Source organism: Haliotis rufescens, unplaced genomic scaffold, assembly GCF_023055435.1.
Source record: "Haliotis rufescens isolate VD_foot unplaced genomic scaffold, xgHalRufe1.0.p SCAF_4, whole genome shotgun sequence".
Classification (NCBI taxonomy): Eukaryota; Metazoa; Mollusca; class Gastropoda; order Lepetellida; family Haliotidae; genus Haliotis; species Haliotis rufescens.
In genome coordinates this window covers 56,378,712-56,482,250 of record NW_025964112.1, presented here as the reverse complement: position 1 = coordinate 56,482,250, position 103,539 = coordinate 56,378,712, and the positions used below count along the sequence as shown (strand labels likewise).

Below are 103,539 nucleotides of genomic sequence, written 5' to 3'. Positions count from 1 at the left end.
CAGTCGGACCGGTGACCCATAAATGTTGCCTGCCCATCTGTAAAGTTACCTGCCCGCATTCAGACATTCGCTAAAACTAACAGACAAATCGCGTCTTGATTAAGTTGCAAGAAACAATGCAAACAATTACTTGAGAATCCTCAAGGAGTAATAATAAGACTGAATGCGTAAATAGTGTTAAAATTATCTTTCAGACAGACATCCCGACAGAAATGTTACCAGCCGGCGGGCAGGCAGGCAGACAGGCAGGCAGGCAGACAGACAGACAGACAGGCAGACAGACAGGCAGACAGACTGGCAGTCAGGCAGGCAGGCAGGCAGGCAGGCAGGCAGACACTGCTTTCGCATGCCACCTATGAGATTCTGGCAGATAACACATTTTTGAGTAATCTAGGATAAACATATGATTTAAAATAATTTGTACTTTGAAATCTGATTGTTCTCGGTTTGAATTACATGTACCAAGAAGGACAGTACCCGTTAAATACAAATAATTAGTCAAAGAAGAGGTCCATGTTGGACTTTCCTTGACATGTACATCGTTATCAATCTCAACTTTAACGATAAAGTTCAGAGTTAGAATATTTATTGATAGGTTTTCAATAATTGTGACATATTCCCTTTGCATATTACCACGTCAAGCCATAAATCGAAAACTACATGTTTTTCCAATCGTCTCATATTGCGACAATGTCACGTGACTCACCAGAGGGCAGAACATATCGGCCTGTGGTGGTAGCCCTCCAATAGGGACTAAGTGGCCTTGGAAACCTTCAGATGCTTGTGTTTCAAAAGACAAGCTTCGGTGAGTCAAGTATCTAAATATTATTCTGAGGAATTTATCCAATCAGATCGAAGATGGATTTCAGCCAATTTGTGCGGTACTCGTGTCACGTGATCAAGGTAGCAGACGTCAAAGTCACCTCCGGCGTTTTTCGCAGCGGGAAAGTTAATTGATACTTCACAAGCGGTAATGCAAGTCCTCCCACATACAAACACATCGCGTCAGAAGCCAGGGCATCGCTATTCACGAACAAATTAAAGAGGCTCCGATTTAATGTTTTATGCGAATCTTGTGATACTTATCAGATTGATGGCCTCTGTTTGAGATAGCAGGCAACTGTCACGCATAGGAAGGCACAGTTGTAAACCTATTGTCCAAATTTACCCTTCAGTAATTAAATCCGCTAGAGAAAATCTTTATCTGGCTCACAAATACAAATTTACAGCCTTTTCATTGATATTTTTGAAAACAGGACGGGGGACCACAATCAACGAATGATTACTCCCCTGACATTTTACGTTGCTAATGTAAGGTTCTATATTTAGCCCAATTCTGTTATCTTTAAAAAGGGGCTAGCTGCCCCTGTCCTTGCTGACTGACCATCGGGAGAGCAGACGGGATACCATCTTATCTATCAACATGTGGAAGGTTAGTTGACACTTGCATAATCTTCGATAGGATTAACTGTTACTCATGATAATCCAGTGATGATTTAATACCCAAGGTGTTAATCCACTTTAAAGGTGTGTACAAAGAGCTGTTGAGTGCTTTTCTTATCTTTTGATAGAAAAGTCCATATTTTATTCAGAAATATTAATTGTGAAAAGTTTGTTCAGATTGCACGCAAATTTGCAATGAATTACGTGAGAGTGGAATATAATTTTGAACTAAATATATTGTAAATGCACGGATTATGCACCCGGTGGCACCTGTTACCCAAATCCCTGAATGTGTTAAATAAGAAGTTGTAGTTTATAAATGTGCCACGAATATGTCTTTCTTGTTTAACCTACAATTACTCATGTATCAAGTTTATTATAACCAATAATTCAAACTGAAACAGACTTATATAACATACTGGAATTATGATCGTTAATAATTTATTTGAAGTTTTAATAAGTCAAGGCTTTTATTCGTATGTAGGCCACTTGCCCATATACAGGTAAAGTGCATTCGTACATATTGCAATACATATTGCAAACACTTTTGTCTCACATCATAACTTTGACAACAATATGTACATACGTTTCTTAATAACCTTACATCGTTGGAAGACAGAAGCGTTCAAAATTTATAGATATTCGGATTATGGCAATACATGTCAGGCAGATAGAGGTGTCTGATGTTCGTATAGGTGTTACATATTAAGATAAAATGAAATTCATCTTCTATCCCTAGATTACAAAGTAAAAAATGAATACTTAAATATACAAGGAGTCTGTCCGGCAATAATTTATTAACCATTCAACCAGGTAATATATTCAGTTTATCAACACAGTAAACAACCAAACCTTGCAATAGGATCAAGTTAGCCAAAAGGAGCAAAGTTCTGTTTGCAGAAGTATAAAGACTTTCCATTAGTTGAAACTTGACAGAAATTTGTGCCATTATGAACAAGTATATCAGTTTTGCAAACTCAGTGGTAAGTGCAATGTGCGACGTGTCCGCGTTTGGGATGTCACGGTCGTCCACGTTTGAACCTCATGCACATTTTGGAACATTGTTCACAGCTCTCAAGGTTTCGACAGCATTACAAAATCATATAATCAAATTGAAGCTACAAGAGAATCTAAGTAATACATGTATAAAATAGAATTTCCCTCTGTCTTGGTGACTAGATTTAAGAACGTGACGAAAATTATATAGAGGTCTGAGAGATATGCATCACATTTCCAGGTCGAGGTGCCATGCGGGTCGTTTTTGGTCCACTGGAAATTTCTTATTTTAAAATTACTGAGAACTTTGACATATTGTCATGCAAGTTATCGAACATGTTGATATGGCTGTCAACAAGCCTTTCTTCCCATTTTTACACGCCACCATACCGTGCTCTTGGGTTTCACCGAAGTGGTAAATGTCCAAGAACTTCATCACTTTGGGTTTTCCCATCACACCAACTGACACCTCGTGACAAAAAAGAAATACTGTTCAAAGCAACCTGAAACTCAATTCATTGACTCACACTTTATACACACCAATTTCGGACTTTTAACACGATTAAATTTGAAGGGATGGTTAAAGTAAATTAAAAGGTCTGCTTTTCAAACTTCAAGAATAAACCTATGTCTATGGCAAAATATGATTTACTATGTTGTACTGTTTTTATCTAGATATCCAAATACGTAAAAAGAACCTAACACATTTCCATGATCATAAGAATGTTCTTTTAAAAGAGTCCATGTACGTTTCCAACTATATCATGAGCATGTGTTTATGAATAACTATGAAATAGTGATGATACCAGGTGTTCGCGGAAAGGTGAACGTATCCTGCCGCACTGGTGGCACCCGTCACAAACAGACATGTTGAGGCAAATCAGCTTGAGGCAGCGAGTTACGTATGTCAAATAGAAAATCTGTTTACGTAAACTTCTTTTTGACACATTTCAGCCTTCATTTTTCTTCTTCGTGGGTTGTTATAAGTCTAAACAAGTTTAATTCCAACTTATATGAATACATCTAATAACTTTCATAACGCATTTTAATATGTTTATTTATTCAATATATTGTTCAGAAATTGTCGGCCATATTTAATATTGTGTCCTTAAAAATGTTGGTTTGTTTGTTGTTTAACGCCGCACTCAGCAATATTCCAGCTATATGACGGCGGTCTGTAAATAATCGCGTCTGGACCACACAATCCAGTGGTTGACATCATGAGCATCGATTAACGCATTAGGGATACGATGATATGCATCAACCAAGTCAGCGAGCCTGACCAACCGATCCCGTTAATCGCCTCTTACCACAGGCATAATCGCATTTTACTTGATCTATTCTACCCCGGATCTTTCCTTTTTAATGAAAGAAATTAAATTGATGTTGTCATAAATTCTTACCGGTCATAATATTCTAGCTTCATAACACTATTATATACTTCATACATACATGGGCATATGCTACTCAAAAGACGTTAAAGAACACCTGAGTTTTTCATATGGCTATAGTTTATCTGTCATGTCAAATAAACTTTAGTTGTATGAAAATATCGGGTGTTCTTAAACTTCTTTTGAGTAGCATAAATAATCATATTTGTTATACACCACGCGGGATTGCTAACTCGTTTGCTTGTCGGGGTTAATGTAATCACGTGACGACATCGGACACAAGTTATTGGCTGGTTTTATCCTGACGAAGCGACTGTTAATGTTCGGTCGAAAGTAGGAAACGAACTTGCGTTCGTACCTCAAAGTATCCATTCACTCGTGAAACACAAATAACCAAGTTAAAATACAAGTTACAGTTGAATGATACACTGTGCATGTAAAAACAATACCACGTATTCGCATGTCCTCTGTATTTTTAAATATTGTGTTATTATTGAAAGTTAAATGTGTCTATTTGCTTAACAATATCTGATACAAATTTATATTGAACGAAAAATGCATACGTTATATACCTGCTTTAAAGAAATAGACAAAATCCTTTCCATATTCATAAGAAATCTCTGCGAAACGCAGAGTAGATTGTACGATTCCGACTATATCATAAGCGTGTGTCTTTGAATCACTTTGAATGATTATTAGGTCCCGTGAACATTCCGGGTTAGTAAAGGTCTTCAGCAACCCACGCTTGCCGTAAGAGGCGACTATGCTTGTCATAAGAGGCGACCAATGGGATCGGGTGGTCAGGCTCGCTGACTTGGTTGATGCATGTAATCGTATCCCTTCTGCGTGGATCGATGCTCAAGATGTCAATCACTGGATTGTGTGGTCCAGACTCGATTATTTCCTGACCGCCGCCATATAGCTGGACTATTGCAGAATGCGGCGTTAAACAACAAACGAACGAACTTTGAAATAGTAATGATGCTAGGTATTTGGAGGTTAGAGGTGAGGCGAAATGGGGTTTAACGTCGCGTCCAAGATTATTGCACTTATATAGCGACGTGCATGCACGTGTATGTGTGTGTGTGGCTGCTTGTACTAGTCCGGACTGATGCCGATTTATAGTGCTAGCACACTGAGATACCATGCCGCAGTTTAACATGAAAACCCTACTCAGACACAGTATACTGACTCCGAGCCGACAAGTCCTTGTTTAAGCCCCTTAATGCCGAGCGCCAGACAGGGTAACAACAAGTACCATCTTTTAACATCTTTTGGTATGACGCGGCTGGGGATCGAACCCCGGACCTTCCGCTCTCCGGGCGGACGATCTACCATTAGACCACGGAGGCGGTCTTGAGAGGTTAGAACCGGAGGGTTTCTTGAAGTATTGGTCAAGTGGCGTCAAACCAAACTCAGTTTCTGCCTCACCCGAAATATTGCATTAGAAATGATAAGTTGCAATGCCCAAGTTACAGCCTTCATGGACACTATGGCTTCTAAAACGCCAGTAAGGATATACAGAGACCCCCTGGTTTGTTTGTTTGTTTGTTTAATGCCGCACTCAACAATATTCCAGCTGTATGACGGCGGTCTGAAAATAATCGAGCCTGGACCAGACAATCCAGTGCTTGATATCATGAGCATTGATCCACGCAATTGGGATAGGATATGATCAACCAAGCCAGCGCGCCTGACCACCCGATCCCGTTAGTCGCCTCTTACGACATGCATTGGATGCTGAAGACCTATTCTAACCCGTAATCTTCACTGTCAGAGCCCCCCTGTCACTAAACACTAAATTCCCTATACGCTCTCTATCCACTCCGCTTTAAAACAATTTGCATGATACACTATGAATACACGTCTCCTGCCCGTGGGGTCGATGATGGTTCAAAGAGAACGTATAGATACCTCACACAGTGAACACATTTCCCGAGTTTGCCTATTTCTCTTACCAAAATTTAGAAAGTTAGACAAATCGACTAATATTACAGTTGTGAAAATAAGCCCTTTTCAGTTATAGACATTGTAATTTGAAAACAAGCTTAGCATGTAGGGCTTTTATCATCTATAAACATTAAGCAACGTTGTCCAAACAGCACAATGACGTCACGCGGAAAGGTTATATTTCTATGACGTCGTCGCGTGAATCAACCTTTCCCTGCCTTCTCATGCAACACGAAGTAAATTATTAACAGATGCCTGCGCTGTTCCTAGATAAACCATTTAGGCAATGGGGTTCAATAAATAAGTTTCGCCACATGGTATAATCTGTAAAATTTCAAATAATTCGCTAGAGCTAATGGATTAGACATGTCCCGGGCTGAGTTGGGCACTGATCTCCGCCACAAATGCACATTGACTGGCCTCACTCAATCGCGCTTATATTAATATCACATGTAATACGTTAATATATAAATTGACCAAGAAACTCAGATAATTATCATATTATTTCAATTCCCCCAGAAAATTACATTATTTCATTACAAATGTAAAACCTTTAAGCGTAAAATCTCCCTACCTACCACACACACAGGGACGGTTCACCACCCCGTGTATTTGCGACTTACAAAGTAGTTTCGTGTTTGCAAATTCTAAAAAAAATATAAACAAATGTATCAAAACATATTTAGGGTCGCGATAATTCTTTATCATACATTTAGATATGATTATATACAAAATCATCTTAAACAAAAAATATTCAAGAAAACTAGGAGACCGCTGTTGGAAGCGAAAGAATACACGCTGGTAACAAAAATGACGCTTTGCAAAACGAACAGTCCCAACTGACGAGTTAAATGAGAAATTTACAGTTTATAAGGAAACATTTTCGAGAGAATGACAAACGGCAAGAAATGATATTAACTCCATAAACGACCGTCTATAATTATTTTGCCTTGTCAATGTGGACCTAACGTAAAAAGAAAGTCAACAGCTTGTGTACGGGCTGGTCACTTACGACAAAGGGAGACAATTTAAGTGGAGGTAACTCTTGTATGACAATAGTTCAGTCAAAGTGTTATGTTCGCTGCAGTGAAATATCAAGTGTTATGTTCACTGCAGTGAAATATCAAGTGTTATGTTCACTGCAATGAAAATATCACTTTTCACAACTTCGGAAAACTCAGTCTTTCACACTGAAGTATATAATAAATGTATATACATATATGTTCATTTTGACTGACACAGTGTCAGACAGCGGTTTCACTGTCTTTGATAGAGTTAATATCGTCGATCTTTGACATTTGTACGATTTGGGTTTTTTTTAAAACTGGAAAGCAGTTTTCTCGTGCCAAACATGGAATCATTCAGTTAACTAAGCGAATTTTGAAAATCGTCATTCCAATAATAATGCGAGGAATAACGCTATTTGGTGGACATGAATCTAGTGAATGACATACATCAGGGACAAGGCACGTTGCCTCGATTTCTCGTCTTTGGGCACGATATTGGCAACATAGCACCACTAGAGATCGTCCACGATCAGGAGACCCCGCTTCACCACAGCAGACCAGGATCATTAAGTCCCGTTCCACAAAGCGATCGTAGCGCAACGACTGTCGAAAGTCTATGTTAACGTATAGGAGTTACGGTCGTCTTAGCGCTACGATCGCTTTGTTCTTCACTATCGAAATAGGAGTCTTACTGGAATGTACATAGCAGCACAAATTCCTAGTTCACGTCCTACATCTGTACAGACTGTCCTTAAGAGTTTACGACGAGTCGGAATCCGAGCAGGAAGGCCCTTGACATTACAACTGCGCCCCCCCCCCCCCCCCCCCCCCCCTCCCCTTTCCACCCCCACCAAATATTTTACGAAATTTTGTCTTTACTTGCAAGCTGCAGAATCTCTGCACTTGTACAAAAAAATTAATAGCGTTTTTAGTTTCAACAAGTTTAATATATGCACTGTCGTGTCACTTGAGTGCCTAGTAGATCACATTTTATTTGTCTTTTTCTGGCGTTGACGATTTTCGTTTACCCCAACGTAATCGACTTTGTGTCAACATCATCAGTGACTACGTTGGGGAAGCGTTGCTTCAGTGACGAACCCCTTTCCTTCTTCAAGCGAGATGGGCTGATCGGTGTGTATCGGCGCCGGATTTAGTGTTATTCCGGATGTTGCGTACAAGAGGTCAACAGAATCGGTGGAGGAAATGTCATGGTGTAGGGAACAGATAGTTTTCATATGCATGGCTTTCAGCATGATAATGCTCGTCCCCCACACACCGCGAGTCTGACTTCCTGACAGCTCAGAACATAATGCCGTGGTCGTCAACGTCAACAGATCTCAATCAATTGAGCATCTGTGGGATGAGCATACGTCAACATCAACCAAAGCCCAGAATCTGCAACAATTACGGCAAGCTCTTCAGGAAGAATGAGCTGTCATTGTACAAGGTGTCATCCGCAGTCTTCTTACTCCCGAGGACAGTTGTAGGATTCATAACCCCAGTGCTTGACGTAACCAACACATGCGAAGCATTCTGCTTTTTATGGACCTGAAATTTCACTTGAAATCAGCCAAAACACATTTAAAGAAACAAAATAATTTTGACCTACACTCACGATTCAAAGTAAGAATGATCTGACACCTGGTATTCGTGAAACTATGGCGCATGGTTGATAATGACGTCATCCACAAAGCCATATTAAGAACATTTACTTTGTCATGTTCATTGGTAGAATGTTCAACATTGGCTCTAATGTTGACGCATTAAAAGTTTTACCTGTGGGGAAAAGGGTGCTCTCAACTATTTATAATATAATACGTCAAGGTCAGAGAATTATTCAGTCTCGATTTTCTGGCAAACAGATTCCATTGGGCGTAAAAGGCAAAATAGTGGTGAAAATTATATGAATTGATCACTGAAAACCAGTGAGGTGAGGTGAGGTGAGGTGAGGTGAGGTGAAATGGGGTTTAACGTCGCGTCCAAGATTATTGCACTTATATAGCGACGTGCATGTACGTGTGTGTGTTTGTGTGGCTGCTTGTACTAGTCCGGACTGATGCCGATTTATAGTGCTAGCTCACTGAGATACCATGCCGCAGTTTAACATGAATACCCCACTCAGACACAGTATACTGACTCCGAGCCTACCAGTCCTTGTTTTAGACCCTTAACAGGGTCAGACAGGGTAACAATAAGTACCATCTTTAAAAGGTCTTTAGTTATATCAAAGCGTGTCGGTTTGATGTGGCAGGAAAGCCAGATTGGAAGCAGGTCTTAGATGTTCACCAGTTTGGTGAAACCTACGAGCACGGTCATAGCGTTGACAAACCTAGAAACATTATCACCGGGATTCGAACTCTTGAGAAATTGGTTTTCTTCGACGCCTAAACAGCAAACTGCAGCGTCTCAGACGAACCAGTACACCATGGCCATGTTGGATATCAACTACCTCGCATATGTTGTCTATGACAGAGGGTGTACAGGTTTTCAAACGCTAGTATTCGTAACACCTGCTGTCATCACTGATTTTCAGGACTGCCTCCGTTGTCTAGTGGTAGAGCGTCCGCCCGGAGAGCGGAAGGTCCGGGGTTGGATCCCCGGCCGCGTCATACCTAAAGACGTTAAAAGATGGTACTTATTGTTACCCTGTGTGGCGCTCGGTATTAAGGGACTAAAAGAAGGACTGGTGAGCTCGGAGTCGGTATACTGTGTCTGAGTGGGGTATTCATGTTAAACTGTGGCATGGTATCTAAGTGGGCTAGCACTATATAATCGACTTTAGTCCGGACTAGTACAAGCAGCCACACACACACGTCGCTATATAGGCACAATAATCTTGGACGCGACGTTGAACCCAATTTCACCTCACCTCACAACTTATCTATCTTTAAATAATGTTGGTGTTTTCCAGTTAGAATTCCTCTCAAAAGTATAAAAATGCAACGCAACAACCGTTAATTTAGGGTCACTCTTGAATAGCCGTATTCAATGTATTCGTGCTGATCAACGTGAGGAAATACACTCCTTTAAATTTAAAGTCCGAATTTAGAGTGAGTGAGTTGGGTTTAACGCCGCTTTTAAAGTATTCCAGTTATATCGCGGCGTGTCAGCTTAATGTGGGAGGAAAGCCCGAAGTGATGCAGGTCGCAGACGTTTACCACTTCGGTGAAACCCACGAGCACGGGTATGGTGCCGACAAACCTAGAAACATAATCGGGGCGAACCGGGATTCGAACCCACAATCATAGGTTTCAGGCTTGCAGAACTCTGCACAGCGAATCGCGGCGCCTTAGACGACTGGGCCACCCATGCCCCTCCCCCGAACCCCGAATTTAGAATATAACTAAATATTACATTATGTACTTAATACAATTTCTAGTCTTGGTTTCATAATGGATACTCATTGAGAATAGCATCCTTTGAATAGAACATATGATCAAGTGCCTTCAATCGTCGCGCGCAGGCGGAACTAGAGTTAGCTTCGGGTTCCCATTGTACCAAACAAATAATTGTCCCTCAGTAACACATTTAGGAATGGTTCAAATACCCCTAGCCACCTGATGGCCACACAAAACAAAGTATGTTTCTCTGGGCATTGCATCAATACAAATCTTTGTTGAACTGAATATAGAATTAATCGCAGTGGCGAAAACCGATGGCAAACGCACAGAGAGTTATGGCATTTCTCATGTTGATCCCTTTGTGTAGATTACATTTGTTTGTGTTGATAAATAGATACAGAAAGGAATATTGTGCGTGTTTTTTTCTGTTCAGTTTACAGAGTTGCGTCCCTTGTGCACCCCAGAAACTTATGATCGCGAGTTCGAATCCCGGTTCGACCCTATGTTTTATATTGTGTTTGTTTGTTGTTTAACGCCGCACTCAGCATATTCCAAGTATATGGCTGCGGTCTGTCAATAACGGTGTATGGACCAGACAATCCAGTGAGTGACATAATGAGCATCGATCTACGCAATTTGGATACGGTGACATGCATCAAGCAAGACACCGAGCTTGACCACCTGATCCCGTTAGTCGCCTCTTACGACAAGCATGGGTTGCTGAAGATCAATTCAAACTCGTATCTTCGCGCATACCCTATGTTTCTTGGTATGTCACATCATACCCGTGCTGGTGATTTTCGCCAAAGTGGTAAACGTCTAGGACTTGCATCACTTCAGGCTTTTTCCCTCATGAATCTGACACGTCGTGATATTACTGGAATACTTTAAAAGTGGCGTTAAACTCACCTCACTCACTCACTGTTTAGGATTACACGACTCTTTTATTTCAAAGATTTGTTGATTTAATATTGAAAGTCGAATGTATTTAACCTTCTGTTTTGAGCTTGTATTGGAGCTTGCCTATCCCTTACTGAACACATTCTAAAGAATGCTTGAATGACCTTTAGATGGCACATCCATATCAAACCATTTGAAAGATGTCTTCCCGACGGGTCCAAGGGGAGTTAGAGCCTGGTATATCTGTCACTCACTGATAAACTTATGTGCCATTGCATAGTTGCGAAGCTTGCTGATAGTGCGGCTACCACTATTTCCGATGCTCAATCCACATGTATACAAGGGGGCGTGTAGATAGGGTGTTGAGTCTTTGTTGTACACAGCAACGTACCTTCACACTGCTGTGCCAGGGATGTCCACATCCCAGCATCAGTACCAGCACCAGCACCAGCAGAGAAGGTGAGTGAGGCCATCAAATCTCTGTAGTCCAGTTAGTTACAACATGCGCAGTGCGTACGCGGACATAGTTGGGTGCGGGGGGGGGGGGGGGGGGGGGGTTGTAGTGGGGATGGGGGTGGAGCAGAGGTGCGTACCCCCTGCTTTTGTAGCATACCAATCACGCGGGGTATAATTAATTTGTTTTAGTGGCGAGTATTAAAAATATAACTAATTAATTAACTATTCTTTTCGCAATTTTTTCCCGTATTTTTATTTAAACCGCCCCCTTTCCGCTCTCCTTTCCATGAGTTGTATCCTCTCTTGGAGTGCGCCATGTATGAATCACTTTTGCAATTTTACAGCCATGCTCCCTTGAATTAGAAATTGCACATGTTACCAAACGTTTCCTTATTTAGATAGTGGGGAGTTGTGAAGTCAGAAATATTAACTGGTCGACATGCCGGCTTTTATTTACCATTACAGCGTAACACAGTTCTGTAAGTTTGAAAACAGTAAATGTATTGAAGAGATTATGGAATTAACTATAATCCCACAACTTGTTTTTTGCGTATGCACTTTATAATAAAAGCGACAATGTCTTTCCATATTCAAGAGACATTTCTGCTAAAAGCAGAGTCGATTGTAAGATGACGCGATAATGCAGTAAACATTATCGAATAGAAATAACGAACTTATTAATATTAATAGATGTTTTTCATCATTAGTTATTGACTATGCACGTGATATATCGTTAAGTGGCTTTTTAGGAGCTGTAGTGTCAATGAAGACAGAGGTGAAAACTGAAATTATTCACTTGTTAATAAATGTAAAAAATAGTTCCGTGGATTCCAAGTGGAAATTAATTGAAATGTTGGTCCAAGATAATGTATAGTTGACAAACAGCTCTCCATTCCTGAAAAGTAATGGAGCATTCAAACAATAGAATGACGTCACAGATGTGTTTTAAGCATAGACAATCCCCAAAGGCCGGCAATCCTGGTGGTCTATTTCCGTACAACGATATCGCAGTTACCCAAAGACTCAATTCTTGTGTTATTTAGCAAAAGTCAGCATAAAACCTCTTCCCAAACGGGGCGGTCGGGTAGCCTAGTGGTTAAAGCGTTCGCTCTTCACGCCGAAGACCCAGGTTCAATTCCCGACATGGGTACAATGTGTGAAGCCCATTTCTGGTGTCCCCCGCCGTGATATTGCTGGAATATTGCTAAAAGCGGCGTAAAACCATACTCACTCACTCACTCACCCTTCCCAAACAGTCATTACAATTGTATTGAATGTTTACACAAAAAACGCTTGAGAACAATTGTTGATATTTGGACGCGGGGTGAGTTTCGTTTGACGCCATGCCGCAACAGTTGCAACAATGAGGACCCGGTAGGCATTCGGAGTTAGACGCTGTCCCCAGCATACGCTGGCCGTGGAAGAAGGTGTCCAAATGTCTCGGGTGGTCAAGCTCGCTGACTTGGTTGGTGCATGTCATCGTATCCCAATTGCGTGTATCAATGGTCATGATATCAATCACTGGATTGTCTGGTCCAGACTCGATTATTGACAGACCGGCGTCATATAGCTGGAATATTGCTGAGTGCGGCGTCAAACAACAAACAAACAAACAACGTTGTAGGAAGTGCCGTATATCACCTAATCTATAAGTCACTGTGTACAGTGAAGCCCCTTTAAACCGGACGGCACCGTTCTAAATGAAAGTTTGGAATAACAAATGGTCGGATTAACGAACCATGCAGTAATAACCCTTTAATTATACATTCCCTTCCAAACAAAATCTTTCAGGTTTCGGATTTCCCAGTGAGTGAGTGAGGGAGTATGGTTTTCGCAGCTTCTAACAATATTCCAATATCACGACGGAGGACACCAGAAATGGGCTTCACACATTGTACCCATGTGGAGAATCGAACCCAGGTCTTTGACGTGACGAGAGAACGCTTCAACCACTAGGCTACCCCACTGCCCTCGAGATTCCGGACTAACGAGGATGCGCTATGTAGACCTTTCCTTTATATAAAATAAAATGACTCTTGACACTTGGATATGCATAAAACACTCTTTTTTATTCTATTTTGGAATACCAATGACATGTGTGTTAATTGAAATAAAACACATATACAGATTTGTGAGTCATCATCAAGTCGACGTCACAATCGTCCATCTCGTCTTTCAATCTTGAAACCAAAAAAGAAAACGCGACTTGCGAAATTCAGAACATTGAAATGACTATTGTTTTCCTTATGCACATCTACAAGCCTTTTAAGCACTTCCTATATTCCTATATTCGCTCACTGAAGCTGGACAAGTTGCGTGGAGGGCATGGAATTGTGTCAGCCTCGATGTGTTTTTATGTTTCATGTGTGCGATAATAAAAACCAGCTACAGAGTTACGTCAGTCATCTAGTCTGTTCCTCATCAGTGTAATTACATCCCCAAACGCCCCTTTAAACATTGGTTAAAGTCACTTCAGAGGTTAGGAGCTCCAAACACGTCACTTGACATATCGCTTAGTATTCGTCTCAACCTTTTAATGAAGGATTTATGGTTTAGTGGAATCTTTTCTCTGCCCGAGAGACACCGCTGTCTGTTTAACTGCCAATCAATTCGAAACAACTGTATATGACGAAGCTGAATTGATCGTCACGACGCATGCGATATATGTGAGTGAGTGTGTGAGTGAGTGAGTGTGTGAGTTTCTATGATTATAATATCACGGCTTGACATTTCTGTTTTGGAGGAAAACCCAAAATGTGACAGGTCATAGATGTGAATCACTGTGAATACTGAGCAGATGTGCTGATAGGTCAGACATCATAACCTGGATGTGTCGTGGATTGAAAGGCATGATAAGCGGATCCTGGCATTGCTAAGGGATTCAATTCTAATAAGCTTGTTTCTACTAGATACCATACATATTGAAATTCAAATTGAATAAGTCAAATCTACCTTTACAAACGATGTATACACGTTATCAGCAGATAAAGTGTATGCCTGTCTTTGCTAGAGTATTTCACATTGCTAGTGTATTTCACTTTGCTAGTGTATTTCGCATTGCGAGTGTATTTCACTTTGCTAGTGTATTTCGCATTGCTAGTGTATTTCACTTTGCTAGTGTATTTCGCATTGCTAGTGTATTTCACTTTGCTAGTGTATTTCACATTGCTAGTGTATTTCACATTGCTAGTGTATTTCACATTGCTAGTGTATTTCACATTGCTAGTGTATTTCACATTGCTAGTGTATTTCACATTGCTAGTGTATTTCACATTGCTCGTGTATTTCACATTGCTGGTGTATTTCACATTGCTAGTGTATTTCACATAGCTAGTGTATTTCACATTTCTAATGTATTTCACATAGCTAGTGTATTTCACATTGCTAGTGTATTTCACATTGCTCGTGTATTTCACATTGCTAGTGTATTTCACATTGCTAGTGTATTTCACATTGCTAGTGTATTTCACATTGCTCGTGTATTTCACATTGCTGGTGTATTTCACATTGCTAGTGTATTTCACATAGCTAGTGTATTTCACATTTCTAATGTATTTCACATAGCTAGTGTATTTCACATTGCTAGTGTATTTCACATTGCTCGTGTATTTCACATTGCTAGTGTATTTCACATTGCTAGTGTATTTCACATTGCTAGTGTATTTCACATTGCTAGTGTATTTCACATTGCTCGTGTATTTCACATTGCTAGTGTATTTCACATTGCTAGTGTATTTCACATTGCTAAGGTATTTCACATTTCTAATGTATTTCACATAGCTAGTGTATTTCACTTTGCTAGTGTATTTCACATTGCTAGTGTATTTCACATTGCTAGTGTATTTCACATTGCTAGTGTATTTCACATTGCTCGTGTATTTCACATTGCTCGTGTATTTCACATAGCTAGTGTATTTCACATTGCTAGTGTATTTCACATTGCTAGTGTATTTCACATTGCTCGTGTATTTCACATTGCTAGTGTATTTCACATTGCTAGTGTATTTCACATTGCTAAGGTATTTCACATTTCTAATGTATTTCACATAGCTAGTGTATTTCACTTTGCTAGTGTATTTCACATTGCTGGTGTATTTCACTTTGCTAGTGTATTTCACATTGCTAGTGTATTTCACATTGCTAGTGTATTTCACTTTGCTAGTGTATTTCACATTGCTAGTGTATTTCACTTTGCTAGAGTATTTCACATTGCTGGTGTATTTCACATTGCTGGTGTATTTCACTTTGCTAGTGTATTTCACATTGCTAGTGTATTTCACTTTGCTAGAGTATTTCACATTGCTGGTGTATTTCACTTTGCTAGTGTATTTCACATTGCTGGTGTATTTCACATGATACACGTGATCGTATCTACTTTTTCTTAGCAGATCATCACCTTACTGTCAAGCGTAGAGGTGAGATGAAAGGGGGTTTCGCACTTCCATAACGACGTGCATGCACCTGTGTGTGTGTGTGTCCGTGTGGCTGATGTGTTTTAGTCTGGACTAATGCCTATTTTGCTAGCCCACTGCCGCAGTTTAACATGAATACCCCACTCAGACACAGTACACTGACTCCGAGCCGACCAGTCCTTGTTTTAGCCCCTTCATGCCGAGCGCAAAACAGGGTAACAAAAAGAACCACCTTTTGTGTCAACGTCTTTTGGTGTGACGCGGCCGGGTATCGAACCCCGAACCTTCGGCTCTCCGGGCGGACGTTTCACCACTAGACCACGGAGGCTGTCAACAGGTGTTGGCGTCAACTTGATCTCTTGATGACAATAACCCGCCATTAATATCCCGAGGGAATGAGTGAGTGAGTATAGTTTTACGCCTCTACGTTTTACGCAATATTCCGGCATTATCACGGCGGGAGACACCAGAAGTGGGCTTCACACATTGTACCCATGTGGGGAATCGAACCCGGGCCTTCGGCGTGACGATCGAACGCTTTAACCACTTGGCTACCCCACCGCCCCTATATACCGAGGAAAGTAGATACAATTGGAGATAGTTTACAACATATTGACACCTTGATGCGACATGCCCCGTAACTAAATTGAATGTAATTACACAATGTGAGTGTCAGTGGCAGTTGGCTTTAACGCCGAACGGCATGGCTGTCACATCAGTGTTTTAGAACTTATAGTGCAATGAAAGAACGAAGTGTTGCAGGTCGTTGACGTGTAAGTTATTCCCATTCCCACTCGCACAGGTCATATGAGATTAAACAGTCAAAATACAGAACAGTCAGGATTTTGTTCCCGAAAGCGGGGGGCACGGGTAGCCCAGTCGTCTAAGGCGCCGCGATTCGCTGTGCGGAGTTGCGTCCCTTGGGCACGCCAGAAACCTATGATTGAGGGTTCGAATCCCAATTATGTTTCTAGGTTTGTCAGCACCATACCCGTGCTTGTGGGTTTCACCGAAGTGGTACACGTCTGAAACCTGCATCACTTCGGGCTTTCCTCCAACATTAAGCTGACACGCTGTGATATAACTGGAATACTGTTAAAAGCGGCGTTAAACCCAGCTCCCTCACTCACTCCTGAAAGCGAGAGAACATTATTGTTAAGACAAACTGAATAAAAGAGATCCAAGCAATTTGAATGATCTATGCAAGATATACTATCATTTCTATGGCAAGTAAGGGACGATAGTAGAAGCTAATTTCCTTGGAACATTCGGTTCGATACAAACACTAATATGTGAAGCGACACAGACAAAGCGCCGTAAAATATAACCCACTCACTTACGATGCACATAAACGTTTTGAAACATCATTCTGTTCTTAAATTGTGTGTTCTCTGGGATAGATGAAGCAATACAATGAACAGTGGATTTAATTCATATATTCATTTATCATGCTCTTAGCTATCTAGTTTGTTGAAACCTCTTCACTGTATTTCAGCCTCGATAAAAACACATTTCTGAAACACAAAGTAATCTTCCATGCGCCGAGAAGATATAGTCCGCGTGTCAACAGCAATATGGTTCAAAGACAGGGTCTATTCTCCAAACAGCTCTAGTTTTCTCACAAAACACGATGACGCTCTTGTCGAGATTTCTCTTTCATTACGTCATCGCGACACCATATAACAATAACTGCTAAACGTTTTCCCACTGGGTAGTGAAGTTCTGAAATAAAAATAATTCCAAAAAAAAACCCAAGACACAACTTTCTTTGAAGCGAACTCTGCACATTGATGTCTAGTGTTTAGCTATAAAAGAGCAAAAAAATAATAATAAATTTCAGTTTTTAAGTCATAGTAACAAGACAGGTCAAGCTTCTTATTACGTAAAGTACGCACGTATTATGTATTTTATTAATGGAACAAAGGACATACGATGACGCGCAAATCTACGTAAAATGTTTCGCATGTTGTTCGTTATGACATGCCCCGGATGTGTACACTGGGTGACGTTAGGTTGAGTACCACTTAACACTTGACGTTTTACAAGCAATTATTTTCATTTTTTGTTTAAACACTCTAGCACCTTAGTCTGTTATGTTTTGTGAAGGAAATCCAATTTCAGTAAATTTTCCTCTATCTGATTTCAGAGCCGATATCTATTATCAACGTTTTGCTTCGTAAATCTCGAGTTGATAGCCTGTCAAGATGTAACGTAGATTCAGTCGGTCAAATCGGACAACCGTCCTCACTCTCGTCTCGCCCTCCCGATCGACAAGAGCGTCATCGTGTTTTGTGAGAAAACTAGCGCTGTTTGGAGAATAGACCCTGTCTTTGAACCATATTGCTGTTGACACGCGGACTTGTAAATGAAGTTTTAGAGCTCCTAACAGCGCCAGATCAAACGAGCCTGATGAAGTGAGCAAATAGCCACGTTCATTCACAATTGCGCGGAGTAATATGGAGAAGTGATGTGGCAGACCATTCTAATCGATAAATCAAAGAGCGTAAAGGTTCCGAGTGTCACACTGCACACAAGTTGTTAATCACTCAAGCGCGTTTCTTTATCCTGGACAACTAATGATCTTGATCTTTTCTCTTTTACTAGAACCGGGGAGGGTGGAATAAAGATAAGTGCAATGTGGTTTTGTGTGTTATAGAGGTTCCGTGCCAGTGGTTAAGTTGTTATCTGCTGGAATCTTACCTCCACAGAACGGAAGGTTAGCTGGTGCGAAACCGTTCACAACATATTATTCACTCTAGTACCAGGAATACATTATGTTTTAATAGCATGTATTTATTATAATGAAACCTAGCAGTAAGTATACTCATCTAGAAGTCAAGGGATAGGTGTTTCTTCTTGGTTGATCATGCATTATTTCGCATTCCCAATTATCCATAGATTTATTTTCGCTTATTTGTTTTGCGGCTATGGAGGAAAACCAAAAACTGTTTTCATTAAATAATGAATGTTTGTACATCTGGTGCCGTCGTGTGAACATTTTGTAATGTTAGGTGTTAAGTTGCAGTGCTACCCCAACAAGAATACAACAGAAATGTCTTCGTTCAGCGGTCTTCTTGAACAGGCATCTGTGTCTTAAGTTGATTTTGATTTGTTGAACTTTACCGATGAAAACACTCATGCTAAGTATGTTAGTGGGGATGACAGTCATCCATGTGAAATGTTGGATGCTGTATACTACTACCACTACTACTACTACTACTACTACTACTACTACTACAACTACTACTACTACTACTACTACTAGTACTACTACCGCTGACTTGGTTGATGCATATCATCGTATCCTATTTGCATGCATCGATGCTCATGATATCAATCACTGGATAGTCTTGTCCAGACTCGATTATTTACAGACCGCCCTCATATACTGGATTTTTGCTGAATGCGGCGTCAAACAGCAAACAAACACATTACTACTACTACTACTACTACTACTACTACTACTACTACTACTACTACTACTACTACATCGTTTTTGATTACTTAGCTGACATATTTCACGGAATTCCAAATAAAATAAACAAATAAAGGGTTTCTTTGAAGGGATCTCGGTCGGTGCTGTGAAATGAAGGAAATTGAAATATAAAATAGAGAAAGAAGAGAATTAGAAGTAATTAGAAGTCAGATCCTTTTCCATATTGTCTTACTTTTATCTTACTTTTGTCTGACTTTGACTGGATGGCGAACAGATTCGGTGTTTATTTGATGTACCTATGTCGTATCCGTACACAAGGACCTAATTAGAACGGCCATGCAGTAAACAATCATCTGAGTATGTGTCGAGTGTAAGCCAACTTATATTGAGCTATATGACTGTAGATATAGATAGATTGCTTGTTGTTGTTTAACGCATCACTCAGCAATATTCCAGCTGTATGACGGCGGTCTGTAAGTAATCGAGCCTGGACCAGACAATCCAGTGATTGACACCACGAGGATCGATCTACGAGGATACGATGATATCCATCAACCAAGTCAGCGAACCTGCCCACCCGAACCCGTTAGTTGCGAAGACCAATTGTAACCCGGATCTTCACGGGTCGGCGCATGTAAAAGATGGAGGTAACAGTTACTGACAAGTCGACGGTGTGGACGTCAATGGATGACTGTCGATAAAACATGAAATCTGGTTCTTATGATGGTTGCACTATAATAGTTACTGTTATTACGACAATGCATTTTATAACTAAGGACTTTTAAGACAACCCATTTCAGTTACATATTTGGCCAAACACAGCTTACAGTTATTTTACCTGAGCTTACAAAATGTCAATCACCTGGCGTTACATCACATGCATGGGCAACATATAACGCTACCTTTAATATCTGACCCTGCTCACGCTCTGCGGTCTGCCAGCACTGAGCGCATGCTTGTGGGTTCCACAACATTGGTGACCATCTACAACATGTGTCGTTTTAGACATTCTTCCAATATTATGGTGACGCGTAGTGATAAAACTGAATTTACTATGTTGCGTTAAACACTCTCACTCACTCACTCACTAACTCACTCACTCACTCAGAGCTGTAGATGCACAGTGTAAGCGTTATCAGTTCAGAGATAAGTCTTTAATGAATTATGAAGAGAAATTATGATATATATGATTATTTGTTCTCCTTCTTGTTGTGTTAGTGTAACAAGATAGAAATTCTGCTGGTGTAAGCAAGGTTCTGTCACATGAGTGGGAGAGTCAATAGGCTATTCCTATAGGCAATATTCCATTCAAGTCACGGACAGGGGACATACGCGGTTTCCGAGTGGGATGCAGGATAGCCCCCACCCCCACCCCACTCCACCCCCATGCAATCCAATCATGTAGACTTGTAGAAAACAATATGAATAATTTAAATGGTGTCATGCCTTCAAAATACAATCATTATTTCACTTACCCTTTACAATAAAACACAAATTATTTCCCGAATTATGTGTCATTTAAAAAAATATTTTAAGTGCACTCCCTACTTACTCCCTACTAATAAAAAACATTTTAAGTGCACTCCCTACTCCCCTCCCCCCTTCTTCCCAGGAAGCTGTACCCTCGATAGGGAGACCCGCACACTGTGTGAGCCATGAGAAGAATCGAGCAAGGGTCTTGGGCACGAAGAGCCAAACGCTAGATGGAGATGTACGTGATTTCAAATAACTAGACTGAAACCGTCTGTTATTTCATATTAAGTCACCAAATTTGTCATTCATAATACTTTCCTTCCTTACACCATTTGTTTATAGACACCATTACTTCCCAGTGTTATGCCAGCTTAGTGTATAACGTTGAATAAGCAGCAACGCTGAAATATTGTGGATTGATAGTAAGCGTCCAAACGCGCTTCGGAGACAGCTTTAAATGATCTGTCGCATTCGAATTCTTATGATTGTCTAAGTTTCCAAAGACGCATCTTGTTGACATGCTCAACAGATCTGGAGACGAGGCTCGTGGGAGGAGGAAGTGGAGAGTTTTCGCCTCTACACTGGAGAGTTCTCCGGCCCTCTTATCGATGATATGATTAGCGGAGACTAACTCCCCGCAGTCCTCTGGGCTTGTCAATGCACGAGCTTGATTAATGAGCCCCCCGCAAGTTTTATCTCTTTAAAAGGAGCTCTCACTAGAAGCTCGGTCGTTGCACGGAGATAGGCGAACAGGGTTGCGGGCCTTGTGGAAGTTATATGCTTAAAGACCAGGAAGTTTGAGAACACCGGACCACCGTCTCCATCCTCACACCTGACACTAAGGCCCGTACACAGAAATCGCATGTAAGTTGTTATTTTCTCCTCAAAGATGCGTTCCACGTCTTTTTTTCATGTAATATTTGACGGTTAATGTTTTGGCTTTTGAAAAGTAACTGACATTTCGAAAAACTGACATGATTTGGCAAATAGATACATTGAGACAGGTAACGTTCTGATGTACTGTGTGTGCATCTTAGAGAGCGCAAGGAAAGTATTGCCGATGGAATATGAACTCATTTTGGTCTCTGACAAGGGTTTTCTGTAAATTAATTGTAGCTCATTGTAATATGTTAACAGTAAACATATACATTAATATCCTGTCAGTCATCTATCTAGTTTTTCGAAAAGTAGTTGTCTTCTTTGAGACACATAAATTGATTTCTTTTGAGAAGTGACGGCCATTGCTTACAGTTAAGCTTTTCAATCAATGATTTACCATCAAAGGTCTGTAGCGTTATTCCAGAAATTTTATGGGGGCATTCGGAGGATTTGGTTTTCAGCGTGATAATGTCCCATACTATAAATTGTAAAATTACATAGAGTTTTCACATCTCTATACTCACTGGTACTTATTGGCTGGGTAAAAACATGTGTCGATGGAGCCGCGGCCGGTAGATGAAGACTGAGTATCTAGTCGCGAACACCTAGTGTCATCATTCATTCTCAGTCATCCACTGATATAATTTTCATTACCAAGTTTGCCTTTTATGCAATAAGGAATTTGTTTCGACAGATATTCGAGACTGAGATTTCTCTGGCGTTGAATTTATGTAAAAATGTAAGAGGGCATTTCAGTAAATGTAAATGCCTTTTATGCAATATAGAATTTGTTTCGACAAATATTCGAGACTGAGTTTACTCTGACGTTGAATATATGTAAAAGAAGTAAGAAGATATTTCAGTACATATTGAACAAGACGGTTTTCTGGATTTAGTATGGACCAAATGCATATGCATATCTTTAAATCTAACTAATGTATACAAGAAGAACAGACTGTCCATTTGTCTAATCAAGTACTTATATCGAGACCATCCCTCTATCATTTGGTTTCACAAGCTTTTTCATCCATTATATGATGTTAACACTACATTGCTTATGGGATATAATGATGTGCTTATTCCGAATAAACCTTGTAGAATTTCTTTTGTAAAATATTTCCAAAACGACAGAAGTAAGATAACGTTTGTTTTATTTGTCTGTTGTTTAAGACCGCAGCAATATATATGCCAATTACATGACGACAATCTGTAAATAATCGAGCCTGGGCCAGACAATCCCGTGATTGACACCATGAGCATCGATCCTCGCAACTGGGATACGATGGCATGCAGTCAACCAAGTCAGCGAGACCCCCCCCCCCCCCCCCCCAAGTCACGTTTCTTGGGATCTATTCTATCCCCAAAATCTACATTAAATAACTAAAAACATTCCTCTGAAATGTTTTGGTGGAAGGACTCATGCCTTTGAATCGATCAGAATCCTTGGAGTGTTTTTCAACCAAACCTATTTTACTTTTAAAGGTTAAACGCACAAAACCGTAAGCAGTTCGCGTTGTTTGTTTTGCGAAAATTGGTTCTACGTTCCATGAAAACTTGCTTGGAAACACATTAAAAAAACAGAAAGCACATAACGAAATTCAGTCGCCTTGATATTGAATTTATATTGACTTTATAAATGTAAATTAGGTTTAAATTTGAATATTGCATTTTACCATTAAAATTTGTTTCCGTGGATAGTTCTTCAAGAGGAAGTATTTTAGACATTATAAGCCTGTTGTGGCTGGAGTTGTTACCTTCACACACGGGCGTCAGGATGAACAATAAACAGGAAAGGTCTCGTACAACATTATGCACTGAAAAACGTTCATACCATTGTAAATGAGGGGGTCGCGATTTTCTCTGACAAAGTCTTTGACACGGGCATATATGTTAATGGTCCACTCACCGATTTGTTTGGCCAGACTAGATTATCTGCATAGAGACGCGAGATGGCTTAAATAATGCTGAGTGTCACTCACTCACTCACTCACTCTTCTTTTAACAAAAGCTCCATGTTTTGAACAGTTTTCGTAACCGTATTCGATATATTCACGTAAAGACGACATAATCATATGAGTTTAAAACCCCATTTTTTAGAAAGTTTAGCCCATAGTTTCTGTGTATATTTACATGCATCTACATATCTGTGCAATAGAGCATACTGGTGTCCACATATCTGTGGAATATAGTCTTTTGTTGTCTTCATATCTGTGCAATATCGTCTATTGTTGTTTCCATATCTGTGCAGTAGAGCCTAGTTTTCTCTACATACCTCAGCAATAGAGTCTATTGATGTCTGTATTCCCTGCACTAGAATCTACATAACTCAGCTTCTTTGTCTCTGACCGTGCTCTAACTACATTGTTAGTTTAACACCACTTGGCAATGACGGAACTTCTTTTCCCCTATCATTTACCTTCATGATAGAACAATTTCATAAAAAAAGCGCATGTTGCCAGCTGGATTCGAACCCACGAAGTCCTCACGGACGGCTAACGAATGTAGTCTTCTTCGACGGCTTCATGGGAGAAATGTATGAAATTAACACCTAAATATTTACTGACATCAGGACTAATTGATTATCAGTTGATGAACTGTGATATTTGTGTTTTATGCCGTTTTTATACAGTGTGTTACTCTACGCATTGTAGTATTTGTATGTACTTGTGAAACGAACAGATAGAACTTGGCAAGTCATGTTAAGGTGATTGGTAAATGTGCTCGAGTTTTGTAGGTGCTATAAATTGTGGACATGGTGTAAATAGGTTAGAACATACATAGAGTGATTTGGTAGCTGTTATTTCAACGAAACGAACAGATAGAACTTGGCAAGTAATGTTAAGGTGATTGGTAAATGTGCTCTAGGTTTGTAGGTGCTATAAATGGTGGACATGGTGTAAATAGGTTAGAACATACATAGAGTCTATTGTTGTCTACATACGTCTGGAAGAGACACAGAGTCTGTGGGTGTTCAACGTATCGTGAGTGAGTGAGTGAGTGAGTGAGTTTGGTTTTACGCCGCTTTTAGCAATATTCCAGCAATATCACGGCGGGGGACACCAGAAATGGGCTTCACACATTGTACCCATGTCGGCAATCGAACCCGGGTCTTCAGCGTGACGAGCGAACGCTTTAACCACTAGGCTACCCGACCGCCCCTCAACGTATCGTGAAAACAGAACCGATTCTTTCTCAACAAGCCTTTGAAACAGAATCTAATCCATAAATACCTAGAATACAGTTCTATCCACAGACCCAATGAAGCAAAACCAGAACAACATGTGCCTTTCACTGGAATACAAATTTTCAAGAGACAGGGATACTGGTGCAGGAACCGCATTTCGAGTCGCGTCCCTTAGTCACACCAGAATCTTATGATCGTGCGTTTGAATCACCGATTCGCCTTGAATATTGGTCTTAGTTAGTCAGCAGCATTGTCAAAGCAGCATTGTCAAAGTGGCAACCCCCCTCCCCCACCCCCCAAATAACAATACGTTCCTTCAACACGAAGCTGACGCGCCGTGATATCATAGCTATGCCCATGCATGGTCAGGTCACCATATAACATTATGGTCTGTAATCATCAATATTGTCAAGTTGTATTCAAATAAGGCAGTAAACACCCTATATAAACAACCAACAAAAGAAAGTATTCACTTGAAAAAGAATATTGACCAAAACATTACAAACACATCAAAGACGTCACTAGGCTGAAAACACTCGCCGGGCCACTGCAAAGTTTTAAGGTCAATATCGCCTGGGACACCCGTATAAAATACATCACCAATAAAATATCATTTCATTGTCTCAGTGTTAGTCATCACCAACCACTTTCTGTTACCCGACAGTTTATATGTTGCAATACATAAACGCTGTACGATGCAACCGAAAATATAATCCTCACTTCTAATGTGCATATAGTGATATTTTCTTGTGGCTCTTTTAAATAAAACATGAGCAAATGTCAGGTATGATTTATTATTGAGAATATATTAAATTGTGTATCCTGAATGCCCGTGTATTGATCGATAAACATACATGTGCTCAATCATAAATCTCACACAGGAAGAATATTTGTGATGTATTTAGGCATGTGATCATTAGGGGAAAGATCCCCATTTCTATAGGAATGCCTATTCCTACATCGATATGTATACCGCCATCTGGCACAAATCCAAATGTATTCCATATTTTTTATGTATGTATACATGTAGCTTTCAAAACATTGCATGACAGACGTGTGTGTGTGTGTGTGTGTGTGTGTGTGTGACAAAAATTATGCTTGACTCATTTTTCTGACTCCCTATTTTGACTTGTACCATATGTTCCCGTTTTTTAGGTGAACAGATGACTTGCCTTTGCGTGTGTTTGTGACGATTGGTACAGGTGGGGAAGGATACGCCCACCAATCCGCGAACATCTGGTACCATTACTATATGTTAGTGATTCATAGACACATGCTTATGATATAGTCGGAATCGTAAATTGAATTTTGGTAGATATTTCTTATGATTGTGAAAATTATCTTTGTCAGTTTTCTTTGTTTGAAGAAACAACCCTTTCATGCAGAGTTGCATCCTTCATCTGTGTCAGGATCCCATGAAAGTAGGTTTGAATCCCAAAATCGCCCAAATTACAGTTGCCAGTCATAAGTCATGCTTGTGCTTTGGATGTCATCATGAGTGAGTGAGTGAGTTTGGTCTAACGCCGCTTTTAACAGTATTCCAGTTATATCGCGGCGTGTCAGCTTAATGTGGGAGTAAAGCCCGAAGTGATGCAGGTCTCAGACGTTTACCACTTCGGTGAAACCCACGAGCACGGGTATAGTGCTGACAAACCTAGAAACATAATCGGGGCGAACCGGGATTCGAACCCACAATTATAGGTTTCTGGCACGCCCAAGGGACGCAACTCTGCACATCGAATCGCGGCGCCTTAGACGACTGGGCCACCCGTGCCCCCCGATCTCATCATTAAGGCGGTAAACGTGCAGAACCTTCTGAATGTCACTATAGGCATTTCCCGCAGCATTCTCAATTGAAATCAAATCGACGTTAAATCCCACTCACTCACTCAGTAAATTCAAATGTAAAATAGTGACGACACCAGATTTTCGCGAAAAGGTGCACCAGGTTTGTTGAGATGATGAGAGACATTGTTCAAATAGTGTTCGAACCGTCCACCTCCTTAAGCCCATCAGATTTAATAAAAGTTAAATATTTGCGGCTTTGGTGTCACACGTTTTAATTACTTTTAATTAAAAGTTAAATTAGTGACGACACCAGGTGTTCGCGAAAAGGGTAGTCATGTCCTGCTCTACCGGCAGCACCCGCCACTCACACAATTGTTATTAAGACAATAAGTGCCTGAGTGTAAAGAGTGGAACAGTCATAGCATTGGACAGCATCGGGCACCATGTTGACAAGCGGCGTGTAATATTTATTGATTTCCTCTGAATGTCTACCATAAAAATTCCGGAATGACTTAACCAGATCTTTGATGGTGAAACGTTGATGTCAAGCTCAGTTGTGAGCAAAACGTGCCTGTCCATGATATTTGCATAAAATGAAATTGCTCTAAAGTACCTCAACAAAAAGTATTGACAAATGTAGACTCCTTAAGCTGGAGCCCATTGTATATTGTTGGACATAAAGCGGGAATTCACGATTAAATTAAAATAATCGATACTGTCGATCAGATAATCCAGTAACTCACATATTTGGATATCTTAATGTTTATGAGTTACTGTAGTCTTACAAAATGGACCACATCTATTATAAATTGTACTAAAATAATATTTTCGAATCCCTTTCTTTGAAACTAAAACCCTATTCATGAGAGAATGTAATATCTCTTTCAGTTTGTATTGAAAGACAGTTGTGTAGAGGGGGCACAAATCATTAGGTTTTATGCCTGAAATTGTTTTCCTGATCTGAGATTGTATTACTTTGAGTGAATCTTCTCAATGTTTTAAGTTCCAGATGTGATTGACTCCACTTGTTTGGATCATTCTTGCTGTTTATTTACAGTTGATGTAATTAAGATTATTTGGGGACAGGTCTTAATGTAGGCACCAGCCCATTTAACGAACCACTTTATATATAAATAAATAATAATAAACATTTGCCATCATCATAAGAAACCTCTGCTGTTCACGATTCCGACTGTGTTATAGGAATTTGTTTATGAATCGCTACCAAATTTTGATGATACCAGGGTCTAGTCAAAATAAGGAATTGCATCAGATGTCATTTTTGTAACTGGTGCGTCAATTTTGGAAACGTCCATTACATGTCTACCATAAAACCTTTTGAGAAAGTGAGTTGGGTTTAATGCCGCTTTTAACAGTATTCCAGTTATATCACGGCGTGTCAGCTTAATGGGGGTGGAAAGCTCGAGGTGATGCAGGTCTCAGACGTTTACCACTTCGGTGAAACCCACGAGCACGGGTATGGTGCTGACAAAGCTAGAAACATAATCGGGGCGAACCGGGATTCGAACCCACAATCATAGGTTTCTGGCGTGCCCAAGGGACGCAACTCTGCACATCGAATCGCGGTGCCTTAAACGACTGGGCCACCCGTGCCCCTAAAACCATTTGAAACTTTCAAAGATTTTTATTGCTGTAAGTGATCAAAAGAGCATTCTTTGCAATGTGTTGACACCAAAAGTTGGTGCTGCAGGAATACTGCTCGACATAAAGGGAAAGTTGGGTTTGGGAGAGTTGAAGTCATCCCTCTAGTCTTGTTGAAACATTTTGTCACTCTGAATCTGTATACATAGATCTAAATAAGAAACAGATGAGGCGGTCATTTTGTTTCTAGCTTAGGTGGATAAATACGTGGAAGGGAATTCGTTATTTGACCATTACTGAACAATGTCAGGTGATCGATTTACCTCAAGCGTAAGTTAAACTTCTTGGCCAAATTCCCGTGTTTTGATCTTGCCAGCCCGAGCAGTATTTCTGTTTCTTATGCATAAAGAAACAGATTAGCAAGAAGGGGAGCACCCTTTGTGCCCATGGGGATGCCTGCTTCTTGACTAAACGTTGAAGAAACAATTATTGTCGAATTAGGACAACACGAGAAAAAACTCGTGTTGCTTTAGACTCTCAAGGTACATTTCTTCCTGCTTAAACATTAAACAATTCCTCAAACCATCCTTTAACTGACCCTTACGGAATTGCTCTTCTTTTGGAAAGACACAAATATGCCAATTTTGCTTACAATATGTGTCTGTTTCTTTGGTTTCTCGGTTAAAACATCATCACTATGGATCAATCAGTCCACTATTAATTATTAACAATTGTCATCGCATTAGAGTGTCTTATTCAGATCGAATCTCATGGAGAGTTATTATCTGTCATATTATTGCACCGACACCTTGCTGCAGTATTACGGGCCAGTCCTGGTGTTGGGGGTGAGCGTGTTTAATTGCCTCACAGACAGCGGAGGTCATTCACAGGAAGAACTTCAATCATATCTGCCCCCCACGAAACAACTCTTAAAAGTTCTTCACATAATTTTAAGGGATATAGGACTGAATGTTTACTTTACCTTTACGTAAGTGCTTCTTCAAGTGCTTCTTTACGTAAAGCTTTCAAAGTGATTTTTTTTAAATATATATTTACATTATTACTTTTCCATTGACCGAGATACAAAAACGACTACCATCTTAACATATATAATATTAATTTAAAATGCCTTAATACCTTCTGAATTGGGGTTTACCATAACGGTAAAACATATATGCATCCACTGTGGTTGGGAGCGGGTACCGTAAGGCAGGTGCCTCGTTACTGTTACGGAGATAAACGTTGTAGTCCTTATTTACTTTAGTATTGCCCTGAGCACTTGGAACATAACACTTTTCTCTCTGAGTATCAACACGGGGATTTGGCTAATATGTGTAAATAGATTATAGGGACGACTTGTCATTTAATTTGTTCACAAGGCTCTCATAGTACAGCTCTTCAAAGGATGTACCAATCGATGAACCAGAAGAAGGAGAAATAGGTTTGTCTGAGAGACTGGTTCCCGGAATATCCCGGAACATATGTTTTTCTGCTAGCTCATTTATACAAATAAATGTGACAAACCCCTTTCCAAATTGATAACACATGTTTGTTGACCGCCATACAAACAAGAAAACATGTTGTACACTGGCATGTACAAAAAGCAAATATGTTTGTAGAAGGCATATATATATAAATATGTTTATATATTGACTTATATACAAGAAAGCATGCTAGTGGATCGGCAAATAAAGGAGTATACATGTGTGTAGGTTGGCATATAAACAGCCCTCGTGTTCAAAGGCTGGTATGTAAACAAATACACATGTTGGTAGACCGGTAAATAAACAAGAAAACATGTTAGTAAGCTGGTAAATAATCAAGAAAACATGTTGGTAGACTGATAAATAAACAAATACACGTGTTGGTAGACTGATAAATAAACAAATACACGTGTTGGTAAACTGGTAAATAAACAAGAAAACATGTTGGTAGACTGGTAAATAACAAGTACACATGTTGGTCGACTGATAAATAAACAAATACACGTGTTGGTAAACTGGTAGATAAACAAGTACACATGTTGGTAGACTGGTAAATAAACAAATACACGTGTGTTTACCACTCAGCACGGGTATGGTAATGACAGGCAAAAGATAATCATTTTAGCGGATCTGCAGTCTGACGAGAAACTGTGCATGTTGACGCCTCATGTAGACGGGCATCCTTCGAATGGGTAAAGCCCATTTTCTGCGTTCACTTTCAAATTTCCTATTTCAAAGACATTCAAGTTTTTATTGATAACTTTGTTGTATAGTGTAGTTTTGTTTCAAATGACTTTAGTCTCATAATTACATAATAAGGTTTAATTTTTATGAAACAGTGCGCCAGAAAATATAACAAAATGTGCCTTTTTAAAGGGATTGCAGATGGGTGACACGCGGCATATTTTTAAACAAAACACATTGGTAGTTTGAACACGTCGACAAAATGCAAAACCAAATTGAATAGTCTTGTATGTTTTGTTCTTAGGTTTATAAAGGCAATTGCTATGTGTGAAACTGATCCCAATACTTAAGCGACCTGTCCTCCTGCGAATCTATCTGTTTGTAAAAGTAATTAGACGCAACTGTACCCTAAGGACTTCCTCAGCTTTCATTAGTGCAATATTGGCATAAAGAGCATTATCCAAGGGACATAATTATACACATTTACCAAGCCATTCTCTATAATGAGATGTATTGCTTCGCATGGTAGTAATTGATTGATGTCAGGTGTTTGTGCATATGTATTAATCAATTGTTTGTTTTTCAGATAATGAAGTTGGCCGAGATCGTTCTCTGTATAACCACTGTCCTTCTTTTGACCTTCACAACTGGAAATGGCGCTCCCCAGTGGCGACCCCAAGGACGATTTGGAAAGAGGGTACAAAACAACTTGCCACTTCTTATAAATGAAGGTAGGTACCTCTCTGAATTATTAAGCAACAAGCACAGACATCCAGTCGTCATAAAGCGACACGTGCCATAGCAGTGTTACTAAATAATTACCAAACATTCCCACATTTAGCCATACATCAGTTACTTAACTCGGACACCTCTTCCCCAACCATCAAGTAAATAGACAACACAAGACTGGATGTCATGTATGTGTTGTCCAGGGACTGGCGGTCTAGCGCTTCTTAATCATGTTGTTAGGTGAGGTGAAATTGGGTTTAACGTCCCGTCCAAGATTATTGCACTTATATAGCGACGTGCATGCACGTGTGTGTGGCTGCTTGTACTAGTCCAGCCTGATGCCGATTTATAGTGCTCGCCAACTGAGATACCATGCCGCAGTTTAACATGAATACCCCACTCGGACACAGTATACTGACTCCGAGCCGACCAGTCCTTGTTTTAGCCCCTTAATGCCGAGCGCCAGACAGGGTACCAACAAGTACCATCTTTTAACGTCTTTTGGTATGACGTGGCCGGGGATCGAACCCCGGACCTTCCGCTCTCAGGGCGGACGCTCTACCACTAGACAACGGAGGCGGTCAATCATGTTGTTAATACATGTAAAACCCTTGTAAAAGTTTGACACAAACAGTAATGATGATATTGCCTACAATAATATGACCACCGTAAAAAAATAGATTATCTTGCAGAATAGTTTTTACTGAGTCCAGATAATCTAAAATGAACCTTGCACATCTCAGAAAGAAGTTCTTCTGTCTTTTACGACCACCATGGTTCCTCATGGCCTTCATGGCATTAGTCCTGAATGACTGGCATAGAGATTGAAGGAAATCTTTCATTCACTTTCTTGGAATGGTTATCACCACATGTGTCGTTCCATGAAAAAATTCTTACATATTTTTTTTTTACATGAGAGTCTTGATTTTGAAACAACAAAAACCATTGTCTTTATTTTGTCTGGTAGTGTCAGTTTGGTGTATGACATGTGTCGTTTCATGAATAAAATTCTTACATATTTATATTTTTCTAAAAATGAGAGTCTTGCCTTTGAAACAACAAGAACCATTGTCTTAATTTTGCCTGGTGGTATAAATATGAAAATAGGTTTATTTCGACAACCGTTCTTGGGATTTCAAATGCACCACCATTTTACATGTCATGAATAGAAATAAATTCAAACTAAAACCTGTCTTCTCTTTTGAAAACAAAAAGAATAGCGTATCCAAGTTTACCGTGCCGTTTAGCATGGCGCTAGCGTTTGCTTTACGTAACAGGATCGTCTCTAATAGACAGTGGCGTCTCCTACACATAGAACTAACCTGCTTATGTGGCTGAAACATCTATACTGGAGTTAGTTTATGTACAAGGCAAGGCAATAACTGAAGTACTAATTATATAGCAGATATAGTGTTACAATGACGTTTTTGATTTGAGTTATTTGGGGGGGGGCTAAGTCTTGCTTGACAACGGTTTAAGGATCTTTACCGAAACGTCGCCTTTACATTAATTAAAGAAGTTGTTATCCATACATTGTGTCTTCTTTGAATATTTTGTTCCTTTAAAATATTTACTTTCCTTACGTCGTGAAAGGCCATTGATTACTTCTAAAAATATATAATTATTTTGGTAATAATCTTAGTAGATTTCCCATCTGTGAACTCACAGGGTGAGCAGTCCAGTTAATTGACCAGGTAATTAATAAGGCTCTTATATTTAATTATAATCAATAGCGCATCAAAACAGATCCTGCAGTGCTTCTGCCTCCCTGCTGGTACAGTGAGATGAGACTAGAGAACCCATCAGGGGTTATGATATCATTATCGACTAATATTCCAGTCATTATTAAGTAATTACATACGGGTATTAGCTTCGCCTCGTTCCGGAGACCCTGTGGTATGGTGCGTCTTGTCCAAAACATGACATTTGTTTCGTCGGAATGATCAAAAGGGCAAGATCAGCGGCATGTACATTCCATACTCGGAGTCGATATTTAACATCCTATTAAACAGCATGCACAATTGCATGTAATCTATTTTAACTAACACATTTTGTTTTCTGCAACTAAGCCGAATGCAGAACTAGAGGCCAAAATACTAACCCATGACCATTAAATGTATGGTTGTGTTTGTAGTATATCCTCTGGAATACTGGAAGGGTCGTTCTGAAGTTTCGCATTGTCGTGCTTTGAATAATTTATTTGGCGTTCAAAGCGATATAATATCCTTTCTACAAGGTATTTAGAAATCAATTACATCTTAAACCATGGAATTTACCACCTGTGCTTAAACATGTGCATTGGACAAAATACAGTTATATAGGTATCTTTTGACGTATTAATCCAATAATGCAGACAGGATATCAGGGTTACAACATTCAAGGCCCCGGGAATGCTTTCCAAATGCTCTATGATTTGAGGACTTCAGCCAAGGATTTTAACTTCAGGTATATGGATGATCTATTGGCGTTCAATAATGGTCAAATAACCAATTCCTTTCTACTGATTTACCCACCTGCGCCACCGGTGGCACCTGTCCAAAACACATACAAAGAAATCAATTGTTCACCTGAAAAACACGGGAACATGTGCTACAAGTCAAGAGGAAATAGCATCTGGCAATGATGCGTCAGTTTTAGAAATGTCCTCCACATGTCATGAAAACTCATAAAACGTTTTGAAAGCTGAACTAAGGCATTATGTGTTGTAAACCTGATCGAACAACGTTTGAGCAAGACTCGTATGACGCTCTTTGAAATCTTCGAAGAAAGATCATCTCGATTGTGCCTCAAACGTTGTGAAATGTAGACACTGAAGACTGGACCTGCTTGTATATTGTTCGACATGAAGGGAAAGTTGACTGTCTTCTCGTTTGCGTTTTACATACTGACTTGTTTTATCACGATCTCGTGATTGTCTGCTGTACTGAGTACTACTATAGGAAAACTACCCATGGTGTAAAGTTTCGTTCAACGATATTCAACACTACTCATATTGCGTACAATCTAAACTCAAGCAATCATAACAGTAATATTCCAAGATTGTCATTGCTTTTGTTCTGTCCATGACTGTAATAAATAGGACCGCCTCCGTGGTAGAGCGTCCGCCAGGCGCTCGGCATTAGGGTCCATAAACAAGGACTGGTCGGCTCAGAGTCAGTATATTGTGTCTGAGTGGGGTATTCATGTTAAACTACGACATGTTGTCTCAGTTGGCTAGCATTATAAAATCGGCATTAGTCTGGACTAGTACAAGCAGCCACACATACACACACGTGCGCGTGCATGCACGTCACATAAGTGCAATAATCTTGGACGCGACGTTACCAACGTCACCTCCCCTCACCTCACATGTAAAATAACTGGTTGCAGTTTCCATTAGCGCCAGCTAGTCAACTTAACATGCCATTCAAGAAATGTGTATGGAATTCGCATGACATTCATTCCAATCTTTATAAATAATCATTATTTGAGTTGAAATTGATATCCAATTATTCCGTTAAAATTGACAGCTTTATCAAAATAATCAAAACTGCTGTCAATTTCTTAGTGACCTTAAATCCAATGACGAGAGGAAACTCTGGTAATTTGAACTTCATGGCTATGGACACAAGCAATGCTGTACGACCTTCGCGAACTAGGCAATAAAGTATATCGTGGTCTTTCAAGCTCTAACTTGGTAGTTCTAGGCATCGTACATACTACAGTAAAAGCATATTCATGCTGTACCAGGTGTTTGTCAATTTGAGACAAAAATAACACCTTGCTCGTGAGGAACGAATTGTCACGTGAAATGGTGAAATGATATTGCTCTAATGGCTTTGTTCACGCTCTCATACATGTTATGAGTTGCGTCCCTTGGCACGCCAGAAACCTATGATTGTGGGTTCGAATCCCGGTTCGCCCCGATTATGTTTCTAGGTTTGTCAGCACCATATCCGTGCTCGTGGGTTTCACCGAAGTGGTAAACATCTGAGACCTGCATCACTTCGGGCTCTCCTCCCACATTAAGCTGACACGCCGTGATATGACTGGAATACTGTTAATCCGGTCTCCTGGTATCAGATGTTTATTATTTTATTCCGTAATTATAAGTGCTGTAAATACAGTAAACACCTTTAAACAGCTGCATAAATAACGATCATGATAATATGTCGCTGAATGTCTGAAAACGAACCATGTGTTTATGCTCTCCTATCAGACACAAACATATGTTCCTGTAAATATGAAACGAAGCATTTTTCATGATTTCATTTCAAACATTATCGAGGCCGTCTCCATGGTGTGGTGGTAGAATGTCCGCCCTGAGATCCCCGACCGCGTCATTCCAAAAGACGTTAGAAAATATGGTACTTGTTGTTACCCTGCTTGGCGCTCGGATAAAGGGGCTAAAATAAGGACTGGTCGGAACGGAGTCAGTATACTGTGTCTGAGTTGGGTATTCATGTTAAACTGCGGCATGGTATTTCAATGGACTAGCACCATAAAATCAGCATTAGTCCGGACTAGTACAAGCAGCTACACACACACACACGCACGCACGCACGCACGCACACACACACACACACGAACACACACACGCGTGCATGCACGTCGCTATATAAGTGCAATAATCTTGAACGCGACGTTAAACCCCATTTCACCACACCACCTCAAACATTATGGTAATGAAAGTCGGAAAAGGAAAACAAAATATACTATACAATTATTGTTGACAGTACATACACGCAGCTAGTATGAACAGCTTACCTATATGAACAGCTTACCTATATGGTGGGGTAGCCTTGTGGTTTAAGCGATGGCTCGTTAGCTGAAGACCGTGATTTGTTTCTCAACATTTCCGATTTGTCCTACTTTGGTATTGCTCAAAGAGTAACACCTTACTCGCCCACTCTTGTTAGCAAACAGAATGTAAACGGTCACTTTAGAATTTCCTCACATGATCAAATAATAAAATTGACACGACCCTTTCAATATTCATAAGATTTTACGATTCCGACTATTTTATGAGCATGTGTTTATGAGTTTATGACGCTCTTTGAAATCTTGGTAGAAAGAGCACGCTCGGTTGTACCTCAAAGATGTGAAATGTAGACACCAAGGGCTGGAGCTGCAGGAATATTGCTCGACATAAAGGGAAAGCTGACTATTCGAAAGTTGACATCATTCCTCTTGTCAATAGTCTTGTGGAGTGAGTTTTGTCACTCTCAGATCTAAATATGAAACAGATAAAGCGGTCACACTGGTCTTCTTATGGCGGGTAAATCAGTGGAAAGGAATTGGCTATTTGATGATTATTGGACGATATCAGGTCATCGATCAGAACTTCTAGGCCAAATTACTTTTATTTGACTTTGCCAATCCGAGCAGAAATTCTGATTCATGTGCATGAAGAAACAGATCAACAAGAAGTGGAGCAAAATTGGTGCCCATGTTGAGGCCTACTTCTTGCCAATATGTCTTACCCCCAAATTTTACATAGATGTTATCAACGAGGAAGTCCAGGTTTTCACCTATTGTTTTCTCAGTAAATTTCAGACGGCATTTGCTTTCATTTATGACATATTGACCTGAACCTCTGAAGTTAAATATGCAACTATATCTATGGTCACCACGTTTTGTAACAAAAGCCACATGGATTACGGAATTAAGTTTTTCATTAAGTTTGTCATGTGGAATAGTTGTGTACAAAGTTGAAAAATCAAATGGTTTAACAGAATTGAAACTTGTTCTTTGTTTTTTTTGTAAAAAGTCAAGCAAATCCTTTGACAGTTTCAGAATCCACATGAGATTAATTCCACTTGTCTCAAATACTACAGAAAGTCCTTCCGTGATTGTATTTAGGATTATGGTTAATCTTTGAGACAGGGATTTGTTGGTACATTTGCTACATCGAGCTTTAGATCTCTCTTTGTATGGATTTGTATGGAGCTTCGGAATCCTGTACAAGAGAGGAATGGACAAGTCTTCAGGCATTAGAGTCAAGTTAAAAGTTGATAGAACTCATGCAGGTTTTGGGCAGATTTCTACCTCAGTTAACAAACTGGCAGTATATATGGCATTATTTGGCATGTCACTTATAGCAAGGCCTTTGGTCAACCAACTAGTGTAGTGATGCTCAGGGTAGAATAGGTCTTCAGCAACCCATGCTTGCCGTAAAAGACGACTATGCTTGTCGTAAGAGACGACTAATGGGATCAGGTGGTCAGGCTCGCTGACTTGGTTGATGCATGTCATCGTATTCCAATTACTTGGATCGATGCTGATGATGTCAATCACTGGATTGTGGTCCAGGCTCGATTATTTACAGACCGCCTTCATACAGCTGGAATATAGTGTAGTATATGTCTAGTGTTAGTGTTAGTGTCGGACAGTGTAGTATATGTCTAGTGTTAGTGTTAGTGTCGGACAGTGTAGTATATGTCTAGTGTTAGTGTCGGACAGTGTAGTATATGTCTAGTGTAAGTGATAGTGTCGGACAGTGTAGTATATGTCTAGTGTTAGTGTTGTTAGTGTCGGACAGTGTAGTATATGTCTAGCGTTGGTGTTGTTAGTGTCGGACAGTGTAGTATATGTCTAGTGTAAGTGATAGTGTCGGACAGTGTAGTATATGTCTAGTGTTAGTGTTGTTAGTGTCGGACAGTGTAGTATATGTCTAGTGTAAGTGATAGTGTCGGACAGTGTAGTATATGTCTAGTGTTAGTGTTGTTAGTGTCGGAAAGTGTAGTATATGTCTAGTGTTAGGGTTGTTAGTGTCGGACAGTGTAATATATGTCTAGCGTTGGTGTTGTTAGTGTCGGACAGTGTAGTATATGTCTAGTGTAAGTGATAGTGTCGGACAGTGTAGTATATGTCTAGTGTTAGTGTTGTTAGTGTCGGACAGTGTAGTATATGTCTAGTGTTAGTGTTGTTAGTGTCGGACAGTGTAGTATATGTCTAGCGTTGGTGTTGTTAGTGTCGGACAGTGTAGTATATGTCTAGTGTAAGTGATAGTGTCGGACAGTGTAGTATATGTCTAGTGTTGGTGTTGTTAGTGTCGGACAGTGTAGTATATGTCTAGTGTTAGTGTCGGACAGTGTGGTATATGTCTAGTGTTATGATCATATCCTAAAAACCTCCATGGTCTAGTGGTAGAACGTCCGCCCGGAGAGCGGAAGGTCGAGGGTTCGAACCCCGGCGCGTCATACCAGAGACGTTAAAAGATGATACTTGTTGTTACCCTGTCTGGGGCTCTGCTTTAAGGGGCTAAAACAAGGACTGGTCGGCTCGGAGTCAGTATACTGTGTCTGAGTGGGGTATTCATGTTAAACTGCGACGTGCTATGTCTCAGTGAGCTAGCACTATAGCCACACACACACACACACACACACACACACGCACGCACGCACGCACGCACACGCACGCACGCACGCGCACACACACACTCACACACACACACATACACACACACACACACACATGTCATGCAAGTCGCTATATAAGTGCAATATTCTTGAACGCGATGTTAAACCCATTTTCACCTCACCGCTCCTTGATCATATCCGAATTATACAATCTTAAATAATACATGTTCAACCATTTGATACGACTGAGACATGTTGACCAATGTGGTTCGTCCATCTGTTTCATCTCAGAAGTCTGCTTTACAAAATCAATATCATGGATTAAACTTATACACCCATAAGCAATTTATTTCTTGATCCTGGCCCAGAAATAATACCAAGATTCATAGGCTAATTTAAACACGCTTTTTGATGGACACATGTGTAAATATTTCATGTGTGTCTTGGGCCAATATTGCCTGTTGAGACATTCTTGGCACCAGTCACACTCTTGGTTCAATAGTCCAGAGTTGAAATTAATGCCCAGTGACTTGAAAATGCGCACTCCTCTCTGGGCCCCGGGGGTTAGCTATTATAGTGATGAAACAGCATATATCATATACCATTGCAACAGCGATAACATTAACTTCCAACAGTCAATTTCCCTTCATGGCCATCAATGTGCCAACAGCTCCCAGATTTTGTGTCTAGATTTCACATCTTATTACGTACAATCGAGCATGCTCTTTTTTTTCGAAGATTTCAAAGATAAACAGCATGCTCATAATTGTCATCCTGTACAATTGTTAGTCAGTTTGCAAGAGACACCACGTGTCATCGTTGTGTAAGTTTTGAGACATTCTTTAACACTCCATCGAGTTTTTCACCATTGAACGCTGAGACGAAAGTGCATTAGTGTTATTGTTTAAGAGTAAAATACAAGAATAACAAAAAAACATTGCCTTGCAGGTAGTACTTAAATCTGACATTATCTCTCCTCACTGAGCATGTTGGCGACGCAGTGATCCCAGTCTACCAACACCAAATAGAAAAGAACGATATTATTTCTTTTAATTGTTTCTGTCAATACTCTCACGACATGGTACAACATCGATATGGCACATACAATGTGTGCCAGGCACGCTTCCTCCCCGAAGTACTTTTCTAAATAAGTGCGAGATAAAGACATTGAATCTGTCAATAACGGTAATAGGGAATTAGTCGGTATACGCCATAACGTTTAGTCTGACAGAACGGGGCCATTGTTCAGACAAAATAGAGCAGAGCGTGAAATTCAAAATGGTGGACACATGCTAAGTTTCCGGTCTGCTGGAGCATACTTCCGGTTGGCGGTGTGCTCGCTGATTTCGTTTAACATTTCGACAATACAATACCAACACAATCGTATGACAAGGAAAGCAGAACGAAACACCACCCGCAGCATCATGTTTCAGTAAGAGGAATAGATTTCTCAAAGACACGGATGAAGGCTATGACGTCATTCGAGGCAACAAACACGAAGTTCTACGAAAGTAGCCGGAAGTGGTCGATCTGTGTGCTTAGTTTCGCGACTTTGTTTAGAGTAACACGATGTAGTTAGGCACATTCGATCTACTCAACTACAAAAGACATTTCACACAGGATGGACCCAGACAATAGTATATGCAAAAGTTCTTTTCCGAGGAATTTGTTTGACGACAAATGAATCTTTATCGAGTCCTATGTAATGGTATATATTCGATCTGCTCTCCCACAAGAAATATTTCACACAGGAAGGACTCAGACAAAAGTATATGCTAAATTAGTTTTCGGAGAAATGTGTATTTGGATATTTGATTTGTCCATCGACCTTCAATATATCCTGTTTCATGTGGCAGAGATGAAATATTTAATGCCCCGTTTAATCCAGGAGTAACATGGCAAAAGAAATGGTTTCTTTTATTGTGGTTCTATATTCCTCAAGATAAAAGGCCATGTTGTAGAAATACATGTGCACTTACATAAAGACGCTTTCAATACACGCTTGCATACCTAGTGTTATGATTACAGGCTTTTTTGATGAAGATAATGTCGTACATGTGATCGTCCAGTGGCATTCCTTGTAGGCATCATTACAAGATCATCATTTCAGATGTGACATTAGTTGGTACCTGCTGCTAATGTTAAAGGTATATATATCCCGCGCGTCTTTTCCCATGATGGCTGATGTAACCGTCTCCGTGGTACAGTGGTTGAACGTTCGCCCGGAGAGCGGAAGGTTCGAGGTTCGAACCCAGGCCGCGTCGTACCAAAAGACGTTAAAAGATGGTACTTGTTGTTACCCTGTCTGGCGCTTGGCATTAAGGGGCTTAACGAAAAGGTGACCGTATCAGGACTGGTCAGCTCTGAGTCAGTTTACTGTGTCTGATTGGGGTATTCATGTTAAACTGCGGCATGGTATCTCAGAGGGCTAGCACTATAAAATCGGCATCAGTCCGGACTAGTACAAGCAGCCACAAACACGCACACGTGCATGCACGTCGCTATAATAATCTTGGACGCGACCGTAAACCCCATTTAACCTCACCTCGCCCATGGCCGATGAAATACGTGTTTATGAATATAACAGAGATACTGTGAAAATTTATTTTTTTTAATTATACGCTGGGGATGCTGGATGTATTGGAATTGAAGTGTTGTACGATTGTACGATTGTACGATTTGATATCTTGAAAGTAATATGAACATTCCCCCTCATCTAAACACACACAGATTCTCCAAGGTCGATCTCTTACCCATTACGTGCATGTCTTACCCCTGAATATGTTGCCATGATACTTGACCTGACTGTAGTTTTAGCTTGCTCAACTGCTGGTCGGAACACAGCATACTTACATACGTACACTGTATACATAAGTTCCGAGCCTACCTGGATGCAGTTCCCTATTTTGACTTGTACAATATGTTCACGTGTTTTGTTCGGGCGAACAATTGACATGTCTTTGCATGTGTTTGTGGTGGATGCACCGGTGGGGTAAGATACGGTCACCTTTTCGTTAACACCTGGTGTCATCACTATTTTAGAGTGATTCATAAACACATATAGTCGGAATCGTGCAATCAAGATTTCAAGCAGACATTTCTAATGATAATGGAAATGGTTTTGTCGTTTTTATTTACATTTCACCACTGCCGTTTTCTTCCAGATTCATCAAACCACTCCCCCGAGCCTGCCTCCTCGCCGTATGAGATTCCTATAGAAAAACTAGAGACACACAGTGATGGCAGCGTCCTCAGGCTCCTCGACAGACTCTGCACGGAGTCCAATGTCCCTGGTTTCAGGAAATGTTTATGGTATGTCATATCTCCCACATCCTCATGGATCTGTGAAGATCCGGGGTAGAATAGGTCTTCAGCAACCCTTGCTTGCCGTAAAAGGCGACTATGCTTGTCGTGGTGGTCAGACTCGGTGACTTGGTTGATGCATGTTATCGTATCCCAATTGCCTGAATCGATACTCATGATGTCAATCACTGGATTGTCTGGTCCAGGCACGATTATTTACAGAACGCCGTCACATAGCTGGAATATTGCTGAGTGCGGCGTTAAACAAACAAACAAAGAAACAAACCTTCTCATGACTTAATTTGGAACGTCAATACATTTGACATATTCGAACTCGTGTACATAAACACTCACGACAAAAGCGATACGGACAATACTACATGTGTATATATTGTTTTTACATCCGCATTTTCTTTCAGTTTTACTCTACCGTCACATGATATAGCCATCCTGGTGATATGGGTCATAATTCTTATTGATCAATAAAAGATAACAAACAAACTTCAACATCTAAAATGGAAAGAAAGTGTAAATAAAAAATCTCATCTTTTCTAAACGTGTACTTTGTGAAGATTATTTAAAGCCTGTATGGCAATGTATTTTATCAGAACCTCAATGACAAGAGTGCAAATTGGCGGTACAAGCTACGGCAAACAAGGTTATGAAAAACTAAGATCTGACACGCGGATCTGCTTTATCTGTCCAGTCGATAACAACAGCTGATGTGGAAGATTTTCGTGATTTATAGTTGCTGGTTATCCTAAGGCAACAAACAAACACTTATTTTTTATAAAACATTGTGTGAGTGGCAGGTAGAGCAGGACACGCTTACCCTTTTCGCACTTGGAGTTATCACCGATTTTTATCATCATTATACTTTTAACGCCCTAGGGGATTGGTTCCGGTTGATAATCCGAGAGCTAATCTAGAGTTCTGTTCTGAAAGACTATTCATGTCGGATTACCGATTAATCAATGATTAATGTCTAAGCGGTCGAACACAGCTAGTCCTTTACAATTAATTCCGTAATGTGAAGAGCTACAGTGCATGCGTCGAGCCGACGTGGCCCATTGACGGCTCCACGTGCAGCCTGTCACACTCTACCTCAGTCCCCTGTTTAATGGAAATAGATTCTTCCGCGGCACGCGTAACGACCACAGCACCAAACCTCGGTGTTCACGCCGCGTTTTTTTTTAGTTTGTTTGACATTAGCGTCATCCAAAACGCTCTGGTGGTTCCATGAGCTGTGACGTCATGTAATGGCGTGGCTGTTCGACGTGTGCATGCGTCAGCAGCCCCTTCATGGCCTGCAGAAGGGGATGGATGTGGCACGATAACAGTAAAAATCACTGATGTAAAGTGTAATGTGTTTAGTGCCAAGCTGTTATTTATCACTATTTCTGCTTTTATGCCTCATGGAAAGAGAAAGCATTACTTGTTTATTGTTTCTCGGCATGGGCTAAACGTATAAATGCTTTTTCTCTCCTTATATTCCGTAGTAAGGAGTTACAGTCTACTGAATCGAGACACTGCATGTTATCCTTACGACTACTTTGAAACACTCGACTGAAAATGGATTGATGGATATGGATGTACACGGTAGTGAGTTGGGTTTTACTCCGCTTTTAGCTATATTCCAGCAATATGACAGCGGTGGACACCCGAAATGGGCTTCATTCTATGGGGGAATTGAACCCGGGCCTTTTGCGTGACGAACGCTATAACCACTAGGCTACCCCACCACCCCCATAATAATAAGAAATATCTGTTGAAAGCACTGTCCTTTGGAGTGAGTGAGTGAGTTTGGTTTTACGCCGCTTTTAGCAATATTCCAGCAATATCACGGCGGGGGACACCAGAAATGGGCTTCACACATTGTACCCATGTCGGGATTCGAACCCGGGTCTTCGGCGTGACGAACGCTTTAACTACTAGGCTACCCGACCGCCCCCAGTCCTTTGGAAGATTCTAACTATCCGTCAGCATGTGTTTATGACTCTCCATCAAACAGTGATAATACCATGTGTTCGCGAAAGACAAATACATGTACATCACATATATTTTTCAGAATAAACAAGAACGATACGTATACATTTCAGAATACACAAAAAAGATGACGTATGCATTTCACAATACACAAAAAAGAAGACAGAGACCGTTTTCAATTCTGCATTCTGTATTAATAGCTTACTCGTTGGCTCGTCACGCCCAAGACCCGGGTTCGATTCCCGACATGGGGACAATGTGTGAAGCCCATTTCCGGTGTCCCCCGCCGTGATATTGTTGGAATATTGCTAAAAGCGGCGTAAAACCATACTCACCCCCTTCTGAAGCAAAGCACTTGCTTGATAGCGGTGTTAGAACCCACACCGAAACGTCGCTCTTAATTGTAATAAAGAAGTTGTTCATCCATAAATCTTATCCTTACTTAGTACTTCAACTTTTAAATGCAAATCAAAGAAGAAAAAAATGGGTTGATTCTTTGAAGATACAAACGTTTAAAGACACAACTTCCAATTCTTTACAAATAAATAATTCTTTATTATTTTATTTCTTTATAGTTCCTGAAGCAAAGCGGGTACCGTTGTTCCAGCTTGAGTTCAAAATGGTTTTGAATTAGCCATTAAAGACTGTATTCCATAAAGTCAAAAGTACAGTAAACTACGGTTATAACGAACACGCTTATAACGAACTGACGGATATAACGAACTTACTTTTTTGGTCCCGACTATTTGCTGTAGTTATGCTGTATATATGCTTATAACGAACTACGGTTATAACGAACTAAAATTAGTAGTCCCTTTGAGTTCGTTATAACCGTAGTTTACTGTAGTTCCAACTGAAAGGTTTATTCTACTATTGTCTTTCGCGTGTCATTTCCACAAAAAAAGAGACATAACCCACGTAGATGAAAACCATTCTTCACGGTCTCCTCTGTGGCACTTTAAAGAATATGTCGATTGATGGCTTCACACCATCACCAGATCCCATGTCGCTTTGGCATCTCGTTTAAGATGGACGTACCAATGAACTTCAAATGTCAAGCGCTCAATATGGAATGCGTCGTCGTGTTTTAAACTTCATATTTGTCTACAGGCTTATCTTGGGCTGATCACATTGGCGTAGACGGGAGAGTATCGAGGGAGCATCGTAATGACCAAATTACATTACAAGTCCAAATACGATAGTTTTCATATTCAGTCACCGGTCCAGGGAGCATTCCTTGCCTCAGTAGTTCCAAACAGCCGGATTATATACGACGTGTTATGAATAATAAGTCATCCCTTGTGTGTATGAAAACGTGCTGACACACATACCAATATGCTCATCCTGTCCTTCATAGTCCAACAGATTTATGCCGACTAACGATGTGGGTGACAATTAAATAATGACTGCTCCCTTGGGAGCGATGGCGTCTTCCTTTGAGATGCGATATTAGTCTTCTGTCAACGTTTACATCGTTCTCTTGTCAACTACATCTCCGTCAATATTCACGTTTGACCATTTGATGCTCATCGGATTCACGTAATTCTATTTGGACAACTGCGGAACATTTACTTATTAAATCCCGAGCAAACAGCGCTATGGGATGTCTAACCAGATAACATGTTGGGTCAAGGGAAACTATCAACCTTTGTAGAATATTGAGATTATTCCTTAATGAATCTGCAACTGAGGTGAAAGATTACAAAGTTTGTTGAGACATTCAGTATTTGATTCTAATAGCAAAACACCTTCAAGGGCGCGAACGCTTTGAATACTGCTAACCGTTCTCAGTGAGACTTTGACGCAAAGGTGTTGCCTGGATTTGTCGTATTCATTACTTAATTTTTAAATATTTTAATATCCGGTCTCTGGAATTACATCGTACAAAAACAGAGTGGGTGGTTGTTGTAGAGATTGTTGTAGAGGCTGTTGAGAGTAGAGTTGATTAACATGTCGCGGTTAAAATTCTTAATTCTGAATATTTTATGATGTGGTTTCTTTGCAACCGCGTACAAAGTATTCTTACACACCAAGAGTAGATGCATCGTTTCTGAAGTAAGAAAATATTTCTCTTTAGAACAGTCTCATACACTTTCTTTACATATTGTTGATATATTCATTTTTTTATATGTGAAAATAAATTCATATAAAAACACCTTAAGAATGGAATCATAGAATGTCGTTCATGCTTGGTCAAGCACACTTGCCATTTAAGCAGTTTGGGTTAGGGTATGGCTTGCGAATTCATTGCACCTACAATTCAGATTTACCATTGCACATCAATTATTGTAAAATGATTCTGAGTGTGTACTGTCATCTGATTGGTTGATAAACATTGGTAAATGGCACTGGACTTTTCACTGTGTATGAATATTTTTCTTCACGGGCATATTTGTTTCCTCCATCCCCAATTTTAAAGAAACCCATGCCATTTATCTTTGGGAAACGGATACCACATTGAGAACACTTTAGGCACGATCAATCCCCATCAGCACACTTTCGATTGAGTTGCTTTTTTTACCATTCTGTTTACCAAATCTGTTTGAGCATTCGATGCCCGGAAATTTAAAGTTTGAAACCTCTTGCTAACGCCGTCGGTGCCAAATACAATTATGTTTATAACCTAAATACACAATTCGCCGCGAATAGCTGCAAGCTTGCTGATGCGGCGTTAAGCAATAATGACTCAGTCACGCCCTGAATACACATACTCATTCCCGCAATTGTCACTCTTTAAAATCTACAATGTTCTCATTTGTTTTCCAGGAACAAACGCAAGTAAGACGCTGAGTCATCAACCATAGCTGCGACCGGAAGGGAAAGACCCGTTGTTTCATACCATCACAAGCTCTACCCTAATAATGACGTAGTTATGACGTAGACATGACGTCATCCGTACGAGATGTTCACGTCACTCCTCTCTGACAGTCACATTCATGAAGTGTATTCAGACTCGAATGATTCTTCAAAGACACTTTATCTCTGCTGTTGTCATTTTGTGATAAGATTTGTATCTCAGGAGAAACTGCACCTAACAGACCGAGATAGTCCATTAAATGTGTTACTATATATAAGTCGTAAGTCAAAGATATATCTAATGTCCATATCCGAATGCTGAAAAACTTCTTGTGTACTGGCATGTAGTGTTAACATTGGGTGATGGTAAATACACCATGCACAAGACATAGGCCATACCCACCACAAAGTGCTTCACTCAGTAAAGGAACCGGTGATTTCTTTAAGGAAATGGTTTTGGAACTGAAGTGCATTATTTGACTGCTACCGATGTTAGATTCTGACCCCATAAGATTTCAATGGAATTTTCATAAATGAATGAATTATTACAGATGTGACCATAATTGCCACACGTACTTTTTCCGCGAGATTAACGCTACATGCCACTACCACGCCATTACCAATTGCCCAGCCAGGTTTTGCTCGGATATGTTGCTCTGTTGACGGTAACCAGATGTGTCCATGTGATCAAATGGCCGCCTCTATTTCACAGTGTTCTGTTGCAAAGACAATAAACATGTGATGGATGATTATGCGTTTCTTCAAATATCATTTGCCTGCGGCTGTGAGTGAGATCAGGGAAATGTGGACACTGTGTGATAAAGAGGGCGTCTTGCAGTCAGTACTATCATCCTTTTTACCACAGTACCCAGTAGCCAGCAATATCATAGTTATACTACAGTACCCAGTAGCCAGCAATATCATAGTTATACCACAGTACCCAGTAGCCAGCAATATCATAGTTATACCACAGTACCCAGTAGCCAGCAATATCATAGTTATACTACAGTATCCAGTAGCCAGCAATATCATAGTTATACTACAGTATCCAGTAGTCAGCAATAGCATAGTTATACCACAGTACCAAGTAGCCAGCATTATCATAGTTATACTACAGTATCCAATACCCAGCACTATCATAGTTATATTACAGTATCCAATACCCAGCACTATCATAGTTATACTACAGTATGCAGTAGCCAGCAATATCATAGTTATACTACAGTCTCCAGTAGCCAGCACTATCATAGTTATACTACAATAACCGGGTTGTAGTAAGCATTGTCAAACATACGCAACATCGACGTGATCTCAACAATGTCATACCTACACGGGAGCGGGGTGTAGCTGACACTGTCATACTTACACGGGAGTGGGATGCAGCTGACACTGTCATACTTACACGGGAGTCGGGTGCAGCTGACACTGTCATACTTACACGGGAGTGGGATGCAGCTGACACTGTCATACTTACACGGGAGTGGGGTGTGGCTGACACTCCATACTTACACGGGAGTGGGGTGTAGCTGACACTGTCATACCTACACGGGAGCGGGGTGTAGCTGACACTGTCATACCTACACGACATTAACCTGTAGTCTACACTGTCATACCTACATGGGAGTGGGATGCAGCTGACACTGTCATACTTACACGGGAGTGGGGTGCAGCTGACACTGTCATACCTACACGGGAGAGGGGTGCAGCTGACACTGTCATATCTACACAGGAGTGGGGTATAGCTGCCACTGTCATACCTACACGGGAGTGGGGTGTGGCTGACACTGCCATACCTACGAGGGAGTGGGGTGTAGCTGACACTGTCATACCTACACGGGAGTGGGGTGTGGCTGACACTGTCATACCTACAGGGGAGCGGGGTGTAGCTGACACTGTCATACTTACACGGGAGTGGGGTGTGGCTGACACTGTCATACCTACAGGGGAGCGGGGTGTAGCTGACACTGTCATACCTACACAGGAGCGGGGTGTTGCTGACACTGTCATACCTACACGGGAGTGGGGTGTGGCTGACACTGTCATACCTACAGGGGAGCGGGGTGTAGCTGACGCTGTCATACCTACACGGGAGTGGGGTGTAGCTGACACTGTCATACCTACACGGGAGTGGGGTGTAGCTGACACTGTCAAACCTACACGGGAGTGGGGTGTAGCTGACACTGTCATACCTACATGGGAGTGGGGTGTAGCTGACACTGTCATACCTACACGGGAGTGGGGTGTAGCTGACACTGTCATACATACACGGGAGTGGGGTGTAGCTGACACTGTCATACATACACGGAAGGTGGGTGTAGCTGACACTGTCATACCTACACGGAAGTGGGGTGTAGCTGACAGTGTCATACCTACACAGGAGTGGGGTGTAGCTGACACTGTCATACCTACACAGGAGTGGGGTGTAGCTTACACTGTCATACTTACACGGGAGTGGGGTGTAGCTGACACTGTCATACCTACACAGGAGTGGGGTGTAGCTGACACGGTCATACTTACACGGGAGTGGGGTGTAGCTGACACTGTCATACCTACACAGGAGTGGGGTGTAGCTGACACTGTCATACTTACACAGGAGTGGGGTGTAGCTGACACTGTCATACCTACACAGGAGTGGGGTGTAGCTGACACTGTCATACTTACACAGGAGTGGGTGTAGCTGACACTGTCATACCTACACAGGAGTGGGGTGTAGCTGACACTGTCACACCTACACAGGAGTGGGGTGTAGCTGACATTGTCATACTTACACGGGAGTGGGGTGTAGCTGACACTGTCATACCTACACGGGAGCAGGGTGTTGCTGACACTGTCATATCTACACGGGAGTTGGGTGTAGCTGACACTGTCATACCTACACGGGAGCAGGGTGTTGCTGACACTGTCATATCTACACAGGAGTGGGTTGTAGCTGACACTGTCATACCTATACAGGAGTTGGGTGTAGCTGACACTGTCATACCTACACGGGAGTGGGGTGCAGCTGACACTGTCATACCTACACGGAAGTGGTGTGTAGCTGACACTGTCATACCTACATGGGAGTGGGGTGTAGCTGACACTGTCATACCTACACGGGAGCAGGGTGTAGCTGACACTGTCATACCTACATGGGAGTGGGGTGTAGCTGACACTGTCATACCTACACGGGAGCGGGGTGTAGCTGACACTGTCATACCTACACGGGAGTGGGGTGTAGCTGACACTGTCATACTTACATGGGAGCGGGGTGTAGCTGACACTGTCATACCTACACGGGAGTGGGGTGTAGCTGACACTGTCATACCTACATGGGAGTGGGGGTAGCTGACACTGTCATACCTACATGGGAGTGGGGTGTAGCTGACACTGTCATACCTACACGGGAGTGGGGTGTAGCTGACACTGTCATACCTACACAGGAGTGGGGTGTAGCTGACACTGTCATACCTACACAGGAGTGGGGTGTAGCTGACACTGTCATACCTACACAGGAGTGGGGTGTAGCTGACACTGTCATACCTACACAGGAGTGGGGTGTAGCTGACACTGTCATACCTACACGGGAGTGGGGTGTAGCTGACACTGTCATACCTACACAGGAGTGGGGTGTAGCTGACACTGTCACACCTACACAGGAGTGGGGTGTAGCTGACACTGTCATACTTACACGGGAGTGGGGTGTAGCTGACACTGTCATACCTACACGGGAGTGGGGTGTAGCTGACACTGTCATACCTACACAGGAGTGGGGTGTAGCTGACACTGTCATACCTACACAGGAGTGGGGTGTAGCTGACACTGTCATACCTACACGGGAGTGGGGTGTAGCTGACACTGTCATACCTACACAGGAGTGGGGTGTAGCTGACACTGTCACACCTACACAGGAGTGGGGTGTAGCTGACGCTGTCATTCCTACACAGGAGTGGGGTGTAGCTGACACGGTCATACTTACACGGGAGTGGGGTGTAGCTGACACTGTCATACCTACACAGGAGTGGGGTGTAGTTGACACTGTCATACCTATACAGGAGTTGGGTGTAGCTGACACTGTCATACCTACACGGGAGTGGGGTGTAGCTGACACTGTCATACCTACACGGAAGTGGTGTGTAGCTGACACTGTCATACCTACACGGAAGTTGGGTGTAGCTGACACTGTCATACTTACACGGGAGTGGGGTGTAGCTGACACTGTCATTCCTACACGGAAGTGGGGTGTAGCTGACACTGTCATACCTACACGGGAGTTGGGTGTAGCTGACACTGCCATACTTACACGGGAGTGGGGTGTAGCTGACACTGTCATACCTACACGGAAGTGGGGTGTAGCTGACACTGTCATACCTACACGGGAGTTGGGTGTAGCTGACACTGTCATACTTACACGGGAGCGGGGTGTAGCTGACACTGTCATACCTACATGGGAGTAGGGTGTAGCTGACACTGTCATACTTACACGGGAGTGGGGTGTAGCTGACACTGTCATACCTACACGGGAGTGGGGTGTAGCTGACACTGTCATACCTACATGGGAGCGGGGTGCAGCTGACACTGTCATATCTACACGGGAGTGGGGTGCAGCTGACACTGTCATACCTACACGGGAGCGGGGTGTAGTTGACACAGCCATACTTACACGGGAGTGGGGTGTAGCTGACACTGTCATACCTACACGGAAGTGGGGTGTAGCTGACACAGCCATACTTAGACGGGAGTGGGGTGTAGCTGACACTGTCATACCTACACGGAAGTGGGGTGTAGCTGACACAGCCATACTTACACGGGAGTGGGGTGTTGCCGACACTGTCATACCTACACGGGAGTGGGGTGTAGCTGACACTGTCATACCTACATGGGAGCGGGGTGCAGCTGACACTGTCATATCTACACGGGAGTGGGGTGCAGCTGACACTGTCATACCTACACGGGAGCGGGGTGTAGTTGACACAGCCATACTTACACGGGAGTGGGGTGTAGCTGACACTGTCATACCTACACGGAAGTGGGGTGTAGCTGACACAGCCATACTTAGACGGGAGTGGGGTGTAGCTGACACTGTCATACCTACACGGAAGTGGGGTGTAGCTGACACTGTCATACCTACACGGGAGTGGGTGTTGCTGACACTGTCATACCTACACGGGAGTGGGTGTTGCTGACACAGCCATACTTACACGGGAGTGGGGTGTTGCTGACACTGTCATACCTACACGGGAGTTGGTTGTAGCTGACACTGTCATTACATACACGGCATCAACCTGTAGTCTACACTCTCATACCTACACGGGAGTGGGGTGTTGCTGACACTGTCATACCTACACGGGAGCGGGGTGTAGCTGACACTGTCATACCTACACGGGAGTGGGGTGTTGCTGACACTGTCATACCTACACGGGAGTGGGGTGTTGCTGACACTGTCATACCTACACGGGAGTGGGGTGTTGCTGACACTGTCATACCTACACGGGAGTGGGGTGTTGCTGACACTGTCATACCTACACGGGAGTGGGGTGTTGCTGACATTGTCATACCTACACGGGAGTGGGGTGTAGCTGACACTGTCATACTTACACGGGAGTGGGTGCAGCTGACACTGTCACACCTACACGGGAGTGGGGTGTAGCTGACACTGTCATACTTACACGGGAGTGGGTGCAGCTGACACTGTCACACCTACACAGGAGTGGGGTGTAGCTGACGCTGTCATTCCTACACAGGAGTGGGGTGTAGCTGACACTGTCATACTTACACGGGAGTGGGTGCAGCTGACACTGTCATACCTACACGGGAGTGGGGTGTGGCTGACACTGTCATACCTACACGGGAGTTGGTTGTAGCGGACACTGTCATTACATACACGGCATCAACCTGTAGTCTACACTCTCATACCTACACGGGAGTTGGGTGTTGCTGACACTGTCATACCTACACGGGAGTGGGGGTAGCTGAGCGAATTGCGGCGCCTTAGACGACTGGGCCACCCGTGCCCCCTGTGTGTAACAAAGAATATTAGATGAATCGAGCCATTTTTCATTGAGGCTTCATGATCTTGCATTCCAAATTTGGGCGAGTGAGCATATGAGATATTGCGTGGTTGAGTGGATGAGTAGGCGAGTGAGCGTATGAGATATTGCGTAGGTGATGGGCGAGTGGGTGAGTTAGCGTACGAAATGCAGCGTGGGTGAGTGGACGAGTAGGCGAGTGAGCGTATGACATGTTGCGTAGGTGATGGGCGAATGGGTGAGTTAGCGAACGAGATGTAGCGTGGGTGAGAAGATGAGTAGGCGAGTGAACGTGCGTGATGTTGCGTAGGTGAGAGGGCGAGTGGGCGAGTGGGTGAGTGAACGTACGAAATGTAGCTTGGGTAAGTGAATGAGTAGGCGAGTGAGCGTATGAGATGTTTAGTAGGTTAGTGGGTGAGTGAGCGGACGAGATGTAGCGTGGGTGAGTGGATTGGTAGGCGAATGAGATGTTGCGTAGGAGAGTGGGCGAGTGAGTCAGTGGGTGAGTGAGCGTACGAGATGTAGCGTAGGTGAGTGAATGAGTAGGCGAGTGAGCGTATGAGATGTTGCGTAGGTGAGTGGGTGAGAGAGCGTACGAGATGTAGCGTGGGTGAGTGGATGAGTGGACGAGTAGGTGAATGATATGTTGTGTAGGAGAGTGGGCGAGTGAGTCAATGGGTGAGTGAGCGTACGATATGTAGCGTGGGTAAGTAAATGAGTAGGCGAGTGAGCGTATGAGATATTGCGTAGGTGAGTGGGTGAGAGAGCGTACAAGATGTAGCGTAGGTGAGTGAATGAGTAGGCGAGTGAGCGTATGAGATGTTTAGTAGGTTAGTGGGTGAGTAAGCGGACGAGATGTAGCCTGGGTGAGTGGATTGGTAGGCGAATGAGATGTTGCGTAGGAGAGTGGGCGAGTGAGTCAGTGGGTGAGTGAGCGTACGAGATGTAGCGTAGGTGAGTGAATGAGTAGGCGAGTGAGCATATGAGATGTTGCGTAGGAGAGTGGACGAGTGAGTCAGTGGGTGAGTGGATGAGAAGATGATCTTGAGTAGATGTGTGGACGAGCGTATTTATAGATGAGAGGGAGATTGATGCGTGGGTGAATGTGTGAATTGATGTTGAACTGGTGAGTGTTTTTTGTTAGGGTCAGTGACTGTTTGAGTAAGTCGGTCAGTGAGTGAGTGAGAATTTACGACTTCAACCATAATACGACAGTGAACATTGGTAACGCGCGGAAGACTAGGGACGATTATAGTGTAAAACTAATGATGTGTCTGTTTGCTGTTTTACACCGCATTCAGCAATATTCCAGCTATTTGACGCCGGTCTGTAAATAATCAAGTCTGGACCAGACAACCCAGTGATTGATATCATGAGCATCGATCCACGCAATTGGGACTCGATGACGTCTCAGAATAGTATAATAATCACTAAACAAGCGACTATGTCGAACTGCACGTGCAACGAAAACACAGAAACAACAACGTCGGCAACAATTAAACAACATGTCCCAATCTTCACTGCATATTTTGTCATTTGGAGTCATTGCATGACACAAAGTTTTACAGAATTTATTTACGCTATGAGATCTAGAATCCTCTAGGGTGGGTGTGTGTGTGTGTGTGTGTGTGTGTGTGGGGGGGGGGGGGGGGGGGGGGTATTTTTAACGCATTGACAAACGTCATGTCAAGCATCGCAGTATTTTAGAAGCACCCCGTAAGCAGGACAGCCCTCTTTTTATTTTTAACACATTGACACAAACACTGATAATTTACACAGTTCATAATCAGGGTCGTTCAGAGGTAAAATATAGTAGGACTTTGGTGAATCGGGAGAAGACATTCACTTCCCTGTACTTGGTCAGTGGTCCTCAAATTTGTCCATTTTCCACCTGATATTCGACAAGCCTGTTATAACATATGCTGACTTGCAGCCCCGCATCCTTATCTAGCATCAGTATAATTCCCTGAATACGTTATCTGTTCTACCTCTTTAAACAAAAAATGAATAAACATTTTAAACATGAAATAAATATTCATAAACGCAGATCATAATAATAGCAATGACAATGAAGTAAATAATCACACACACAAAATAATAATAGCGATGACAATGATGTAAATAATTATACACACAGCATAATAAAAGCAATGACAATGATGTAATAATCATATACACATTAAAAGATGTTAAAGACAATAAATACCAGAAAATAAAAAAGACAAATAAGAGAAAGATAAAGGATAAAATAAGGATCGAAACTTAAAGCATAAGATACATGTATATTTATGCTAGGTGGATATAACTTTTGTTTTTTTGTTGTTAAAGATTACTATTATTATAATATACAGATTAAAATATAAAAATGAAACAAAGAGGGTTTGGATGATCCTGGCACAGTCAGGCTGGTTAGGTTCATCATCAGCTCAGGGCCCTTGCCCCCTCTACACGCAGACCAGACAGTGAATGGGACTTCTCCCAGGAAGCGCTGCTTAGTCAAACCCACCCAGAACTTTTCGGAGAACGTGAAGACTCCACAACATTGCAACCTTCTGCATTACCCAGATTGTCAGAAGTTCTGTTCTCCTGGTAGCAAACCCGGGTACTCTCCTTATGTCATTCAACAGATTGGGAGATACCAAACCTAAGACACCGAGAACAATGGGGAGTCGGACAAATTGGTACTTGGGATGCAAGCCTTAGGCGAGGTCTGCATATTTGCCATGTTTTTCTTGAATCTTGTCAATCACATTAGTGTCAAAAGGGACAGAAAATCCAACAATATAAATGATTTCATTGGATTTATAAAAAAAGGACAAGATCAGGTTTGTTGGGTTGGATACGTCTGAGCCTGTATACGGGCCTATTCCAAAGAGTTTTGTATTTATCATTTTCCATGAGGGGCGGTCGGGTAGCCTAGTGGTTAAAGCGTTCGCTCGTCACGCCGAAGACCCAGGTTAGATTCCCGACATGGGTACAATGTGTGAAGTCCATTTCTGGTGTCCCCCGCCGTGATATTGCTGGAATATTGCTAAAAGCGGCGTAAAACCATACTCACTCACTCACTCACTCATTTTCCATGACGCCCTCTACATATTCTGGGTTGTACCATGGATGGACCTCAGTGTCAAAACCACAAGCATGGCGAAGACGGAAACAAAGTGATCGAGCCACTCCATCATGTCGCTAAAAAATACTGTCTTTGTACCAAAGTGGGGCATGCACTGACAATGTGTTGGACAGTCTCATTAAATTCATTGCATAATCTACATTTCATATTTACATTTGGATGCAAAATCACACATTGACGGTTTTGAGTGGGAAGTGACTGGTCCTGAGCAGCAAACAGAAAACCTTCTGATTCACTTTTTCAGGCCAGCTGACTTCATCCAAGCGAAGGACTGTGCAGGGTTGCTGATCTTCTCAACACACTGCACATAACCTCGATGCAGTTTTCGCTCAGATAGCCTCTCCTTGAAAAAAACTGAATGTGGGCCGATTTGATATTGCGCTTTGCTCTGTTGACAGTCATTTCTGTACCGTCCAGCAGTACAGAACCATCAACAAAATCAACACTGACATTGAGATTATGCCCCACATCCTTGGCTCGTTTTAGAAAACTGTGGAATGCCTTGTTTTCATTATAAGTCTTGACATGCTTCACAAGAGGATCATCAGACAAATAAATGTGTGGAAAAGTACACAAAACAATTCTATCATGAAAAGCCTCAATCAATCCACACCCTCCCATCATAATTGGTAACTATAAGCGACTGAGGGAAGAGCGATGGTGGGTGGATTAATATTATTATCATTAGTATTATTATTAGCAAAATATTAACACGCAGATATTCTATCCAATCAATCCCTGACACGTATTCCGTGTACAATCAACACAAACAGATAATGGGTGGGTTCTGCCAATCAATTGATCAAATAATTAAGTTGATGAGGCAAGTATGCCCCGGGGGTACGACAATACCCCGCCCGAAATCATCACAGGGACACTACCTTAAGTATACTTTAGTGTCGTACTCCTTGTTATCAACTAAAGTAAATGAGTGTTAATTAATTAATCAATTAATCAGAATCCCGTACAGTGGGTCTCTCCACTTCGTTTTGCTGTTGTTAGTGCATATCGACATTCCTTTCATCTTCATCTTAATTTTATTGACCATTTCACTCAGATATGCCATTTGGGGAGCAGTTTATTTTTAATATTCGTGTTCATCTCTCAACCGACCGCATTTTTAATGCCAAAACAAAATATCTGTTTTATTCCTTGTCGGTTTAAACACGATTTGAGATTGAACTCATCTGATATCTGAAAAAGAACCTCGATTAGCCGAAACAATTAACAAGAATTAATCCCTTGAAATACAGTCAACTACGGTTATAACGAAGACGCTTATAACGAACTGACGGATAAAACGAACTTACTTTTTTGGTCCCGACTATTTGCTGTAGTTATGCTGTATATATACTTATAACGAACTACGGTTATAACGAACTAAAATTAGTAGTCCCCTTGAGTTCGTTATAACCGTACTTTACTGTAGTGAGTGAGAGGGTGAGTTTGGTTTTACGCCGCTTTTAGCAATATTCCAGCAATATCACGGCGGGGGACACCAGAAATGGGCTTCACACATTGTACCCACGTCGGGAATCGAACCCGGCTCTTCGGCGTGACGTTTACTAAAGTGAAATATACTCTCAGGGTTTGTGGTATCGCGAGTAAATAAACAAATAACTGTCTGAAATGTTGATTTAGTATCTACTACCGACGTTCCTACCCAATGTTCGAACTGGAGGGGGACGACAAACACAGACATGAGTGAGTGAGTTGGGATTAACGCCGCTTTAAGAATATTTCAGTAATATCACGGCGTGTCAGCTTGCTGTGTGAGGAAACCCCAGAATGAAGCACATGTCAGACGTTGACCACGAGAAACCAATGAGCGCGGGTATGGTGCTGACAACCCTAGAAATATAATCAGGATGAACCGGGATTCGAACCCACGATCTGCATAGCGAATTACGGCGCCCTTCCGGAATAGACTATGCTAGCTGACTGATTTCAGAGGAGATAATGATTTGATGTTTAAATTTACGTAGGGGATTTGAAATTTGAATTGTTTTTTAAAACTAATTCTAACTCGGATCTTCACGGTCTCCAATTCTTTCGATGTGCGTATAGCAGTTAAAGTGTCCCCTACCTGCCTATGTTTCCAACAAGGCATTGATTACAACGCTCAGGCCGAGTTGGAAATGGGCACCAGACAATTGAGCATAGTCTCTATTGAAGAAAATATTCCGTATAGGCCAAAACCAAAATACCAAATAATAACTAAAACCATTAAGCTCATGTTTGAAGCTTGTGCAGAATTTTACTTCACCCACCCAAAGACATGACCCGCGAGACTATTTCAATTAACTCATGAACATGTGACATCATAATTATCTCTAAATTTGAGCATATGAAATATGTATTTAGATTTAATGTTTACAATGTTAGGGTGCTCATCTTGTCAACTAGTTGATAAATTGAGTGAGTGAGTGAGTTGGGTTTAACGCCACTTTTAACAGTATTCCAGTTATATCACGACGTGCCAGCTTAATGTTGGAGGAAAGCCCGAAGTGATGCAGGTTTCAGACGTTTACCACTTCGGCGAAACCCACGAGCACGGGTATGGTGCTGACAAACCTGGAAACATAATCGGGAGGAACCGGGATTCGAACCCACAATCATAGTTTTCTGGCGTGCCCAAGGGACGAAACTCTGCAAAGCGAATCGCGGCGCCTTAGACGACTGGGCCACACGTGCCCCCGTAAATAAATTGTATCACACTTGGAAATTACAGTACTTCAACTAAAGTCTTCAATAACGTCATGCCGAAGCCCGTACCAGTATGCGAATAAAATCTTCAGTATTTCCGGTTGTCAAATAAAATGTATAAAAAACTTTTTCGTTTCGAAAAGAAACGAAATACCAAGAAACACGAGTTTCCTTTTTAAAAGTTAATCATATGATTGACAGACCTACCACTGACCGCATTGTCAGGGAAACTCAATCCCTGTTCGTTGGGCGTGTATCACGGAGATGTCACGCCAGTATGTAACTATTCAGTTTATTGACAATAGAAATATCGAAGTCCTGCAACCGTATTAGGCAGTTCCCTTGACTGAAGGTTAGATCAGCCCATTATGAACCCATTTTGTTTAATATCACATAAATTTAGTTTAAAAACGGTTCGTTTTACCACCTCAGCTCTATATACCATTGATTACTAATGAGTATTCACTGAGGAGCCCATCATGCAGATTGAGGATATTACAGTCGTACTGCAAAATCGTACCGATGAAAAGTAAACTAAATAGATATCCGAAAGCAACAATTCGGCTTAAATGGCATGAAAGTTATTTATATTTTTGTCAATTTCAACTCGTCACCTTAATTTTAGACATTGGAGCTATTATCGCTCAATTATTATGTAGGTTATCGAAAATATCCATATATCTAGTACCATTAATACCTTTCCGAATACCCAGGGCAAGTCCAGAAGGACAGAAAAACGGAAATCCATGAGAAAGGCTTAATTTTCGAAGAGTCTACCGAAAAGGGAACCTGTAACCCAATATGATTCTTTGCTCTATATTCTTGTAAATTAAATGTTTATTTATATGTTTAAAAGAACCAGCTGAGGCCGAAGATAAACACATGTTTAGAAATAAGATAGAATCCGTTTTCACCTTTACGCTTCAAGTCAATCAAAAGATAAGAAACCATTCTTTTTTTATTTAATATTTTTATTTCAGTTCAGTAGATATAAATGTTACATTGGTACATGAGGTATATACGTGTAGCAATTCATAAAATCGTAAAACATGATCAGATATGGGTATGTACATATATTGATTGACTGAGCAATTATAATAAGTAGGCTGATAATTCCTTCCATTTTCTATCGAATCTATTAATACTACTATTTTTCATTGCGATAATTTCTATTTTACATAATCTTTCAATATTTTTATGAAAAAAGGAAAGTATAATGGAGTTTTCTTAATGCTTGACTGGTGACTGTATTTTTTTGCAGAAGAAGAAGAAGTATGTGGTTGAAAAGGTAGTTGTTTTTGTTGTAGCAAAATAACTTATCCAGAATGGTAATATGAATATCATAAGCAAGTTTCGAGTTGAGGTACATTTCAATTTCTAACCAAAATTCCTAGGGAACCAGTACTGGTCGTAAGAGCCTAAATGGATCGGGTGGTCAGGCTCTGTGACCTGGTTGATTGCATGTCATCGTTTCCAAATTGCTTGGATCGATCCTCATGGTATTAATAACTGGATTATCTGGTCCAAACTCGATCATTTACATACCGTTGTTTTATACTTTAATATTGTTTATTGCGACGTAAAATAACACACACACACACACACACACACACAAGCACACACACACACAAGCACACACACAAGCACACACACACACACACACACACACACAAGCGCGCGCGCACACACACACACACACACACACACACACTACATGCATCTTACTTTCTTCCTACAGTACCTATCACGCCGTGATTAAACTGAAATGCCGTTTGCCATGAACCCTAACTCTCTTACATGATTAGATTCGAGCTTTTACGTTATATCTTCGCAAAGATGTTTAATTGCTTTATAAACAACTCAACATCGTCTGGTCGCAAAGCAGTAATTAATTGTTGATCATTTCATCTGTTGAAAAAACATTATAAAAAGAAAGAACAACCAAAGAAGATCGAAGAACGTCCTGAGACTTGTGTTTTTTAGAATTTTGTTTCACACATCGATAACACTAACAGTGCCGCTATTTACATTGTTTTTTCAATTTTCATTGTTCAGTCGGCAAACGTAGCGACACTTACAGAATCAGTCCAGAGAATTTGTGTAACAGATCAGTCGTCAGATATTTACCTAAACTTTGAACAATGTCCGCTCCGGGTTGGTGAAACAGCCCTCGAACTATAATACCACCCGGATGTAACCTGCATTGCGTGACGACAGCCAATTATCGAAGCCGTCTCCGGGCTGTCACCCAATCGGAAGGGGAGGTAAAAGCTACAAGGGCGCTGTCAAAATTAAAACCGGAAAGATAGCGAAAGCGAGCCAATCTTCTCTGTCACGGCCTTGTGGACATAAAACCACCGAATTAGCTCTGATTGAGGGAGATTTCCGATTGGCGAGAGACGCTGGCAAACTTTGATGGTACTTTTATTGAGCTCCCGTCCCCACTTGGCGATAGAGGGGATAACGAGGCACTCACGCTGAATTTTCGCTAAAACTTTAGATAAAGATTTTAATAAACCCTTGTACTTCCGGGGGCACGACAAGATCCGCTTTTTCAGAATTCGGATAATCTGAGGTGGCCAAATTGAGACGATCTAAAGTGGAGGGTAATTAAAGATTGCTGACGTAGGTTATGTGTCATTATGATATTATATTCGAGGATGTGCTCAGTAGGGCGTGAACAACTGATTGTAAGTTATCAGAACGTCCCTAAGCCTGTATTGACCGATCTTGTATCGGGAACAAAGACCCACTTAAGATAAAACGTGCCACAAACGGGCTGGATTTACCAAGTGTACTTTTTGTTGACTTATTGTTGATAATATGATAGTGGGATCACTGAGTAACTGAAGTTAATGAAATTGGGTAAAACAAGTTCACGTTTAAACTACTGACGTTGAGAGATGGCGGGGTAGCCTAGTGGTTAAAGCGTTCGCTCGTTAGGCCAACAAACCTGGTCTTGTCCTTTTAGATAAATCCAATGAAATCTTTTATATTATTGATTTTTCTGTTGACTGAGATTGGGAGAGTACCCGGGTTTTGCTACCAGGAATACAGCCCTTCTGACATTCTGGGTAATGCAGAAGGCTGCAGTGTTGGGGAGTCTTCACATTCTCCGAAAAGTTCTGGGTGGGTTCGACTAAGCAGTGCTTTCTGGGAGAAGTCCCATGGGCTGTCTGGGCTGCGTGTAGAGGGGGCAAGGGCCCTGAGCTGATGATGAGCCTAACCAGCCCGACTGTGCCATGATCACCCAAACCGTCTTTGCTGCATTTTATTTTAATCTGTAAATAATAATAATAATATCATCTGTTTATATTGAAATCAGTGAGTATGGTGTTACGCCGCTTTTAGCAATATTTCAGCAATATCACGGCGGGGGACACCAGAAATGAGCTTCACACATTGTACCTATGTCGGGAATCGAACCCGGATCTTCGGCGGGAAGAATGAAGACTTTAACCACTCCAAGCCGATCTAGAGGTCAAGGCTGCGTTTTACATATATAGTCCACAAACAATGAATTTCTACTCTGTACAAACAAGCACACAATCAACATCACGATTGTGTTTTTAGAAGTACATTGTATATGTTGACGTCACTGATGCTTCTCCCCTGATGTGTCACATGACAGGCTTGTCACGTGCGAACCTGCCATCCCACGTGACATGGATGATACTTCCGGCAGGTATGCGCCATTAACAAGGAAGAACTGACACTGTGTTGCCGTTTTCTGTACCACAAAGAAACATCGCTGCATGATTAATGCACACATGGTGCACAAAGAAAACTAATAATTATAGTATTATAATATATATCTATATCTGTATCGGGATGTTTCTGGGTTTGACAAGTGTTCATCTACATATAGATCCCCACGAATTAGAAATCCGATGTTGTGGCATTGGTTCTAAGAGAAATAAGATAATGAGTGAGTGAGTGAGTTTGATTTTACGCCGCAATATTCCAGCAATATCACGGCGGGGGACACCAGAAATGGGCTTCACACATTGTACCCATGTCGGGAATCGAACCCGGGTCTTCGGCGTGACGAGCGAACGCTTTAATCACTAGGCTACCCGACCGCCCCAGAAATAAGAAAAGCAAACATGCAACATATCAATTTTGTTCAAGTGTTATCCCAAATATTTGTTGCATAGGACCACTTTCTGAAAGGCATTGTGTATTCCCGGGACTCGTGCCGGGAGTCTCATCCGGGATTCGAACCCACGTGCACACCGACACACTGAGGCACCTAATCCCCAGCACACAAAGTCAGCGATCAAACCCACTCAGCCACCGAGGCTTCCACATAAACGAAAGTCCGACAACTAGTAGTCCAGATCACGTACATTGTCTACACTTCTGACAAGTATAAATTGGCACGGCTCCCATGGCCGAAAGCTATGAACACACAAGGCAATATACTCTACATATTTTTTTATTAGATTCTTGTACTTAAAAACAGTCTTTTCTTGTCAAGATATGTTCAGCTTCCGATCACACATTTACAAACTAATTACCAATCATACAAAATAATCTTTTAATAATAACGTTTAATAATCAAAGCTACAATTCAATAGTGGATAGTTCACATCTTTACAGATTGTTCTATACTGATGAAGTATACAAATAAAAGCGACAAAACTTAATCGACATAATGATTAATATCCCCGTAAAGCGTAGTTCATTGTACGATTCAGCTTGTGTTTATGAATTACTATCAAATAGTGATGACAAAAGGTGTTCGCGAAAAGGTAAGCGTATCCTGTCCAATCGGTTGCACCTGCCACAAACACATGCAAAGGCAAGTTGTTCACCTGAAAAAAGCCTCGGAAACATATACCGTGTTCGACGTAATAAGCGCCGCGCTCTAATAAGCGCCCACGGCGATATTTGCTTATATATTTGTTACTGAACGATCCCAATAAGCGCCCCTTCCGATTGATATTTTGTACAAAAGACTATTTATTCGTGAATAATACGTTTGTTATATGCACCCTAAATTATGGACAATTAAATTCTGGAAAAATAATATCTGTCGTATGTAAACGTTTCAGGCTGTCAGCTTAAACCACGAAATTTACGATCTTTCAACTCTGTTGTTTTTCACAAAAATAATATTCTAATAAGAGCCCCCTATTTCTAATTTTGAGAGCGCCCTGGGCGCTTATTATGTCGAATACGGTAATACAAGTCAAAATAGGAAATAGCATCGGGCATACTTTTGGTCACTGATGCGTCAAATTTGAAAATGTCCTCTACATATTCAGTATAACATTATGAAACAGATTGTGAGCAAGAGTCTTAAGACGATTGGTGAAATCTTCATACAACAAATCTAGGGGCGGTTGGGTAGCCTAGTAGTTAAAGGTTTAGCTCGTCACGCTGAAGACCCGGGTTCAATTCCCCTCATGGACACAACGTGTGACGCCCATTTCTGGTCACTTTCCCTTTACAGGTGGTGAATACAAGTCTGTCTCTCTACATGCTTGGTGGGACGATATCCATTAAACAAAACTTGTGCGATTCCTTTCTGTGAAAAAATAAACTCAACATTCTGGAGACCGGCCATGTTGTCATGCAGTCATTTTTCGACAACGCTAATATACCACAGCAAACCTACTCTTGATACAAGTGGTTGAAATTGCTTTATTTAAATACTTTAGGTACATTCATGCTTCAACCTTTACTCGGTTTTAAACCAATTCTGTTTTTTCCGGAATTGTGTAAAATTAAGCAAACCTGCTTGTTCTCCAATTCAGGTTTCTTTAGAAATATAGTACAGTAAACTACGTTTATAACGAACTCAAAGTGACCGCCCATTTTAGTTCGTAATAACCGTAGTTCGTTATAAGCATATATACAGCATATATGCAACACATTGCCGGGGCTAACAAGTAAGTTCGTTATATCGGTCAGTTCGTTATAAGCGTGTTCGTTATAACCGTAGTTTACTGTATGTTTTAACAAACAAATCTTAAGCTAATTAATATAATCTTTTACTCAGTTTCAGTTAATCTTTCCAAATGTTAATCCAGCTTATCTTTACTTGCTTCATCCTTTACTCTCATGGATTAATTAGTCTTTGGGACTGTTCAATTATGAGTAGGTGAAATCCCTTTGGTTTTTTAGTTTTTTGGTGTAGGGATACTGGGATACTGGGCTGTAGGAGTTTTGGGAGATAACGGTCCCCCGCCGTGATAATGCTGGAATATTTCTAAAAGCGGCGTAATACCACACTCACTCACTCACTCACTCACTCACTCACTCCAACAAATGTAACCATATTATAACTAACTGTAGTATATAGATCGTTCTATACCGCACAACCCATTGTCATTTGCTTGACAAGGCTTAATGTTAATATTCTTAAAGGTTTCAAACTGAATCAATCATGACAGGATGTCCACATTAGAAAGACGCATTGGATGTAACTGACAAAACGACCAAGCTGTCCACGCAATATAATCCCAAAATCTCGTGGCTTATACTTGGATCAAGGTGGAGATAGAATTCCCCGTCGTGCCGTCGTGTCTTCTTATGTATCACAAGTACGATGTACATGCGCACGTAACAGGGACTGATACGGGATGCTCTCATCAGTATGCATATATGCACAAACGGAATTTAACCTGTCAAAAATACAGCAATTTGTTGATATATGTCAGCCATTTCAGCCTGTACCATCGCACGTACTGCGCATGACACACATTTGACATCTTGTGACACCACGACAAACAATTCTTTCCAAATATCTGCATATGCAATTTAAATAATTAAATAGAATTAATCTGGCGTACATTAGTCTTAGAATAGCCCGTATAAAACAGTAAGTTGAAAGAGAGACGTCCACTTGACCGCGCGTTGGTGCCAGCCAGTCAGAGAGTTCCGGAATGGAATAAGGTGAGTAAGAGTTTTATCTCGTACTCTCTGAGGACCTCGTCAAAGTCCTTACAGTGAGTGAGTGAGTGAGTATGTTTTTACTCCGCTTTTAGCAATATTCCAGCAATATCACGGCGGGGGACACCAGAAATGGGCTTCACACATTTTACCCATGTCGGGAATCGAACCCGGGTCTTCGGCGTGACGAGCGAACGCTTTAACCATTAGGCTACCCGACCGCCCCCAAAGTCCTTACAACATTTAGTTAAACAATTAGAAAGACAGGCGAGATGACGTTTGAAGATTATTTCATAAATTGTGAAACATTAATTGATATATTTGATTACTTCCAGATGAGTGAATAAGGTGCACTAATAATTGTGTCTATCTGAGATTTGTTTGTTTGTTTGTTGTTTAACGCCGCGCTCAGCAATATTCCAGCTATATGACGGAGGTCTGTAAAAAATCGAGTCTGGAGCAGACAATCCAGGGATTCACATCATGAGCATCCGTCCACGCAATTGGGATACGATGACACGCATCAACCACCCGATCCCGTTAGTCGCCTCTTACGACAAGCATAGTCGCCTGTTACGGCAAGCATGGGTTGCCGAAGACCTATTCTACTCCGGGTCTTCACGGGTCGTCTATTTGAGAAAATAGATTTATAGGATACATATGTTATTAACCATTACCTTTCAGAATAAGCTCAATATATCACAAATAAGACTTTTTATGACTTTGTGTTGAGTATATACTGACATGTCTTATGATCAGAAGCGCCACAATTCTCAATGTGGAGTTGCGTCCCTTAACTGCGGTAGGATTCTAGATCACGGATCCGCGTACCAGATTCGATGTGATTGTGAATCTTGGTTTGTCAGCATCATACCCGTGCCCGTTGGTTTCACCAAAGTGATAAACGTCTGAGACATGCACCGATTTGGGCTTTCCTAGCAAGAGGGGCACGGGTGGCCCAGTCGTCTAAGGCGCCGCGATTCGCTGTGCAGAGTTGCGTCCCTTGGGCACGCCAGAAACCTATGATTGTGGGTTCGAATCCCGGTTCGCCCCGATTATGTTTCTAGGTTTGTCAGCACCATACCCCTGCTCGTGGGTTTCACCGAAGTGGTAAACGTCTGAGACCTGCATCACTTCGGGCTTTCCTCCCACACTAAGCTGACACGCCGTGATATAACTGGAATACTGTTAAAAGCGGCGTTATACCAAACCCACTCACTCACTCACTCACTCACTTTCCTATGAATATGACACGCCGTGATTTAACTGAAGTACTGTCTAAAGCATCGTTAAACACAACAAATAGCCTAACCACTCTGAAGTGAAGTGTTTCATAAATATTTCTTACAAAATATTATGCAAACGTGTAGGAGTCTGTCAAGGCGGTAGATATGTTCCACGTCAGACCTTACACTCAAGAGAGTAAGTAAACACTATATACGGGATAAAGATCACACATGTATATTAGTATTCAAACGCAGACCTGGAACAATCGCATCTACACTACATTAGCTACATCTTCCCTAAACGATAAAGCCCATGCTTAAAAACATGGAATGTTTATGCATGTTAAGGGATCTATCGAAAAGAAACAAACTAAACACCATTCAGGTATTCAGTCCATTAACACTGGTTTGTAAACGAGATGCTGTCAAATTTGCCCAGCCAAAAATATGCACAGTAGCACGGCTGAACCCTTAGCATATTGTCCATCTCTTCAGCATCGGGGCATACATGCAAACACAGACACACGCCATTGATCGACGGCACACCGAGTTCTTAGGTGAGATGCTAAAAAATGATTGTCTACATGGTGATGATGATGGTTGCCGAAATCAAACAAAGGAATCATAATAATATTAACATCCATTTGAAACATTTATTGACGTTGTCTGTGTATTCCATAATTACTCTATTACATACATGTGCATGTTCATGCATTGATTCTTATCTCTATCTTTCCAAGTTGACACTCTTAATGACATCTTTATCAGTACCGAGGTAGGAACGATGTTATGTTTCATAAAAATTAGGGGGTTATGGGTGGCCCAGTCGTCTAAAGCGTCGCGATTCGTTGTGCAGAGTTGCGTCCCTTGGGCACGCCAGAAACCTATGATTGTGGGTTCGAATCCCAGTTCGCCCCGATTATGTTTCTAGGTTTGTCAGCACCATACCCGTGCTCGTGGGTTTCACCGAAGTGGTAAACGTCTGAGACCTGCATCACTTGGGGATTTCCTCCCACATTAAGCTGACACGCCGTGATATGACTGAATTACTGTTAAAAGCGGCGTTAACCCCAACTAACTCACTCACTCACTCATAAAAATTGTGTATTGATGATTGGCGCTAATTACTGTAAAGTCTTGGCTTCCATTGTCTATTGCTAATCACCTATCAGCGCCAATCATCTGTTATTTTCCACCTTTTGTTATCTTATTTTGTTGTCCTTACATGTACATATATATGCTCTCTGCCTCATGGCATTCATTCACCTGATGAAGGAGTAAGCATATACTCCGAAACGTTTTGTTCCTCATAATAAAGAAGTTATTTTCTATACTCTCTTCCTTTATCTTACCTGATTATAAACAGATGTAGCTGACCACATTCCGGACACCGTAAACGACAGTTGCCAAATGAACCATATTTCTTATAATTCAGTTCGGTAACTCGCTTTGACAGAAACAAAGATATCCATATAAATGTTGCTCCCCGCGTTGCGTATCAGCGGTTGGAGAATACTTCAGGTCGCCGTCACGTAGGTATGTGGTAAACGCCAGAGAGCTGCATCACTTCGGGCTTTCCTCCCACATTAAGCTGGCACGCCGCGATATAACTGGAATACTGTTAAAAGCGGCGTTAAGCCCAACTCACTCACTCTAATGATTCAAAGTCTTTATACACCATTGAGGTTTCAATATTATTTCCAATTGTTTGTTTAAATTATACAAAAACATAACGTTTGAAATGAATCCGCCATTCATAAAAACCAAAAACCTAAAACATCGGTAGACGCCCTCAATCATTTCGGGGTTTTCTCCCACGTCACGCTGACACGTCGTGACGTTATTGAAATAATGTTCAAAGCGGCGTTCCACCAAACTCACTCAGGAACACGGGACAGAAATTCAACAGAAAATCAATGAATAAGAGCCGTAACTTCAACACCAGCTCCAACATGCCTGAAGTATTATGAGCAACGGCGAACCATGTATCTGTTAATCATTCATTAGTTACAATGACTGTATTAATGTGAGGTGAAATGGGGTTTAACGTCGCGTCCAAGATTATTGCACTTATATAGCGACGTGCATACACGTGTATGTGTGTGGATGCTTGTACTAGTCCGGACTGATTCCGATTTATAGTGCTAGCACACTGAGATACCATGCCGCAGTTTAACATGAATACCCACTCAGACACAGTATACTGACTCCGAGCCGACCAGTCCTTGTTTTAGCCCCTTAATGCCGAGCGCCAGACAGGGTAACAACAAGTACCATCTTTCAATGTCTTTTGGTATGACGCGGTCGGGGATCGAACCCCGGGCCTTCCGCTCTCCGGGCGGACGCTCTACCATTAGACCACGGAGGCGGTCCTGTATTAATGATGGATAGTATGTACTCTTTATGTATGTATCACTACAACGTAGTGTCAGTCCAATTTAACCCCACGTGTCCATTGCTTGAAGCAGGTGTTTCCTTATTTCAGTCCTTATTTATTTCCTTATTTATTTTTTATCGGGTTTTGTAACTTGTACCATATGTCCCGTGTTTTTTTAGGTAAACATTTGACTTGCCTTTGCATGTGTTTGTGACGGGTGCCACCTGTGGGGCAGGACACGCTCACCTTTTCGCGAACACCTGGTATCATCACTATTTGATAGTGATTCATAAACAAATGCTCATGATATAGTCGGAATCGTACTGTCGACTCTGCTTTGTGCAGAGATTTCTATTAGACAAAAAAAGTCATGGAAAGGGTTTTGTCGCTTTATTAGTATTTAGGCCACATCAGTTCTGACATATATATCATGTATTCATAGGTATGGAAAAAAGTACGCCTACTTTACTTACCATGTGTGTAAATACTTGCATTGACAGATACAGACACCACCTTTAATTTGCCTCGAGGTGAGTTGAGGTGAAACGTCGCGTCCAAGATTATTGCACTTATATAGCGACGTGTGTGTGTGTGTGTGGCTGCTTGTACTAGTCCGGACTGCCGATTTATAGTGCTAGCCCACTGAGATACCATGACGCAGTTTAACATGCATACCCCACTCAGACACAATATACTGACTCCGAGCCGACCAGTCCTTGTTTTAGGCTCTTTATGCCGAGCTCCAGACATGTTAACAGCAAATACCATATTTTAACGTCTTTTGGTATGACGCGGCCTATCGAACCCCGGACCTTAAAAAAAAAAGGTGGTCGAATTTACCTCGAGATGACCCACAAGTAGTTCATTAAAAACCAACGCTTGCCGCTCGACTCGAATGGGGGAATATAGTGGCCTTGTGTGTCTCTCCAATACTCAACTTTCCATTATTCACTTTTACAATACCCAACTTTCCCTTTATGTAGAGCAATATTCCAGCAACCTAGTCTTTGGTGTACAATCGAGCATGGTCTTTCAAAGCCCAAATAAAGGTTCCAGAAAGTTTTATGGTAGACATGTGGAAGACAATTCCACGTGTGACGCAACTGTGCCAAAATGATGTCCGACGCAATTCCCTGTTTTGACTTTTACTACATGTTCTCGTGTCTTTTCGAGGTAAACGTTTGACTTGCCTTTGCATGTGTTTGTGACGGGTGCCTCCGTTTTGGCAGTATACGCTCAAATTTCCATGAACACCTGGTATCATCACTGTGATAGTGATTCATATACACATGCTCATAATAAAAGCGGAATCATCCAACGGACTCAACGATGATTAAGGGATGTTATTATCCCTTTTATTGACCAACAGCGTGGATCGTTCTAAATTTTGACAAACACGTTTAAGCCCAGTCCTGACTCCATTATTTACAGGCCGCCCGTCTGGAGACAGAGACAATCCTTCCCTTTGGTGTTTATTACTGGTTTTCTGTTGTAGTGATTACTTCATTTTGTATTTTCTTTTGTTTCATCTTCTTAGCAGCCTCTGTTGCAAGATGTCCACCCATGCCCTCGTCATCTTAAGTCTGAACACGTGGTGTTGCCTGGCAACAGCTTTCCGAGGGGTGAGTTCCCATCAACTGAAACCCTTTTTCTGAAAGGAAGGGTGCTTTGGGTCCTTATTTCTGCATTCTGTATACATTTTGAACACTGTGCTGAGAATTATATTCAGTTTTTCTTTTTAACATTTACGTGTTTTAGCCACAGCACCTAATGTGAACGGAAGACTAACACGGGACTCAATGGTTTTAGAACATTCAGGAAATGTTATATGATATTATAGCGTGATGCCTGGAGCTGAACTAATTAGGTGTAGGTAACGGCAGTGTAAAGGCAAAAGTGTATTTTTTTCTCACAGACTTACTCTCAGGTTAGGTTTTTAGAAATGCAATACAATTTCAGACTCATGAAAAGAAATAGTCAGTAAGCAGTTTAAAAACAGGTCTCATAACTTTCAAAAAAATAATTTTGAATTTCAAATTTTATCATTTCCAAGAAGCCAAAACAGCCAAAGTAATACGCACCTCGCCCTTTATGTATTATGAAACAGTAAATATGACAAAGTGTCGTTAATGTCTCTGCTGTTTCATAAGCTGACAATAGGTGTGGCCTAACAAAGGTCTATTCAAGTTAAATATGTAGTAATACATTTATGAAGATAATCAGTTGATTGATAAAACTGTTTAACCCTCATTTGATGCGTTAAGGTACAGCCACGTGTACCCAACATACATATGCGTTTGTAGAAATATCATGTGAGATCTACATAAAGATGTAGACATTACGTTGTATCTGCATATTGATGTAGACATGTGGTATTATCACAACTTGATGGGGATTCATAAACACTTGCTTCTGATATCATCGGATGAATGTTGCTACCGGTGGGGCGAGATACGATCACCTTCACGATCACCTGGTATCGTCACTATTTGATGGCGATGCAGCCACACAGCTCATGCTCCAGTCGGAAGCGTACAATCGATTTCTTATGTATATGGAAAGGGCTTTGTCACATTTATCATCATCATCATCATCATCATTAGTATTTGTATTAGTATTATTATTATTGTTATGGAAATGGTTTAGTTTATACACATGACTGTTCACATTGATGAGTGAGGACACGTGTCATGTCTACATATAGATGTAGACACGTGCTATACATTCATAATGATAAGGACACGTTGTATCTAAATACTGATGCAGACAAGTGTTTCTTCTACATACTGATGTAGACCTTAGCAGATTTGATGTAGTGTTTGTAGCACCTTAGCAATGTCCGTACGCACAGAAACACAGCCAGGTAGTAAAATCGTTTTTCGGTTCTTTGAAACTTTTAAGAACAGCGCAACAAAGAAATAATCCTCTTGCTATTGAGTGAGGCGCGAGTAAAATCCCTTATTCTGCCGCGATCTCTCGTTCATGTGTGGCAGCTCGAAGCAGGTTCGACTGAACATAATAGAGTGAGTGAGTGAGTGAGTGAGTGAGTGAGTGAGTGAGTATGGTTTTACGCCGCTATATTCCAGCAATATCAAGCATATATTAAGCAATATTCCAGCAATATCACGGCGGGGGACAACAGAAATGGGCTTCACACATTTTACCCGGGTCTTCGGCGTGACGACCGAACGCTTTAACCACTAGGCTACCTGACCGCCCCTGAACCTAATATAAAGTACATGCAACGTTAAAGACACCGTCCAATTGATGAAGATTTCGCCTACGGCTAAGCTAAATTCGATAATCGGCGGCTTGAAGATAAATAAACACACAACGCTACTTCATTAAAGTAACTGGAATTTTTTCAAATAAGTGTTGAATCATAATTTCTACTCTTTGTTTTATGATATGTAATATGAAGATAATTAATAGAACACTTTTAAGGTAGACCAACTGTTAAAACGTTTACTCGTCATGCCGTAGAACAGAGTTCGATTCCTGGACACAACATTGAAGCCCATTATGCCTAGTTCTCTAGTTGTAAGAAGGCCGGGGTATTGATGGTAACGACGTTAATCCACACTGACTCACTCGTGTAGGTGACAAAAAAGAATCGAGCCTTGCTGGATTAATAAGTGACAAGTACAGTTTTCTGAGAGAAATAGCTGACTTGATTGATTTGCTAGATACTGACTGTATGTCAGTACAGTGAACTACGGTTATAACGATCACGCTTATAACGAACTAACGTATATAACGAACTAACTTTTTAGTCCCGACTATTTGCTGCAGTTATACTGTATATATGCTTATAACGAATTACGGTTATAACGAACTACAATTAGTAGTCCCTTTGAGTTCGTTACAACCGTAGTTTACTGTACTAATTACGCAGAAGTAAAGGATCATGGATACACAGAGTTGGGCTCCCTTGGGTTCGCCAGAAACCTATGATTGTGGGTTCGAATCCCGGTTCGCCCCGATTATGTTTCTAGGTTTGTCAGCACCATGCCCGTGCTCGTGGGTTTCACCGAAGTGGTAAACGTCTGAAACCTGCATCACTTCGGGCTTTCCTCCCACATTAAGCTGACACGCCACGATGTAACTGGAATACTGTTAAAAGCGGCGTTAACCCAACTCACTCACTCACTCACTCATGGATACACAATGCCTTTAGAAGTGATCAGCTGTAAGAAGTGTTACGTTCGGGACAACGCTTTCTTAGTAAAGTACAAAGTCTAGTAATACTTTGAAAGTGTAACCCCAAATATCACAGTTGTTACCTTTGACCACTTTGTACAAGGCATTGTGAATTCATAGCTTTCGGCCATGGGACATGTACCAATTTAAACTTGTCAGAGGGGTACATAAAGTACGTGATCTAGACTACCAGTGGTCAGACTTCTACTTTGAGGAAGCCTCGGTGGCTGAGTGGGTTAGATCGCTGACTTTGTGTGCTGGCTATTAGGTACCTTACCCGGATGGTACTCAACCCCAATTGTACTAGAATGTTAACTTTACTAAGAAAGAGGTATCCCAAATATAACAATTGTTACATAAAGGCTTATGTCATACAAAAACTAACACTTCATACAAACAGAAAGTGAATGAGTTTGGTTTGACAACGCTTTGAAAAGTATACCAGTTATATCATGGCGTGATGTAGCAGGAAATCCCGAAGTGTTGCAGATTACAACTTTGGTGAAACGAATGAGCACGAGAAAGGTGCTGACAAACCTATAGATATAATCGGTTAGAAACGGGATTCGAACCCAGTTTTCTGCCACGCCTCAGGGGCGCAAATGCTACACGACAGAGCCCCCTGTGCAACTGGTAACACAGGCAATCAGGTTCGAATCCCCTCATGACACATGTATAATGTGTGAAGTGTTTTCATGGTATTTCCCGACTAGAATATTATAAGTGGAGCAAATCGATACTCACTCACTCACTCACTCACTCACTCACTCACTCACTCACTCACTCACTCACTCACTGCGTTTAAATGTGAATATCATTATTTCACCAAGAAAAGCAAAAGGCACAACAGTACGCTGGGTCTTCTTTGTTTATATTCGCCTTTCATGCTATGCCACAACAAATCTCATCCACTCAACCTTTCTTTGGCGTGAGGGGCGGTGTGTGTGCGTGCGTGCGTGCGTGCGTGCGTGCGTGCGTGCGAGCGCGTTTGGGGGGAAGGGGTGGTTGGCGTGGAGGAGGGGGTATAACTGTTAAAGCATTCACCGAAGTAACCAAAAAACGTAGTTTGCATTGGACTTTCTAATCATGTTACTACATGTATATTGAGCACCTTTACAACAGAATGGACGAGGGTAGAAATCTTAAATCAGTATTTTCCAATTATTTTTAATCATTGATATCAGTTGCTGACTAATCTAGATCTAAAAAACCCAACAACATACAGGCTACTTCAGCAAAACAATATTGTCATTTAATGAAACAAGAAACAAAACAGTTTATGGTGACGAAGAGAAAGACACTGCTAATGCCAACACACAACGATGAAGCAATGGAGAGGCTTCCCTTACTCCCACAACGTATGCCTCAACAGTATGTGTGTGCATCGCATGATAGTATTGCGTTTATTGAAACCGCGAGGAAGAGAAATATAATATAAATATACTGCACCCCTGTCAACACATGTTTTGTTGTTACTCAAAGTTAATACATCTGTTCAACATGTGTGCGCATGACAGGAAATCACTCAATACATTTAGTGTTAACAATTGTAATATACAGCGAGAACAATTAATTTTAATAACGTTCAGATGTTAAGGTATGGGAACAGTATTGAATTAAAGAAACAATAAATGTTGAATCGGCTTGTTATAATAAATTGCATATAAGTTATATCTTTCTCTTTTAGGTGAACATCCCTCCTCCTTTATCAAATTCACCATCACCTCTAAGTCGGACAGTTGTTGAGTCACCATGGGGATTAGACACGCCCATGACTGATGTCGGCTGTCATGACTCTGTTAGTGCTGGGGACGTTGGCGTGAGGCTGAATTTGAACATCCTCGGCGACTTGGAGGATGAAGATGAGGATGAGGATGAGGATGAGTTGTCAGGAATGGAATGGAGCGCCTATACAGATAATATAGCCGACGTTTTGAATGGTCGGGGGACCATGGCGTCCTTTAATGATATCAATAATGTACACGGCCTTACTGCACATGAAAAAGAAATATTGTCAAATCTCGCGTCAAGTTCAGTACATGTTAAAGGGCATTCTGGCAGAACAACTACAGCAGGCTCATGGACACAGGGTGGCTTAAATGGTATTACACACAGACTTGGCTCTTCCAGACACACTGGGGTTGGATCTGTCAAGTCTACAGGTCTACTGAATCAAAGCGGCCGTGTAGTTGGTGGCACCGCCATCACGGGAATCGAAGGAGGAAAAACTTTAGATGGTGAAGACAGAAGGACCCCTTCTGGCGGCTTGTCTTCCGTGAGTGGCTCTTCTTTTAACATCCTCAATATGAATGATGACAACAGAATATCTTCCTTAGCAGAAGCATTCCAACTGTTTGCAATGGCTTATGAACAGAGCCAGCCAGGAGGTTTCACTCAGACTTTTACCATACCTGATCCAGCTCTTCTGGAGCAAATGGTGAGAGATTTCCGTACTGCGCAACAATCGTCCGTATCTACGTCGGCAGCAGCACAAGGAACTACGCATCTGGTGCGTGGAGCACAAAGTCCCAATAACGATGTTTCGGTATCAAATGCACAGAATAATGTCATTCGAGTAACCGTTTCCCCTTTTGCGGATACATCTTTGTCGGGTGCTGCTGAGGCAGGGAGATCGCTTGGAGTTGACCTTGGATCAACAGTTGATTTCCAAACCATGGTTGATATGTTGGCAGACAAACTGGCAAGTGATGCTGGTATAAGCACAAAATCTGACAGCAATGACGGGTTTAGTACGTTCGGCTCAGGTGGTCATAGGGGGTCACCAAATGACGTTAACTTTGATACAGTAACGTCACAACCTGACGGTCTCTCTGCGACAAGGGTGTCAATGAGTCCAGGCATTAGTGAATCATCTGGGCAGATTATTGGCGCCACAGACACAGTAGCATCATCGGCTAATACGGTCACAGGGCTAGGCAGCAACGTTAGGTGGATACCAAGTGGGGATAGGCTTCAAACGGCACGCTCCAATTCACCCTGGAGTAACATAAATTTTCAACAGAATGGGCAAGCGAATGATTTTGGCGTTACAACAAGCGGTTTATTGGACAGTGCGTTATTTGCAAGGGTAATGACAGCTGGGAATGAAGTGATACAGTCAGGGGAACGGGGTAGTGCATCAACAGATTCAAATTTCAGCAGGAGATTGACAAATACAATTCGGTTGAACAATAATGACAGTAGTGTCTCCAACAGTGCGGTGCGGCCATCCATTAATGTAGACTTTAACACTATAGGTTCCAACCGTCATGTCTGGGAAAAGCCTCCACTATTTACTAGATTTGCATCACAGCCAGCAGGCAGTATTCGTGCCACAATGCCAAGAGGATCAGGCAATAATGTTGGCTTTGTTCCCTTGGATTCAGCCAGTGAGAATTGGAGCAATACTATTGGTGACCTCAGTGGAGCTGGACCGACCGTTCCTACTGTTGCTGTCGGTATGGTGTCGTCCAGCCAGTTTGGTGTCACTCGAGAAGCAGCAGCCAACAACGGCTTGAGTAATGGGCAGTCAAACCTCAATGGTGGTTTCAACACAGGAGGTCCAACCGATACCTTTCTCTCGAACAATGCCCCTGCAAGCAGTCAGGTAGCCAGGATTCACATGTCTGGTGTTGCTGGTGGCATCACAAGTAGAGGTATCGTAGATCAGGGTCTTTCTGATGCTTGGGGTACCATTAACGCTGCTAGCGGTAGTTCCAGGACAACATTTCTAAATCAGGGTATTTCTGATGCTGGGGGTACCCTTAACATTGCTGATGGGAGTTCCAGGACAGTATTTCTAAATCAGGGTCTGTGTGATACTGGTGGTACCCTTAACATTGCTGATGGGAGCTCCAGGGGAGCTCTCCTAGTTCAGGGTCCGTCTGATGCTGGTGGAACCCTTAACACTGGTGATGGGAGCTCCAGGACAGCTCTTCTAGCTCAGGGTCCATCTGATGCTGGTGGAACCCTTAACACTGGTGATGGGAGCTCCAGGACAGCTCTCCTAGTTCAGGGTCCATCTGATGCTGGTGGTAACCTTAACATTGCTGATGGGAACTCCAGGACAACTCTCCTTGTTCAGGGTCCGTCTGGTGCTGGTGGAACCCTTTACACTGGTGATGGGAGCACCAGTACAGCTACCGTAGATCAGGTTTCTACTGGGGATAGACTTAACACTGCTGGTAGGCACGCAAGTGTTGATCCAGGATATGATAACAACCTTAGGCCAAACATAATCAGAATAGGTCAAAGTACCTCCACCACAGTGCATGGTTATCCAGGATCACATGACACAGTCGACACAAGCACGGACAGAGGAGGGGGAGGAGGTTTGTCAAGTATTGGAAATTCAGACAATAACCCAGCGCAAAACGGTGCATCGTCCATAGATAATGTTGGGACATATGTTGGAACATCTCTCCGCAGTTCGAATGCTGTCAATACCGGCAGTTCCACTAGGACAGAGAGCCAGGGGTCTGTAAATAGTCAAACAGAGACTATTCCACAGAACGGAAATATGTTTTCATCCGATTCCCTCAGTATACAGTCAATCAGTGATGTTGCAGTCTTCAGTGACAGTCATGGTAATGTGTTTAGGCTGTTTAGAATGCCCAGTTTAACAGCAGGCTCAGCCGCCATCACAAGCGTTAACAGACAAGCCATAGATGGACATTCTAACGGAATCCCTAGCATTTCACCAGCATCTTCAGCGTCTTCGGCTTCTGCCTCCAGTAATCAAGCAACGCTGCCGCAAATGTCTACAGGAGCAGAACCTATGCCAGGCACAACGCAAGTTGACCGTCTAACGTCTTCAAACAATGCAACTCCATTGCAAGAAGGTGTAAGTGATGAGAACAAAAGAACACATCCAAGCACTGATATCGCCAGCAATAACGCAGTGTCTCAAAGAACAGGCCGTATTGACAATGTGTCCACTTTTGCGACGGCCAATAATGTTCTTGTCGGCGATGCTCATGCAATTGGCGATATAAAGTCTCAATCGCCCACCCATGGAACTGACACACAATCCCGACTATTCCTAATTTCTCCCAACCAAGTTGAAAGTACCAGTGATACCCGGGCAGTGTTCCCTTCAAACAGCAATCGAGTCGGAACAAGTCAGGGCAGTTCCTCAACGTGGTCGCATCCCTCTGACAGATCACGGCCATCACCACCTCCCCAAGACCCCAGTACCAGGCAGATGTCAAGCACACGTGCTGTCAACGCAAAAGCAAAGTCAGTTGGGTCGTTTGTTGTGCCAGAACAGAATAGTCACTTCCTTGAGAGAATGTTCGGCGGCCAGCTTCCAACGACGTTTAAATCCTCTTGGAATGGGAAACAACCTACCCATTAAAACATGAACCGAATTGCATGTCTATATATGATACGTTACCACCAGTTGAAATATATGGTATTGCCAAAGGACCAGATTTATTTATGAATCGTGTACGAAAAACGTGTATGCCAGTGAAAACTTTTTTAATTGTACACATTTTTCATATTTTATTAAAACTGTATTCATATGAACTGCCGGGCAAAAGAAAGTAAATACAAATATAAATATACAGAAAAATGGATTTGATAAAAAAAATTACAAATGTTGTCAAAACGTTAAAAGGTTGGAAACTGTCGCCAAACCACTGCAGACTAAAGGTCCAAAAACACAACTATGATACCTGCATCAAATACATCATCATTGAACAACCATTTCTTATTTGTTTCATTCTTAGCCACCATCAAACACGAGTGTATACTTCTTTTGCCCGGTAGTGTATGTGAAATATGTCCATGTTCTCCATCTAGAGCTACATCATGTACTGGCTGCTAAACAGATAACATACTGCCTGCATCAAAGAAATTCTCCATCAATATCAAAAACATTCACTGAACGTTTGATACTGAATAATATTTTCGAATATGTATATGGATACAGCAACACTACTGTTAATGTCCAAATTTATGTAAATCTTAATCTTTGTCCATGGGCCAACTAGATAAAGTGTAGCGTCTTATAGTTTTTTTTATATATAAACTGTATACATGTGTGTACTACCATTTGTTACATTTTGGCTGGACTAACGAGTCTATGCATAGTCCAATCAAATTCACACAACGAAATAGAAATCCTGTTCATAAACTGTCGTGCTAATCTATTATATGGTCTCTGTCACCACCAACTCGTTGTCAACAGATATTTTCCAAATCTTTTCATGATTTTAATCAAGGTGCTCACGTGATTTGATGCACTTGGCGATGTAACACCCGTTTTATCACAATATAGATCTTGATTATCAATCAGATCATCTTGACTGGGCGCCGCCAATTTGTTTGAATCAAATGCAGTGATACGAGAAGTGGAATCTGATTGGTCCATAGGAGAGGTTTAGAAGGGGCATAACTCGTAATAACCAGTGGTGGTGCTACGATCGAGCCCAGGATTTCCAGCCGAGTTCGGCAAGGGTGGAAACTGGACTTTTAAAGTCAGTAAACTCTCTTGCCTCGGGAAGATGATGCATAGACAGTTGCTGAAGATGTAGCATACGGTAACACGTGTGGAAATCAGCTGAAGGTGATAACGATTCCTATATTATTCCTGCTGCATGTGTCCGTGTCCCCTTTCACCAGACCCGTGAAGATCCGGGGTAGAATAGGTCTTCAGGAACCAATGCTTGCCAAAAAAAGGCGACAATGCTTGTCGTAAGAGGCGACCAACGGGATCGGGTGGTCAGGCTCGCTGACTTGGTTGAAGCACATCATCGATCCCAATTGCGTGGATCGATGCTTATGATATAAATCACTGGATTGTCTGGTCCAGACTTGATTATTTACAGACCTCCGTCTTATAGCTGGAATATTTCTGAGTGCCGCGTAAAACATCAAACCAACCCTGTCACCAACTGTCACAGTGATTCATGGTGTGATCTGTACGTACATCTGTAGGGACATGTTACATGGAGTTCAATCAAACATGTATATCAGCTAAATCCGGAATTGATACACAGAGAAGTGCATTACGAATGTGTGACCATTTGCACACATATCGTTTTCTCACAACAAAGGATGTGTCAGCTGAGTGAGTGAGTATGGTTTTACGCCGCTTTTAGCAATATTCCAGCAATATCACGGCGGGGGACACCACAAATGGGCTTCACACATTGTACCCATGTCGGGAATAGAACCCGGGTCTTCGGCGTGACGAGCGAACGCTTTAACCACTCGGCTACCCGACCGACCCTGTGTCAGCTGAAAAGGAAATATATTCAAACTGCAAAATTTGCGTTAGCCTTGATATAAAGTGTTTGCTTGCGCAGTCGACAATCTACACAAACTATTAATACATACAGACACATATTAGAACGGACGTGTTGTGATATCTAGTACACATATCGCAAAGAGTGTATTGTAAATCGGAGTCTGCCAAGACACAGACCAGGAATCAAATGTATTTAATGAAGCCCACGTAAAAGGGTCTCATCTGGCCCGACGTGCACAGAACACTTTTAGAGCTGCAATCATTGACCGTCCTTCTCGTTACGATCACATGCCTCGCTTACAATCATAACATGTTACATCACTGACATGTTTTGATTTTAAAATTTAATTAAAGATTGTCCCCAAAACAAGCTGGATTAATCACTATTGTATCGTACAGCTAACCGCCGTTTCCCTGTAGAGGTTTGTTGGTGGACTGGTATTTGTCTTGAAGAAAAATGCGACTGTTTACTGTTACATATTTCATGCCGATTTCATCATGTTTGAGAATGACGTTATTTAGTTGGAATATTGCTGAGCGTTATACAACAAACGAAAACATTCAGAATGTCGTTACTTTTCAACACAGAGAAAGAATATAGTTATATTCACTACATCTTTAATATGTTTATGTTCCAAAACTGCCTGGTGTATTGAGAGAATTGCGTTTTACCCTAATATAATGCAAAATGTTCTGTTATGAACTAAAACGTTATCGTGTGGCCACAATCAATAGATATGATGTAGGGTGTTATTCATACATTTAGGTCCAAACTAACGTGATATCATTGTAGTCCCTCATTCAACTTGACACAATGGCTTTTAAGAGTTAAAATAAAATAAACGGCTTATGTTTAAACTTTAAGATTTTACTTTAAAAAACTGATTAGATTCACATCGACTTGAATACAGGAGTGAGTGAGTGAGTTGGGTTAAACGCCGCTTTTAACAGTATTACAGTTATATCACGGCGTGTCAGCTTAACGTGGGAGGAAAGCCCGAAGTGATGCAGGTCTCAGACGTTTACCACTTCGGTTAAACCCACGAGCACGGGTATGGTGCTGACAAACCTAGAAACATAATCAGGGCGAACCGGGATTCGAACCCACAATCATAGGATTCTGGCGTTCCCAAGGGACAGCGAATCGTGGCGCCTTAGACGACTGGGCCACCCGTGCCCCCTTGAATACAGGAAGAACTTTTACGGCCTATATTGTCGCCAGCGTCAATATATGGCCGGCGACAATATAGGCCGTAACAAGAACATATCTCAGAATATGCGCCAGAATGATTGGTTATCGAGCTTGGAACAATTGGACAGCAAGGTGTTTGGGTCATGTCGTAATGACCGAGTATTTACTAATAACTCGAAGACACCCTGTATGATCTTTTATTAGGAGTGGTATGCCGTTAATGTGTATACATGCAGCAGCATGTGGATGTGTTGTTGTCATGAAGGTGCCGATTTATCAAAATATAATAGACGCCTCTTAAAAGTATGACAATGATTGCGTTAGGTAGCATCGTAGCGAAGATCGGAATATGACTTCAAGCCTACTATGATCACCTTGTGCCAGTGAAACACTTCATGCACGCTAACTGCAATACCTGTGTCCACCGATTGCCATGGTATTAGGTAAATCGTAGATAGAAGCACACTGCGGCTCGCAACTGTTGTTTTGTCGTGTGACCTGTACCAAGCATCTCAGAAGCTGTAGTATCAGTGGTGACAGATTGACTAATGGATTGACTTCTTTCAGCAGAGCAGTGCTAGTACCTTTACCAAGAATGTGGTCAACAACTGGGTTGGGCAGGTTACAGAACATTAGCATAAAAATATTCAAGCCGACCATAAACAAACACCAGGGCAATTTAATCTCATCCGTCTGCTATCGCCCCATCAACTTGAATCATCTGGAATCGGTATTGTAACCTATTACAACACACTGTAACTACACACTGTAACAACACACTGTAACGATACACTGTAAAAACACACACTGTAACAATACATTGTAACAACACACTGTAACAACAATCTGTAACAATACACTGTAACTAAACACTGTAACTACACACTGTAACTACACACGGTAACAACAAACTGTGACGACACACTGTAACAACACAATGTAACAACACATTGTAACAACACACTGTAACTACACACTGTAACTACACACTGTAACACGATACTGTAACTACACATTGTAAATACACACTGTAACTACACACTGAAACAAGACAATGCAACTACACACTGTAACAAGACACTGTAACAAGACATTGTAACTACACACTGTAACTACACACTGAAACAAGACAATGCAGCTACACACTGTAACAAGACACTGTAACTACACACTGAAACAAGACAATGCAACTACACACTGAACCAAGGCACTGTAACTACACACTGTAACAAGTTACTGTAACTTCAGACTGTGACAAGACTTTATAACTACACACTGAAACAAGACACTGTAACTACACACTGAAACAAGACAATGCAACTACACACTGAACCAAGGCACTGTAACTACACACTGTAACAAGTTACTGTAACTTCAGACTGTGACAAGACTTTATAACTACACACTGAAACAAGGCACTGTAACTACACACTGAACCAAGGCACTGTAACTACAGACTGTAACAAGATACTGTGACTACACACTGAAACAAGAAAATGTAACTACACATTGTAACTACACACTATTACAACACACTGTAACTACACACTGAAACAAGACTTTATAACTACACACTGAAACAAGATACTGTAACTACAGACTGTAACAAGACTTTATAACTACACACTGAAACAAGGCACTGTAACTACACATTGTAACTACACACTGTAACTACAGACTGTAACAAGATACTGTGACTACACACTGAAACAAGAAAATGTAACTACACATTGTAACTACACACTAAAACAAGACGCTGTAACTTCACACTGAAACCAGTCTTTGTAACTATACACTGTAACTGCACACTGAAAGAAGACACTGTAACTACACACTGTTACAAGACGCTGTAACTATACACTGTATTAAGACAATGTAACTACACACTGAAACAAGACACTGTAAGTTCACACTGTAACAAGACAATGTAACTACACACTGAAACAAGACACTGTAACTACACACTGTAACAAGACGCTGTAACTATACACTGTATTAAGACACTGTAACTACACACTGAAACAAGACACTGTAAGTTCACACTGTAACAAGACAATGTAACTACACACTGAAACAAGACACTGTAAGTTCACACTGTAACAAGACAATGTAACTACACACTGTAACAAGACGCTGTAACTATACACTGTAACAAGACATTGTAACTACACACTGAAATAAGACACTGTAACTATATACTGAAGCAAGACACCGTAACTACACACTGTAACAATAACCTTCTTGCCGTCCCGTGGCTTTATTCCCTGTCATCAAGTGTCCTGAGTTATTTTCCTACTGTTAGAAAACTAACTGTTAATCCCCACCCAGCTGTTGGCCATTTGCTTGATAAACGTACAAGCAGCTGAGTTACAATCCATCAGTCAACTCTTCACTTATACCACTCATTAAATCCAGTACAATTCTAGCCGATCCCATAAACTAATTGCCTGGCCCTTGTATCTCGCCTCAACATTACAGTTACGCAACTGATGACGCGGACACGATATGTTAGGGTGACACTCCAGCATCCATATCATCTGGACGGGTGTCGTTAAATGAACTTCAGATATACGACCGATGGCGTCAGCAAACATTGAAATAACGCTTGACCATTTGAAGACCTGTGTCAGCAGCATCTTGACCATCTGAGTAGGCTGCCGTATAGATCTGTATCTTGTGACTACGTCCTTTACGTCATGACGACGTGGTCAACTCGGGGTCAGTGTGGCCAGGAGGGCGGCAGTCGCTGCCATGAAGTGGACCTGGATCTATGTGTGTGTTGTCTTGTGGATGGGATTCAGCCTCACTGATGTAGAAGGACAAACTGAAGGTAAGTGTGCGGGGGGATATTGTCGGATGCGCGAATGCCTTCCGGACATGTTTGTACATGTAAAAATATGCAAAAAAGTATCTTCATTAATCAAAGCGCGACAACGCGACATTTTGACCATTTGTCGCATTGTCGCGTTTTGAATGATGGTATTGTTTTAAACCAAAGGACGACAACGCGACAGTATGACATTTCAAGGTCAAAATATGTCGCGTTGTCTCACTGTCCCATCTAAAATGAGTTTCCACACTGGTTTGGGCAACATTTGAGATGTAGAACAGACGGTGACACCATGAATTGGCTTCAGGAAAAGTACCCACGTGTGGAATCGAACCCGGGTCTGCCGCTTGGTGAGTTCTGTGTCTACCACTATGTTGTGCCACCGTCAGTTTTGGTTCACAGTTTTCAATAGTATTTCTTTCAATGAACTTTTCTTTTAAGAAATGAGATAAACTAAGATATACAAAAAAATAAGTACAAGCACCTGTTTCAAATCCATTACAATCAGAAGGTGCTTACAGGTGCCTTATATGCACGCACGCACGCACGCACGCACGCACGCACGCACGCACGCACACGTATATTTGATGGTGGTTTCGAATCCCGGGTCGCCCTGACTATGTTGCTAGGTTTGTCAGCAATATAACCACGCGTTGAGCATTTAAGACCTGAATCACTTTGAACTTTCTTCTCACGTAAGGCTTATGTGATATAATACAAATGCTGATAAGAGCGGCGTTAAACCCACCTCACTCACTCATCCGCTGTTTTCTGTAGCTGTGAGGTCATGCAGCACGGGCTGGCACTTCCACGAGGATGTCTGCTACTCCTACTTCCTCACTGCCTTACCGTGGGTGGACGCCGGAAGAGCCTGCACTACCCATGACGCCCAGCTCGTCACCATCCTGGAAGAGGAGACACAGATGTTTCTCCAGGGTAGGTGGGTGAGTGAGTATGATTTTACGCCGCTTTTAGCAATATTCCAGCACTATCACGGCGGGGAAAACGAGAAATAGGCTTTACACTTCGTATCCTTTTGGGGAGTCCAGCCCGGGCCTTGGGCCTGACAAGCGAACGCTTTAACCACTTGGATTCCCTGCCACACCCTCTCGAGTGCAAGAGTTGTACCGGGGAAAAAAAATTAAAACTGATTACAATAAGATGCATTTTTGGGGAAATTTGATGTACAAAATACTTCGTTTGCAATTATGTATATATTTGGCAAAATGAAAGAAAGAGGACTGTTGATATATGATGGAAAACCGCATCTGATATCACTTATGGCCGAAATCCGTAATTTGGAGGACATTTCCAAATTTGATGCGTCAGGGACAAAAAATATGTCTGATACAACCCCTATTATGACTTGTACCACACGTTTCCGGTGAGCAGTTGACTTGTCTTTGCATGTATTTGTGACTGGTGCCACTGATGGGGCAGGACAAGCTCATAGTATCCCAAACACCTGATATTCTCACTATTTGATAGTGCTTCATATACACAAAACATGCTTATGATATTGTCGGAATCTGGACTCTGCTTCTGGCACTGATTTCTTATGAGTATGGATATGGTTTTGTTGCTTATATTTAATTAAGAGTCACTGGTGGTGTATTTGTGTAGTAATGGAAATGCTACTGGTCTATAAAGATGAATCTATAATATCATCTTCCCGAGGCAAGGGAATTGACTGACTGTAAAAGTCCAGTTTCCACCCTTGTCGAACTAGGTTGGTATTTCTTGGCTCGTCCGTAGCGCCACCAGTGGCTATTACAAGTTATGTTCCTTCTATGTCCCTCCTATTGACCAATCACAATCCACCGCTCATATTACTTGCATTTGCTTCAAACAAAATGGCGGCGCCCTGTGAAGACAGTCTGACCGATAAACAAGATCTTAATTGTAACAAAACAGGTCTTACTTCGCAAAGTGCATCAAATCACGTGAGCACCTTGATTTAAAACATGAATAGATTTGGAATATATATATATATTCATGCTAAATTGACGGTACACATGATTTGCAAATCCTGCAGTCGACCTAAATCTGCACGGCAGTTTACGAACCGGATGTCGATTTCGTTACGCAATTTTGATAGACTCTTTAATCCAGCCAAAATATTACTCAATAATTCCAGCCTAGTTCGGCAAGGGTGGAAACTGGACTTATATAGTCAGTTAATTCCCTTCCCTCGGGAAGATGCTATAATATGTGTTTCCTACGCCATCGTTTCGTCAGGCATGCTGAAGTACACCGATAGCGACTACTGGTTAGATCTCAAGTACGACGGTACCCAGCGGCAATGGCGTTGGAAGGGCAGCGGGTATGTCGTAAGTAAAATTTTATATTTATTCTAATTAATCTTCTGCAAATACAATCCGAAATGCGATCCAAAAATTACAGGAGGCCCTGTACCCAAAGGCATCGCATTTCGTTTCAGAGTTGCGGCCCTTACTACCAAGATTCGCTAGTCGTATGTTCGAATCCTAGATTATCTCAATTATGACTATTGGTTTGTCTGCACCATACCCGTGCTCGTGGGTGTCACAGACTTTGGGTACGGCTACGACCTACGTCACATTCAACAGCGATAAAACTGAAATACTGTTTAACTTCACTCATAAATCGTAAAAGCGATGCCTCAATGATAGTAAGCACGATACAGCCACGGGTGTCCCACTTCTCTAGGGTTCTGGAATACGCTGATCGTGGGTTCGAATCCCGGTTCGCCCTGATTATGAATCGTGGTTTGTCCAGACCATATTCGTGTTTGGATGTTTCAACCGCCTCCGTGGTCTAATGGTAGAGCGTCCGGCCGCGTCATACCAAAAGACGTTAAAAGATGGTACTTGTTGTTACCCTGTCTGGCGCTCGGCATTAAGGGGCTAAAACAAGGACTGGTCGGCTCGGAGTCAGTATACTGTGTAAACGCCTGAGGCCTGTATCACTTCGGGCTTTCCTTCCACTTGAGGTGACACGCCGTGATATGACTGGAATGCTAGAGAGGCGATAAACTCAACTCACTCACTCACTCCTGTAATTAGACCAACAACACTACACGCCCAGACCTTAACATAGACTTGAGGTCATCGTAATGCTAAGTTCTATTTGTGCGACTGACCACGTCATCTCCTTGTAGCCTGAGTACAGCAACTGGGCGTCGTTGTCTAAACCGCGTGAGAACGACGACAAGGCTGTGACGTGTGGGTATATGACTGGACGCCTCCGGCCCTACCAGACTTTGTCAGGAAGCGTTGGTATGTGGGGCCAGGCTGGGTGCAACACCAGGAAACGATTCATTTGTCAAAAGACACCCAGTAAGTTGAAAACATAACTTGATAAATATTAATAACGTGCATATTTATAATGCAACATTGTTTACCCCCTTCAATCGGTGCGCAATCGATTGTCATTCTCAGCTCCCTTGGGAGTACACTTCCCAAGCTACCTGTGAGAAGCAAGAAGGTTAACAGTCAAATTTCATCCTACCAGGTACATGTACCCACTGTTGGGTTAACAGCGGCGTATGCCTCTATAAATATTACATAAGTTGTATTTAAACAGTCGATGTACGTGTGTTATTGTATGTGTATAGTATGTGTTGACCTAGACTTTCGGTTGAAGCATTGTCACGCCGAACACACGCCCGAGGGCCCAGTTCGGTTCCCAACATGGATACAATGTGTTGATTCAGCTCTTTGTGTCCTTGAACATCTTTTGCCTAGAATATTACTAAAAGCGTCGTAAAACCACACTGACACACCAGTACAGTGTTTCATTTTTCTTGTTTCGTTTTGCTTAAACTAGGTTGATGATCATGAAGAGTTAAAACGATCTTAGACTATTAGGTTATAGAGGCCCTCGATGTGTCATTCAGAACATGGTCTATATATTGAAAAAATATCAATTGCATTTGTTGGTAATGGTAGGTGTCAGGTGTGTATTCAGACTTCGTGATTCTTCTATCTAACATCCACGTTTCTTTTATGCCTTCCCTTTTCGCGAAAACCTGGTGTCATCTCTGATTTTCAGTGATCCATTTATATGATTTCCATAGCTACTGTAAATCTGGAAATTAATACGTCACCAAATTAATACGACTGCTGACCCCAGTCAAAAATGTGACTCAAAATCAATGCGGCTCCCCCCCCCCCCCCCCCCCCCCTATCCCCAGTGGAATGATGCATATCCTTACCTTAATCCAATTAAACAGCAAATAGCACCGCTTATTAGCGCTGAGCAGAGCACTTCCGTAAAAACTAACTGAAAATAACACACAGTTTATATGTTTACTCTGTTCACTGGCAATAAGGAAGTTCAAAGGAAATAAAATTATTGAAGCAACAACAGGTCACTGATTGGTATGCGGAGAAAGTGTCAACAAACTTGACATGAGTGGGTAGAACTCTTGACCCCAGCAGTGATAACTCACCGGATGCCGATTGTGTAATTCCTATTCTTTGAATGACATTGTTATATACTTGTTACAACTGCTGCTCAATAAACCATGTTTGTGTTTATATTCAAGTTGGTATTTCCGCTATCCTAAGTGTGAAGTGAGGCCGTCTTATTGTTGACAGTTATTTGAAAACATAAATGCGAAGTTCGTTAATGCGAGCAAAGGCCACTCGCATTTAATTCACGCTCGTGTTAATTTCAAGATTTACAGTATTTGCCCTTTACGCCAAGTGGAAACTGTTTCGACAGAAAATCTATGATGGTTATTCTCTTGCACTGATAATTTATATTTCCAGCATTACACAAATATACCTGTGATGACGGCTGGTCTCTGTATGACAACATGTGTTTCCATGGTTACCAGACACCGGAATCTTGGAGTGTTGCAAGGCAACTATGTAGAAAGACGCACACAAACGGAGATCTCTTGACGATCGGCACACGGGATCTTCAGCAGATCATAAATAGTAATAACAATAAGTATATATTTCTACATACCTTTTAGTGTCCCTTTATTGCCTAAATTGAATAAACGTTTATATTTAAAAATTTCATGTCTGACACATTTACAGACAGAATGCGTTTTTATCAATGTTTGCATTCTGAAATATACTGTGCAAAGAAAGTTGGGGATCATGAATATTTTTTAAGGATATTTATGTAAAAATGTGTCCTTTACTATACAAATATATAATAACCCAAAATATTCATGATCCCTGACATTGTAGAGTCACTATATATTCACTGGAAGATACTTCTCATTTTCAAACTTTCCACCCTTGGTCATATATGACATCAAACGGAAATGCCTTATTTCGAAACTTAGGCGGGTTCATTCATTTTATTTCCAATACATATAGGCCACGGGCCTTTGTGTACAAAAGTTGAGTACAGACAGGTTTTAAGCGTTTAGTTTCGCATTTCTTACTTCATTTGCATAATATAGATATTTTGCTAGATTTGTAATAATATATGTATCTGGTGATGACAGAAGCATATTAAATTTATGGAAGTTAGGATGACAATAGAACTTTGCTTTGAGAGATAGTTGCCGTAACTTAAGATACGATGGACAAATAAGCAGGAAGTGGTACTCGGTTTCAACACAGTCTAATTTACAAAGTTTGCATTTTCTTAAATTTCTTGAGATTTTATAATGACGTCCATTCTCAATTTCCAAAGTATGACAACTCGGTCTGAATCTCGTGAGGGTTGTTTTCATATATTTTGCGAATTTAAGAATGACGAATAAGGTCCACATTTAACAGAAGTTTGAAAACAACGGGTTAGGCGGGTTAATGTTTGAAAATAATGTGTTTTATACATTGTTTTCAACCGCCGACTTGAAACAAATAATTAAGTCAAGTGATGTAAAACCTCATATTGACATGGGTGTGACCACATCTTGGTGTATGACCTAGGTGCTATCGTGGAGCGGCGGGTAAACTACTGGGTGGGGCTGCACTACGACCGAAGCTCAAAGGACTGGATCTGGCCGGACATTGGCAAGGTGATGCAGCGCAATGGGGAAGCTCGCCAGTATAGAATAGTATAATGAAACATTCTCGCGTTCTAGCATTTCCGTCATTTGGAAACAAACTAAACGTGCGAGATTTACCCAAAATGTCGCGTTCTCACATTCCAGCACTTGCATATACAGCTGGTTTCCAAATTCCGAGATCGCGACAATGTCCCTTACAGTAACCCATACAACAACTCAAAGGCAAAAGTAATTCATCATGTTCTTATGAATCACATTGTTATATCTAGAAGCGCAACTGTTCTTAATTGTGCTTAATATGGACCCAATAGGAGTAAAAGTATTCTTATAAAGCTTCCGATATAATTCTCTTTATTTGTTCTATGAGAAGACAACTTCTCTCATCGGCCCCTTCTTGTTTCGCATCTCCTTCAGCCCGACTACAGCAACTGGGCTCCGTCTCTTCCTGACAGCGCAAGGCGCCAGAGGGGGCAAGAATGCATGTATTTGATAGGTGGGTTGACCCACCGGTTCTACAACCAGGAGCCCCTGCTCATAGGGATGTGGGATCACGGGAGGTGTGAATCCAACCTGTATTTCTTCTGCCAGAAACCTGCAAGTAGGTTTGCTTATCCGAGAAGTCGTAGTGGATCTAACAATCCGATTCGAACCCTAGATCTATTAATCCTCATTCGTACGCCTTACATGAACAACACGACAAGGCAGATATGACAGATGATCCATACTCTGCTACAGACAACAGAACATATCAGTTTTATTGATCTCATTTCCGACTCGCTGACTTGGTTGATGTATGGCATCGTATCCCAATTAAATAGACTGAGTGAGTGAGTTGGGTTTAACGCCGCTTTTAACAGTATTCCAGTTATATCGCGGCGTGTCAGCTTAATGTGAGAGGAAAGAAGGAAGTGATGTAGGTCTCAGACGTTTACCGCTTCGGTGAAACCCACGAGTACGGGTATGGTGCTGACAAGCTTAGAAACATAATCGGGGCGAACCGGGATTCGAACGCAACTCTGCACAGCGAATCGCGGCGCCTTAAACGGGTGGCCCAACAAACAAACAAACAAACAAACAAACAAAGTTGACAAACAAACAAACAAACAAATTTACTTGATTCACTGATCCGCCTATACAAAATGTCTCAAATGTGAAGTATTACATTTCAAAGTTTTCCTGACAGGTCCGTAAACTTATTTCATTTATGAAAGAATATCAGAAGCAAAGTCATCATTTTATTCGTCGTTCAATTCCTATTGTTGCGGAACTCACTTTCAAAACATTTCAAGGACTCCTTTTGGTCCACACGATCTATATTATTTAAGAAAATAGCAAACTTAAGAAATTGTCATGAATAAGAACAAGAATGTGTCCATTTCATCTCTCACTGTACAGACCAGTCTAAAATTTGTCCAACACGTTGATGTTATGAGATGTTTTCGGGAAGCGTTTCCTAAATATTTGAACACGAGTCTTTGACCCAAGCTAATTCTCTGAAGATGTAGATTACAAGAGTACTAACATCTTTTTCAGCATAAATCTTCGGTCATGGAATTGCTCTTAGTTAGATTTTCACTACAAGTTGAAAATATTATCCTTTTCACTCATTGAAGTAATTCTAATGTTTTGATATGTCAGAAGTCCAAAAGTAGCATGTGTGAAAAAGGAAAAAAAAGACTAGTTGTCAACCATTTGAACAATTGAATTTGGAGACCAATACTTCAAAGATTTTCGTAACTTTATAACATAACATTTCAAAAGGGCCGAAAATGTCTTATTTTACCTCTTCCTTTGTGTTTTAATGCTTGAATAAGACTATCGAATCTTCGGTTCAGAAAAAGGTGGAAAAAAATAGTTTACTGATGTTGAGTGATTGATTTTATCCAGGGATTATTATTATTATTATCATCATTATTATTATTATTATCATTATTGTTATTAATATCATTATTATCATCATCATCATCATCATCATCATCATCATCATTATAATTATTATTATTATTATTATTATTATTATTATTATTATTATTATCATACTACGCTCTGTAGATGTGATGGAGCTGCCCGGTGCACAGCCAGACACCCTGACCCAGGGGCCGGTTAGGGCAACAAGCCCCGCCCCGGGAGTACACAACGCCACGGTGAAGGTCGGAAAGGCCGCTGCTGACGTGTCTCCAGACTCTGACTGGAAGAACACCAAGGTCGTCACAAACACAAAATGTAATATTGTTGTAGGTATATTGAGATCAGTCATGGGATAAGAGCATTTGCCAGGATTCCATACCTATGATACATGGTATATTTGCATTGTCAAATTTTAATACCAAATCTATCTGTTTGTACATAGCATCTTTCGAGGTAAATTGGGTACTACAGAGGATTAAATTACTCTAATCAGACCGTTCCAAGCTCAATTATCCGCATTCACGAATTTTCCCATTGGTGAATCTGTGTTACTTGGTAATGTCCCATATTCAACAATATGTCACTGTATAAACTAATACCAACGAAGTTGCGGAAAATCTGTGTATAAGCGTGGAGCACAATCCCATCGCGAGTGCCTTTGTGAAATCTTTGGATCCTAGATTCAATAAAAATGTCCTTCTTAGATGTTATAAACTACTAAAAGGGTAATCAACAGATGCCACATCACGTCTTGTTTGTCTAATAGACAGTGGTCATCAATATTAATGGCGTGATTTGGGGCGTGGTTGGCTCAGTCGTCTCAGGCGCCTCAGTTCGCTGTGTAGAGTTGCGTCACTTGTGCACGCCAGAAAGCGATGATTGTGGGTTCGAATCCCGATTCGGCCCGATTATGCTTTTCGGTATGTCGTTAAGTCTAAGACTGGCATCACTTCGGGTTTTCCTCCCACATTAAGCTGACACACCGTGACATAACTGGAATTCAATTTCAATTGTTAGTATTTAAGCGACGTTTTAACCTCACTCACTCACGTATTTAATTCATGGGCTTCTCCAGATATGACGTCCAGTGTAGGCGGTGGTCTGGCGGTTGTTGTGGCGGTTGTGAGCGGCTTTGTACTTGTAACAGTGTACTTACAAAGGTAATCAGTGTCCTCATTACTTATTATAAAACCAAGACCGCCTCCGTGGTCTAATAGAAGGTTTGGTGTTCGGTCTCCCGGCCGCGTACGTCATACCAAAAAACGTTTAAAGATGGTACTTGTTGTTACCCTGCCTGGCGCTCGGCTTTGACAGGATAAAAAAAGGACTGCTCGGCTCGAAGTCAAGATACTGTGTCTGAGTGGGGTATCCATGTTAAACTGGCATCTCAGTGGATTGGCGCTATAAAATCGACATCTAGTATAAGCACACACACACACACACACACACACACACGCACGCACGCACACGCACACGCACATGCACACGCACACGCACAGACGTGCATGTACTTCGCTACATTAGTGCAGTAATATACGCGACGTCAAACCCCATATCACCTCACCTATAAGAAAACCTAGCTATCTGAAACCCATACCATTGGTCAATCCATAAGGAATAACGTTTTAACGTTTGATGTGACCAACTATCTTGTCATGTGCTGTGGACTCTGGTAGTAAATTGAAAACCAACTAGTGTTCGTATATGTAATTTGTACACAGATTTGTTCACCGGCATTACATGTGTCATCAATGTGGATATGGGGATTGTAGATAAATGTTCGTTTAGATTCCTCGACTGGACTTTCGGGCCTACAACTCATGTCTACTTTCTTCAAGTTCCACTGGGGCGGTCGGGTAGACTAGTGGCTAAAACGTTTGCTCGTCATGTCGAAAACCCGGGTTCGATTCACCACATGGGTACAACGTGTGAAGCCCATTTCCGCCGTGATATTGCTGGAATATTGCTGAAAGAGGCGTTAAACTATACTCACTCACTAACTCACTCAAGTTTCAGTAAAGCTCACCAAAGTCACTAAAGTACCATATTGTCGATGAAATAGGACAATCTTTCCGAACTAAGATATTAACTAGGATCATACTTTCAGGAAAGGAATTGGATGTTTTGCGTCGAAAAAATTGGAAGTGTGCAAAGACCCTCCGAATACACCCCACACTGAAGACAGTGACTACGCAACTATCACCGACATCATTGAACCACAGGAATATCTCCCAGGACCACACAACGTCGACCATGATGACGGTGCCAACGACAACTGCCCTGACAGCAAACGTGGTATCAGTGTGACCAGGACATCAAAGATAACAGAAGTTGACGGTTACATTGACATCCTGGACAAAGGATCCTCGCTGAAACGGAAGGGTGGTTCTCGCAGGCACGCGTTAACAGAAAGCAAAGGCTCTCTGAGATCTCGGAACGATGGTACCGGAAGTACGTATAGTGAACAGATCCAAGGGCGTAGTGGGAGACGTGCCTTCATTGATCCCTGTGATGAGGATGAAGAGGATGAAGATGTGTCCAGACTTGACCAAGGGTTGTCAATAACAACAAGTCACTACCTGTGTCCCTGCCAAGACGAACCGACGAGCGAACCATGCATACTTTACGACTTTGCAGAATCGTGCGGAGAACAAACAGTTACTGATGTTGACGGGTCTAACGGGGCGCCGAGCGTCAGAGACCTTACTTATGCATACGAAAAGATGATACGAAGTACCGATAATGAGTATTTGGATCTCTCCGAGGACCAGGACGGCGGTTACGAGAAGCCAGTGCACCAGCAAGGAGGAACGTATCTGGATCTGTGTGGGGAGGAGGACCGGAGTATACCGCCATCATCGACATGAACAACCAGTACGTCCCTACTGGACACACCAGGTACATGTATCTCTGTAGACATGGATCCTATGTGCATCTCTATGGAGAAGTCACTTATGGACGTGCAACCTACATGTATATATCTATGGACATGCTACCTACTTGTTTGTGTATGGACATTCCACATTCGTGTATTTCAATGGCCATGCCAACTAAATGTATATCTATGGACATAAAACCTTCTAATATATCTTTGGACATGCCACAAACATATTTCTCTAAGGACATGCCATCTATGTGTTTTTCAATGGTCATGCTGGTATATTGCTGAGTGAGGCGTTAAACAACAAACAAACAAACACAAGTTGTTGCCTAAAGGTGTCAACAGTTTACTAATGTTGTACTATACAGATTACACAAGCCAAACCCATGTAATTAAATAACAAAATAATCTTGAAATATGTTGCTTGTTTGTTATAGTTATTAAACGTCAGTTAACTCCACCATCAATCCGTGAAGATCCGGGTTAGAGTTGGTCTTCAGCAGCCCATGCTTGTCGTAAACGGCGACTATGTTTGTCGTAAGAGGCGACTGAGGGGATCGGGTGGTCAGATTCGTTGACATGGTTGATGCATGTCGCCTTATCCCAATTGCGTAGATCGATGCTCATGAAGTCAATCTCTGGATTTTCTGGTCCAGACTCGATTATTTACAGACCGTCATCATATAGCTGGAATATTGCTGAGTGCGACGTTAAACAATAAACAAACAAAATTAATCCATCATCAGATGAGCAGAGCTGATGTTGAGGCAATGTCATGAAAAGGTCATGACAACAATACTTGTCATAAACGTCATTCATAAGCAACATTTTGTGTGTCACATGATTTTCTACGTAAAGCTGTTCTTTGGGTTTCACCGAAGTAATACTTGCACAAGTGTGTTAATTACCTCTAATGCAACATTTTGACATTGTGTTGTCGTGCATGAATAGATGAAACGCCGCGTTCAAGACTGATTGGGTGGGTATCATTATACACGTCACGTTCTTAAAGACATGATTATAGGTCAAGAGCAAGGTCAAAACCTGGAAAAGAAAGCAATAGTAATAGAAACACTCCCGAGACCTTCAGAATGTCATACTGATGCCCCTGGTACAAAGTTCCTCAAGTTTTCAAGATGGCCGCCATTAATTTTGAAAATGATATGAAATTTTGTAGTTTAATATTCAGCAAGATGGTAACTCGACTTGGAGGGGTTCACTTACTCATGTCGTATATGGGATCGGTTGGATATGTCATGAGTGGAAGAGGCTTAGAAGAGCTGTGGACAACTGTCTATGCCTCAAACACTAATCCGTATGATGACAGGTCATGCATATGCTCGTGCACTCCGTGCGCATCTGCATTCAACAGCAGCCATCACTCTCATGCACCTGATAGTTCTCACAATCAATGAGTTCGCACAAGTTGGAGAGATGATCCTTCTAAAGCTGTATGGAACTGTGGGGTTAAAGTCACTGGACAAACACCGCTACAAGAAGTACTTCAAATCTATTCTTCGAGCATATTTATCATCATCTGGATTCAAGTTGGAATCCCTCCTTCCAACATCAGCAGCTGCCAAATCCCAGATTATAGAGTACACCATGATGCAAAACAATGGCAGGGAAATGAACTATTACCTACAAAGTGACACCACAGAGAGGGACTACTTGTTCCCTTTGAGATTGACCTGTTGCTCTTCTGCAGTCCTGAAGATGATATCTGGGAGGCGATGTACTTGCTACAAAGCAGGGCTGGTGTGCACTTTCCTATGCTCAGGATGTAGTGTTTACAACTGGAAAAATGCTCGTCATTGAGCTACAATATGAAGCAGCTCATGAACACTATAATGACGCTGAACATAATTCCCAGGGACCTAATATGCTCTCGGCTCTACCGGGTGATTGGTTGTAATAGTACTTGGCTGTTCTATTATTATGTAAGAAAGTATTATTACTCTTGTATTGAAATAAGAAGATGGTCTGTACTGATTACCCGTCTGATTAAAAAATGCAAAATCCGAAATCCCTGTTTTTATTTCCTAGATTGTTTTTATCATTATCAAACCTGAATATTACCGGATATTCCGCAAAAAATAAATTGGTATATAGTTCTTTAAATACTTTTAAACACACCCTAATTAAAGCAAAAGGTTAAATCAAGTAGGTTTTGAAAGCTCATAAATAAAGCTTTCGTTTGATATGACGTTTTTATTATCATATATCATGAATGAATATTAAAGTTCATATCATTTTCAATAATTATGATGGTCATCTTGGAAAAGGCGGCCATTGTGAAAACGACTTTGCTCCAGGGACATCAGTAGAACTTTGGTCATGTCTCCAGGACATTTCAGCATTCTACTGTTTTTTACAAGTTATAGCAAATGCCCCTGGCCGAATAAAGTGACAAGGATAATATGAGAGAATGTTTATGTTTCTTTATTCGGTGGCATATATAGTCCAGTCTTATATATTCCACAACTCACCGTGCAGCCGTTTGGATGGATGGGTTTAGTTTATCTCCACTTTAAACTGTTACAGTATGCAGGTCGTCGGGGTTTACCTTTCCCAGATCCCACGGGGGTGGTGCTGGCGAACCGAGGATCATTATCAGACCGAACCTTGGTTCCAGTCCACCAACCAAAGGGTCCAAAGATGGCGGAAGGTGCTTGTCTATACATGCCAATCATATCTCAAAGTGACAGCACACAAAGCAGTGTTAACCATCTTTATTGATAACAACCCTGGACGGGTGGGGGTGAAAACAGTTCTTTAACAATAACATGCCTGTGCCCTAGTACAATACAAATACACATGTACAATGGGTTGGTGTTATTAACGGTTCCATGATGAACAAGGACATGTGCTTATGGATAGACAACTTCAGTTGTATTATCTATCTTCAGCGGTTCAAGACAGTTTGTCAAAACTGAATAATGCCAACTGAAGCTTTCTAAGAAAACAATATGTGAAATGCTGGACCTCCTCAGTGATAACATCTCTGTAAAATTTGGTCAAACGACATTTAAGCAAAAAGAAGGCATCCCCACGGGCGCCAGTTGTGCTCCCCTTCTTGCTGGTGTGTTGCTCTATGCATATGAATAGGATTTTCTTATCAGATTGACAAAGTCAAAACAAGGTAATTTGGCCAAGACGTTTAGCTTAAGTTTCAGTGAGTGAGTATGGTTTTACGCCGCTTTTAGCAATATTCCAGCAATATCACGGCGGGGGACACCAGAAATGGGCTTCACACATTGTACCCATGTCGGGAATCGAACCCGGGTCTTCGGCGTGACGAGCGAACGCTTTAACCACTAGGCTACCCGACCACCCCGCTTAAGTTTCAGATATATCGATGATCTGATATCGTTCATTAACAATCAAATAGCCAATTCCCTAAATTGATTTATCCACCTGAATTAGAAATACAAGGACCAGTGAGACACCTCATCTGTTTCATATTTAGATCTATGTTTACAGATTGAGAGTGACAAAACACTCCCCACAAGACTGTATAACAAGAGGGGTGACTTCAACTTTCCAATAGTCAATTTTCCCGTTATGTCGAGCAATATTCCAGCAGCTCCAGTCTTTGGTGTTTACATTTCACAACTTTTGAGGTACAATCGAGCATGCTCTTTCTGCCAAGACATCAATGAGCGTCATACGACTCTTGCTCAGAAGTTGTTTGATCAAGGTTACAACATTCAAGGCCTCAGTAAAGCATTCAAAATGTTTTATGGTAGACATGTATGGGACAATTTTAAATTTGACACATCAGTGACAAAAATGATGCCACATGCAATTCCCTATTTTTACTCGTACCATGTGTTCCTGTGCTTTTTCAGGTGCAAAATGACTTGTCTGTGCATGTGTTTGTGACGGGAGCCAGGATACGCTAACCTTTTCGCCTTGTTTCATCCCTATTTGATAGTAATTCATAACACATTCTCATGATATAGTTGGAATCGTACATTTGACTCTGCTTTTCGCAGAGATTTCTTATGAATTTGGAAAGGGTTTTGTCGCTTTTATTTACAACTGAGCGTTTATCCACAAGAACTTGTCCTTGTCGACCACATCAAAGTTCTGAATGCCACTCAAACAAAATCCATGACCAATTCCATGAACTAGACACTTGAATAGGAACATATTTAAATTATTAACATCCAAGGTTCCCGCTTTGATAATATTCTTGGGGTAACAACAAAAGAATCCCCCTCGCACACGAAGGGACTGACTTATAGGGGAGGATCTTGGATTCAAACCACGAATAGCGGATCCTGTCACGGCTCAGGAACGGAACTCTACACAGCGAGTACCACTGAGCCACTCATACCCATTTAGTGGTAAGAGAATCATTCCTGTAACACACTCCGGGGCACCAAAACAGTGCCAGTATTGATGTCACAATCACAAGGGCGTGACGAGAATGACATGAGTCACATGAAATCAGAAACTGTGACAAAATAGAAAAAAGAAAATGTAACAATCACATCTCCATAATCACCATGTTGCAATTCATACAAAGAATGAATTGAGCAACAGTGAAATCTTTTGTGGACTTTACACGATGTCCATTTTCCAAAGGTCACAGACCCCTGCTTATTTCACTGACCATTAACAGAGAAACAATCTGCTCACTGACTCAAAGTTTAGTGTATACTTTTTTTACATCATCTTATGTCCACAACAAACGATGTCCATTGAGTGAGGTTCAGAACCCATCAATCTACCCTCGTAACTTGGGGGGGGGGGGGGAACCAGAAACCTATGATTGTGGGTTCGAATCCCGGTTTGCCCCGATTATGCTTCTAGGTTTGTCGGTGTGTTTCGCCGAAGTGGTAAAAGTCTGAGACCTGTATCCCTTCGGGCCTGCCTCCCACATTAAGCTGACACGCCGTGATGTAACTGGAATACTGTTAAAAGTGGCGTTAAACCCAACTCACTCACTCTTAACTTCGTGTTAACGTGTGTCCTTCTAACGAGGTATAAGACTGAGCACTGCTTTCCTTTAGCAGACTTGAAACATATAAGTTGATAGTTCCCTTTAGTTTTCGAGCTGCCTCATAATCTTATTTTTAACCAACGCTTTAAGTTCATTTAAACGCTGCTTGGAACAGTACTAGTTTCAGTGGTCTCCAAGCTTGCTAGCTTAATGTGAGAGGAAAAGCCCACAAAGACGCTCTTCGTGGACGTTCATCACTGTGATGAAGCTCAGGGGCACACGCAGGATGCTGAGAATCCGAGGATCATATTCGGTGTGAATCTGGGAATTGAACCGAATCCTGGGATACAGAGGGTTGTTTCAGAAAATAGAACTTCTCTCTGCGATTGGACGATAGTGATATTTGATTTCAGTCATAAGACTCGATCATACAAATATAATTATACCAAATTAATATCGAATATCAAGGAAGCAACAACAGTATATAGATATATTAAAACTTGGCATAGAAATATGTTTATTGACCCGCTATGTAGTGTGTGACAAAGTGTAGTTAAAGCGCGGAGTGAGGCTTGCTGCCAAACCCCAGAAGAGTTTTGGCTATACACGCTGTTGCAAAGCCTTTCGTGCAATGTGTATCGTTACGCAGATTGTTACGATAAACAGTTACAAAGGTTTGGTTCAGTTAAGTTGAAAGTAAAATACTTGATAGTTTATGTGAAAAATGCTAAAGAAATAAAAACTTGTTGAGTTCTAAACACAAAATAAAAAAGGTAATAAGACGTCATGACAACTAAAGTCTGATTTTAGAGTTCTTCATTTTCGATACTCCAATACCCAGATATTAACCTCATGCTAGGGAACATAGACAGGCTTATTCAGTTCACACCTGTTGTAGGGTGAGGTGACGCCGTTGTGAAGAGTATTTCAGTTATATCACGGCTTGTCAGATTAATGTGAGAAGCCCACACTGAGGGAGGTCTCAAACATTTATAATCATGGCGAAGCTGGGATTCAAACCCATCACCAGCAGATCCTGAAACCGACAAGGGACACAACTATGCGCCTTTCATGTCTTGGTCACCGGTGCCACCCAATACAGCACGTACACATGAATGACCCCTGTAATAGTTTATACATATATAGGAAATGTACATTATGAAACATTTGTACCAAACTTAATCTTTGAACCATTTCTTAATTTATTCACATATAGCAACATCCGTTCTATTTGTCATGTGTCATGTGTGCGTGTCATGCTATATACAGATGAATGTGTGTTTGTCGTGATATGATATACACATAGTATTACACATGATTTCGCAACCATTCGTTTTTTGCTGCAACATTAATGCAAACATAAAATCTCTGTACATCTCAACGAAAAATATATTATATTTGCCACATTTTGCCAATTAAATATACAACAATGTCAGGTAAAATGTGTAAATGAGTGAGTTTGGTTTTTCACCGCTTTTAGCAATATTCCAGCACTATCGCGTGGAGGGACACCAGAAATGGGCTTCACACATTGTACCCATTTGGGAATCGGACCCCGGTCTTCAGCGTGACAACGAACGCTTTAACCACCGCCCATGTCGGGCAAAGTATCACAACTATACATATATTCCCTGTCACATAGCACATGTAAAGTTAAATCCCGTTAACTCAGGTGGAACCATTCTGGGTTAAAACGACCGGATTAATATATTTCTGGATTAGGTAACCATGGATACGGTGTCCCGTTATTATTTATACACCTGGAAAAAGGTGAAGCATCACCACTTTTTTCTTTTGCCATATCTTGAGTTCCCTTATATCTTTCCAATATCTACATAATTATGATATTGATCTCGTTTTGACACATTTCCAAGATATCGCCGATATTCCTTTGGTATTTGGGACATGAACAATATTATCATCTCGATGGTCGTAAATACTGCGTCATATCTTATGTTCATCTCGATGGTCGTAAATACTGCGTCATATCTTATGTTCATCTCGATGGTCGTAAATACTGCGTCATATCTTATGTTCATCTCGATGGTCGTAAATACTGCGTCATATCTTATGTTCATCACGATGGTCGTAAATACTGCGCCATATCTTATGACTGATTTCAAGAAGCAAAGGAAGGAATGGTCCTCCTGTAATTATTACAAAACTTAATAGATTACCGAATTCGGTTTCTGTATTTTAACACAAGTATGTCACACTTTGAAGAGAAACTTATGTTTTGTTAGAAAATCAGAAAATGGCAACTGTTAACGGAAAACACACAGTAGGAGGTGTTTAACTTTTTTCCAAGTGTATAGAAGCTCTCAACAGGATTCAGTGTCATTGTTTCGATATGATTTCAAAAGATGTGAATAAAGCGTTCAAGCTACTTTGTCAAATTGGTAATAGTAAAAGTATTAGTACAATCATTGCCTTTGTATATGTATGGAACGTTAGATTTAGTAGTATCGGTAGCATGGCGAACGCTAGCCAACCGACCCTTACGTTTAGAAGCAGACACGTGAGGAGATATGTGATTAGATAAGAACTTGCTTCTATTTGCTAATTATTTGAATGTGTGTTCAGAGATAGGCACAGCAAGGTCCAAGGAAGGTAACTCTTTGTCAAATCCATCTTTGCCTTTCAGGAAATATGTAACAACTGTTCCTTTGCCCTGAAAGATAAAGCAATATTTTATATAAAAAACTCTCTTTTATTAACAAAAGTACTCCTCTTTATAAACTCAAAAAGATAAACTGCCGGACAAAAAAAAGTATCCACTTGGGTATGACCAACAAATTACAAACGTTAAACAACGTACCTAGGCTGAAAACAGTCGCCGAAACACTGCAAAGTTAAGGTCCAAAACTACGTTTATAACGAACACGCTTATAACGAACTGACGGATATACCGAATTTAATTTTAGTTCCGGCAATTTGTTGTATACATGCTTATACTAAACTACGGTTATAGCGAACTAAAATTAGTGGTCCCTTTGAATTCGTTATAACCGTAGTTTACTGTATTTGTTTTTTGCCCGGGAGTGTATTGGTCATGAAATTATGTTCGTTCGTGTACAACATCAAGAGAGGGAGTTGGATATTATATCACTTTTAGCAACATTTATATTGTAAATAATAAACATATAACAGCGGGGGAAGAACAACACATACACGGAACCGAACCACCGTTTACATGGTGACGAGCAACACACGGACCACTGGACCACCAAGCAGTGGTAGCACCAACTACCAATTTCAGATATTCTACATTGGCAGTCTCGGTTACCGATTATCTATCACAAAGTTAACGCTTTTTTTTGGGGGGGGGGGGGGGGGGGGGAGTGATGCACGTCTCAGACGATTACGACTTTGGCGAGACCCACGAGCATAATCGTATCGAAGTGCGATTCAAACCAACGATCATAGGTTTCTGGCGTGC

General features: G+C 41.4%; 4 protein-coding genes across 5 annotated transcripts in view; 3 read left to right on the top strand and 1 right to left on the bottom strand.

The window, feature by feature from the left end:
- Positions 1–1,323: 1,323 nt before the first annotated feature.
- On the top strand, positions 1,324–47,329 carry LOC124114594 (abdominal ganglion neuropeptides L5-67-like). 2 transcript variants are annotated; one of them, XM_046475244.2, is made up of 4 exons: positions 1,324–1,432; positions 31,013–31,157; positions 41,660–41,807; positions 46,551–47,329. In XM_046475244.2, exons 1-4 carry the CDS (start codon positions 1,424–1,426, stop codon positions 46,564–46,566), a joined length of 318 nt encoding a protein of 105 aa, XP_046331200.1. In that variant the 5' UTR covers positions 1,324–1,423; the 3' UTR covers positions 46,567–47,329. The 2 variants fall into 2 exon arrangements, with proteins under 2 accessions (XP_046331200.1, XP_046331210.1); XM_046475254.2 differs by lacking the exon at positions 1,324–1,432 and adding an exon at positions 21,473–21,669.
- Positions 47,330–84,322: 36,993 nt separating this feature from the next.
- LOC124115522 (perlucin-like protein) lies at positions 84,323–90,414 on the top strand. Its single transcript, XM_046476549.2, has 6 exons — positions 84,323–84,401; positions 85,179–85,337; positions 86,640–86,731; positions 87,541–87,718; positions 89,156–89,326; positions 90,281–90,414. The coding sequence occupies exons 1-6, from the start codon at positions 84,323–84,325 to the stop codon at positions 90,412–90,414; spliced, it is 813 nt and encodes a 270-aa protein (XP_046332505.2).
- Positions 90,415–93,345: 2,931 nt separating this feature from the next.
- LOC125372283 lies at positions 93,346–95,541 on the top strand. Its single transcript, XM_048381597.1, has 2 exons — positions 93,346–93,428; positions 94,376–95,541. Exons 1-2 carry the CDS (start codon positions 93,346–93,348, stop codon positions 95,133–95,135), a joined length of 843 nt encoding a protein of 280 aa, XP_048237554.1. The 3' UTR covers positions 95,136–95,541.
- Positions 95,542–100,030: 4,489 nt separating this feature from the next.
- LOC124114600 (atrial natriuretic peptide receptor 1-like) overlaps positions 100,031–103,539 on the bottom strand; it is a 78,774-nt gene continuing 75,265 nt past the window's right edge. Inside the window, exon 23 of the mRNA XM_048382396.1 lies at positions 100,031–102,771. Within this exon, the coding sequence (XP_048238353.1) occupies positions 102,664–102,771 (108 nt within the window). The 3' untranslated portion in view covers positions 100,031–102,663. The remainder of the gene's footprint in view (positions 102,772–103,539) is intronic.

Bases quoted from the DNA above. Each gene is read 5' to 3' on its own strand.
- LOC124114594 (XM_046475244.2), top strand. The intron at 31,158-41,659 runs GTAGGTACCTCT...GTTTTCTTCCAG, and splicing joins GCCACTTCTTATAAATGAAG to ATTCATCAAACCACTCCCCC.
- LOC124115522 (XM_046476549.2), top strand. From the start codon at position 84,323: ATGAAGTGGACCTGGATCTATGTGTGTGTTGTCTTGTGGATGGGATTC. The intron at 86,732-87,540 runs GTAAGTAAAATT...ATCTCCTTGTAG, and splicing joins GGAAGGGCAGCGGGTATGTC to CCTGAGTACAGCAACTGGGC. The intron at 89,327-90,280 runs GTAATAACAATA...TGTATGACCTAG, and splicing joins TCTTCAGCAGATCATAAATA to GTGCTATCGTGGAGCGGCGG.
- LOC125372283 (XM_048381597.1), top strand. From the start codon at position 93,346: ATGACGTCCAGTGTAGGCGGTGGTCTGGCGGTTGTTGTGGCGGTTGTG. The intron at 93,429-94,375 runs GTAATCAGTGTC...TCATACTTTCAG, and splicing joins GTAACAGTGTACTTACAAAG to GAAAGGAATTGGATGTTTTG.